The sequence below is a fragment of the Anastrepha obliqua genome, chromosome 5 (genome assembly GCF_027943255.1).
Source record: "Anastrepha obliqua isolate idAnaObli1 chromosome 5, idAnaObli1_1.0, whole genome shotgun sequence".
Lineage (NCBI taxonomy): Eukaryota > Metazoa > Arthropoda > Insecta > Diptera > Tephritidae > Anastrepha > Anastrepha obliqua.
In genome coordinates, this window is record NC_072896.1 from 2,085,278 (window position 1) to 2,229,456 (window position 144,179).

The 144,179-nt window shown below is 37.2% G+C and overlaps 2 protein-coding genes across 2 annotated transcripts; both read left to right on the plus strand.

Moving 5' to 3' along the window:
* The first annotated feature begins 24,013 nt into the window (after positions 1-24,013).
* LOC129248370 (uncharacterized) lies at positions 24,014-24,751 on the plus strand. Its single transcript, XM_054887894.1, has 2 exons — positions 24,014-24,528; positions 24,666-24,751. The coding sequence occupies exons 1-2, from the start codon at positions 24,033-24,035 to the stop codon at positions 24,677-24,679; spliced, it is 510 nt and encodes a 169-aa protein (XP_054743869.1). The 5' UTR covers positions 24,014-24,032; the 3' UTR covers positions 24,680-24,751.
* Positions 24,752-31,762: 7,011 nt separating this feature from the next.
* Positions 31,763-102,372, plus strand: LOC129247252 (uncharacterized). Its single transcript, XM_054886304.1, has 7 exons — positions 31,763-31,868; positions 33,628-33,836; positions 59,732-59,867; positions 81,523-81,656; positions 94,492-94,611; positions 96,521-96,695; positions 101,678-102,372. The coding sequence occupies exons 1-7, from the start codon at positions 31,763-31,765 to the stop codon at positions 102,370-102,372; spliced, it is 1,575 nt and encodes a 524-aa protein (XP_054742279.1).
* The last annotated feature ends 41,807 nt before the right edge of the window (positions 102,373-144,179 follow it).

Here is a 144,179-nt window from a genome sequence, read left to right on the forward strand (position 1 = left end):
CCAGCTCGCAAACACGGCTGGCGCTTGATGCTACTAATCCAAATCTCCTGAAATGATAGCGAAGACTACTTAATTGTGTACATAGTGAGAGTTCGTAAGACCTCAGTATTCAAAGGTCTACAGATACAAGTAGTATTTTCTAATCGTATTTAATTTTAATATTTTAACATCGCAGAACTGAATAAAATTTGGCTCGAACATTGTGCCTGATGTAAAATATCATACGGTTTTTCTTCTAAGGTTGTAAAATATTATTGATAAAGCAAAAAAAGCAGCTGAGAACAAAGTAGGCTGTCTAATACACAACGCGCCGCAAAACTCACAATCTTACAAGAAAATCAAGCAACACTTGATTTTATTTAATTCCACAGGCATGGTCCCCGAAATCTTCAAAGTATGATTCAATTATTAAAGATTTGCTCACTACTGACATTCGATTTTTGACACTCCCTTACAAAAGGTTGTATTTAAGAAGGTGAATCAAGTGAAACAAATTAAATCCTTTTTGGTAAAAATGGTAAAAATGTACAAGTTATTAGCGGAAATTGCCAAGTCTAATATTAAAACAAGAAATTATTTCACCTAGTCCAAGATTTTATTTTGTGAATTAATTGGTAAATTTAAAACCGATCGCGAAGTTGCGAAGCTTCGCCAATATGAAACTATTTTGTTAAAAGGAAATAAATAATTGGCACGTACAATTCTGCCAGGTGCTTAGCCGAGATCCTCCTCCTATTTGTAGCGCGCGTCTTGTTGTTCTTCCACAAATGGAAGGACCTACAGTTTCCGCCAGATAGTTTTTTATGTGGAGCTTTTTCATGTTGGTACTGTTGTTGTTCCACAAATGGAAGGACCTACAGTTTCAAGCCGATTCCGCCAGATGGTTTTTTATGTGGAGCTTTTTCATGTTGGTATTGTGCTTTGCTAAGCCTCCTCTAGGCACTTCATCCATCCATGGGAAGGTGGTTTCATTGGAAACAAGTTCCGTCAATCCCAACTTTTTTATAATGAGGTCTGAAATGTTATTGATCGCATCGGGACTATCCAATTATACTCCCTGCCGTAACTCTTTGAGAAATGCTAGCTCTTTGCAAAACATCAATTCCGTCTAAAACACCACATCATAAGAAATAAAGATTAAATTTAAAAAATTAGTAACATTTTTTTTTAAAACGAGAGCAATAATTGTAAAAATAATTGTATTTGTATGTCATTCACTGAATTGGCTAAAATTAAGCTGATAGAAGTCAGTATGGAAAATATATTAAATGACATTTTTTGTAACGTGAATATTTTATTTTCGTTTTTGCTCCCTTGGTGCTCAACTCAGTATAGTTTTGTCACAAATATTCTATTAAGCAATCATACAATAAATAGCTCTCACTTCGATTTCATATTAAAAAACTCCTTATTGGCACAATTGTGAAGAGAGATCCAAGCTGTGGTGTCGACGGAAATATTTACAGAATTTGCAAATGAAATATTTTTCCATCATCAAGCCATTAAGCAACCAGGAGCTATTGACGGTGGTAAAAACTTGTCCAACTAGACACACGAAAGTCGGGTATAAACTGCTTATCATCACATTTTGTATAGCGAACTTCTTTATAATTCCTTCTTATGTATTTATTAGACACCTTCGATTCGCCACATCTTTGCTTGCTATCCTTGGGGCTCTGCTTACTTGACGAACAATTTGCATGTGAAAACAACAAAGCAGCAAAGTTGTCGAGCCGGAATTGCCCCTAGCGAGGATGGTTATACCTTATAAAATTGGTATAAATCACTATTTTCAATGCTGCAAAATCTCTGTTCTGATATTAGGCGAGCTTTAATAGACCGCGTTTATATAGCGAGACTTTTGTGGCTTGAACTTTGCGAATTCTGTGTTGGTGTTCAACGTCGTGTGTTCACACGGCAATTCCGTTGCTGGCAATCGTTTCGGTTTTGGTCTACAGTAAACAGCAGCATTGAGAAGAATGAGAACACAAAGGGTGTTGAGAGAGCAGGACCTCACAAGTAAAGAGTTGAAGCAAAAAATGTTCACCTCTATAAACGCGGTCTTACTAAGACTCATTGAATGCTGCCAAATAAATGTAATTTTTGGCAGATCTTTTCCAGTGCTTAGTTATAACAGTGCCTCATCTATTCGCCACTCGCTACCACTGGGCGATACGTAGAGGCCTATTATTAACAAAAAATTTATCAAAAAAGTGCTGAAATTTCAAGAAAAGATTTATTTTGGGAGATACCTAAGAAAACTACTGGTAATTACGTGCTAAATTCATCAGGATGCTTTCCATTTCAATTCAACCGGGCTATTCGGGTCATGTTCTTCGATTTCGATGTAACTCAAATATGTTACCCTCTGATCAAAATAATGAGACACGTATTTTTTTGTTCGCCCGAAAAAAATTTTTTTTAAGAGTTATCGGCAATTTTGTTTTTCGGCTCAAAATCGATTTTTTTTAATTATATAAGAAACATTTTTTTTTAAATGCTCATAACTTAGTCAAAAATGAACCGATTTCAATAATTTTGGATTCAAAATGATTGCCATTACTTACACAAGCGATTTCATGTAGAAACAGTTGCAAAAAAGTGGTTGAAATTTTTTTATTTTACAAAAAACAAAAAGTGCGAAACAGGTTTTTTACTCAAAAATTAATTACTCAAAAACAACTCATTTTAGCTACTGGGCATTCAGCTTAATTGAAGTTTGAGGTGTCCTCTTGATTTGGAAAAAGTTATAAAAAAAACAAAAAATACACTTTTTGAAATATTGAATTTCGAAAAAATTTCAATTTTTTTCTTTTTTGCTAAATAAAAAATGTTCAACTACTTTTTTATGGGCATTTAAAAAAAAAAATTTCTTATATAATTAAAAAAAATCGAGTTTGAGCCGAAAAACAAAATTGCCGATAACTCCTGAAAAAAATTTTTTTCGGGTGACAAAAAAATACGTGTCTCATTATTTTGACCAGAGAGTAACATATTTAAGTTACATCGAAATCGAAGAAGATGACCCGAATAGCCCGGTTGACTTGAAATGGAAAGCATCTCCTATAATTTACTAAAAACAGCAAATTTATTTTTTAAGAAATGCTTCTCTTTTAAGCACTGGAGCCAGCCAAGCTTTGGTTTTGAAGAGCTCGATTTTCGTTACTTTTCGTACAAATTATTTAGCACCCTCTTTACAGAACGCTCCAACATTTTATTCGTCCTCTACTTATTTAGTTGAAAGAAAAGTTCCTTTACAAGAATGAGTTTAATTTTCTCAGTGCACGCACACTTCGCAACTGAACCAGCCATATTTTTTCTTTCATTTTAATTTACGCGCATTTTTTTTTTGTTTGTTTTTTTGGTTGCAACTGTTTTAACACCGAGCGCTTGGCGTCTGTTTCCGGCGGAAATTTTGAAAAATTAGTAGCAATTTTTATAAATGAACTTAATCGCCGGTGCAGGCCAACAGCAGCAGCAGCAGAGCACAAGCTTTTAACAACCGTAGAGCAAACCAACCTGATACTCGCACTCGTAACTAAAGGCGATTGGGTTGAGTTATTTCGGCCAAAGGGGAGAGGCATGTAGAGCGAATGCCCAACAATTTGTTTCTATTAATGTTAGTCATACAAAACAGCATACAAATACATGAACATTTACATATCACTTGCAGCTGAGTGGTGCTCACGCCTAAAAGCGGACACAAACTTACAAACACACCCTCGGGCATAGATAGTGCAAGCGAATTTTATGGGTGAAAATAAAGGAGATTTGTTGGTAGGGTAATAATGGTGTACACGTATGTGCCCATTAGCAGTGATATTTGCTGGTAATGGTAGATATTTGTTAGCATGCTGATTGATATGTGTATTAGTGTGCGTGCAATTTCACTAAATTCCGTGGCCGTTTAATTTCAATTAATGAATAACTAACGAGAGGCAAAAAATTGAAGCAAGCGCAAATGTATTCTGTTAAAGTGAATGTGTGCATGTGCATATACAAGAGTAGGTGTAGAAACGTGTAGGTGATAGATAATACACAGCCGGCAGCAAACAGACCACAGCCCACAGCCCGCAGAGTAAAACAGAGAAAAATTACATAAAACTGCAGAGCAAAGATAGAAAAATGTAGGAAAGTGGCCAAAGCCAAAGTGTCCGAGATAATCGTAGCTAGGCAAGAAAAATACCACAAAGCGCACAAGTTAATGGCGGTCGAGTAATGCAGGTAATCAACCGAGGGTTATGTAATAAATGAGCGAAGATAAATTAACAAGGAAAAAAAACGGACTAAACACTGAACGCCTGCTGATGGCTTGTGGTGCGAATTGGCTGACGTATCTAGCGTTAAAACAAATTGAAGTAGCGTGCGAAATAAAAACAAAAAAGAATAAAAAAAAAATTAGCAGCAAAGAAATTCCTTTAGAAAATAACTAGGAAAATAAGCGTTCAAGGAGAATCACCAAGCACACATACACGGTCACACATTTTCACTCACACAAGTGCACTTACTACATATAAGAGTAAGTAGATAGAGTTAAGCAGAGATGTGGCACGTCGTGGGACACCCATCGCTCAACATCAGCACACAATCAATGATGAAGCCAATGATAGGTCAACAAAAACCAGATGCAGAATAAAAATAAACGGCAACAGAATGAAATCAATGTGAGTTGTTGGAAGAATACATCAAGCCAATTCCACACTTTATACGAAGTGAAGTATACCGCGGGATGGTGGCGGTGGACTGTGGCAGGATATTCGACAAAAATGTAGCACAAAAAGAAAGAATTTCACAGAACTTCACGAGGCGCATTGGTACATAAAATGGCGTATATATATTTTTACAAGGCAAAGTATTCGACTTGGTTGACTTATGCATATATAGAATCCGATTCAATTACACTGTAGAACACAAAAAAGTACAAAAGCTCCGACAATGGATTTCGGTAAAGGCGATAAAAAGATACGGTGAAGTGAAAGTCTACGAAAGATTTTTATTTTTATTTTTTTAATCATTTAAATCCTCTATCTCCTCAAAAGATGGGTCCTTTTGTCTCTTTGTATAATGGGCTAATATGTACCACAAAAATATTTTTCATAAAATTTTACTATAAACATAACTTAAACTCCAGATATATTATTCAAGATGAAAAGTGAGCAAGGGTTAATTTCAATGTGTATTAGAAGTATCAGAAAGTGTGTGTTCAAAAATATAGCGAATTTTGTGTTTTTTTTTTTAAACTATTTATTTATTCATTAATATCTATTTGGTCCCCTTCAAAGTAATCCCCATGAGATGTTATGCACTTGTGCCAACGTTTTTCTCAATCTTCGAAGCACTTTAAAACATTTTTTTTATCTTGTTCAGCTGCTCCTTCGACGCCGTCTTTATCTCGTCAATCGTAGCGTAGCGTCGTCCTTTCATGGGCCTCGTCAGTCCGGGCGAGATCAGGGGAATACGTGGCTGTGGCATCATTAGTGTGTTGTTTTTGGACAAAAAGTCGCCCACAAGCAACGATGTGTGAGCAGGGGCGTTATCGTGATGCAAGAGCCAATTTTTGTTCTTCCACAAATCCGGGCGTTTTATGGCGGATTGCTTTGCGCAAATTGCGCATAACTTGCAGGTAATACTCCTTATTGACCGTTTTACCCTTTGGCAAGGACTCATCATGCACAACGCCCCTGCAATCGAAGAAAACGGTAAGCAAAACTTTTACAATCGACCGAACTGGACGCGCTTTTTTCGGTTTTGGTTCGTGCGGCAGCTTCCATTGAGATGATTGAGCTTAAACCCACGATTCGTTACCAGTTATGACCCTCTGAAGCAAATTTGGCTCGTCGCGAACAGAGTCCAACATCTCATTAGCCTTGTTCATGCGATGCTGCTTTTGGTCGAAATTAAGCAGTTTTGGTACGAATTTTGCGGCGACCCGTCTCATGCCCAAATCATTGAAAAAAATCGAATGGCACCAGCCAATTGATGTGTCTAGGTCCTCAGCAACTTCTCTAGCGGTGATTCGACGATTGGTCAATCCCATTTTATTCACTTCATCAATTTTTTCGTCTGTTGTTGAAGTGCTCGGGCGTCCGGCACGCTTTTCGTCGTTCACATCTTCTCGGCCTTCTGAGAACATTTTGCTTTGGTCCAAAGTAGCTTCTCCGTATGACACAGACAACATTCGGAATGCATCCGCTTACTTACTTTCGTTTTTCTCACAAAATTTGATGCAGGTTATTTGATCCATCTTTTTGAATAGGTAAAAATCGAAGACGAGCCGAAACACGTGCAAGCAAAGCAGCTGTCAACAATTAACTGAATATTCAAAATGGCCGAACTCATCGGCATAAGTGAGAGACATGAATACCAACATATCGCCACAAAAACATCGAAATTCGATATACGTAACCTGCGAAAATTCTAAATTCGCGATACTTTTTGAACACACCTCGTAAGTGTAAATAAAACCGAATTCATCTCGAACTGCTTAGAAAATCATGTCCCACATTTCACCGCGGACAGGAGGGAAATCTATCACAAGAAGGATTTTTGTTGTCGCGTGAGCAAAATAACACCAACAGGCAAAACTTTGAACCAAAGACATTGCAACTCGAATAACTAAAACGCGCGGTGCTTTAGGCAACAATGGTTTTCAAAGTCCTTATCAGTTTCTAAGCTAACCAGGATAAGCCAAACACTGTGAAAAGATGCCGGAGAAGACTGCAAGGCTGTACTTTCTTGGAATCCGCAAGACGCAAGAAGCTTTAGTAGACCAAAAACCTCCTAGCGACGAATGATAGATACCGACCTAAGGAACTCCAAGACTTCAATAACTATGTTTTGGCCCTATGCTCCACCCGGAGTTAAAGGACATTATGCTTATAAATGTATGTGTCCAATCTTCCATCCCCGATATGTCACTTCGTTACCGACACGCACTCTTCTCTCAATCACTACAACTTCAATGATCCGAGGTGTATTTTGGAGTATTAATTTATCAGACGCCTCTTACTTTTCATAGCCTACTTCCTACATGGCTTCCTATCTCTTTACCTTCCATAAATTCATCAGTGCTTTTCTAACAGCAAGTTTTCCTAGCGCAAAGCTTACCTCCATTCTTTCGTTCACACAATCGTTGACATGTCAACATTAGTTTCTGACAGACATACAGGTAAGTATAACCTGCATTAACTTCAGCTGGCTGCCAATAAATTTTTCGTTATGCATCTGCTTCCAATGACTTGCATTTATCTCAAAAATGTATAGATTTATTTTCATTTAAGATTTGTCGCCCTAAACTTGAGGCTTATTCAAAATTTACCGTCATTTATAAATGATCTTTATTAAAAATGATATACAAATGTTGACGGGTCGCCAGAATTTGTGTTAAACATTTTCGGCCATAGAAATCTTGGAGATGAAATCCAATTTTTGTGAGAGAAATGACTGGAAATCCAATATCATTCTCTGTCGATCAGATTTCAGTTCTTATAGATGTCAGATAGAATTTGATTTATTCTCTCAAGAACTTCTGTTAACATACAACTTAGTCATCCTGGTCATTAGCGTAGTATGGCGTTGACTTTGGCCGGTACTTAATGAAGAAAAAACTATATATATTTTCCGAAAGTTATATTTTACTTCCTGCAAGAAATCTGACGGAGCATTAGGCCATGAGTTCTATGACCACCAAGCTTGGATGCCACTAATGAGAGACAGAATTTATTTTGCTAATACACGACGGAGTGCAGTCTTGAAATACTTGCCGACCATTGCTACGATCTTATTGGAAAAGTTCGCCACATACGCCAAGAGGCCAAAATGATTAAGAAATAAAACGAAGCAGTATTAAATCCCTTTTCTTGGGGCGTCATGCTATTTGTGAAGTTTAAGTTAACCGAATCTCAATTTTCTTAGATCATACAATGAATATTTCGAGCTCACTTGATCTCTCTAACCTTTTTGTGTTACACACATAAAAGGTGCCCAATTTTTTCGTAAGAAAATAAATAGAAATAATTGAATGTTCTCTAAGTTTCCTGCACACTGTGCTCTAGCCAAACAATCAATCCACCTTCTCGTGGCCAAAGAAAGAACTGTAAACACCACGCCAACGCCATTGACTTGTGGCACATCAATTATGTGGCAACAAAACACATTCAACGACCTTTTATTAATGATGGTTTGGCTGTCAAACCGACAGTGGGTAGTCTCCACCAGCTAAGCTGACAATAACAATTACAGGAAAAGCATTCCAGAGAAAAAACAACAAGTACGACTTAGTTAAAACCGTAGTGAGATATCTTTTCATTGCATACTAGCAGGCGTCGACACGAATTTACGTGCGCCGGAACTGTTGTGGGCTTTTAGAGCATGCAAACCATGGCACATTTATATGAACATATAAATACATACATACATACATATTTGTGGTATTTCTTGCTTTTCCTTATTTTGTGTAAATTTAAAACTTGTTCTCGCCCGCAAACACTTAACGTCTATCCAACTGCTTGAACTTGCTGGCTGGCGGCCTCAGCATTTATCACTGTGTCTAGTCTCAGCAGTCAGTCAGTTAGTTAGCTAGCTGTTCGAGTGGTTAGCGCAGCTGTCACTTGTCATTAAGCCGATGCCACTCGGCTACGCTTCCACAGCTAGCGGAAATGGCAAGCACACAAACACACTCCCAGCATATTTATGCCAACACAGGTGTTGTGCGGCAGAAGAGATCGACGGAGACAACGAACGGGCGGGCGGCAGATAAGTGACAGTGTGTGACCGAGTGATAAGTTGATTTATATGCGCGGTTGATTGATGGTATGTGTGCGTTCTTGAAATGCGAGAAAAGGGCAGAAAATTTTGTATTGAAAAAGTAAATAAAATTTAAGTTGTCAATTGGAATGACACAAAATAACGAGAGAGCGATTGGAAGGGAACAGTGACGGAACTTGATTCGCCTCCAAATATATGTATATCATTATTTTTTATATTGGTAGTGGTACGAATTGATGTGGAACAGTAGAATGATTCAATTATTAAGGGCTCGCTCACTTGTGATATTAGAGTTGCGACACTCCCTTACAAAAGGTTGCATTTACGAAGGGTAGAGAAAGGGTAATATACATATATAGGTTTGAATATATTAATTAGTATAAATGCATATATGGTGCAAATTGAAGTTGTTTGCAGAAATTTCCAAAATTTTAAAACAAGAAATGGCTTAATTTAATCCGAGAATTATATTTTGACACCTAAATTTTAAACTTAAAACCGATCGCCTAGTTTCACCAACACCTAAGTTACCTAAGCAAAAACTGAATTCTTTCATAGAAAAAGCGGATTCATCATAAATTTAATAGACTGAACACAAATTTTATATTAAAACCTTATTTTACAAATCCTTGTCCACGTAAGTTTGGAGTTTTAAGACCCAAGTCATGATTATTCTTAAGTTACTAACTAACTATATTAAACAAATTATTTTTATATTCAGAAGCCATTTTTAATAATTTTTATATTTTGAACTAACTTTAACTCGCGGCCCCGCTCACGTAGGAGTAGTTTTGAGGGATTTAGGATATGTATATAAAAGAATTACAAACAATATTTTTTTATTAATAACCATAATATTACAATACCCGGCATCCGTTGCTGTGCCTCGTTGAATAAAATCAACGGGAAATAGGAAAAACTAAGACTTTTTAGATTAAATTTAAGCAAATATTCGATTATTAGTGACGAATGAGAGTGGTGGCGCGGCCTGGGGGCTGTGGGAAGAGAGTCCCATCATAAAAACATGCCTATAACCTTCATTGGGTGAAAGTATGAATGATTTAGAAATGTTTACGTCATTTGGTGTTGTCGTTTCGTAGTGATGCGCGCACAACGTACAGACATTCACCTTTACGAGTATAGTATAGAAGATTAATTGCTGCATTATTGTTTTCGAAAAAGCTTTTTGACACCGACGCTGGCATTCACATGCTCTGCACAACTCATGCCATTCATCCAAGTGAAGGTGCGCTTATTAGAGATATTTTCCGTCAATCCCAGCTTTCTTACAATGAAGCCTGCAATGGATTCCATCGCCACCTCGGGGAAACTATTGAATTTTTCTTCTTTTTTAACTCACGTTGAAACTTGAATTTCTTTAAAATCATCTCATCATCATAAAGAAAGGCCTTTAAATTCTCCCTCGGCTTAATTTTTTTTTTTTGAACCAATATTTGAAGGCAGCGGGTTGGGACTCCCAATATATCCAACTTTCGTGCATATTGCCTTCAAAAATGTTCCACGCTATCTTGATTTAAGCGGTCCGTGCGGAAGTATTCCATGTCGTGCTGGTCCTGGTTATATATAGCAAGTTCTTGTGAACGAAATGTTTGTCCAATTTTACTTTTCCTCCACTTTTAATCAAAACTGCTAGACCTGAGAGCTGATTGTCCAGAGGGAATAAAAAAACAAACTTTTCGGTAGATATGTCAGATATATTATGTCCAGTCCATCTGTCGGATTTTATTAAAATTATTAACGTTGGATTTTTGTTAGACTTCTCATTGTAACGAAGTCTGTTATTAGCGAATCTTTTTTGCTTTCTCGAGTTGTTTATATAAGGTGGCTTAAAATTAGTCACCCTATTTGATAATTTTTGCAAATGGTGTCGTATGTCTATCATATTTGGCACTTCTGAATGAGACAGCTGCAGCATACAAGCAGACTAGCAATGGAGCGCTTACCAGCCAAATAAAGATTTCCAACACTGTAAATTTTTTTTATTCAGTAAAAAAAAATTTTCAAAAACAAAATTGCATGATTAATTTTGCACCACCTTATACAATTTCTGTTATTCAGCTACACGTGACCCAACATAACCGTGAATAAAAAAAAAACCGTGTAAAAAGAGAATTTTATGTAAAGGATTTTCCAATAACAGGTGTTATTTCGGATAGCCCGAAATTTTGGTAGATGTCACTTTTGAAGCTGTCCTTTTTTGATATTTGACAAGTAAAAACCACGCCATTAATAAAAATGGAACGCTATTAATGCAAATGGAAAATGGTTAAAAAATTTGGCAGAGACGGTTCGTAAAACTCGAACATTTTTTTACCTTGTCGGACCGCAATACAGAAATTGGTGAACAAATTCGAGCTGTTGGGACAAGTTAGTAATGTGAAAAATAAAGCCCGTTCACGTTGCTCAAGAACAGTCGAAAATATTGCTGTTGTAGCCCAATGTGTTAAAGAAAACCCAGGTTTGTCCATTCCTCGTCGTTCTTTGGAATTAGGCATTCCACAAATGTCATTACACCGTATTTTGCATAAAGATTCAGGTCTTAAGGCTTATAAAGTCCAGTTAATACAAGAACCCAGGCCGGCCGATCATCAACAACGTCGTGTCTTTACTGATTGGGTCGTTGAAATGCATGAAACTGATCTGGAATTCCATCGAAAAATCATCTTGAGTGATGAGACCCATTTCCACCTCGGTGGCTTCGTCAACAAGCAAAATTGTCGGATCTGTGGCTCAGAAAATCCAAAAGTTATTGTTGAAAAGCCTCTCTATCCTCAACCTTACTTTTTCGAAAATGAAGCTAGAGCAACAGTTACGGTGAATGGATTGCGCTATCGTGAGATGATTAACAATTTTTTATGGCCGGAATTGGTTGGTATTGATCTGCACAAAGTTTATTTTCAACAAGATGACGCTACGTGCCACACAAGCAACGAAACCATTAATCTTTTATCAAATAGCACCTCTTATTGGAAGACTCTATATATCAACAAGTTCAGCCGCCCACTGCAAATTTATGCACGTCGGATTATTACTTTCCAAAATACAACAAGGAACGCAATGAGTCCCAGCACACCTCATACTCGTTTAATAGAAAAAATTAACTACCTTTCTCAATAAATACTCAACACTCAGTTACCCCACATTTTGCTCTATCTAACCCCCTAAACTTTTCAATTGTACTTCTTCCACTCATGGCACCCAATCACACATTTTACTCTCCTCCCACACATTACTCTTCAAAGCTGATTCTGCTCTTCCTTTAATAAAAGGTGCTTTTAACCGCTATTATTTTTGTTACTACAGGGTAGGCCATTTAAAGCGGGCCCATTTGTTTCTGAAAAAAAACATTGAAAAAAACATTTTTTTTTGTGTTGATATGAAAAATCATTTATTTTGATTCAAGGAGATTTGTTCCAGCTAGTTTTTGAAAATGATATCCTTCAAATGTTTGCCTCTGGCCTTGATGGCCAAATGTGTCCTTTTTTCGGCGTTTTCCATCGTTTTGGCCAATATTTCGGCCGGTATGGCGGCGATTTCGCGTCGGATATTGTTTTTAAGTTGAGTTAGAGTCCTTGGCTTGTTGATGTATACCTTGGATTTCAGATAACCCCACAAATAAAAGTCCGGTGGCGTCAAATCTGGTGATCTCGGTGGCCACGGAAAATCACCATCGAAAGCAACCTTCCAGGGAACAATGGCTTCAAATTTAATTTTTAATTTTTGTGCCATTTGAATTTTGTACGGAAACATTTTCAAATCAATGCGAATTATGCGCCTGAGTGTTGTCCTGGCGATGCCTAATTCCTGAGAACGACGATAACTCGATGTTCGCGGAGCCTCCTCAACACTGGCTCGTACAGCCTCGATATTTTCAGCAGAACGTCGTGTACGTTGTCTGGATGCGTGGCTGGTATTGCTGAGACTACCGTGGTTAATAAATTTTGCGTATAAACGCTGTAAAGTGCTTTTGGATGGCGCACTTTTAACTTTATTTTTTTTTTTAAACGCACGTTGAGTTTTCACAATTGAGAAGTTATTTTGGATGTAAAGCTGAATTATTTCAGCGCGTTCTTTTGGAGTGTACTGCTCCATGGTAAAAATTGTCTTGGACTGACGCTTCCAACGCGCTATGTCATTAGTCGATCTGACGTTCCTGTCAAAAGTTATAGGGTTGCCCGATGGGCCCGCTTTAAATGGCCTACCCTGTATTTTTTTCGGAATTATTTGGCGCTTAAATTTAATTATGCTGCACCTCGACAATGAAAACTTTGTTCACTATTTGATATTATTGTTTGCTCTTAACACTTCAGCGCTTTAGGACAACTTTACCAGCCAAGGTGGGCACAGCACCAAAATGGAAACAAAAAACATTTTGTTAAAGCAAAAGAGCGTAAAAATACAACAAAGCGATAAATACTTGTCATGTAATTAAAGATATTTGAGAGAGATGGAGAGAAAATTATCAGCAGGCTGGCGCAATCAGAACATTTTTACGCGTTCGTTATTTTTTATGGAGTCAATGTACTTTCAGCATCGTCCACATTATAATTTATTGTAACTCCATGAAAAAAACGGCAGAAGATTTGAGACCTCTTGCGGACTTTACTTCAATTGAATTCTCATGGAAAATACCTGTATGAGCTTATTGGGGTTAGAGACTATGTAAAACTGTTATATATTTGTGTTAGTAATTTTGTGTTTTCTGCTCGGGCACCTGGCTCATTTTTCTTCTTCAAACTTCCTTGAGAATACTGCGCATGTAAAACTGTCTGGAAATTATTTTTGAGAAATATTTGATGTCAATTAAATGATAATCAAAATTCCCGAAGAAGTCAATTGAGTACTAGTCGCTTCCTGTAATTTCTTTGGGGAAGAAATCAGTTAGTGATATTCCCTCACTATCCACTGCATCAACTCTCCCTTGTAGTCAAACTGTCAAATGCTGACGAATACAGGTTTCATGAATGGTCACAATGCAAATTGTTTCCAAATTTCTTTGAGTAACGCCAAGAAATGTTCACACCCTTCTAATCGTCACTGCTTGTCGAGCGGTGAGAGTAATTCTGATACCAAGATTATATTGCTACTATACCGGCTCGCTGTATAAACGTGCATCCATAGACCAAATGCCTGCTATATGTAAAGTAAAAGGTAACAGCCCTCCGTTGGACTCTAAACCTGGGCTAATTAATCCCCATCTTTCCGAAATAAAACGCTTACTGAAACCAGAAGCAAAGCAAAGCACAATGAATCGAATCCAACGTTGACGAACATCTTTAATATGAAACAGACTGCCCGAATTGAACACTGGAATGTACAAACTTTATACGAAACAAGCAAATTAGAGCAATTAACCATGGAGTTCCGGAGGTTCAGCCTTAACAGTGGGTGCAGATGGATGAGCTTTGGCGAACATAAAATAACGACAAACGGCGAACAACTTATTTACTCCGGGCACGAAAATTATCACATCGAGGGTGGAGGCTTGTTATTGAACAAACGGTCTGCAAAAACACTTATCGAATGGAGACCTATATTTTCTAAGTTTTTGCTGGCTCGCTTTCAACCTCGTGTTTGAAAAACCACGAAAGTAAGTCACGCCTATAAAAACCGCGGTTTTTACAGTCAACTTATGCCAGCTTTCGATTCCATCAAAAAACAGGGCGTTGAAATTCTTAAGGGCGATTTTAACGCTCAAACTGGTGGTATCAACACGAGTCTTCAGCATGTAATGGGGAAACATGGAACCAGCCGCATAAATGAAAATGAAGAACTCTTAGCTGACTTCGGCAACAACAGTGAGCTACTGATTGGTGGCTCAATTTTTCCGTAACGGGGATGGAAAAAGCTAATATTGACAAGCTTTAGAAAAAGATCTTAAAGCGATAAAAACGGCAAGGTAGCTCTTCACTAATCCGCGTAACAGCCATCTGCCACACCACAATTTAATCAAAATTAACTGCGCCGGTATTACAAGAGAATAAATTTGGGGCTTGCTTTTCGACCTCTGTCTTTTGTGCCCCGATTACCGTACGTTATTGTGTTGTCAACCGCCACCCGTATCTCTATAGTTTTAGTTTTCTGTTATCCACTTTTATTATTTCTTCATTCCTGTTGCATAAGTGCTTCTTCGGTCGTCCAATATTTACTTCTTTACTATTTTTTTCAAATTCCCAATTTGTGAGTTTCAATTGGTTGAACCATTTACAAATCGATTTGCCTGCCCGATTGATCTTTTCACGGACGCTCAACATTCATTTTCCTGTTTGCATACTCCTGCCATGCATTTCTTTCTATCCAGCCTTACAGTTCCACTCACCTATCCATGTTACACTTTTTTTCATCACAAATGGCACATACAAGCACACACAAACAGCTTTGGCTTCCAAGGCGAATCTTTTTTTCCAGTTTTTCATCTATGTACATCTTTTTCAAATTTTCTCATTTGTTTATTAGTATTTATCTTTCTGCCTTGACTCTCATATCGTATTTGTTACTACATTTCCATCCGTTTTTCTAAAATTTTTCACCTTCTTTGTTTCAAATAGTTTTTCAGTCCCCCTGGACGATTATTGAAATCACGGGTTCTGAGTTTTTTTCGCCCTTTCCTCACCCACTTCGCTTACAGTTTTTTTCTATAGCTCGAAATTTCTGAATATTGGTTTTATACACTGCTACAGCTGCACGGCTCCTAAAGGTATGCATCATTTTTTATTATTTCATCCCTGCAAGCTCTTCGTTTTCGCAAGCAACCAGAGGTAACAGTGTCGTCCTTACAAGCATAGATATATGCAGCCATTTTTTTCTATTTTTTACGGACTCGCATTGTTTCTGATTCATTTGCACTATTTCTCTCATAGCGCCATGCAGCCATATCAGTTGGGTGTCGTTAAAATGAATGGCCATCATTGCTTAGCTGATGATGGTCTTTTAACATAGCTTATTTCCCTTCTAAACTATGCAGTCACATTCAAAGGAGTGTTATTCTTGTTCTGGTTGTGTAACGGGTAGTTGTTTTTGCACACCCTCAAAAAAGAAGCCGTGCCTTTTGGCCCCTATATGCATGCTTTATATGAATGTTTAAGAGTAAGAAATGTGAGGCGATGTAAATAAAACTATTTGTGCAAGTGTGTGTGTACGTATATACAGAAATCCTTTATTGTTTAGTATTACAACCCTTTGTGACATGTGTTGTCAAATTCAAGCAACATTTTCAAACAAATGATCACATTAAGTTTATTTGAAGTGCATTGATTTGTGATGTCCGCCCAAAAAATACTCCTTCTGCGCGCTTCTTTGTAAATCTACATATATGTACATGCACACTGTCGTGCATGTGTGTGAAAAACTATACCGATTTCTCTAGCCCTTTGTGGCACTCACTCCCCGTCTCGGTTGCATTCACTCCGAGACAGTGTTTGTGCAAAAAAATGAATAAATGATTTGTTATTTGCAACAAATGACTTTCTTCAATTGAAATTTAATAGCTACATATATTGACTTAACAGATTTCTCAGTGCTTTCAACTCTTTCCCTTCGCTCAACTGCACCTTTGCGCACACAGCCGCTTGGCATGTGCGAGTAGGTGCAGATGTTCACTGATGTGTTGTATGCATTTGTGTGTGAATTTGTTTTTGTGCTTCACTTGGGCGTAACACAGTTTTGCCTGAATGCTCTGCAAATAATTTCATGCCTGCTGATTTTGTATTGCTGCAGGCCCTCGTAAAGGCTTTCACTTTTTCAACAAGCACATAAACATACACACATTTAAAGCAAACCTATGCCAGAAATATCCGTGCAAACACACACATGCGAGCATATCTATTATCTATAATACTTTCCTTTTGTGTTTATTTATTTAATTCATTTTCACAATGTCCTTGTCTTTGTTTCATTTCTATTCAGATCTTTAGATAAATGGTTGACAGTTATTCGCAGCAGGTGCCTCTATAAATGGATGTAAAGTGTAGAAGTGAAAAAAAAATGTATAAAGGGATGTGTGTTCTGCATTTGGGAGTGTCTGTTTCAAATGAGTTGTAAGCATGCGGCAAATGAAATAATTCCTTTTCTCCTGTCACTGCATAAAGCAGCAGTTGAAGGGAAAATTATTTTGCATACATATTTCTGCAATTTACTTAGCTACATACAAATATGCATTGTAAGCCTATGGCAAATAAACTCTTATATTTAAACTAAAATACTTATTGGTTTTTGCCCACAGCGCACGAAAAGTTAGGCAGAAGGATTTATTTAATCAGCTTCAAAGAATATGCGTCGGTATTTCCATCTCAATCATTTATTATCCGTAGCTGCTAGTCTCACTTATATTTGAGCCCATGTGAAGATAGTAAATTGTCAATCACAGTTCGGCAACATTGGTAATTTTTATCTGCTATTGTTTTAACGGCATCCATCATACATTTTTAAGAATTGCTGTGAAGTAAACTAGGCTGCTGTGGTAACGCAGTGCCCCCACTCGTATCATCACCAGGTCGATTAGAAGAAAATAAACTTGCATAGAGCTCGTTAGTTCTTTAAATTCTTTCAGATTTTAAATGAGATCGTCCCTTGTTAATCTACCTACGAAACCAGATATTATTAACGAGACTATCTAAAAATAGGATCAGGTTCAGTTTTTTAGCCGACACAGGTGAATTGCGAGTTAAAAAGAATTTTATGAGTTGTAATTCATACTCAGCATATAAACTAGTAATATCGTCATCTATTTTGCGCTAGTCGGGGTTAAACTTTTCGCATGATATCCAATAAAAGTCAGTCATGTTTGAATTGTATCTGTGGTCTGAAGGATGTTTGCTATTCCTTTAACAAATAATCCACCTGCTGGGAGTGGGAACAGGTATGGAGGTGAGCACTTCTTAAGCGTGTTTTTTGCTGTTCTTCACAGATGTAGATTAAGCTTAAAAAGGTGACAATCTCAGTTTTTCTAAACACAAAGTTATGTTATCTGTATGTCTTAAAAGCTCCTTCCTTGCTTTTAGCCTCACTAGACTAATGGAAATTTAGTGCTGAGGATTAGTGATGCGATAGTTGGTTCCGGGTGCACTTTGCGGCAGTTATGATAATGTGATGCTGGAATCATATGGCGCTTAAAGGACGATAGTAGCAAATTCACAAAGTGTATTGGTTAATAGGCAAATGTCAGATTCGATTCTTCTTTTTCCATTACTGCCTCTTCCTGTTTTGTTCAACTTCTACACTAGGTCCTTGAAGTTATTATGAATGAAGGTCTGAAATCATCTCAAACAAAGTTTCAAATAAAAAACATCTACCGTTCAAATTCGCCATAAAACTAAAAGTCCCTCCATCTACTAAATAACATCAAAGCACACAGCACAAAGTACGTGAAAAGTACGCGAAACGGACATATTTTGCCACACAATTTTTTGAGAGAAAGAAAATATTTATTAGCCGTTCATAAAACAGTCCCTTAAACTCAGCGGCAGTGGTAATAAGAAACCCTCTCTTTCTCTCTCTGTTGAAGCCTTAAAAACTGCTTTATTTATAGCTGACGGACCCTATGCTGTGTGGCTCTTCTTAAGAATAGAGTTTTGCTTTAGAATGGATATTTTCTCCACTATAGATGTGTTTATTGTAGAAACTCGATCTGCACTGAGAGCTATGCTGTTGAGAGAATGAATGACAATTGAGTTCTGGTGCATACTGATATACATACATTTATTATAAGAGAAATCTTCTCACTCGCAACTTAGCTGGTGCAAGAAGAGCATTCGCTCGTGAGCTTTAATTCATTTTTAGTTGGCCAACCTGAGAGCCATAGTCTTTATGTGATCCTTCTGAAACTTTTGTACAATTTTTCGATAGAATATACCTAGTAAGGCGGGTGAACGGCTGCTGCACAAATACGTACACACTTGCACAAAATATTTGAAGCGCAAGCATTTTTTTACTTGTCACTGCGATCAAAGTGTAAAATTGTGAACATGTACTGCCGCATAACTGTAAAAATGCACATTCAGCCATACATATGGTGAAAGGTATGTGTGAGTGTAATTGCACGCATGTGTAAGTACATACATATGTATTAGTGTGAAAGGACTATGAATTAAACGTAGTCGTATAACTGAATGTATTCAACAACCAACTGAACTTTTTCCAAACAAAACCCAGAGTGGTTATACATAAAATATTAAAAGCCACTCGCTCCGCGGCGGGGCGAAGCTGCCAACCACACACTGAATTATTGGGTTGCTAAGTTCGCTGTCAAGCAGAGCTACTGAGTGTAACATGCATCAGTAAGCGGTTGTTTGAAATACACGTCCCGCCTGGCTGGCGGCCAACGGGAGAAGTCAAAAAAAAATTAAAAAAGGAGACGAGTTAAGCGAAATGGGAAAACACAATCAAAGCAAATTTAACTCTACGTGGGCAAACATATGCATGTGTATGTGCATAAATGAATGCTTTTTATATTTGCGTGTCTTTTGCATGTGTGCACATGTGATGAGTAAAAAATTTATTGAGGATAAAAATAAGTGCACGAAAATCCCCACTATGCTTATGCTCACACTCTTGTTGCGTATTTGTATCCTGCAGGAAAACTCGCAACTAAGTATAAGAAGTCAAGGGGTCACAACTACTGATACTTCGAAGTATATAGTGAGCTTGCGGTTACTAGTTAAAATGAAACTAGTCCGGTTGTAGTAAGATTATTACGAGTTTGATAGTAATTACAATTTTATTTATTGAAAAGTGGCTAGTGTGATAGTTATTAGATTATGGTCAAGTTTTTTATTTGTTTTTTTATACTCTAGGAAAAGCTTGAACTAAGTGCAAAAGCCTCGGATGACAACTTCCAACACTGATGACGACCCCTGCAAACGAACTAAGGACTATGATTTGAGGGCATGCACCTGAAATGTCTGGTCCCTTAATGGGGAAGGTGCCTCTGCCCGGCTGGTTGATGTACTCGTGAGAGTAAAGGCTGACATCACTGCCACCCAAGAGATGCGATGGACGGGGCAAGCCAAGAAAACCATAGGACCTTGTGACCTCTACTACAGTTGCCATGTAAAGGAGCGCAAATTCAGCGTTGGATTTGTTGTGGGAGAGAGACTTCGTCACCAAGTACTGTCGTTCACTGCGGTAGACGAGCGCCTCGCAACAATCCGCATCAAAGGCCAGCTTTTTAACATCTCGCTAATTTGCGCCCACGCCCCGACGGAAGAGAAGGACGATGCGACCAAAGATTCCTTCTATGAGCGCTTGGAACGTTCCTATGAGCGCTGCCCCCGCTACGACATAAAAATCGTGCTTGGCGACTTCAACCCCAGGGTGGGCAAGGAGGGAATTTTTGGTCACACAGTCGGAAAATTCAGCCTGCATAACGAAACTTCCGGTAACGGACAGAGGCTGATCGACTTCGCCGGGACCCGAAACATGGTAGTCTGCAGCACCAGATTCCAGTATAAAAAGATACACCAAGCTACCTGGCTGTCTCCTGATCGAAAAACACGAAACCAAATCGATCATGTTGTGATAGATGGAAGACACGCTTCTAGTGTATTAGATGTACGTACGATCCGAGGACCCAACATCGACTCGGATCATTGCCTTGTTGCAGCCAAACTGCGCACACGCCTCTGTGCAACGAAAAGCGTCCATCTAACTACGCAACGAATGTTCGACATCGAAAAGCTGCAATCACAACAGACAGCCAGAAGATTCGCCACTCGACTCTCACTCCTGAGTACTGAGAGAGTACTGCCCAACAAACCGGCATGCATGAGCAATGGAGCAAGATTTCTCGTTCTCTACGTACTGCCGCCGAAGAAGAAATCGGACTCCGGCGAGCCCGAAAAAAACAGTTGGTACGACGAGGAATGTCATGCTGCGATTATAAAAAGTGGGCCATCTAACGTTTGAAATTTCAACTACTAATTATTCCTCATGTGTCAACAGTCGAAAATGTGCTGAGAAATTCTTCATAATGGCTATTGAAAGGCCAGACGTCGAAGTCAAGGAAATAGTGCCATAAAAAATCACGATGACAAAACGAAAGATGTTACTTACTACAGGGCAATATATTTTACCTTTTAGAGCTTAACATCACCTCACCAGCATGACTTTGTCGCCGGACGGACTGCGCTTACCAACCTAGCGGTCTTTAGCGAATACTGCATTGACAAATTTTTAGCGACAAAGTATCCCATGGCATTCCATTGTGCAAGCTAGCCATGTTTAGGTTCCAATCTATATTTATAAAATGGCAGAATTCATATTCAGTTAGTAGGAGCTATCTGGTCTCAATCGAGGAGATTTCTTCTTTTCCCTTTATTGCATCCTCTTGCGTGCCTCAGGGAAGTATCTTAGGACCTGTACTCTTTCTTCTTATTAATGATATAGGCAGCTGCTTTTCTGCGAACTGCTTTTTACGAACTTCATATAGTACCTCTGGTACTCCCCTTTAGTCTGTTGACGAGATCAAAGGCTTTGGTGTAATCTTCATTTTAATCCTCATTTTAATCCTCTTTTTTATTTTAATTTCACAGATCTCTACTCGCTGAAGTTACTCTTACCATCTTTTGTTCTCCCAAGGCTTGAATATGCAGCACTCATCTGGGGACCTCATCACAAATTAGCTATCGATAAAAATGAGCGCATTCAAAGGTCCTTAAATATTTCCTTTCTTCCCTAGATTTCTTCACTCCCATCGCTCCTTTTGATTAATCTTAAGTCCCTCGAAAGCGGAAGGACAGTTCTTTACTTGACTTTTGTGCATGGGTTGCTAGGTGGTGTATCAATTGTCCCGCACTACTGCTAGCTATCCAATTTCTTATTCCTGCGGGAAAATTAAAATTCCTTTTTACGTCAAGGCCCTTACAATGAATTTCGAAAGATATTCCCCATTAATGTATTCAACGGGATTTCGAATTCTATTATACTTGATTTTTCGTTGCCCAAGAGTGCGTTTTCTAAACTACAAAATTCAATTTTATTTCAGTGTTTTCTGTACTTAGCTCTAAATTATTATTTTAGTCAGTAACAACCTTTTCAGGTTCCAAATGTTGCACACCCTGTTTAAAGATCTCTGACAATTACTTCTTGCGAAGAAACTAAACTCGTAATTAGCCCAAATGTGTGTGCCTAATTCACCACACAAAATAAAACTGTTTTATGAATAGTGCTTTAAATTTGCTTACCAGTTTATTGCAGTGTTACAGACGATATGCCCTGAATGCAAAATTATTTATAAAAACTAAGAAAATTCCTAGTGCAAGAATAAGCTCATCGGATTATCTGGGTTAAAGTTGTATTTATTGAAAGAGACTTTTCGGAGAGTAATTTAATTTTTGGGAAATAAAGAGAGATGAAAATGGGCTTCTATTACGATGTCTGCGCTCAACTCGTTTGAACAAACATGGCTCTTAGCTTAGGAGAAGCGATTAACATCAGCTCATCAGTTGCCGGCAAGACAGGGCAAAGTAGAACGAGAGGTGGTGTTGGTTCCAATACTACAAAAACAGTAAATGCTCTTAGCCAGTGGCTTTCCCTGTTGGGTTTGTGCACCAAAGAATGTCTGGCTTGTCAAGTAAATTTTGATCTCTACGTTTGCTTATATTTCTCAGATTTAGCAAAGCGCTTATATCAGTGCGTACACACGTACTTAAGTGAGAGTATACAAGACATTTTAAGCCAAACATTTTATTCTTGCATCGTTGCTTGGTAGCCAAATTAAAAATGACAGCTAACAGATTTTTGTAAAAACAGTCGTAAATTTATGGCGCAACTCCATATGAAGATAATTTTCTACCACCATTTTATCTCCAAATAAATGTACATATGTATGTGTGACGAATACATTTTCTTACAAACTGATAATCCACTGGTGGTCTTCTTAATACTTTCTTAGAAGTCAAAGCTACGAAATTTACCAAAAATTTGTTATTAACTGAGCTGCTACCGAGAAGAAATGCCTCTGAGAAAATCTACTGAAAAGCTTCATTTAGGTTTATGTCGATATGGAAAAATGCATTAGGTAAGATTCTAGCTCTGTACGAGGCATAACTCGTGCATGAGAATTTAAAAATATTAGATGCCACTAACCAAACTCTCAACGCATTCCCTACGCGGTTGTTGCTTAGAACCTCAGGTTGACATCGTTAGCTCCTAAACTTAAGTAGAAATTATTGTTTCCGGAAAATGCGACTTTACTCTGAGTGAAGGCTGCCTCGACATTCGCTTGGACGAATATAAAAGAGAAGCTGAGAAGCAGATCCTTGAACATTGTTTGGGTTTCTCGTTCTTCGAACATCCGAGTAGTTTTGGGGGTGTTTTGATGTTTCTAACGTAGTCGACTAATATCCCCGCGTTACGGAATCAAATATTTCTGACTGTTAGACCAAATATGCCTTCTTTATCCACACTGGCGTTCAGCTCATCAAGCACAGGTTTAATATTATATTTCGACAATGACACCGACTGCATTCTTCCTCTAGGCGCTTGGGGAGCCATCCTTTCATCTTATCTTTCCTTCCTCCTTCTTCATTGGCATGCACACAATGCACTACCAAATAGGAGAATGCCTGTAAATTTAGCTTTGAGACATATCCTGGCAATTCGTCCACTAACTGATGCGAATTGCCGAAATTTGGTATACACACCTGACTATTCACCATATGAGCCTACATAACACATTACCGAGTATGTAGGTCCATGCCGCGAGTAACCCATGTTTCCGTAAAACAAATAATTATTCAATGCGAAATTTAATTTACCTACAAAGCGAATTCTGAAAACTGTTTTAATTGTAGGCTTGAGGAAATAAACTGAAAAAATTAAAAGAAAAATGTGTAATTCTGAGATACAGATAGAGTTTCTTAAAGTTAAAAATCTTCGGTTCATTTTAATATTAAAAAAGAGTATTTAAAAAAAATAACTTATTTTTTAGAATAATATATATATTTTTTTTATTTTTGCAAGGAAATTATTATTTTTTTATTTTTGTAAAATTTTTTTTGAGATTTTTGTGAAAAAAATTGTTGGGTCATTTTTGAAAAAATTCTGAATGTCCGATTTTTTTCATTACTAATTGAGACTATGCTTAGTAATCCCTATAAGTTTCACATTGGGAGTGCGCTAAAGCATATTTTGCACTCAAGCAACCCCCAAGTACTTGTATATACCCATACGCTCATGGCAACCTTGAAACGTAAACAGGCACAAATGAAAAGTTATTTAGTTATTCAGCTGTAAATATAATTTTCTTGATGTTTGCTTTCAAAATTTTTTGTGTGCTTTTCATCTCCGTCCGAAAGTTAGACACTCTCGCACAAGGCTTTGGACTGGGCTCTCGTTGTCAAATTTTGGGAATGCATGAGCTAAAGCGCATTTGCACTGGCAAATATCCAGGGGATGCACTGATTAAATATAAGGATGAATTGGTGGAGAAAGGCGGGAAATACGCGATCTTTCAAATTGACGATGGGCCTGGGAACCATTACCTTTTGGCATTTGGTGATAGTGAATTACAAGATTGCGCCCGAATAAAAGTACACACACATCACGCGTTCCAATGCAAGCGCAAGGGAGACGAATGGAAAGATATCTGGCTGTCAGATGCTTTCATGAGATGTGTTGGTGTACATCTATACCTAACAGATGACCTAATAGACAATTGCATGTCGGATAGAGAGGCACCATCGAAGTTTACTGCATTCCACTATACGCCATTGGCATTATATCGTTCAGAGGCAAAAGATACTGGTAACATCAGCAATTTTCTAGCGATACTAGTGTTTTTTATATTGATATTGAATTCGCTATAAAATGTATTCATCTAAACGCTTTTACATACAACTATACATAACTATAATTTTCGCTCTTTCCCACTTCTTTCGTAGATTCACACACATAGCATTCGGCAACTTGTGAATAAATTTTGGTGAATTGTATTTACTTCAAAAATATATATATTTTGAGCAAAATTCATTCGTTCGGCTTCGAAGTTTTCTAAGAAATTGTATTTATGGTGCGGCTTTGGTTTTGTTCAGAATATTTATAAATTCGAAGGACTTGGCAGAAAACGGACTGCAAAAAATGTCTTAACCTAGAGAAATCTCTATCGAAATTGTCCTAATTACGTATGCAAATTTTGATAGGAATTTAACTTAAAAAGCGCTATGAAACACCGTTTTCCGCCTCATCTGTTGCATTGCTAAAGTTGTGATTGCGACAGGACTTGGAAGAGCAAACTTCGTCATAATCTGCAAGGCCATTATTCCTGCATGACTCCCACCATCGGATTTTGGTACATCAAATACTAATTTCCTCATCCAACTGTCTTTCCAACTGCTAAGTGAGTTTTTCACTTTAATTTTTTGCCTAATGCAATGCCTCAGAAATAATTCAAACAATATATATACAATATATCTGGACCATTTCACAGGCACATGTGCCAAAATTTTTCTTCTACCTTCACACATTAATTAACCTGCTCATACTCTATGAAAGAGAAATGACGACGATTATTGTTTTGCTCAGTCCATACGCCTTTCAAGCAACCTCGTTGCTGTAAGAGTCTGATGGACAAAATCGTTGGCACTTACAAGATCTCTTAAGAATTACTGGATGTCAACAAAAAAAAAAATTTAGAAATATTATCTAATAGTATGGAAATTAATACTATAGTGGACAAAAAGTAAGGTGAATTTATTTGTCAAACTTCGCGGGATTAAAATTTCGCTCTAGTTATTTTTTCATGAGTTGGCAGTACTGTTAATAACATCTGGGCCAACTTTCATGTGAATGTCATTATCAGTAATATATTTACGCTTGTGTTTACCAAACGACCAAGAGTGCATTTTTCGATTTTTACAATGTCTGATTTGATTGAGCAGAGAAGTGCCATCAAATTTTGTTTGCGGAATGAAATTTCGACTGCGGAAACGTTTAGCATACAGAAGGCATTTGGTGATTCGACCATGTCGCAGAAAAATGTTTATAAGTGGTACAAAGACTTCAAAGAGGATCGAGAACGTGTTAATGACTTGGAGCGCTTCGGACGACCATCGACGTCAACAGATGACCAACACGTCAATAAAGTGAAGGAGTTAGTGCTCAAAAATCGTCGGTTGACTGTTAAAGACCTTACTGATATGATCGGAATATCAGAAGGATCTGTGAAAACCATTTTTAAAGACTATTTGGGCCTATGAAAAGTCAAATCTCGTTTGGTACCGAAAACCCTTAATTTCTTGGAAAAAAGTCGTCGCGTTGATGTGTGTGAAACAATGCTTTCAGACTATCAGGACAAACTCAAATGCATCATTACGGGAGATGAGACTTGGATTTATTCTTACGACCCTGAAACAACCGACCAATCAAGCGAATATCGTGCTAAAGGCGAGGCCAGACCGAAAAGAGCACGTCAAACTCGTTCAAAAATAAAGGTCATGATGACAGTTTTTTTCGATTTTCGTGGTGTGGTGCACTATGAATTCCTTCCACCTGCCAAAATGTTAATAAGGAATATTATTTGAGCGTTATGCGTGGTTTACGTGAAGCAATTCGTCTAAAAAGACCAGAATTATGGGCCAACAACTCTTGGTTTTTGCATCACGATAATGCACCGGCTCACACTGCACTCGCTCTTCGTGACCATTTCGCCAAAAATTCCACGCATATCGTTCCGCAACCACCGTATTCGCCGGATTTGGCTCCGTGTGACTTCTGGCTATTCCCAAAACTCAAGAGACCACTCCGGGGAACGCGTTTCGAGTCAATTGAGGAGATAAAAGCTGAATCGAAGAAGGTGCTGATGGCTATACCAGAAATGGACTATTTGGCATGTTTCGAGGATTGGAAAAATCATGCATAAGTGTATTTCATCGAGAGGGGATTATTTTGAAGGGGATGAAATTTATTTAATTTAATTAAGAATAAATAAAGATTTTTCATTTTACAACCAAATTCACCTTACTTTTTGCCCACAGTATGTACATTTCGTTTTTATTACAAATTACGCACTAATAAAATGTGTGCTTATATAAATAAAAAAATTTAATTGGTTACTTTCTTCTTCTTCCTCTTCTTACGCGATTTTGGTCGAGTTTAACAAAGCGCGCCAATCATTTCTTTCTAACCGGCTAACCGGCCCTAGTTGGACACACCAAGTGAAGCCAAGTCCTTCTCCACCTGATCTTTCCAACGCAAAAGAGACCTTCCTCTTCCTCAGCTACTACCAGCTGATACCCCATCGAATACTTTCAGAGGCGGAGCGTTTGTAGCCATTCGGACGAATGGTCCAAAAATCTTGCGCAGAATCTTTCTCCCAAACACTCCAAGCGTCGCTTCATCGGATGTTGTCATCGTCCACGCTTCTGCGCTATATGTTAGGACGGTCGTGATGAGAGTCTTGTAGAGTGTTAGTTTTGTTCGTCGAGAGAGGACTTTACTGCTCAGTTGTCTACTTAGTCCAAAGTAGCACTTGTTGGCAAGAGAGATTCTGCGTTAGATTTCAAGGCTTACATTGTTATCGGTGTTAACGCTGGTTCCTAAATAAGCGAAGTATTTTATAACCTCGAAATTATAACTATCAACAGTGACGTGGGTGCCGATACGCGAGTGCGCCGACTGTTTGTTTGATGACAGGAGGTACCTCGTTTTGTGCCCTCTTTCACCACCAGACCCATTAGCTTTGCCTCTTTATCCAGTTTGGAGAAGGCAGCGCAATTGTTAAGGTCGATTAAGTCAATATACTTTACCAATATTTATTTACTATAGTTTCAAGCTCTTATATTTGCAAACTTAAACATCCCTTATCATGTAAAGTCCACTAGACTATATAATTATAATTATAATAGCCTATTATAAAAGTAAATATATGTATAAAAGGTTTGTTTTTCTGTATAATCTCTACCTTTCGCCTTATTTTCGTGACAAAAAGTCCTTTTTTCTTATAATTTGCGACTCCAACTCGTTGGTGTCAAACGCTTGAGCGAGTTGGTCTCTTGACTCTTTTTTTAGCGAAATTGAAATATGTGATTTTGAGAGTTTTGGCCTGAGCTGCTCTAGAAGCAGGAATAGATTTATGAAACTTTACGGGAAATCTAGACCATCGAGTCATAGTGTACCTACAATGATCGTTGTTATGACATCGACAGTTACTCAGTTGGAGGTAAACAACCTCGTTAGGAGTATTGAGGTATACATACGAATATATATATGTAAGTATATAATTGCCGCTTACACCCTTTGGTTGGGTGTTTAGCCTAGTTACTCCTCTTATTTGTTGTGTGCGTTTTGATGTTTTTCCACTAATAGGAGAAAATCTCACGGCAAATGCTTTGTTTTTTCTGTTTTTTATTATGAGCAACTTCTTGATGGCAGAAATACGCTCGGAGGCTTGCCATTGTCTGTCGAGGGAAATTTTTTTCTATCAATTGGTGATTCGTGTCCGGGGCTTAGAACCTGTGCGCTTTCGAATGGTAGTCCGGCACCAACCCATTCGGCTACGGCGGCCGCTCTAAAAATTGGGTTACCTAAGAATAAATTATCTCTTCTTGAAGCTCGGGTTTAGCAGTAGAGTCCGAGATGCAGATGAAAATTTCATGCTCCTTCCAATTCAGATGTATTGACCATAGAATTGCTGATAAAATGTTACACTAATGAATTGTGATTGAAAACTTGAAGGCTTGAACGATTTCCTATGCTGAAGTGTTCCCGACAATGCCTGTTAGAATACAAGGGGGCGCAAAATTAATCAGCCCATCGGAAGATTTATAACTTTTGCAAATGGCGTCTTTCGTCAATCAGATTTGACACTTGTGAAGTAGAGAAACAATGGAGCGCGTAAAGGTCAAAATACAGATTTAGTAGAAAATTTATTCAAAAACAAAATTGGATGACTGATTTTGCGCCACTTTGTACTTGCATGCTTCGGATGTTTTTTAAGAGCTCGGTAACCTAGATAACAACACTTAGTAGAGCAACTACCCAGGCAAGGCTTAGTAAGGATGGTACAACAACAACATTTCAATAAACTTCAAATATTATTTCCTTTATTCAATACTTAAATCAATGCACACGAAATGAAAGTTCTCAAATTTTGCACTTGCCTGGAGACCTGTAGTTGTTCACAGCGTATCGATCCAACTTACATTTTTTTATTTCTATTTATTTGTTGCTCTTTTAGTTGGTAACTATGTTAAGATGTGCACTTTTTACAAAACTGGAGTATTTTTATTTCTAAGCTAGCACCAGTAACCCAATTTGTTGAAGTGACTTTGTCGCACTACTTTTCGAAGCACGCGTAATTGAGGAAATGTTTTGAAAGAAGCTCACACATAAGCCCACTCACATATGTAGAATGTTTTCTTTTGCATGTTTATATGTATGTGCATGTACATAAGTGCGTAGGCAGCACCACTTTAGATTTAGTTTTTTCGCACCCATTGTGTAACTAGCCGAAAAGCCGCAACTGCAACTATGTATGTCAGATATGCACTCGCACTCGCACTCGTGCTCGTACTCGTATTTCGGTACTATGTAACTTGCGCTCAAGTTTTCAACTTTTGTTGACACAAAGTCAAATGAAGTGGATGCGCTCGCTCTCAATGGAATGCTACTTGGTATAAAATATGTAAGCATTTAAAAAGTTTCTAACGACACCACGATGTGCGATGATGAAAGTTAGTTGACAGTGAGTGAGTGAGTGAGTGAATGCGTGCGAGGGGGAGTGTCGAAAAGTCGTTAGAGTTTAGGAGTGGAAAATTTTATGCATCCATCAAAATATTCGGGGCAACTACAGCAGACATTAAAATGGGCACATATGAACCAATAAGTTTTTGAATACCGGCATTCAAAATGGACTGCAACTTAGAATAGATCGTTGGACATATCAGCAGAAAAGTTAGCAGAGAAAAACCATTTAAATTCATATATTTATTGGGTAAAAGAAAGTTGTTTCATATACAAATCTCCGCTTATCATGAAACATACAGTCAACGTTAAAAGAAAGTGTACAGCGTATAATGACAAGTTTCGAATACTTAGTTGATAATTTTTCAATTTTAATTAATATCCTACAACATTGTATAAAAATTATAAAAACTTGGCAAATTCGCAATAAAATTTCAAACTTCTTAATCAGCACTTCTGAACCAAATTTCAAGTATGCAATTTTTAAGCTTATTAAGTTTTGATAAAGAAAAAATTCTAGTTTCAAGTTACACTAAATTTTGAGAATTTTTTCTACCGCGGCCTGCTGCATTTTCATCATTAAACGACAATTCCACATATTTTACATGGCAGAAAACACCCGACACCGTCATCAGATAAAATGTAAATAACCAACGCGATTTTTTAAGCTCTTGAAACTTGCACTGTATGCACGAAAGTTCAATAGTCTGTAAAACTGTACACCAGTGAGTAAGGTAATAGACTCTTGTAATAGGGGGGTACTGTATCAAAATCTTACTAAATCATAGAATTTTATTTTATAGAAAAGTGTTACACATATCTAAGTAACTGTACCTCTAAAAATATACCAATCCTGATCCAAGATATTACTTTTGCTGAAAGGGTGATTAGTTGTAACTAACCGCGCAAAACTGGATTTCATTTGCCTTATAAATACTCACTGTGCATTCATTTCCAGGCATTAAATTGAAAAACAAAGAAAAAAAAAATTTTGTAATTTGGAGCGCTCAGTTTGAAGGCCCGTGCTCGTTAGTTTTGACCAATCAATCCCAAATAAATTTTCCTATATATTCAATATATCAAAATTACATAAAACTTAGAAAAAATGTAGGGCCGCAACTTTTCATTTAGCTCTAATGGGAGAGTTTTTACAATTTTTTTTTGCCCAATGTGCGGCGCTTGAACCTCATTCGTTTTTAAAATAGGTTAGTTCTTGTGCTTTCAAGAAGTGTCCTTTTACTGAAGAATATTCGGATTGGCCAAATTATTGAAACCACAAAACCATGCGTTATATAAATCTTCTTTTTTATTTTCGTTTATTTATCTTATTTTTTTATTAATATTTTTCTAAAATTAATAATCTTTATTGAAAAGGATTACTGATTAAAACGATAACTCAGTTTGCTTTTACAAATTCAACTCATTTAAAACCTTTTTTTGGAGATGCTCCTACATCTCTTCAACATCTCTTCATCTTGGCAGTACCAAGCAGCAAACGAATAGAGTAGAGTATTGTGCGAAGAGCTTAATAAAAGCAAAGTAATGAACGTTGGAGTATTCGTGCCCTATTTGAGCAGCAAATGTTGTTTCCATTAGATCGCTTTTGGTAAAAACCCATTGAGAACAAACAATATCACAATAAGAAAAGCCTTTAAATCCACCTCATGAACTACCTCAAGCTAAAAAAATTAAAAAAAATTCTAAATATTCTTCCACCAGATGTGAATGTACTTGTAATTCATACGAATTTACAAGTCCTACCAGGAAGCTGAGGCGCAAACAGCTTGCAAAGGTTTCTGCTCAACACATTTTTACTGCTCAAAAAGTTAAATAGCTACAAGTCATAAATATTTATACCGACAGCCTGGAAGTTGGCGCTTACTGCTGAGAAAATTCAAAGGCTCTACTTTCTTTAATAAAAATAAGAGTTTGACGTATGGAATCAGATTTGGGCCGATATTTTCCTTCGACTTTTTGCATAAATCCTGATATCTCTCCACAACTCTATTTTTTTAAAGCTAGTTTTTATTCCAAGCGCTTCGGCGCTCCTATCTGCGCTCTAAAATAATTTTCCATCACTTTAAAGTTTCCCCTTCGAGCAAAGTGGCGCCGAACGCAGGACATTGCAGGAGAGAAGCACAATCAGCTTTTACTATTGCAATTATGCACTTACTTTTAAATTAAAACAACCCACAAATTCCTGTAGATTGCAAAAGAATTGTATTAGCCCATAAAATGAAGTACACGCGCACACATTTGCACAAAAAATACATGCACATACACACATGCACAGATATTTATGTGGTACACCTACGCTACGCCAGTGGAAACGCAAATCAACCATAAAGTAATGCCACCAGGCGTATCAAAAACATTGGAGCGTATCGAACATTGCATGTCTCGCCGTAATTACTGGCCTGCGAAAAGGCAAAAAATGTGAAAACATAAAAAGATTATAATAAACCAACCCGAAGAAATAAATAACGGAGGTTCGAAGCAGGTAATGATCGAAAATAAAGCAGATATAGCGAAAGGTTGAGAATAAACCGAAATAAATTCCAAACAGACATTTACTGTCATAAAACAGAAATCATTCGTTCCTTGAGTTGAGCTGAGTGAATGGCAATAACAAAAAAGACAAAAAACAACAACCAAAAGTAATGACACTAATGCGACAGGGATGTCGAGGCAAAGCGAAACGCAAAGCGTGCGCCTAAATGTAAACTATAAATATTGTATTTGCTGTGCCTGGCTGATTATACGCTGCTCACCTGAGTGTATTGGGTATTGAAAGGTAATCAGCGCAGCGAAGCTGATTCCAAGGAAAAACGCCCAGCCTACAAGGATTTGTACTTTACCCGGTCGCGTGACAATCTCACTCGTCAAAAGTTGAGCACGATCTTCCATAAAAATAAATAATGAAAATGTACATTAACCTTGAGGCGCTGCTGGAACCAAACCAAATCGAATGAAATGCCGAGGACGGAGAAAATGACGGCAAGCGGCAAGTGAAAGGAATAAAGTGAGTTTAGCTGCCTAAAATAAAGGTATGCGCCGCATAGTAGACAACGCTGTATTTATATGTACGTGTGTATGTGTAGGCTACAGGCTGTGTCGTTGTCTATAAAATGTCTAATCAATCAGACAAATAATTTATGCATATGTATTGGTTTCTTTGGTCTGATTTTTTTCTTTTTTTGATATTTTTTCGTCTCTTTTCGCTTTTTTTCATTATTTTTTTGCAAACATTTCTTGAATGTGTGTCTGTATGTGTAAGTGCGCGCACTTTGGCAGTAATTTTTTTCTTGGTTTGTTAAGAGCATTTTTGTGGTTGTACGCCTGTTACACGTAGTTGAAATTAATTAGCGAATTTGTTATTCGCCTAAAAGTATACCATGCAGCGTTGTCAAAGTAATTTCAAAGCAAGAGGAAGTCGAAACAAGAGGATACAAATTAATTGTGCACCTGAATAAAAAGTCTCGCAGGAGAATGGCAAAAGCGGTGCAATGATGAAAACTGAACCGAGTTGATTGCTTCTGGTGACAGGAAAATTCTGAATTTATTGATTGCTGCCTATTTGTAGCGAAATACGTTCAAATTTGCTGATTTGTATTCAGTTTTTATAAATTTGGAAGTAGATATTTTTGCAACAAATTTCGTAGTATACGAGGGTCGATTGAAACGTCCATCCAAAGTCATAAACATGGCACTGCTAGCACGTATCGAGGTTATGCTTAGTCGGTCTATTTCCTTGTGTTTGGCATTCGTTTGAATAGAGGGAGTCGAGTGTTTTTCCTTTTTCATTATGACAACGCACCAGCTCACGCCTGAGAAGTTGCGGCCGCCAAATTAATAGAAATAGGATTCCAACTCGTTTCACACCCCCTATTCTCCAAATTTGGCTCCCTCGGATCACTCGGACTACTATTTGTTCTCTACTTTAAAGAAATGGCTGGCGGGAAAAAGATTTTATTCAGGCGAGGACGTGATTGCAGAAATAAATGGCTCAGCAAACTACAACAGCATTGGACGTAGTGTATAAGCCTAAAAGGAGACTATTTTTTATTTTTACACGGACTTTTCAAACGACGCTCGTCCCGTTACACACTCCACATTCAGTCTTCCATATGCCATTTATTAATCATTCTCTCTTTCTCTTTACAGATTATGTCACCTCTCTTCGCGATGTACGCGTCAAAATTCCTCATGCTGCGCGCCGTGGCGAGAAAGTGACACTGAAGTGTCTGTATGATTTGGAGGGAGACAGTCTCTATTCGGTTAAATGGTATAAAGGAAGACGCGAATTCTACAGTTTTACACCCAAAGAAACGCCAGCCATTAAAGTCTACCAAATCACGGGCGTAAGAGTGGAGGTAAGTGGGCAGCACAATATAAGGGGAATGCTATAAAACATTTAAAACGGAAAGGCTTTACATTTGTTTAATAATATTTTCTTTCTACACTCATTCTGACATCCACGCGCAATTTTGCGCCTAAAATTGTGCTAAGCACAGAACTCGCTTACTAGTGAAACACAACATCGTGACCTTTCAACCACACCCCGTCTGCTGGTGTGGATAGCCAGCTGACGGCTTACGACTTGAACGATGCTGGTAATTGTCGCTTGTAGTGGCAATTAAAATCAAGTTCACAATTGTAGATATTACAGCTTTTTTGACAAGCCACATTAAATGTCAATGGAGGCAATTTTCCTTAGTAGCAAGGCAAAGAATTTGTCAACGCCAGCAACGAGACAAATAAACTCTGTAACCACAATACCCCGTATGTTGATTATTTACATTGTAAATTTTGCTACTCGGCAGCTGATGGTGGTGCAAACACTTGGGCGCACAACTTTCACAACTAAAATTCATAGCAGAAAATTAAATTACTTTCTGTGTGCGTAAAACTTTTATGTTTACATTCAATTCATTGCGCCCGAAAGTTACTTCAGCACAGAACAGAGAGTGGCTTGTATTACTGTCACTTTGTGGGCGCGATCATGAAATCATGCGCTGCATATTTCCAAAAGTGTTGAATACTTCAAGACTCTCAACGGCAGAGCGCATGAAGAGCAAATGGCTGGTTATTAAAGTAAAAACTTGGTCTTGAATTTTCATTACTTTTTATTACTGTTTCGATCTGGTGTTTGTTTTTTCTTTTTTGTTGTCAGCTGCTTATGAAAAGCAGCGTTGAGACCTGAAGAATGCCAAAATTAATTACTTTTGATTATTTGGCCTAAATTTTGGCTGTTATGTTAAAGAATTCTAGCCTATAGAATGTTGGTAAATATTGCTTTGGAAAATAGTTGACATATTTCGCTTGATTTAAATAAAAATTTAACTAAATAAGAACGAATTTAGTATCAAAATTAAATTATTTGAATTTTTGATTTGAAATTCAATAAAACTGCATGCCGTCATGTCGGTATATTGAGAAAATTTTGTAAAAAAAGAGTTTGTATGAAATGGACGCTGTTACAGATTATAACAAGACCATTTTTCAAAATGTTGTCGGATTAATTACCTGCTTTTCCAGAAAAAGTGCTTAGAGACCTTTGATTTAGAAATATTTCGAAAAGGACTGACAACCTATCTAAAAAGTAAAAACTCCCAATAAAAAAAGTGTTAATACAATAAGGTATTACCAAATGGGTACCGAATAGGTATGTTAAATCCGGGATTCTGAAATGCCTATACCCCGAAATCTCTTTCTCTTCTTTAAGGGGGGGGGTAAGGGATAAACGCCAAAAAAAAGCACTTTTTTCATGAATTTATTGTAGCAAAACGGTTCAAGTCAGTTTATTAAAAGTTGTTGCATATTATAAAGTAACATTTCAAGAATAATTGATAAAATTTTCATGCAAAAATATTGCAAAATGAGCGAATGAGAGCACATTTACGTAGACGTCTTTTCAAAAATACATTTTGCAGTAGTCAGCATATCTCAGCGTAGAATCATCTGAAATCAAAAAAATCGAATAATTTAGTTAAAGTATGAGTTAAACTTCCCCCCCAACGTTTACTTTGACGATTTATTTTCATTTTCAGCCATTTGGTAGTCGTTTGAAGTAAAAAGTGATTTTTGACGAAAAAATGCCGCCATTTTGTAGGTGTAAAACTACCTTAATATAAAAAAAAATGGCAAAAAAAAATGTGGGGGGGAGGTTTTTTATATGTAAAATATGTGTGCAAAATTTCAAAAGGATCGGTTGAGTAGTTTTCAAATGCCAATGACTACGCACTAAAAAAAAAAAGGTTCGAGAAAACCGCGTTTAAAGTTTTAAGTTATCGCGGCAGATGTTTGAGGCGGCTCGGCTTTATGCTCTATAACTTAAAAAGTTTTGCTCGGATTGACTTAAAATTTTAACACGGTATTTTTGAAATGTTTTACTACAATAACATGCAAAAAAAAAAAAAATCGATTTTTATCCCTTGCCCCCCCCTTAATCCCAGCAACCCGAAATCGAAATCTTCGTCTATTATAATCTTCGGCTTATATATACGAGTAGATTTTAGTTTTTATAAAACATTTTGAATTTTCGGTTTGGTGAGAGCTCCACTGCGCTGCCTTCATTATTATTAGATGCAGAGCGCACTTTAAGAGCAATAACGCTTCCGAGCTATTCAACAATAAACAAATTTCAATATACCAGCGCATGCTGTGAATGACTAATTATAACATAATGCACTTACCAATTTATTTCATGCTATTGGTTGCACGTTCGATGTCTATTTGCTTTAGTTCATTTTTACCACAAATAGTTTAGGTTAAGTTTGATTTAGTTAGATTAGTTTATGTTACAGTATATGAGACTAGGTTAGATCAGACGACCTCAGCGTTTACATAGGCTAATTAGAGTGTTCAAGAAATATATCCTATCTAACTCCAGTATAATTAACTTTTTCGAGAGGCTGTGTCTAAACTATGTAGCCTGTAAGTGGAAAAAGTTCCAGAATGCCTACCTCCTTCACAGCTCACCAACTCCTACAGAAATCGCGCCGACACTGAATTTGCCAATCCACATTTTCTGAAGCATCTGAATGGGCTGAGACTCAATGCAGCTTAGATTGGAGATTCGATGTCACACTCTCGAACGGATTGTACCGATACTCCACTGAGCACTGTAAAATTTCGCTGATAAGATACGGAACATCCTCAGCTTACTCAAAGATGAAATGTCTAACTACTTATAGTTTAAATTTTCGCGCAGCAGTATCGCTCGACTCGTACACATTTTCAGAAGTTTTTTTTTTGAACATTTTGAATCTTTTTCAAATGTATTTATTAAGAAAATGTACGTAAATCTACTGCTGTTTACATGTAAAACCGAAAAAAAACATTGTTCACCAAAGATTAAAAATTAGAAATGCAGTAGTTAAGGTCAAGCAAACTTCAAAAAAAAACCAAAAACCTTGAAGAGCCGTCGATTACTTTCATATTACTTAAAAAATAATAACGTATATAATTTAAGTCCGTTTTGATTTACTTCATTGCCCCGCTGAAAATAATTCCCAAACTAAGCTTACTTATTTCGCTGCTACTGTAGCCTTTAAGTTGCATTGCTTAATACTAGAAATTTCATTCGAACTTTAAGCAACTACATACATATAAATGCGCACTCCCTCCACAATTCAAGTTTGAAAAATAAGATCATGCATGGCGCGATATTTCTCACGTAGCCGTTAAAAAGTCGTGAAGCAGTGCAACAGTAGGTCGCTCATACGCCACGTACAACGAACAGCACAAACCAGCGCGGCGAAAAAAAAATGAGAAACACTCGCACATGTGCCATGCATTGCGTGTAGAATGGAAGCAAAAAAAGGGGATAAAAAGCTAAAAGTTAAAGCTGAGTTAAAAGAGCAAGACGCCACAAATTCATGTTCCATTGTTTACCAAAACAAAGTCAGACGCACTTTTCACTTCACAATAGTACTACGCTTGCTTTCGTTAACGGCGGGAACTCAACTTTTTTATATTCTTTATTATTTTATATTCGCTGTCATACAAATTATTACGTAAATTTATGTTTCTGCATCTGAGTATATTGTGTGTTTTTCTGAGTACCCACTTGCGTGCTTTGTCAATGAAAATGAAGGTATGCAGCACCAAGTGGCGAATATTTTAACTGAATGGCGTATAGTAATAAATGTGTGAAGTACTTTATGTTTATCACTAGACTACCATAAAAGCATAAAAATGTAAAGACAAACAAAGTAAAAGTTGCATATGAGAACAGTTTTGTTATTATTATTGAGTCATGGGATAAGTACAACGCGACCTGTAATGTGGTCTATTATGAATGGCCTTTCGACCCGTAAGTGACAGCTCCTAGTGTTACACGAAAATATTTTTTAGTCCAAAGTGGTTCCAGAGTTACGTGGACGTTAGCTATGCCTTCTATGTTCCCTTGCCTGATAAAAAAGATATCTTCTCATCTAGCCTAATAAATTTCATTCAAATTCCTTTGAAAGAGTGTTCTCAGTATGACCACACACCTGAACCCATCACTAGATGGATAATATTTGTGTTGAAAACTATGACGATCAGCACCGAATTAGGAGGAACAATCAAATCTAACAAATCCACAAGAGGTTGCCCTTAAGGAGGCGTACTCTCTCCTCGTATCTGGACTCTAGCCATAGATGAACTTCTCCACAAACTGAACAACCTAGGATTTCACACTCAGGGTTACGCTGATGACCTAGTAGTTTATGTATTAGGCTGGCATGAGGAAACCATTTCGGAGCGCATGCAGCAAGCCCTTACAATAATAAACAAATGGTGCACGGAAAAAGGGCTTTCCATTAACCCATCCAAAGAAGCACTTGTACCACTTACTAGGAGAAGGAACATAAATCTCGAATGTCCGACCCTTAATGGAACAACACTTCAACTCTCGACAGAAGCGAACTATCTTGGCGTCAGTCTTGACAAAACGCTTACGTGGAATTCCCATATTGAGAGAGTTACTTCAAAAGCCACAAGGGCATTCTTTGCCTGCGCATAGCTTTTTGGAAAGACATGGGGACTAAACCTTACAATGACCTTCTGGTCATTTACCACAGTTGTGAGACCCATAGCCACTTATGCATCTTTAGCATGGTGGCCCAAGGTCAAGCAAAGAAAAGCAATAAGCGAATTAAACAAACTGCATCGCTTGATATGTGTTGGTATTACTGGAGCTATGAAAACATGTCCTACTGTAGCATTGGGTGTGCTCCTGATTGAAAGGGAAGCTCGCTCGAGTGACTTCAGATTAACTTAAAAGTGGGGATATGAAAGGACATTTAAAGATCTTAGAAGACTTCCTACATAGTTCCATTCTTCATAGGGATGATATACTATCATCCAAACCAATACTCTTCAGGAACTTCCAAGTTATAATTAATGAACGCACAAACTGGATAACTAATTCAATCACTTTCAAAGCTGGCTCTCAGCTATGGTTTACTGATGGGTCCAAATTGGAAAATGGTAGAACAGGGACAGGAATCAATGGGCCTAAATTCAAAAAATCGATTTCGATGGGACTCTACCCAACAATATTCCAGGCAGAAATACATGCCATTGAAATATGTGTGAGAGAATGCCTTAGCAGGAAAATGAGAGGTACTCACATCTATATACTTTCAGATAGCCAAGCGGCCACCAGTGGGAATTTTGCAATCGTTGGCCGGAAATATCAAGAATAGATAAGAAATAAAGCTTGAAGAATTTTAATTTCTAACAAATCGCATTTTTCTTACCGCTGTTTTTACAAGCTTCACCTGATAATCGGTGGAATGATAAAATCGACAGCTCAAATGCCAGTGTTGTAAATCTTTTTATGTCTGCATATCTTCTGAAAGAAAGGGCAGAAATTTAATATATATTTCAGATCCTCGTATTTTGTTAGAAGCAGTTAGGTGCTGTCAATTGATCGCTTAGAGATGCCATTCCATCCTGTTGCAGGGTGCAGTATTTCGCTCCCTTCCAACATGACTGAGAACTTGTTAATAATTGTGATTATTTCTTTAAAATTACCAAACAAAAATGTATAAAAAATTGTTTTGCTATATTCCTAAACAAACTCTTGCTTTTAGACCACCCACAGATATGTAGGGGTATTTAGACTGCCAGTGGAAGAGTTCTGAGTTATAAAATGGTATAAATGGGTCATATTTGTCTCCGTGATGTTCCTTAGGTATCCGCACATGACTCACTGTACCCATGAATATCCAATTGATTTTCACCCCAAAATACCAGCTCAAAAAAAGTATTGTTGTTGTTTAACTATTTGCAAAAACTTGCAATTCTACTTAGTATTGCTTACAAATATTTTTGATCGCTTTCCTATTACTCAATTTCTTGCCAGGAGATTGTTTAAAAATTGTTATTTTTTGTCTTTTTTATATTATTATTTTTTTTTTTTTTTTTGTAAGCAAAGACACCAAACTAACTATTTAAAAGTGCAAGCTCACACAAGCCCGTATGCCATTGCTTTCCTCAAAGGTTTTGTTTTGGCTTTTTACTGGCAGCTGTCGGTTTAGTTTTGAAACCATATTTTAACGAAAACTTCAATTTCATATGCAGCTCCCATTTTCATGCAAAATTGCACACCTGTGCAACAACTCTGACGTAAATACTAACACTCACAAGCCAACAGCATGTTTTTAATTTTCTACCAGCATGAATCAGCAAGCGCATACCACTGCAATAGTTTCCAGAGTGTCAAAGGTTCTCCTGAAATACTTCTTTTTTCCTTCATTTTACTTTTCTTTTTTGTTTTTTCTCTCCTTTTTTTTTGATAATAACACCTTGCAAACTCTCCAAATGCACTTTTTCACTTTCAGTCTGAAATTCTCGCATTTTACCACTTTCTTTCTTGGCTTTATATTTGGGTATATACGGGTACGAGCATAATATATGCAGGTGTTTTCTACAAAATCCTAGTGCAGGTGTCAAATTGGTTTTTTTTTCAGTTTCCGTGCCAGTTTATTCCCTGTCGATGCCGTCTCTCTCACATTTTTTATTCACCCGTGCAAGGACTTTTGAACACTTTTTCAAATGCTATTTTGATTCTACTCGTACATTCTACTTGTCTATATACTCATATGTATGTGTGGTTTCACACTCATACTGTTCCCATTGCACCTGTGCATAATCTCTTACATACAAACCTACCGTAAGCCAGTGAGCCATATGCCAATTTGTACATGCATGGGATCCACATGTGGCTTGTGTTTGTTGCTTTGTGTTATCAAAACCCGCTGCTAGTTCACTCTCACTTTCGCCAATATAATACATAATTTTGCCGAGGAAATTTAAAATACTTGCTTTAAAATTTAAAGTGTTGCTGCGACGGGAAGAAAATGACATGCCGATTTTACTCTTTCCATAAGGAGAATTTGGTAGCTGTTACATAGCTCATCCACCCTGACTGCTTGGCGTCGACCTTTTAATTTATAGCTTTTCCCTAAATATGAAGAGACCTAAAGTTGTCTACCATAAGCAGTTTCTTATAAAACTCAAAGCAATTGCGATTGATTTCACAGCATTCAAATAAATTCAACTTATTAATGCGCTAAACTATATTTTTTTTTTACATTATCACCCATAAAAGCAATTCCACCTTTAAATTTTATCATGAAGCCACTGGTATATGTACTGCATAAGCAGTCCTGTGTTCGCAATAATAGCAGCGTGGCATACACTTGGATCAAAAAGTTCCCGGAAACCCCGCCAGGTGACGCTCTAAATCAACTGATTTAAGTTATAAGTTGTTTTTTATACATTGCCATATACCCGAATTTTATCGCCATTGTGGGACATTTATGAAAGTTACGCCGTCTTGAGAAAATCTACCTCTGCATGGGCTTTCGATTTTCACAGGTTCAAAATGTATTTCAATTTCAAATAACGAATATGTATTAAATTTTGCACTAAAAATTAGTTCATTGTTGCAAAAACCTTAGAAATTCTAGGAGACTGTTTCGGTAATGATACTTTAAAGAAAACAATCGTTTACGAGTGATATGAACGCTTCAAAAGAGATGTGGATCCAGGATGAGGAAGATAGTGAAGCAATTATCCAAAGAAAAAATGATTTGTGGGACAAAAAAACACTTAGATTTTGCACCAAGACAACGCACCGTCGCACCACCATTATCCGTGAATTTTTGCCCAAGGGCGAAACGAATGCCATTTAACAGCCTAAACTTTCAAACTTTGCTGATATGGCTCCCTGCGATTTTTTTCTGTTTGATCGAGTCAAAAACTACTACGGGTAACGCGTTTAACAACCGAAAGGAAATAATGGAAAAATCGAAGACGACTTTGATAAATATTCCGAAAATAGAGTTCCAGAAATGTTTCGAGAGCTAGACGAAACGTTGGTATAAGTGCGTTGTATTTGATGGGGAGTACATAATATAATATCACTTTTCAGGGATAAACTTGTATTTTGAATTTTCTGAATATATTCCGGGAGCTTTTTGGTCAAGGTACATTGTTTTGATTATTTTTTCTTATTTTTGAAGTGAAAACTTCTTTAGAATCGTTGGGAGTGATTTGAGAAAAAGTGAAACGAAAAAAGCGACACTCTTGGCTACGAAGCGTTATATTATATGTTGATATAAACGTAGCGACGAACTAAATAACTTTTAGGCCAGCGCCGACAGCATGGCGCGGTAGCCGAGCGACTAGCAATGTGAGCTTCCGATCCAAAATCCTTGGTTCGAATCACAAGAAAAAATTTTTTTTATACAGTTATTTTATCTTCTTTTATGATATGTTTATGAGAAGCTTTTTTTCATGGCAGAAATACACTCGGTGTTTTGCCATTGCCTGCTGAGGGGTGAGCGCTATTAGAAAAATAGTTTTCCTTAATTTTGGTGTTTTCACCGAGATTCGAACTGACGTTCTCTCTGTGAATTCTGAATAGTAGTCACGCACCAACCCATTCGCTACGGCGTTTGTTTAATTTTACTGATGCAAAAATTAGGGAAAATATTTGAATAAAGTTTGCTTACTGTTTACACATTTTCCAAAGGTGACGGAGAACCAAAAAAAAAAAGTCGATTTTCAAACAAATACGAGTGCATATGTGTAATTGTGTTAGAGTTTCGGTCACGCCCCAGCAAAACCTGCGTGCATATGTGTTTGTAACATTCAAAAAAATGTAATTGTGTTAGAGTTTCGGTCACGCAGATTTTGCTGAGGACGCTCATAATAGCAACCGCGTGTGTATTTTTATATTCGTAAATATTTTCATTTTTAAATATTTACCGCAATTATGCCGAAAAATAATGCAGAAAAGTGTCGTGAATATCGACAGAAAAAAAAATCAATAAATAGCATCACGGAATTCATTCACGAAAATTTAATAAAGTATACACCAGAAGTATCGCGGATACTTAGAAAAGATTACGATAAAGTTCCAATGATTTTAAGTGGCGATTTTAACGTAAATTTTGCATTGGACACAGCGGTTCCTTTAATTGACGTTCTCAATACAACATTCAATTTAAAAATGTGTAACAATCGCACTGAATCGACAACACGATCAAAAACAACAATTGACGCGGTATTTCAAAGATATGTTGACAACATCGAAACCAAAGCATTTGTATCATATTTTAGCTATCATAAGCCACTCGTATCATTTGTTGAAATTGAAAACATTGAGGATGAATAATAATAAAATGAAGAAAATAAAATATGAACTTTATAGCAATATTATAATGAACCTATAATTATCCCGCCCCTAATGCTGCTTTCGTCTCATTCTCTCTCAGTTTGTTTTACGGAAGGTTTCACTTCTATCGCGTCTAACCGTTAGACTGGTATTTTTTTTATAAAATATAATTCATAACACAATAAAAACCATGAATAACACAGAATTTCAAACTTCATAAAAAAATTCAAAAAAATGCTTAAATTTTCAAGAAAATTTTAAAAACTTTTGGATGAAGATTTTTAGCTCATCCAATTTTAATAAAATAATAATATGAGTTTCCGATGTTTCTTGATAAAATATTTTTTTTTTGTTTTTCCATATGAAAAAATCTCAATAATTCGATGCATGCGTGTTGCCTTTGCCGTGATATATTTGCATTATTATTACAATTATCATATCCATCAACGTTCCAAATATGAAGGGTCATTTATAGGTGGCAAATGGTCACCAAGCTAGGGCTCATATTGGTCAATGGCACTAAATTGATGTATGAACTTGGGCAACATTCCATATGCATGCGTGCTAGATAATTTGTATTTGCTACACCCATTTTATTTAATCAGTAATTATCAGCTACCAGACTGATTCTGAACAAGAAAGTACAACAAACAAAAATGGAACAAAATATGAAATTAAGTAGATATCATCAACAACTAAGTTCAAAGGGCAAGCTCGTGCGTATTCGTAGCATAAGACTGAAAGCTTATCGATCCGGAAGTAATCTGTAAAAGCGGTGTAATTTGTGACTATACAAATAATTCCAAAGCTGCCTTATTTGACCCTAAATTAGGTATACTCCCCAATCACCAAAGATTGGCATGGCAGGAAAATTTTATAAGTGCTGCCCTGATTTCCATACGATAAACATCGAATTCATGCGTGATGTTTACTAAATATTTCCAAGCGTACTCATTTCAACAAAAAGTGACAGTACTTCATTTATTTGTAAATAAAAAGGCTCTTATCGCCCTCCATTGCCAGAATTTTGACCACAAATATAAATCAATTGTGTGCCGTAAAGAGTCTGAGGCGTGGGCGAAAAATAGTTGACAAACAATTGTGGTTAAACAACTGTGGCTAATGTTAATATGTGGTCAGACATATACTTATATATGTATTTACATGTGTAGTTATGTTAAGTGGCAAATTGCAGTTCTTATTTTATTTTATTTCTTTTTGCTTTCCTTTTATTTAGGTATATAATTAACCCCAAAGTAGGGTGGAAAAATACTAAATTATTTCGTGGAAGTCAACTTCACATAAATTGCAATCGATGTGGTTGACATTGGCGTGCAATCAATTTTACAGCGAATTCATATTCACAGAACTATTTGGTACGCAATTTTCAAGTGCAACTGAAAATAAATAAACTCTTTTCTCTTTGTTATTTTAATGTAAGCAAGCAATGGATTAATGGATTAATCTCATAGTACTACAGAAATTTACTACTTAATTTGTGCTTGTGTTTATATCGAGCGTTTTTTAAGAGTTTGAGAATTTAAATTATCATTTCATAATTTGTATATATAATTGGCGCGTACCCCCGTTTTGGGTGTTTGGCCGAGCTCCTCCTCCTATTTGTGGCGTGCGTCTTAATGTTTTTCCGCAAATGGAGGAACCTACAGTTTCAAACCGACTCCGAACGGCAGATATTTTTTATGGCACAAATTCACTCGGCGGTTTGACATTACCAGCCGAGGAGCGACCGCTATTAGAAAAAACTTTTTCTTAATTTTGATCATTCACCGAGATTCGAACCGACGTTCTCTCTCTGAATTCCGAACGGAAGTCACGCACCAACCCATTCACCCACGACGGCCGAATACAAAAGAGAGATATTGATATGGATTGAATTTTTTTTTATTATGGTCTGGTAGATAATTTCATAGCATTTATTTCTCGAATACGATATCCGGCATATATCCACCGCGTTGTCGTAGATCAGCCCAATTTTTGACTATTTATTCCAATAAATCTGGTGGCATGGCATCGATGGTGGCTTGAATATTGCAAAAAATCGATTTATAGTTGTTGTAGTAAAAGTTGAGCCATCTTGTTGGAATCAAAATGTAAATGAACAGGAACATTTTGAAATAAATAAGGGACGATGATGCCGCCAGTGGTCTATGAACTTCGCGAACAGATTTATTTATTTTTATTTTTAAAGTGAATTTCCACAATATGGAAGCGTTGCGCGACTTAAGACAACTTCTCAGACCTTATTGAAAAGAAATGCCAGTACAGTTTACCATTCTCAGCCGTCTAACTATCCACATCGATGGTTCTCATGCAACTAAAAAGCCACTCTATATAAAAAATTTCCATCTCCTTGACCGATTGACACACTTTGTTGAGCTATTCTTGAAGCATTCAAATCTGGATCTGCTTGTTAGCACCAGGGTGGATGAAATATGTACTTGGAAAAATAAAAATTATCGTCCAACTATAATGAGAGAAAGTTATGAATGCAATGAAAATGTAATTAAATGAAAATGGAAAATATCCCAATAATTGCTAATATTAGGCTATAAAAAAAAACTAATCAATATTTTTTCAAACTTTTTTTTATTTTGAAGATTGAAACTTTCATTTATGAATGAAAAATAATATTGTTCAAATTACTGCCACGTCTGGATTTACAGTAGGCCATTCGATCAACCCAATTTTAAGCTTATTTCCGATTGTTTGGGCTCCAATTTCATGAATGACAACTTCGATTTCGTGTTTTAAAGCATCAGTCGTCTCTGGATGGTTCGCACAGCATTTGTCCTTAACGGCTCCCTACAAAAAATAGTCCAACGGGCTTAAATCACAGCTCCGAGGCGGCCAATTGATATCGGAATTTAAAAACGGTAGCCAAAAATTCGAGTATAACTTTGGCAGTGTGACAAGTTGCACCGTCCTGTTGAAACCAAATGTCGTCCATGGCATCCTCTTCAATTTTTGGAAACAAAAACTCGTTGAGCATGTCACGGTAACGCTCGCCATTTACTCTAACCGCGGAAGAAGAAGAAGACTCACCACTTTGGAAATAGGTTTTCAATATTTCCCAATTTTGTTCAAGCGTATAGCGTCCCATTTCGTAAATGTCAAACCTTTAAGTAAATTATGAACACATTTGACACGTCATTTGTGTTACCATTCTCAAAAAAATAGGTGGTTCAAAAAGCAAACGCTGTATGGCCCACCCTGTAATTATAGCAATAGTTTTGGAACAATTTTCTTTTGGTCCTTAAAAGAACAGGCTTTATAAATAATCCTTTTATGTATAAAAAATAACTATGGTGCCATTCTCAGCACAATGTGCGAAATCAATTCACTCGTTCATTATTGTTATGGCTTGAATTAAGAACAGCTTCAGCTGTGAGACAATTTTTGTTATTACGTTTTGTTGGAAAATAATCCTTCACCAAAATGCGGTAAAGGCCTCAATCTTCATATCACTACTTACCCCACATGCACATTTTCGACTGGCATCACCTCGTCCGCAATGCACTACATCAGATTCTATTTAACTTAGATGTTCCCTGCCTCAGGCTGGGTATTGGTGTATTTCAGTAAATTCTCCGCCTTGCGGACAAACTTCAAAATATCTCCAAAGAGAGCTTTCGGGATATCATTCAGATCCGTTTGATTTCAGTGGCAGATTTACACTCTTCTCTTTGCCAAGGCAATATATTTGCCCAAGATAAGCTTTGTGGTTGCATCATTCTCCAGACAGTGTCTCTATCTCGTTCCCACTGTTTTGGGAGATGGTAATTTAAGTAGTAGTGACTTATTAGAAAACCTACTACATATTTGCCTCCTGTCTACTTTACACGCGTTGTGCAATTCTCTATTGTAGGTAAAAGGTCTTATAAGCGTGACTTTCCAATATGTAATCCTTTAAGGGGGGAAGCTGGTCTAGAGCGCAAAAAATGGGCATATTTTATGAATTTATTTTGACTCAACAAAGGAATCAATCGAAAATCTGTGAAATAGGTTTAATAATATAGCTTTCATGGTACAAATACAAAATTTTTCGTCTGAATTAATTTCAAAATGGCCGCTGACAGCAGTTCTCCTAAGGCGCCTTTTTTTCTAGTGGGTCCATTGCCGAAGACGTAAACTCCTTAATTTTTGTCCTGGATCAAAAAATAAAATTTTTTTAGTTTCTATATAACAACAGAAAGAGACGTACGTAGGATTTTTTCGATATTTTGTTTTTTCGCGAAATGGTGCACGTTTGAACAAAAAGTTACAATTTTCACTATAAAGAACGACATAAAATTGTTGATTAAAAAAAAAACTATGTAATATAATAGGACTATGAATAAGTTCGTGCGGTTTTACAACAGATGGCGTAACTTGATTATTATTCCATCGATCCACATTTCCAAACATTCATTGGAGAGCTACTGTCGTAAGGCACAAACGTCAGTATAAGTTTTTTATTTGAAGCGTAAACAACAATATTTTTACCACACTTGAAAATGTCGAATTTCGTGCCAAATAATGTGTTTTTGCGGGGAATTCTTTAATATGAAGAAAAAAGCAGCCGAAAGTCATCGTATCTTGGTGGAAGTTTATGGTGAGCATGCTCTAGCTGAGCGAACGTGCCAGAAGTGGTTTGCACGCTTTAAAAGTGGTGATTTTGGCTTGGAAGACGAAGAACGCGAGGGTGCGCCGCCAAAGTTCATGGATACCGAATTGGAGGAATTGCTCGATCAAGATCCGGCTCAAACGCAAGAAGAGGTTGCAAAAACTTTGGGAGTTGATCAATCAACCATTTCCAAACGTTTAAAAGCCATGGGAATGATCCGAAAGGTAGGCCATTGGGTGCCGTATGAATTGAAGCCAAGAGACGTTGAACGCCGTTTTATGGCATGCGAACAACTGCTTCAACGGCACAAAAGAAAGGGTTTTTTGCATCGAATTCTGACTGGCGATGAAAAGTGGGTCCATTACGACAATCCAAAACGTCGGGCAACGTATGGATACCCTGGCCATGCTTCAACATCGACGTCGGCGCAGAATATTCATGGCCTGAAGGTTATGCTGTGTATCTGGTGGGACCAGCTGGGTGTTGTGTATTATGAGCTACTGAAACCGAATGAAACGATTACGGGGGATGTCTACCGACGACAATTGATGGTTTGAGCCGAGCACTGCGAGAAAAACGGCCGCAATACGCCGATAGACACGACAAAGTTATTTTGCAACATGACAATGCTCGGCCACATGTTGCACAAGGGGTCAAAACATACTTAGAAACGCTCAAATGGGATGTCCTACCCCACCCGTCGTATAGTCCAGACCTTGCGCCATCCGATTACTATCTCTTCCGATCGATGCAACATGGCCTGGCTGACCAGCACTTCCGTAATTACGATGAAGTCAAAAAATGGATCGATTCGTGGATTGCGGCAAAACCGACCGAATTTTTCACAAAGGGAATCCGTGAATTGCCAGAAAGATGGGAAAAAGTAGTAGTAAGCGATGGACAATACTTTGAATATTAAATTTGTAACCATTTTACGTCAATAAAGTTTCAAATTTCGAAAAAAAACCGCACGAACTTATTCATAGTCCTAAAAAAATAAAAAATCCTACGTACGTCTCCGGAGAAAGGTATTTCGAATGTATTGTCAAAATTTCGTAAGAATCGGTAAATATTTGTTCGAGTTATGTCTTCGGCCAGTTTAAAAAAAAGTGATTTCGAGAAAAACGCGTTTAAAGTTGTAAGTAACGTTCGGGGCATACCTGCGAGGCACTGCCGTCGAATGAAAAATTTGGGCATTTAGACATTTTTGCTGGCATCCCTCATTTGGTATATTATTTCTAAGACCCTAAAGCACCTTTTAAGACAAAAAAAAATTTTTCGATTTTTTCAAAATTCTAGACCAGCTTCCCCCCTTAAATATTTATTGTTGAAAAAAAAATAATGAAAAAAGCTGCACAATAAATTTTAAAGCACTCTTGGACGATAAAAGCACTATGGATAATCTTCCACACTCAAATGCACAAAGCTAAAAATTTTCTTTGCTTAGAATTGCAGAAAGGTGTAAATTCTAATATGAAATTCATAGAGTGTTGAATTAAGAGTGGTGCACTGTTAGTGTAAATGTATGCGACTCTTCACGGTCGTTTCATCATCTATAAAACATCCTTTCTAAGAGTGCTCTCTATCGGCTGCTAGTAGTTGAAAATATACATTAATATTTAGTCTTTGCGAGTTTCCTATAGAAAGTTGTAGCCCGCATTTGTACGGCTGTTTGTCTACTCATTTTCTAGCTAACTTTCGAGTTTCTCTAAATTTCTACTTGTTTCGAACGATTCCTTCCCTTAGCCCTCCCCCACGAAGTGTAGCATATGAAAGTGTTTGAAAATGTTAATTTGCTTAGCATTTAGCAGCACAAATTCAAAACTGAAATCATAAAAGCAGCAACAACTATATGTTGTTGTTGGCCTGTTTCAACACGACTTGCTTGGCCGCCCGCCTGCATCCTTTTCTCTTAGTTGGCCATAAACTTAGCCACAATAATGCTGGCATATAAGAAGTTTTGGTGCTTTTTGAGCACTTTTGGCTAGCTGAGGAGGATAACAGCAAAGATCTGATTGCCTACCGGAACGTGGTAACAAAAGACACTACTTTAGTAGTTTTGGGGCGATATGCTGTGAATGCAGCGAGCTTAGAGCGAAAGTTTTTGTAAATAGAAAACACAAAAAAACGAAATACTCTGAAGCCAACCGCAATCGTGCGGAAGTCCTAAGAGAAAAATATGCATTTGCTCTACAGCTTGGTGTCTATTAAATGCGAAAATCACCACTTAGTCCACTTCAACAATATAGCCCAAAACTATAAAAGTGTGTTGAAATTGTCTTAACCCAATTCGAAGCAAAAAAGTTAGCACAACTGCACACTTAAAAACCAACCAAGGCGGTGTAAGCAAATATTCATAATTATGTACGTATATATTAATATGTAGGTGCATCTTTTCTAAAACTTAACGGTACCAGTAAATTTTCAAGTTAGTCTGTTATAAAGTTTTCCATGTAAATATTAGCAAAAATTAAAATAAAAACTTGAAAATATGCTTAATAACCACAACAGAAATAATAAAAATAAAACATGGCAAGAACAACAACACCATTTACTAACGTCTTAATTTGTTGGTTTGTAGTGGTTTACTTTGATATCTCAAAAATGTATCTCACATCCGTAAATACTATTACAAAATATCAGCATGCAAAGTTAAAGTTCGCCAACCTTAGCACGTATGGCTAATTGCAAGGTGTTGAAGTTTCTGCTCTCCCACCTGTGCTTAACCTCAACTTGCATATTTAAAACTTTTTCAAGTATAAATTATTTAAATTATTTTCAGATGTGTATTCGCTTAACGAATTCACTTTGAAAAATATTGAAATATTTAAGAACTTTCCAAAACTGTGCAAGGTGGCGCAAAATTAGTTACCCTAGCAGAAGATTTATAATGCTTGTAAATGGCAGCAGTATACAAACAGACAAGCAATGGAGCGCGTAAAGGTTTCAAAACAAAGATTTCCATCACCTAAAATATTTTTTGTTTTTGTTTTTACAATATTTAATAAAAAAAGTTTTCAAAAACTAAATTGGATAAATAATTTTGGGCCACCTTTTATAAAGGGTGGTTAAATTTTAAGGCCCGATGTTGAATGTGAACCACACCTAAACGCTAAGAGTGATTGCCGAAAAACCAACGCACCCACAAAGAGTGACTGTTTGGTGCGGTTTATGGGCCGGCGGCATCATTGGGCCGTATCTTTTCCAAAATGAGGCCGTTCAGGCAGTTGCTGTGAATAGTGTTCGCTATCGAGAGATGATAACGAACTTTTTATGGCCCGAATTGGAAGATATGGATGTGGATGTGGTTTCAACAGGACGATAAGCCAGCAACAATATTTTGTTCCGTGCGTAATTCAGCCATACCAATATTATCACAATAAAGAAAATGGCAATAATTTCCTAAAAAAAATTGTATTTTATTCAAAATCAGCACCGGCCTTTGAAAGTTAACCACCCTTTATATGTTGGCATAAATATGTACCAGAAAATACACTCGGCTCTGCCGTCATGAGAAGCGAGAAGCACAATAACAACACTTTTCACCAATTTTCACACAGCGAATAAACATTCAAACAGCATCTTTGGAAAAAATGTCAGTTTATTTTTTTAGTTTTGATAGCAATAGGAAATTATTAACAAATTTACTATTAAATTTAACTAACGAAGATTGAATGATAACATTTCAAAGTTCTTTAGCAAACAAACAAACCCCCAATCCACTCAATCAACTTTGATTGATGTCAGTAAATAAATAGAAAATAATTCACTGACGATACCCTTTTCAAATCATCTTTGACATTTTTCTAGTAGATAAATGCACAATTTTATACTAAAGGGTTTTTTAATAGGAGGCATTATTTTGATATTCAAATGCTATCGTTAATATGAATGATCTCATGTTTATTTCGTTATAAAGAGGAAGTTATGCCGTTAAGAGTGGAAAATAACATCAGGCAAATGATCACCTCGACCACGCTTACAGGACAATATCCTTTTCATGAAATTTTCCATAACCGAATTGCAAAGTGGCTGCCCTATGTCCTCGATACCCTCACGAATTCCATCTTTGAGGTCTTGAATCGACTCTGGGCTGTTGGTGTAGGCCTTCTCTTTCACGTGGCCCCAAAGAAAAAAGCCGCAAGGTGTTAAATATCAAGATCTCGGTGGCCAATGGTGATCACCTCTTTGAGAGATAACTCGGTCCGAAAATTTTTCCCTTAAAAGATCAATGGATTCGTTGCTTGTGTTTCACGTAGCGCCGTCTTCTTGAAAAAAAAACGTTGTCCAGATCAATACCATCCAATTCCGGCCATAAGAAATCGTTAATCATCTCTCGATAGCGCAATCCATTCATCTGTAACGCCTGTAAAACCCTTTATATGCAGAACAAGGCGTTAAAATTTTTGAAACTTAATATGAAAATAATGGAAATAATCGTCCGAATAAGTTGACAATTCCAAGGGTGGTTTATTTATTTATTTATTTAGATTTTCTATTTTGAGCTTGATTTTTAAGCAATTAATTCTTTACATATACGAGCACACCCAAAATTATGTAAAACTTAAAAAGGCATAGACCCTTTAATAATTTGTTCTTCAATATTAAAATGAAATCGGCCGAAATTTAAAGGAGTAAGTCTCGTTTAATTCCAAGTATTTCAGCAGGATTCCAAACGGGTTTTGTTAAATTCAGTGTAATGAGTGGATCCGCAAATACTCTATAAGCTTAAATGAATACCATGTAAAGTATTACCAGCGGCCACAGTAGCCGAATGGGTGCGTGCGTGGCTAGCTTTCGGCAGTACGTAAGTTCGAATCTTTCTGCATGAAACATCGAATTAAGAGAAAAAGTTCCTGCAGTCGACCCTCGGCAGGCAATAGCAAACCTCCAAGGGTAAGAGCCAATTATATATAAATATAAGCGCCAATTAATATAAAGTAATACCCATGGTCTTCTTTGAAAAAATAAAAAGTTAGTTGATATCTATATAAATATTAAAACGGAGAGCAAAATTTTGTCTTACTATTTTTTTAATATTTATATTCAGATAAAAAGTTGAAACATATACCAATGGATAGCATATGTGGAGACGGTTTGCACAATGTATTAAAATAGATGCATAACTGAGTAGGTGCAGGTAAAATTAATCACACTATTCTACCTGTATTATCATATGTGTATCATGTTATAATATGTATCATGATATAAAATTTAATGAAACAACTGGAAACTTATATATTGTGAATTAATACTATTATAAATTTGATTCAGAAATTATGATGGTGTTGGATTAATTAATGATTGTTTTTTGTTATGGTTTTTCAAAAAAAATAATTTTTTTTTCCTTAATACATGAAATTAAATGTTTCCAATTCATGAATAAAAAAAGATTATGATATTTGAAATACACAAATATTGAATCGCTTAATACAGGTAAAATGGGATATTTTCCACATTTAATTTTACTACATCTATTCATATATATTATGTAAAAAGTTTCAACATAACCTATCCATTTGTATATGTTTCAACTTGTTTCTATGACTATAAATACTAAAAAAAAAATATGCCTGAATTTTCCTTTCTGTATATAACGTCGAAATTTGACGTACGGGTGATCCTAGTTTAAATAGAAAGCTAAATATGCGGGCTACCCTAATAATCGGTAGGCATACAGCAAAACCTCTAAGAACACCTTTTCGCCCAAACTTTTTCTCTTCTTCTTTTTATATCCTCTTCTTCATCTTCCTTTTCTTGCTACTATATTATTCTTTTTTGTATTCATCTTATTCGTAAATTTCATGGCATTTTCTTCTATTTTCAACTTTTTTCTTCTTCTATTGTCCTTCCTCTTCTTCTTCTTCCTCTGCTTCTTCTTCCTCTTTCTCTTTCACTTCTATTTTTTCTTAGTCTTCATTTCTTCCTTCTTGTTTTTTTTATCTTCATCTTCCTCTATTTCCGCTATTTATTTTTCTTATTTTCTTTTCTCCTCTAATACATTCCTTTCATTACAACCTTTCTTGTTTTTCCTCCTTTTTTCGTTTCATGATGGAGATCTCTATCTTTTTCCTTTTATTCGACGTCGTTTTACTTACTCTTACTATGCTCTTATTCTTCATATATCATTGAATGCTTCTTCTTCTACTTTTTCTCTATATCTTCGTACTACTCTTTTCTTCTTCCTCTAGTCTTCCTCATTTTCTGAATTTTTTTTCTTCTCTTTCTCTAATTATTCTTTATTACTTTTATCTTATTCTGCCTTTTTAATCTCTCATTCTTCTTCTTCTTAGCCTTTTACCGAAGGAAAACTCTTTCCTCTCGCCTTCGTCCTTCACTCTTTTCCCAGTTTTTTCTCTTTTTCACCTTCCCTCCCCTCTTTATTCTCTATATTTTTCCTATTCCTCGAATTCTTATTTTTATTCATTTATTTATTTACTACTTCTTCTCATAAGGTGAGTTCTCAATACCTTTAGCGAAGTTATGCCAACGTCTCTCCTAACCTCAACTGTCTACTGCGTTGATTTGTTGGTTTTAGTTGAGCTTTAGCTGGACTGCCTTGAGTGGTTGCCAAATATATTTCTATTTCAGCTCGGCATGCCACAAAGACCTGTTAGGGTAGCTCCGCAGTAGCATTCCAATAAAAACTGCTTGTAAAGCATGAAGTTATGCTCCCAACCTTAAAGTATACTTACCGCACTGGGATCATCGGAAGTCATTCCATTGCAGTCCGTACATCTTCATCTCAATTGTCCTACTAGCGTCCGGCAGACAATATCACCAGCAATATTTCATTATTTTCATCTTTTTCTGTACTCTCGCCACGATCGCGGTTATACGTGATGTAAACTATCGAAATATATCCAAAAATAACTTAGGATTACTTAAGGGGTTATATACCTTGTGGTCCGGTGAAATTAGCGAAAGTTGGGTTTTTTTTAAAGATATGTAGCAATAATTTTATTGTATAAAAGTTTTTATTATTGGATATTACAATGTTTAAAGAAAAAAAAGGCTTTGTTTGTGTAAAAATATTTAAAAATGGCGGAGCTATGGCGTTTTCCCCCAAGACCCTTTTTTTGGAAGAGGCTTGCGGTGGACGCGATTCAAGTCCACCAAGTCAACTGAAATCAAAAAATCGAAAAGATTTCATTAGTATAGGGTTATATCTTCTTAGTGAACGATCAATATATTAAATATTTTGATTTTTGTGAAAATAGGAACATGTTTTTAAAAAACTCCACTTCTACAGTCCTAAAATTGGCATTAAAAAATTCATATCTGCAAAATAAAAATTTATACGTAAAAAGTTGATCGTTCACTAAGAGGCGACATCAATTACGAACAATTTAAAAAAAAAATTATAAAAATCGGTTGAATACTTTTTTTGCAATCGCATCCACCGCAAAAGCATTTTTGGAAAAACACGTTTTTGAGATAATCGCGTTTAAAGTTTCAAGCGCCGCATGAGGCCGTACGCTCAGGACGTGACGACGCACAATTTAAAACGCTGTAACTTTCGATCTATTGCTCAGATCTCTATGAAATTTTTGGAAAATGTTCTCAAGGGATTGTACTTTACGATAAAGAAATAAAATTTATTTTGATTTTTTTGAAAAACACAAGGTATATAACCCCTTAAACTAAGAACCGGTGTATCATTTATATAATATTTAGCTAAAGTGTATCCTCCTGAACAAGCTGCCTGATTTTCTTACTTCTTCAGAAAAATGCGCTTTAGCTATGGTTTTCATTCACAAGTAAACTGGCACAGTTAGAAATACGAGGTTCAGCCAAGTCATCCTATATTTTGTTTTAATTTACCCAATTATGTTCACATCGCCGTCAATCTTAGTTTATAGTTTATTATTCCGCACTCGAAGTGACCCTTTACAAATCCATTCGCCTTTCAGCAAACCCTCTCCCGTAGACTTACTGCATAATGCGAGTACTCGTGCAACAAAGCATGTACATATGACAAGTGGCTTAAAGGTCCTCAAAACGCTAAAAAAAACATGCATTACTGCAGTACTAAGCTTTTAGTTCTTCATTTTTCATTACTCTAACCCTGACCTTTTTGTCTAGCATAGAAAAAGGTAGCCCGGCATTCTTTTAATGAGCTAACGTTATTGTTTTTTTTTTTACATTCGTAGGTTCATCCACGCCATTAAACGACATCGACATATAAGCTCGCATATTTTTGTTGTAAATCCCTTGTGGCTCAAAGCTAAATTTAGTGCCTTTTATAACCATTTTATCACACCCACGACTCAACACTTCAACACTCACGCGGATACGTGGGCGTAGACATAAAACCACAAAGTCATCTCTAATCGCTGTTATTAACTGATTGCATTCCACAAACACAAATACCCATGCAAGTACAAGTAAAAAAATAAAAAAAATAAAAAACTCAAGAGAAAAGGAAATGGAGCGTCAAAGAGGCACAGTAATTGCTTAAAGCCATTTGCAAACGAGGAGTAAATTTACATGCTTACGCTGGAAAAAAATGCCTGCCAGTGGCATTTATAGTGCAGTCGTACGTTATCTCCTAAATTTCACTGTCGCATACACTTGCGAGTGTGCTGAAGCCATTACGCTTTCAAACAACTGTGTACGGAGGTATGTTGCGCGCACAAAACCGCAAGCAAACAAATTTCTTCGCCAGCAAATAGTGAGTATGTATGGACATACGGGCATACATACTTACACATATTAATATCCGTGTTAGCATGCATTTAACTCTACACACACAGCACACACCCGAACATAAGGGCCAGCGCAACGCGTGTGCATAACTCATTTTTGCAATCTCCGCAAATTTGCCAAAGACCAGTGCTTATATGAATACTTACAAATACACGTACATATACACATACATACATGCAAATATCTATATGTAACGTGCCATGCAGAGGGAAATTTGTGTATGCTCTGGCACAAATAATGCAGGAGTCAGCACATATATTACAGCAACACTGTTGCACGTAACGTTTAGCGCAGCCACACCCACCAAAGTCGACCTTGTACTTCAGCCGCTAGGAACCTTCGCTTTGGCCGATCACAGTTTATGTCAGAACATTTTTTTTCTTTTCTCGTTACTGTCTTCATTCACAATTCCTTTATGGATTACAATTTCACCCGCTTAACTGCACTCAAAAGTGGTATGTTTTTAGGCTCAAAAGCATATGCAATTGACAAGAGTGGAAATTGGTTGCATTACGGCTTTCAAAAGAGTTTTAGGAATCTAACGTGTTACGCTGCGTTGTTAGCGTAATTCAATTTCCCAAACTCCTTGCTACATTCTTTGAGCTCTATTCGTATTTGCTTTCAGTGAATTTCTTTTTTCTTAATTCTCAATCACTTCAACAAAGTTCATACTATTCATTTTTCCATCCTGTCATTAACACCATGTGATCGTCAATTTTAGATCACAAACCCGATGGTAACATCAAATTTTAATTTTATTAAGGTTTTCGTTTTCATATAAGCAATTTCCAATTTCTGCAGTTTGTGAAAAAATTTGAAAAATTACACAAATATTTCATAGCAATTCCAATGCATTTACTTATGATTTTTACCATATAAATATATGGAAAAAATTCGTCACCGTCAGGAAAAAAAATTACGAAAAATCAAAGAGATTTTTTATGAACTTCACACTTATTTTTTATTATACTAAAATATAATAAGCTGTGCAACTGCACACCAGAAACCTTTCGGGAATAGTTCTAATTATCTAATACTGGCAATTATGTTTATATGACTCAATCCATTGTTTGACTCCCGTTTTTTAAAAATCTGGGCCATACGGTTAATGGTATACATATATTTTTTGAAAACAAAAATACAATCAGCATAGTTTGATAGGACTAGCCATTCACCATCACGGCAACTCCTTCCTTGTTTTGAAACCGATATGGATCGATAATGCCTCCAGTGCTGTATGAACTTCGCGTTCTTTTCTTTTTTAAAGTAAATCTCCACAATTTGGAAGCGTTTTTTTGGCGTTAAACAATTCATAATGGCTTGCCAATGAACCAAACGTCTTTACAAGAATAATGAACATTCGAAAAGAAACTAAAAATAGCCAAAATTGGTAAAAATGTTTATATGCTGCCATTTTGTCGCGGGGTCTATATTATTAGTATAGGGTTTTTCAGTAAGAGCGTTTCAACTTTTGAACTTTTTTGAATAAAACACAAACGGTTTGACTTTTTTAACTAATTTTTTTTATTATCGAGTTTGAACATATACATTTAAGTATGAAATTCGATTTCTTTTGCATGACCACCGCGTGCACGTTTTACGAAGTCCAATCGTTGAACCCAATTTTCGACCACTCTTTCGCATAAATCGGCCGAAATTCCAGCAATTTCGCGTTCAATATTGGCTCTGAACTCACAAATCGTCGCCGGCTTGTTACTGTAGACCAATGACTTCACATAACCCCAAAACGGGACGGCTTGTTAAATGGACCGTAAAATGGCCGTAATGCTCTTAAAGTAGCAGCAACAGAACGATTATTTTCATAAAAAATTTGCACGATTTGCAATCGTTGCTCAAGTGTGTAGCGTTCCATGATGAAATGTATACTAATGAAGTTTACAAATGACAAGCGAAAAATAAAACATATTGCGTCGTTCGCCCTCCCTATCGGGAAAAAGTTGAAGCGCACCTATTGAATAACATACGAGGACATATGTATGTATGTAATGTATTATATTTTGGCATTTCGTGGCGTGTACCTACCAAGTGCATACTCCTGAGCCCAAAATGTAGAGGTAGATATGGGACACACTTTTCATGGTTCGAGTTTTATTACATTTTGTCATATTTGTCTCCTACACTTGCAGCCTTAACATTTCATTTTCGAAGTGGCACCAAGCAAAGCAGTTCATTAAGCTCTTATGCAAAATTTATTAAGATAAGGTGCCAAGCCTCGGAATGACAGATCATGTCAAGACAGTCGTGCTAAGTTTTCTGTAAGGCAGTGCTCTCTTGACGATGATATTTGTGATATCTGTCCAACACTTTTGTTCAACCCAGCTTTCTTTTGCTATACGGTGGCCGCTGTAGCCGGGTGGCTTTGTTCGTGACTTCCATGCCATAGGTACGAGTTCGAATACGACATGAAATGAAAAAAGACATTTTAGAACAAAATGATTTCGAATAGCAGACATTCCTCGGCAAGTAATGGCAAATCTCCAAGCGCTCTGAAAAGCTTATAGAAATCCTTTGCTATTCAAATTCTGCATAGAACTGTAGTTATGGGCGTTTTCGTGGACGCAATATTATAGTTACACTGCACGATTAACTCTTACAGCAGCATATTTGCTGCACTTGCTGAGTACCTCCATTGACTTTATCAAAATAGTCTTGACCTCAAACGATACTTCCACGTGAATTATTTGTTCTGTAAGACGTACTCGATTTTTCACTGGTTATTTCACAATCAAGATTGAGTAAATTTTAATTAATTTTCATTGGCTTCCGTAAGCCGAAGAGAATGAGGTGAAAAATGGTGAATATATTAACGCGTATGCTCATGTAAGCAACAACAAATGTTACAATTACCTGAGCAAAATCCCCGAACAACGTGAATGCAGTTCAATCACACTTTATTCCTCGCGAACATTTCACTACAAACACAATGCCTTTGTTTGTTCTCCTTCACTTCCATCATTTTGCTTTTATTTTCCATTATTAGCGGCAGCCCATTAAGTTTTTTGTGTTTTTTACGTTTTCTTTACTTCAATTTTTCATGCACACATTGAATGTCTTAATTGACATGACTGTTTGCAGTTGTTGCTGATTTCATCTTTTTATCTTGAGATTAATTCATTTTCCTCGTAGTTCGTGTTCTTAAATATTATGACTTCATCATAGCGTTCTTGTTTCAATACGCATTCCATTTATTAATTTTCGTTATTCTTCTTCTTCTTTGCCATATTCTTTCATTGCAGCGTTCTGCCTCCAATGAAAGCCAATTGGTCCTGGATTCGGTCACTGTGTCCACCACTGGCAAATACAGTTGTGAAGTTTCCGCGGACGCGCCATCCTTTCACACAGAAATCTCCGCCGGCGAGCTGGAAGTGGTTGGTAAGTGTCACAAAACATACAGTTATATCGCAGAAAAGATATGAAAATTAAGAAATAATTATTCGTGCTATTTCGAGTAGGGAAAGGAGGAAATGAATGAGTACAACTTTAAGTTATTTCGGCTATATAAAAAGCATTACGAATACATTTGCCTTTAAATTTCCTTTACTTAATCCGTAGTTTCATTTCATGTCATTAAATATTGCCCTGGCCAATTTTTTAGTTGCTACTTTGGGCCAACACTTAATGAGAACTACAATAAACGTGCGAATTATTATGCAACCACATTTTTATTATAACGAAAAATCATTTAAACCATGCAGAAATTGTTTTCAAGACTTGTTAAGAAACGAAATCATAAAAATCAGCAGTTTCCTTAGAAGAAACTAAGAACTTTTTTTTGCGCAGGTAAGCGTTTTGTTTTTAGCAATTAACTGTGAACTGGTACCACACAAGTCATCATGAATCGTTTAATGCGAACTGCACTTCGAAATTCTGGAAATTTGCTTTGAAAAATTCATTTGTTCGCGAAGTTTATTTAGCAAAGTGTTGAAGAAGACACTGAAACGTCGACTTGTCATCGTTCTCATCTTATTGGCTTTTGTCCTTCGACTACGTGAAAATTTTACGTTCCTCTAAATTAAAAAATCGTTTGCGTCGCATTTTTGCTGATTGGGATCATTTAGATTTATTTCTCAAATTTACTGGAAAATGTAGTCAAAAATTAGACTGATCGAATGGACCATGTAACTCGTAGCTGTATGAAATTTTCTTCTCCTTCTTCTTAATTGGCGCGATAACCGCTTACGCGATTTTGGCCGAGTTTAACAAAGCGCGCCAGTCGTTTCTTTCTCGTGCTTACCGGCGCCAATTGAACATACCAAGTGAAGCCAAGTCCACAAGTCCACTTGATCTTCCAACGCAGAGGATGTCTTCCTCTTCCTCTACTACCACCAGCTGGTACCGCATCGGATACTTTCAGAGCCCGAGCGTTTGTATCCATTCGGACGACATGACCCGGCCAACGTAGCCACTGGATCCTCATCCGCTGCACTATGTATATGTCGTCGTAAAGCTCATACAGCTCATCATTCCATCACCTGCGATATTCGCCGTTGCTAACGTGCAAAGGTTCAAAAATCTTCCGCAGAATCTTTCCTTCAAACACTCCAAGCGTCGCTTCATCGGGTGTTGTCATCGTCCAAGCTTCTGCGCCATACATTAGGACGGGCATGATGAAAGCTTTGTAGAGTGTTAGTTTTGTTCGTTGAGAGAGGACTTTACTACTCAATCGCCTGCTTAGTCCAAAGTAGCACTTGTTGGCAAGAGAGATTCTATGTTGGATTTCAAGGCTGACATTTTGATCGGTGTTAACGCTGGTTCCTAAATAAACGAAGTCTTTTACAACCTTGAAATCATAACTGTCAACAGTGACGTGGGTGCCGATACGCGAGTGCGCCGACTGTTTGTTTGAAGAGAGGAGGTACTTCGTTTTGTCCTCGTTCACCACCAGACCCATTCGCTTTGCCTCTTTATCCAGTTTGGAGAAGGCAGAACTAACAGCGCGGTTGTTAAGGCCGATGATGTCAACATCTTCGGCATACGTCAACAATTGTATGCTCTTATAAAATATTGTGCCTGAGCGATTAAGTTCTGCGGCTCGTACGATGCTCTCCAACATCAGGTTAAAGAAGTCACACGACAGCGAGTCACCCTGTCTGAAACCTCGTTTGGTATCAAACGGCTCGGAGAGGTCCTTCCCAATTCTGACAGCGCTGCTGGTGTTGAGCAACGTCATCTTACATAGCCGTATTAGTTTTGTGGGGATACCAAATTCAGACATCGCGGCATACAAGTGACTCCTTTTCGTACTGCCGAATGCAGCTTTGAAGTCGACGAAAAGGTGGTGTGTGTCGATTCTCTTTTCATGGGTCTTTTCCAAGATTTGGCGTGTTGTGAATATTTGGTCGATGATAGACTTTCCAGGTCTAAAGCCACACTGATAAGGTCCAATCAGTTGGTTGACGGTGGACTTCAGCCTTTCACACATTATGCAGGATCAGCTAAGAACGATTAGAAAAGAAATTTGAATAAAACATCAACACTGTAAAATATTAAATTCGTGCTGGCCTTATTTGAAGCTGTGTACATATACGAGTATTCATACCGTCATGCGATTTATGGAATAGCTCATCACAAAAATGGCTCTGGTAGCACTTGAAGATACCGCTTCGCATTTTAGATAATTCGTTCCGGTATGTAGAGCTCTATTCTAGCAATAAAGTTGCGAAGTTTGGTTTCAAACTCGTTAGTATAGCTAAGGACTTGAGGTAGCTCCAAAAAAATAGTCAAGTCGCATAAGCGTTGCGGCTAATTTATGAGATGACCCAGTAGTCAAATTTCTGCTTCACAACTAGGAATGGTGTGTCTCTTGTATGACATCTAGCACCGTCTTTTTGGGGCCATATATCGATTTTGTTAGGATGTCAGCTAGCATCGCCTTACACGAGTGTTAGGAATGCCCACGAAAAACTTTCTCCCGAACCGAAGTTGTGAAAAAGTAAAAAATCAAAAAAAAATTGAAAATATTTTGTGCAAATTTCCGAGAATATTTCCTCAACAGTCCAAACAACAAAAATATATTACTTAATTAAGCTTGTAACAACAACAAGCATATTAAAAAAGCTTCATCAGCGAATGCAAATTGAAGACTTGTGTTTCCTCGAAATGTGAGTGATTTCCAGGAAGTCATTGCAGAGGCGGCGGGAGTGAACTGAAATCCGTTTGAAATTTGCTGGTCAACTGCTGTTCGAAGAATTTGAAATGAGCAAGCGAAAATTGAAAAAAAATTAAAAATGAACTGTAATTTCATTACCAGCACTTGCATGAGCTGAGTTTTTGTTTTTTGTTTGCTGTTTTTGTTGTAAAGAGTTGACCACCTCATTTGTTCTAAGGCATGGGCATTTCTGCTCTATACCGAAAACCATTAACGGAAATGGTGCATTCTTCCTCATTTCGAAAGAAATAAGGTCAGATGATGTGGCTGTGCCATAAGTCAATCCTTGTGGATGCGTTTATGTTTGGTCGAACACTTGTGGGCTATGTTTGTTCCAATAAGGGCAATTTTGCTTGTTGTCATAGACCAAAAAACTTCACGATGATGTTTACTTCAGGTATTTACAACTGGGATGGAATTTTTAATAATTTCCACACGTTCGGCACGCGTGAAACGATGCATGTCTTACATCTGCTGAAACATAGCAGTTTGGAAAACTATTGTATAATTGCTTTCTGATCTCCCGTTATTATTGGTGTGAATAGTAGTTTCAATTTTGCATTAAATCACGGAAAACAAATGCAGGTAAAAATACGCTAGGCCATCTCAAATGTACTCATTTTTGTTGCAGGAAAAAAACTAAAATAATGTAAGCAATTCTCAGCAAATCATTTCATTTAGTCGAATTTTCAAACTTCCCGTAGAATAAGGAAAAATATTGGAGAAATATAAGCAATGCTCCGCTTTTACAAAGGTATTCAATATTTCCTTTAGCAAGAAGTACTCTAGCCGAATGGGTTGGTGCGTGACTACCATTCAGAATTCGCAGAGAGAACGTTGGTTCGAATCTCGGTGAAAGCAAAATTAATAAAAACATTTTTCTAATAGCGGTCGCCCCTCGGCAGGCAATGGCAAACCTCCGAGTGTATTCCTGCCATGAAAAAAGCTCCTCATAAAAATATCTGCCGTTTGGAGTCGGCTTGAAACTATAGGTCCCTCCATTGGTGGAACAACATCAAGAACACACCCCAAATAGGAGGAGGAGCTCGGCCAAACACCCAAAGAGGGTGTACGCGCCCGTTATATATATATATAAGAAGTACTCTAGGCTGCCTTATTTCAAATGAATTAATTAAAAGTCTATATGTATAACAAATATATAGGCAGGTACTCCTGATGCAATTTATCCTAACATGCACATGTACCGTTCGACTAGATATTGTACGAAAAGGTACGGGAAAGTCAAAAAGTATAAACTAAAAATACTAACATCAACGCCATCCAATGAACTATGCGCATATTTTGCTAATGTGTTTTCGGCAACGTGCTATGCATCGAGACGCTTATATGTTGCATACTGCAAGGGGCAAAAGTAAGCACGCTCAGGAAAAGTTATAAATAAGCAACGCCAACGCAAACGCCTGCACACACGCACACACAACGCAAGTGAATACTGAATTCAAGAACGATCGACGCCAACTGTCGCTCCATCATTTTGTCATGGCAACATCCGTTTCAAATTGACCATTTGAGACGGTAAAAGCCAAAAAAGTTGAATAAAAAATGTGAAATGTGAAAAATGTACTAAGAAAAAATCCTAGAAAGACCCATAGAAACAGAGAGAAGTATGAGCAGCTGAAAATAGAGAAATTGCATGAAAATAAACTTGAGACACTTGACAGCATATCTTGGCACTTGAGGAGACCTGTGCAGACGGGTGGGCAGCGGTCGATGGCGCCAGACAAGCATTGATGCATGTTTGGCGCCGAAGTCTGTAACTTTGTCTGTCCAACAAGTGACGTGTGCGCATAACGAGCACCGGTAAATAAAGAAACATAAAAACCAAAACAACTGACGAAAAAACTACGAATGGTTCGATGAACAGACAAAAAGTTCTGCCATAAAGGTAAATGGACATCAAGCGAAAATTGGGAAATTTTTTGAAGAAGCACCAACAAGGCGATGTGGTGGCAGGATGCGCAAAAAACGAGGTACATAAAAATAGCAGTTGTAGTTCTATGGTAGGTGTTGGTGGAGTTTAAGTAAACTTCGTTTTGCAATGCCAGAGTGAAATGTAGATGGGCAACCGCATTTTATGGAAGCGTTGGCAAAAAGTGCATTAACTTTAACAGTTAGTTTGTGAGCATTCCATGCAGTATGACTTAGGGTGCTGGAGTGTGGTCCAAAAAGATTTATAAATTTTATATTCATTTTGATTATACCATAAATTTTCCAAATGAAAAAAGGAAGTGCATATACACACACACATATTTATAAACATGTTGCATTCTTCCTCTTATTCTTGACTACACGATAACCGCTTACGCAATTTTGGCCAGTCTTTCTTTCTCGTGTTAACCGGACGCCCCATGTGAAGCCAAGTCCTTCTCCCCCTGCTCTGTGTAATGCAGAGAAGATCTTCCTCTCCCTCTTCTGCCAGCAGCCGGTACCGCATCAATGGCCTTCAGAGCCAGAGCGTTTGTATCCATTCGGACAACTTGACCTAGCCAGCGGAGCCACTGGATCTTTCTCACTATTTCCATGTCGGCGTATAACTCATACAGCTCATTGTGCCATTGCCTACGATACTCGCCGTCGCCAACGTGCAAAGGCCCAAAATATGTTACATTAACTGAACTATATTTGTGGCTTTTTTTTTTCAAAAAGTATTCGAAGCCGGTAATACAATGGGAACGTTTTCATTGCTAATCAATACTAGGGGTGCCATTCATATTTCTGGCCTAGACATGGAAAAGTGATCATTGAGGGTTGAAGAGGCTTTTATTGGGTTTCAAAATATTCTTCCCGCTGATCAATACACTTTTGCATTCGTTCGAACCAATTTTAATAGCGCAAAATCTTATTGTTGCTTATCATACTGATGCCCAAGGGTGCCTCATCCACGCCTTATGTGACATGACGATCTTGCTCAACCACTTCGCACACCGAATCGATATTATCTGGCAGTGCAACTGACTTTCGACACCTTCCCGGAATTCGCCGGTGGTTTAATGCTAAGGGATGGTGATTGCTCACCGTATAATGGCTTCAGTTCACCGATGCATTCTTTTTTTGTTAATCCACGTCGAGAATTGTGCAAAATAGTCCGACGAAAATGTGTAATTTCATTTTTTTGCCGATTTTTTGGGAGTCGTCACTTTTAAGAAGTTTCGTATCATTCCGTTAATTCTTGGTTTTTCTCACTAGCATTTCGACCCCACATTTCTTTGGCGACAAAGCGCATTACTAGTGTTGTGGACACTACTCTCACTCAAAATACAGCAGTTGTGGTTAGTGGCATGCCTGCTGTCGCCAAACTAAGGCTTACTCACCTAGGTGGTGTGACTCTAGATCCATTGGTAATACGCAACAAAAAACCCAAGAAAGTGCTCAAATTCGTTAGAAACCTTGAATTTTAGGCTTGCGGTCAAGCACAAGAGCCGCAGTGCAATATGTCAAAAGTAAGACGGAAACCAACTCAGTTCACCTTCCAGTTGATTTTCGGCCCATTCGGAATGTGAATACATTCCTTCCACAAAAGCGATAGTCCAATGGCAGTTGGGCAGCGACGGTGACTACTTCTGTATTCACAGTACGAGCTCTTATGGGATAAACACTATCATTCAGACTTTGCTCGTAACTTTGCAAAATTCGGATACATTTTAAACATATATTTGAATACCCAGCAGGTTTTCGCAGGCTGGCGTCATGTGCCACACATTTTTAATATATATATATTTTTTTTAATTCTTATTTTCTTTGGTACACAAACCATCAAATTTTTAATAAACAAAATGCTAATTGTGATGCAGACTAATTAAAAATTGTCACCTTCTTATATTTTCAAACATAAAAGTAAAACTTCATTGCATATTTTAAATTTATATTATTTCTATTGAATTGTCTAAAAATTGATAGAGACAAGAAAACGAGCTGTATGCTTTAAAGCCCAGCGACTCCCTGCATGTTTCAAAATATATGACAGCGATGGCCATCAACACTCAATGTTGCCATATCAGTTAGCAAGATGAAATGTTTTATTAGTTTGAATATTTCCGCGACTAAAATTCGGTAGAAAATGTTGAGTGAAGCAAGCAGTCTAGCAGCAAGGGAAGTTGCAAGTCTTAATTTTCAAAATATGAGTAAAAATTATGTTTAGAAAGTAATTGAAATAGTTTTTAATTTCGGGTTTATACAAAATTTTGTCTGTATATGACCGGAGCCAAAACTTTGCTGGATCATTGCCTGTGAGCGTGAGGTGATGAGTGTTAAGACTCCTACGGAGTACGACTTTGGCAATGGTTTATGGATGTAAAGAATGGTTAAGTTTTAAGGGCCGGTGTTGATTTTGAATAAAATACAATTTTTTTAGGAAATTATTATCATTTCTCTCTATTATGAAAAAAGTGGTATGGTTCAATTACGCACAAAATAAAATATCGGCCAAATGGTCACCGTGGCCTCGGCGGCACACCTCCATCCGATGATCCAAATTTTCGATGGCCCTGAGGCATAATTGAGGTTCTATGCCGTTAATGTACCGAATCATCTCATCCTTTAGCTCTTCAATTGTTGCTGGCTTATCGACATACACCTTTTCTTTCAAATAACCCCAAAGAAAGAAGTTCAACGGTGTCGTTTACGTTTAGGTTAGGAAATTTAACCACCCTTTATAAAAACCGATAATATAGCAGACGCAACATAAATAAATCGAATGGAAATAGTGCAAAAAATATTGTTACGTTTTGCTTTGCACTCTTCAAATTTTTCTGGGCCGATTCCATCTTGGCTTTATTGTCTTATTATCAGATGATCTTTTTTGCCGTTTTCATTTCTTCTCGACATCCTTTCGAGTAAAACTGACTGCTCCTCCCTTCTTTGGTTATTGATTTTAATGTGCTATGTAGAAATCTTGGCAGTTTCGATACTTTCTGTATAGGCTCATTTAAAACATTGTACACTGCTAGTGCTCCAGTTTCTCACATTTTTTAGGGCTAGACTTATCGGATTCGAAATCAATACTCTATAACAGATTGCAGTATTATTTCTTGGGCAATAATTTAGCGTAATGCTATTGGAATTTATCCTTGAGCGCATTACATAAAAAAAAAGAAAAAATCTGGGTGTTTTGTAATTTTTGCATTTAACTCCAGACGTAAATAAATAAATTAACATAGCACAGTCTAAATTAAAGAGTTTTCGGCGCAACTTTGATTTGTTTAAACTTCACTGCTGCTCGAATTTAATAAGGCATTTTTATTGTTTCGGCAAAGAGTCCACTATGATGAGTTCTGTGCTTGAGTTGAATATTCTATTTAGTTATTCTTTAATTTGTTATTATTTTATTTATTTATTTATTATTTATAATTTATTTGTATGGGGATACTTTCTATTGTAATATTTATGTGCACTATAAAGCCTCGAATTTTCTGTCACTAATGATTTTGAATAATGATTTTTAATAAATGTCCACATTAAATAAAGGGGAAATATCCAGTAGCCAGCCTATTTGCTATACCATTACTACACGCTGCAAATCTACCGTTACTTATACACGTAAAGCCTAGCAATTTCAAGGAATACCTTCACACATAAAAGCATTCCTTTTTACAATTAGACCGCACTGAGGATTTTCTTCACATTTCAGTGGATATTAGAAAAAGCAAGAAATTTTTAATGTCCTCACAGGCGCCAGTGTACACTTTTGTGGAGCAGCTGCCAAAAATTGGTCACAAAATGTAGAATTATATTCGTTGTTAACAGGATAACTGCGTATATAACAGTATTTATTGCAGTTTGGCGCCCGTAGCTTTTATTGCTATTGCCAGTGGCATTTGCCACTAATGTCATTTTTAAAGCGCACTAAATGCTGCCATTGAAAGAAGTGAAGCGCTTAAAAGTAAAAACAAAAATATGCTCAAACTGATTACTACTGCAACTTTTCATTCATTTTCTATGCTGGATTTCGTTCTTTAATTTAGTCAACACTAAATATATGAATAAGAAGAAGATACCTAGCGGCGTTACCAGCGCCGAATTACAGTTTGCAATAGAAAATTTAATACAGGGTCACAGAAATGCAACACAAATTTGTCGATATATGGTATAGTAAGCTAAATTATAGTAAAAAATCCATAAAAGTATAAATTTTGTTGTATGCCTTACTTAAATACAGAGTATCGTCCGATGAAATCTGTTTCTTGGCTGTACCATGAATTTAGTGAATTTCGTTAGATTTCAAGGAAATAAAGAAATATTTTCAGTTTAAGGCACCAGTGTTACTTTACATGTTTTTATAATAATGAAATAATCTATCATTTTCTAATAAAGGCCCGTTTTCCCTTGACCACGTCTTTTACCCTGTTTGGCATTGAACGGATTAAAGATTAGAGATAATCCAAATTAATATTTGAATACTTTTAACAGTTTTTCGATTCCTTTCTTCACGCTTCTTTCAAGACGTGCTTCAGGTTTTCTGAACCCAATAGGTCTGGACAGTTTTCGGGCCAATCCAAGCACGCATTTCCAAAGAGCTTCTTGTGAAACGCAAAGAAATGAAGAAGTTACTCAAAATAAAAGAATTTGAAGCAATAGGGACTTTCCAAACGCACACGAGGGCAAGAAGCCGAATCATCCTGAAAATTCACAGCTTTGAAGTTAGCTGCTGTATCGTAGGGACACCTATGAGTGGTATGTAGGCTGAAGCTTCTAAATTCCCGAAGTTGGAGCTTTGTTGTTACTGTTGTATTTGATGAGCTGCCAGTACACTTCAGCCAATGTTCCTCATGGGCTATCTCAACTAACATTAGGACCTGAAAGCATGCGGTTTTTTCAATAGGTTGCGTCCAGAGAGGGAGACCAGTGTTATGAGTTTAAGAAGACATCTGAATAGGTGGTTAGTATCTTCACATTTCGGGCAACTATTGAGTATGTCATGGTTGATTCTGGATAGGTAGGCGTTGAACCTGCTACAATATGCAGAACTAAATCGAGTCAAAGTTACGCAGATCTCACGAGGCAGCTAAAGCTCTTCATCTACAATAGTTGGTGGTTGGACCCCGATGACGGCATTCGCAGAATGGAAGTGTTGAAAGGTTGTGTCCCGATGAATGTCGTTCAAGAATTTCTTATTTAACCATTCCCTTTTTCTGCGCCGTACTCTCAGTCCTCTGTCAGGTCCCATCCGATTAAATTGAGGCGCATCAAAGAAATGGGCTTTTTCTCAATTAGTCTGAGTTAGGAGAGGATTTTCGCTGGCCGACATGATGAGGACGCCGAGTCCTTGAGACGTTATGGAATTGTGCTGATGCTGCACGTAATCTCCATACAGTCGGCTCGTTGCTCCTTCAGTTTCGAAGCAAAAGCAATCCGGTTGCTACAAGCAGTCGTTTCAGATGAGCTTCTTCTCGGAACTTTTGTTAATCTAGTCGTCCAGAATTCGAGTGTAGTGCTTTTACAACGTTTATATATAGATAAAATTTTCACTTACATCATTTTTGAGTATTTGTCCGAGCTCCTCCTCCTATTTGTGCTGTGCATATTGATATTGTTCCACAAACGGAGGGACCTACAGTTTTAAGCCGACCCCAAACGGCAGAAATTTCTTATATGAAGCACTCTTTCGTGGCAAAATACACTCGGAGGCTTGCGACTGCCTGTCGAAGGGCGACTACTGTCAGCATGACTGGGCAAAAATGATCTCACAGTAGGCTCATTAAGCGATTGGCTTTGTATACAACTGAAATAATGCAAGAAGCTACATGTTTTTGAGGAAGAAATTAACCCACTTTCGTAAAAAAAGTAGCACATTTAAATGCTGTTGAGTTCAGTTCAGTTCGCTTATTTCTTCGAACGAGCATCCTCTCAACCTAATCACTTCTACAGTTACGTTTTACAGCTACATTAAAGCAAAAATACTGAATTTTATTGGCACTTACAAAGCTATTTTTTTTATCTTAAATTTGATGGAAGAAAAGATTAAAAAATCTCTAAAATATTTCAAAAATGAAACAAAAGTCCATTCATGACTCAGTCGATAAAGTTGCTTGGATTTTTCATAATGCTGTATATGAATTATAATAACCCCACAACAAAAGTTACCAATAATTCCCTCACAATTAACCTAGTTTTCCATAATATATAGTGAAAAAAAGTTGTAAGAACTTTTCGCTTCTGCGCACAACTGCGATGCATATTTCACGGCGCAACACACGAATATTCATTACATGCCACATAATTTGGTTTTGTCTTTCCATAAACATTTGGCATTTACGAACTTTTCTGCCGTCATCGGCGTATTGCGGCGCATGACTACCGGCTAAGTTTTTAAACAAATTTTCTTCCTTTGTTTATTCATGCGATGTTATTCACTACAAGCGTCGACAACCAAATCCAAAGGAAACAAAACTCATTAATTCCGAATTCACAAAATTGTTCGCATCGCAATGCACTACCGGAATTGGGCTCAAAGCAATAAAATATTTATGTTTTCACAGTGGCAATAAAAAAACAGCAGAACGAAATAAGAAACCAATAAAAGCATAAAAAGCGGCACATAAAAACATGAAATAAAATCGGGGTAAGAAATTGAAATTTGTCCAAGCTTCAACTGAAAGATCGATGGCAAATTGTGCTTTATAACACTAAAACTTGAAGTCGTTGTGGATGCATGACTTTCAGGCACATAATTTGGAACAACTCAAGTCACTCAACTCAAAACCTTTTTGGCATTTCAGTTATATAAAGATTTAAGAATGCAATTCTCTATTTGAGTGGCAAATAATCAATTTATGAAAATGTTATTTCACTTAAAACCAAATTTGGTAAAGGAAATTGTTGGCTTACAAGCACCAAAAATCGAAATTTTTATTCAAAACACCCTTAACTCAAAGCTCTTTACCAAAAGCATAGAAAAATAATATTAATTCCATTTAATGGAGTAGTTAAAAAAATAAACAAAACAGCTAAAATAAAATCACTCATCCTCTTAACACCCTGCGAAAATAGATAATTCTGTCTAAAAAAGCTAAGTATTAAATTCGCATTTCAACTATTCAACTTTGCAATTGAGCTGCGCTGCAGCAACTTACGACTCGCCACCCTGCAAAAAAATTATGAGTGCCACTTTTGTGCTCCACATTTAATTGTTTTTTAATGAAAGTTTTGAACTTTCGGGGCAGCGATGCAAATAAAAAATCTCTTAGATTACCAGTTGCTAGCATAATGGCTCACTGTTACCCCCACCGCACTTCGCAATTCAGCTGCACGTAATTAAAAGACTTTCATTTGTGCGCTTACAGAGAATGGGCGAGAGCGAGTGGGAAAGTGATAAAACAAAATTGTGTATGTAGAAAGTGCCGAAAAGTTTATTAAAAACCTATAAGAATGATAGTGCTCGCCGGAAAGGCTGCTGAGAATGGGCGACACTGGGCATTCGAGGAACTATGTATAGGTGTACAACAAATATGTATGCCGTGTGAGAGAGACACCTGCGCTGCTGCAACCGGTCGCTCATTTTATGTCCGCTTTAGGTGCTTGCACTTCGGTTTTATTTGCCTTTTGTAAATTGCTGTCTGGTCACCTTTTAGGTGTAAATTTTATTAATGATTTCGTTGCGCATTTCGCTTTGAAACATTTTCGTATGCAAAAGTTTTGCTCATTTACTGCACTTTCTTCTCTTCACATCTGCCCATCGGCGGCTATCCTCGCTGTTTTACACACTTTCCTCTTTGTAGTGCATTTCCGCTCCAACACTCATTAAACGCTAATGATTTCTCGCTCCTTTTATTATTGCTGACCAAAAGTTTGCAACTATATCGCATACATACATATTTTTAGGCGTTAAAAAGTTTCACCTTTGACCTGCATTTTTGTTGTACATTTCGCTTTCAACGAAGTTAATGATTTCGTCGCCACTATCGAGGCCTAATTAACCGATGACGCAGAGTTCATTTGTGCTTATAGCAACTTACACTAATACATATGCACTTGAAGCATTCTCTACCTGAGAAAATAGGCTGCATAGGTAGATACGAATTCAGGCATATTGAAATTGAACATTTGAAGAACTTAAATTTTCGTCTTTCTTTTCTCATTCAATGTAGTTCAATGAAGAAAGCAAAGATTGAAAATAACTTTTTAATGTAAACATGAAATTTTGTTAGAAATAAAAGGACAAAAAAGAGAGCATAACAAAGCTTCTTAGATGAAGAATTTTCGGTCCAGCTCCTTGCTAATTTTCTACATTTACACATCTTGCTATGTTAAGACTTTTGAGTCAAGCAACGCGCTACAGTTTTTCCGAAAGGTTTTGTCGTACTGAGTCTGAATCTCAAAATACCGCGAACATTTCAGGGTTTGGAAAGATTCTGCTGCGGATATTAGCAACATCCCTGCCTAGTGAGTCATATTTGGCCCACAAAATAAAATAACCGGCACAATTTAAATCTTTATAAAATAATTAAGGAAAATTATGTATTGTCACATAAATAGCGTATCAGAAAAAAACACAAGTGGGCGTGGCGCATTCACAACATGCATTATTTGTATGTGCGCAGGGAAATTGTTAAGTTGAAATCTTCCTCTCAAACTGATACTGATGGACTTTTAGCAGTTTTCTTAAAAAATTATCCAGCCTTGGACTATCCCCTGAAAGTAATATTCAGTAAATCTTTATTGTCGAGCAGTTTCGTTGACGCATGGAAGCTCTCTTCCATAACACCTGTCTTTAAGTGTGGCAATAAAAATTGCGTTAGAAATTAAAGACTTATTCTATCGACTATTTTCCAAACTTTTTAGCTCGCGATCAATGCAAAACTGAGCTTTGCAGTGACGTCTTTAATTTGCCCAAATAGCATGGATTTGTTGCCGACAGATCTACAGTATCTAATCTGACTGTTTTTAGTGAACACGTCATTGATTCTTTCTAGGCTGGTTTGCAGATTGACTGCATTTACACTGACTTTTCGAAAGCCTTCGACAAAGTTTCTCATAGAGTCTTAATTAAAATATGAGCTGGCTTTGGCTTTTATTCTTCTTTCTGCAATGGATAACCTCTTATTTGTCTAATAGACGTTGTTCGTTTTTCATCCACCCCCTTTGCTGTCACCTCAAGTGGTCCACAAAGAAGTATCCGGGACCCACGGACTAATTTCATATTTAGTATTGTTATCAAAAGTTGTTTCTCATTTGCCAAATCCTGATGGCCTTAAGATATTTTCAGTGATCTGGACTCGAGAAGATGCCATGCCATTAACGTCTTTTGCTGAACTTGTCCAAGTGATTTCAAATGTTTTACTCGAAAACATCTAACATTGTGCGTACTAAGTACAGTATCTCGATTTGTATTCCTCTGTGTTAGAGAGTTTAAGGACCTTGGCATTTTCTTGACAACAAATTGTCTTTTAATAACCATACAAATTATATTACTACAAAATCTTTTTCCTGGTTGGGTTTCGTCAGACAGAATGCAACTAAGTTCTTGTTAGATCTTATTTAGAATACGGTGTTATTATTTAATAATGATATATCAGAGCTCATATACGAAGGAATCCTCTAATAGAAACATATATAACAAAAAAACCTACTGGGATACATTTAGAGAAATAGTCATCCGTAATCTTAACAATAAAATAAGCTTAAAGACCTTTGACGAAATCGACAGTGCGATAGCCTATTTTAATCACACAATAATGAACGCCACTATGAAATCAACTCCACAAGAAACTATCTGTTCCTCGAGCTACAATATACCTGCACACATCCAAGAAAAAATCAAAATCAAAAACCGCTGGCAAATAACAAGGCTCCCACTTGACAAAAGCAAGCTAAACGCTGCTACAAAGGAAATCAAGCAAATGCTATTCGACCATAAAAATATGAAACTTAAGAGACGCATCGAAAAACTTGGACACGGTATAACGACAAACTATTCACTATGGAAAGTTACAAACAAAATCGAAAATAAAATTTTATACAAACCACTTATCAGAAAACTTGATGGCAGCTGGACTAGAACAAACCTTGACAAGGCTGAAGTTCTCGCAAAACACTTCAAAAGTACTTTTACGAACAATACGCCTAATGTAAACCTTTTCCCGACCCACGCAAAAAAAGATCCATGCAAACCAAAAAATGTTACATTAGAAGAAATAAAACAATGCATATGTAAGAGAACTGATCCTAAGAAGTCGCCAGGATACGACCTAATAACTGGAAAAATTTTAAGAGAACTTGTTCAATCAAATCTTGAACTTGAAATATTTCCCAAAAGTATGGAAAATTGCTCAAATTATCGCAATACCAAAGCCATGCAAAGATCCTACGCAAGTAACTTCGTACAGACATATAAGCCTACTACCAGTATTATCAAAAATTTTTGAAAAGTTACTTTTTGACAGAATCGATCCCATTACACAAAAGGACAAAATAATACCTTGCCACCAATTCGGATTCAGGCAAAAACATTCCACCATCCAACAAGTTCACAGAGTTACAAACAAAATTTTTGAAGACATCGATAAAAAACGAACGTGTGAAGCAGTATATCTCGACGTAGCCAAAGCTTTTGACACAGTATGGCACGCAGGACTTCTACAAAAGCTCTTGACTTATTTACCAACAGACTACTACGAACTAATGAAAAGTTATATAACTGGAAGACAAGTTTATGTAAAATTCGAAGATAAGTATTCTGATATACTAACAATGGAAGCAGGTGTACCGCAAGGTAGTGTCCTTGGGCCGCTTCTTTACCTTCTTTACACAGCTGATATCCCTACACCGGCAACTAAGAATTCTCTAATAGCAACATTTGCAGACGACACTGTCTTGTTAGCATCAGACAAAGATCCAAGAACGGCTGCTTATAAACTTCAGGAATTACTTGACAACACCACTCAATGGTTCGAGAAATGGGGAGTCAAAATAAACGAAGATAAAACCGGCCACGTCACATACACTAACAAGAGAAAAAACAATACAACCCAATTCATATTCACAAATCCACCACGACACAAGGGCAAAATACTTGGGTATGATTATAGACATTAAACTTAACTGGAAGTTACACATTGGACAAAAACGACGTGAAATCAAGACTAGGTTTAAACAACTTCATTGGCTTTTGGGAAAAAATTCAACGCTCTCACTAGAAAATAAGATACTAATATACAAAGTAATTATAACACCAATATGGAAATATGGTTCAGAGCTTTGGGGAACTGCGAGCAGAACAAATATAAAAATTATACAACAAACGCAAAATAAGATACTCCGTATAATATCAAAAGCAGAGTGCTATATACTAAATGATAATATCCATCGAGAACTTAAAGTAAAAACAGTCCATGAAGAAATACGCAACAACAGCTTAAGACACACAAACCGACTACTAGAACATTCTAACAGGGAAATTCGGCAACTTCCATTAAAAGAGGAAACCGAGACGAGGAGACTTAAGCGCCAACGACCAACTGACCTGCAGATGTAAATGGTGTCACAATTTTATGAATATATTTATTCATTAAATAATTAAATTAATTAAATAACGAGTTAATTTTTTGTTTTTTCTTAGATAAATGTATATAGTGGTATTGGCTTCTAAATACTGTTGAAACCCAAAAGAAAGAAAAACAATAATAATAAAGGGTAAAAAAAAAAACAAATTATTTGGAGGCTATGTAGCAGAAGCCTATCAGTAGAATCGTACGTACGCACCATATATACATCGCATCGTTCATATACCACCATATTTTTTTTTATTTTATTTGATTTAAAAGAGTAACAGTTATTAATAATTATTCCACTTACGAAATAAGCACTGGCTGCCAGGGCCTTCGGCTTATGGTATCTTAACTAGAGTAATAATATAGGTAAGTAACTATACAAGAGGATGAGAGAGAGCAGGTGGGGCAGTATTAGAAGATTAGTGGGTAGTGTGAGTTTGACCGGAGTATAATTTTATATTATATATCTAGTTTTCGCAAAGAGTTAAACTTTTAATGTAGTTAGTTTAATAATTAAGTTAAGTTTACAAATTAAGTTAATGCTATTGTCATCTGTGTTGTTGAGTAGATTCAAAAGTTCAATGTTAGGATGAATTGCATTTCTAGTGCATTTCAATCCTGGGCAGGTATCGAGGAGGTGTGTAAACGTCTGAGTTGCAAAGAGGGCAGTCTGGTTTGACTGTGCCGTTTAGGATGTGAACATGGGTGGCTATAGCGTGACCGATTCTTGAAGACATGTGTGTAGGATATATGGGCTTGATGCCAGTAGGGTTGTACTTTTTGTAGTGGTGTTGATAATTAATCCATCGACTATTGTACGCATCCTGAAGAGATTTTAGTATAATTTTCCGAATATGCGTTCTTGGGCAGCTTCTTTGGCTCTAGTATCAGCGCACTCGTTGCCTTGTATTCCGGCATGACCCAGAACCCATAAGATTCTTATGGAATTTTTATTTGATACAATAATATTTCGGATTTCGGTGATTATTGGAGTTTCGTTAGAATGGTTCAATATAGCGTCCATTACGCATTCACTAAGGCTGCAATTAATGAATTTTCCGCCTTTGTTGGAGGCATAAACTACCGCTTCAAGCAATGCAGCTGCTTCCGCTGTGAAAACTGAGCAGTAGGAAGGTAAAGCACCGACTGAAATTGTGGCACCAAGCTGGTTTGTGACTGCAAACGATGTACTGGTGTCTGTTTTAGAACCATCGGTATAAAAGAACTCCCATTCGTTTCTTAAAGGAGGAAATCCCTAACTAACTATAACAAAGAACTAAGGAAATCCAAATGAAACTCTTGGAACAACTTCTGCCAGGATCTAAAAGATACTCCAGCAACAGCTAGAATCCAAAAATCACTCTCCAAAGGTGACTCAAGTCCCATAGGCACACTAAAAGGTCCAAACGGAACTATTACCAACACATTCGTAGAAACACTAGAGCTTCTTCTAAAGACTCACTTCCCAGATTGTTAAAGTCATGACCCATCAATCGACAATAGTCTAGACATGGTGAGCATCAACGGAGATCGACGGTCTCATTTGTCAATAAAATCATAAATTTCGAAAGGGTAGAGTGGGCAATCAACTCCTTTAAGCCCTTTAAATCACCAGGGCCGGATGGAATATTCCCAACTGGAACTGATCCGAGTCATGGTGAAAATCTTCAGAGCTAGTCTAATATTGGAATACATTCCAAAGATATGGAGGAAAGTGAAGGTAATATTTATTCCTAAGGGAGGTAACAAACCCCCTGGTTCTCCAAAATCTGAAAAACTAATTGAATACCATCTAAGAGAAGAAGTAATCTTCAAAAAACCCCTTCATAAGCTGCAATTTGCTTACCAAAAAGGGAAATCCACAGTCACAGCACTGCACACACTCGTTGTCAATATAGAAAAGGCTCTAAATCAAAAAGAAATAGCCCTATGTTCCTTTAAGGGCATAGAGGGAGCCTTCGACAACACAAATTACAAATCCATGGAAACAGCACTCGAGAAAAGAGGTGCAAACCCAATATTAACACATTGGATAAGCCAAATGCTTAATCAGCGGATTATTAAAGCCTCGTTAGGCCAAGCTGAACTTAATGTCACAACAGTAAAGGGATGTCCGCAAGGAGGAGTTCTTTCTCCACTGCTATGGTCCCTACTAGTTGATGACTTGGTGCATCACCTAAACAATAAGGGATTTATAACCATTGGTTATGCAGATGACATATCTGTTATAATAAAAGGCAACCATGAAAGGACACTAACAGACTTAATGCAAAATGCCTTGAACGCTACATAGGAATGGTGTAAAAAGGAGGGACAGTCGATCAACCCTAACAAAACCACAATAATCCCCTTCACAAGAAAAAGAAAGTTAGAGTTTCCTACATTGAAAATAAATGAAACAGTGATAGAACTAAAAAAAGAAGTCAAGTATCTAGGTTTAACCTTAGATAAAAAACTCACTTGGGAACAGTGGCGGATCCAGGATTTCATAAAGGGGGGGGAGGTCCGGGGTATTTTAGAAGAGTGTTTTTATTAAAAATCAATTTCGTGAATAAAATATGGCATTATTCCAATAACAAGTTTCAAGCGAATTACATTAAATTTTCGAAAGATCGTCCGCCATATTGGATCAGCCATTTTTAATTTTAAAAAACTAACATCAGATTCGTAATCAGCGACACCAATGTCGAACATACATAGTTTTTGAAGCATCTGTTGCGCCATTAAAGAGGGCGTTAAGAAAATGAATTTGCATGTCTAAAAGTCTTAAATTCAAAATAGTATAATTTTTTTTCATTCATCCTAGAAGTCTTTTAAAAAATGGATTTTAAAGCTACAGAGTATTACTTTGCGATTCCGTTGTGGAAAATAAAAAAAAAATTTACCTTACTCAAAAAAAATTCATAAAGATGTCCAAAATCGGCGTTTCTTTACTATTTAACCACAGATTGCCAAAAGTGCTGACGTGCTGGAGCATTTTCAAGATCAAATTCGTTTTCAGCACAAAAAAAACTTCAAGAGACACTCGTAGCCGTTTTAGAAATTGGACAAAAATGAAATTACGCAGGCCTGTGTAATTATTCAAAATTTTGAATTGCGTCCGTCGTATTATAATTGTTTTTATTATAAAATAAATTAAAACTGGAAGAAAAATCTAATAAACTGCTAATGCATATAAAAAAATATTGTTTTTTTTAACTTGACTCATACAGAATTGAAACATAAAATTTTAGAGCATGATTCCAATGGGGGGGGTCCAGACCCGAAACCCCCCCCCCCGTGGATCCGCCACTGCTTGGGAATCACATATAAATAATATAACAAAAAAAGCCACGAAATCCTTGTGGACAACCAAACAATTACTAGAGAGCTCCTGGGGCCTCAGCCCTAGTATGGCCCTCTGGATATACACCCAAATGGTTAGACCAATAATACTGTATGGGGCACTAGTATGGTGCAGCAAATCTATCCAACAAACAGCGATAACCAAACTGGGAAAAGTACAAAGGCTTGCTTGCCTATGCATCACAGGGGCTATGAGAACTACCCCAACAGCTGGCATGGAAGCACTCCTTAATCTCCCACCACTTCATATAGCAATCCAAGAGGAAGCAGCTACGCAAGCACTCTTGCTACACATGAAAGAAAATTTCAAATCAGGCAACCTCATCGGCCACCTAAGTATCCTAAATAAAATCAAAAACACCATAAGCATGGCTCAAGTCTCAGACCATATTGACCCAATCCTCTGTTTCACAAAAGGATACACAGTTACCTTTCCTGAGAGGATCGAGTGGAAAACAAACCCAAAATGGCTGAATGATGATTCACAAAAATGGTACACTGATGGATCAAAAACACCTTGTGGTGTAGGAGCAGGAGTAGTGGGCCCCAGAATCCACAAATCATTCACTCTCACCAGGGACACCACCATCTTTCAAGCGGAACTATACGCAATAATGGAAGCAGCAAACATCATGCAACATAGAAACCACAAGAGAGTAAAGATCAAAATACTCTCGGACAGCCAATCAGTTCTAAAAGCTTTAGATAGCTATACCTACAACTCAAAAAGAATGCCACAAGGCACTCAATAACCTGGCATCCAAAAACAATGTTTCATTAATTTGAGTACCGGGTCATGAGGGATATGACGGCAACGAAAAGGCAGACTTTCAAGCCAAAAAGGGGGCAGATGAAAACTTCATCGGACCTAGTCCCATGTTCGGATTCAACAAAAACAGCCTGAAACAAAAAGTAAAATACTGGGTCAAAACTCTATTAAATCAGCATTGGAACAACGTAGAGGCTCTTAGACACTCCAAAAAGTTCCTAAGTTTCAACGCTAAAAGAGCTAACATGGCCCACACGTTAAACAAAAAGAGCATTCGCACTCTCACAGGCGCTCTCACGGGTCACTTCATCGCAACAAACACTTATATAAATTAGGCATAACTAACAGCAGCACCTGCAGATTTTGCTGCGAAGATGAGGAGTCTATAGAACATCTCATCATCGAATGTCCGGGGTTGACGCATAGAAGGTTTAAACAAGTTCATGCTTACAGATGAAGACCTTCAATCACTCCCTCAGAAGGAGCTGGTACAATTCATAAGCATACTTAACAGTCAATAGACAGCATAGGGTGCACAATAGATCAATATGGTCGCAGTGCTAAAGGGACATACCTTAACCCTCTACAACCATTAACCATTAACCATTCTTAAAGGAGCACCGATTTCATTGAAATGTTGGACGTATTCATTATAGTATTCTTTGGGGAATTTTAGCAAATCCTCGATAAAAATAATGTTTGGATTCAAGCCTAGGAAAACTGGAATCGGTGGCAAAATCGCATCTGATGTGACATTCAGTTTGTGCATTAGTTCAACACAACGTTGTATGGTGGACGGTTTGTTATTTTTATATTGTTGCTTCGCTGAGTTTACCAGTCTAAGTAATATTTTATTTCTGCAGTGAAGAAGCTTGGGTAGGAGCATTATTGTCTTGCGGTTGACTTTGTGGGATATATCCGGTAATCCGGCTTCTGCAAGAACAGATACACATATATACATCAAATTTACATAACACATAACGTAAATATGTCCTAAATTTTAACCAGGTCGGTTCTCACATAAAATGTTCCCAAATCCCGCGACCTCAGCGCCATATCATCCTGGTGAGGGAATTGTTTTACATTCCAATTACCGCCTGACCATTCTGCTGACTAAATTGTATGCCAAATAATATCTATGGGGCTTTATTTCATTTATTTATTTATTCTTTCATACTTGAAATTTAAGGTTAGCTACGGCTTAAATTTTTTTTTGTAAGGAGCTAAGCCACATAACTAACACAAATCCTTTTGTTTCAGAAGTACCGGGAAAAGATCCGATTATCTCAGGCATTAGACCGCGCTATCGTGTAGGTGATATAGTACGCGGCAACTGTACGTCGCGCCATTCAAAGCCAGCAGCGAATTTGACATGGACGATAAATGGACGAGAGGTAAATAAATATTAAGGAATTAAAAAAAAAATAGTAATCAGGGATATAAGTGTAAAATATAATAACAAAAAAAATAATAATTAGTATTATTTTATTTATATAATATATATATCGGTGAGGGTTTGTTTGGTTATTTGAGTCAACATTTTGGTGAGTAAATTTGGAATCGTTAACAAGTTCGTTTGGAACCCTTCAGACCGTCGTCTGCTCGTGTGCTCGATATATTTGTGTAAATCTTGTTCAGTATCCGATTAAGTTCATACTCAGTGTTTGGTGCTTGGTGTTTTCTTCCACATAAAAACCGTAGAGCACCCTTTATATGAAGTAAATCCAAACAACAGTTGTAGGCGGCATTGTTCCAAAACAGAGGCTAAAAACAAAACTCATAACAATGTTCGGCACCATCCCCAAGATGAAAATCTTTAAATAAAAACAAATGTGTGCGCTTTATAAACCCAATAAGTTATAGAACGCCAAAGCAGGGCGGGTACTTTAAGAACCAAATGGACTTCGAAATGAGGCTCGCTCTGGCAGGCCAATCGTAGGAAATGCCGAAAAAATCAAGGAAATCGAGCTATTTGAGAGATTTTTTTTATTTTATTGTCCAAGAACCAGTGATTTACTCAAGGCTAAAAAGTCTTACAGATTGCAGCCTCATTTTAATAATAAAAATTAATAAAAAATAAAAAAAATCAGCATACCACTTGGAGTCACTGACATAAAAAAATTGGAAGAAGTTTTTCCATATATACCATCTGTTAGGCACCATACAGGTTGACTCATAGAGCAAACAGTACCGACTTGGCGCATGCGGTTCTTCGCTAAACTGAACAAAGGGAATCTTGGAGTGCCAGCCCTTATAATTTTCAAGCACAGATTAATGGGCAGGAAAGTTTTACTGCATGTTTTGTAGGATTGGAGAAGAATAATCGATTACGCGACTCTTCAAATACTTAATGCGGTTCTCAATGGTCAACCACTGACCATATTAAGGGGTTACATGGGTTTCGTCGGGTGAGAAAAGGCCTACTTTCAATATATTTTTTTTTTTTTCCAATGTAAAAAATTATTTTTTTAATTCAAACTTTTTTCTGTCTATAGATACATATTTAAAAAATAATTTCTGAAATTTTCAAAAAAAAATTAAAACTCCTCAATTGTGACGTAATTTCCGGTGACCGCTCGAAAAAAAGGTACGTCCGCGTTGTCAGCATAACTCCTGACAGGATCATCAAAAATGAAAAAAAAAAATAAGTGTTTTAGGTAAGACCATAAACTCGTGCTTGAACGAAAGAAAGAAAAAAAGTAAATATTGGAATTTCGGCAGACATTTTTCCAAAAAAATGAAAATTTCGGTCAAATTTGCTTCACGGTTTTTTTTTTTAATAGTTATAATTGAAAAACAAAACAAAATCCTTCGTTCAAGCACGAGTAAATTGTATCTCGAACACTTGTGTAAAATTTCATCAAAATTGGTTGAATAGTTTTCGAGGCATAGTTTTGACAACCGACTTTGAAAACACGGTTCCAAGAAAAACACGTTTAAAGTTTAACAATGAAAGTGGCTTGGAGCGCACACATTCCAAAGGTTGTATCTCCGAAACTATTATTCGGATCGACTTGAAAATTTAGGATAACATTTTTGAAATGTTGTAGAAATTAATAAGCTAAAAAAATCGATTTTTTTAACCCATGAAACCCATGTAACCCCTTAAAGCAGGCGATTGAGCAGAAGAGGCCAAATTTGGAAGGGTGTCATGTTCCATGCAGACAACGCAAGGCCTCACACATCTTGAGCGTTGAGCCGGAGGAACTTGAAGAGATCGTACATGGAAAGTTCTTGACACAATCGCTGTTTATCCCGGATCGTGTACCAAGCGATTATCATTTTATGAGGAGCTCGCAAAAATTACTTGTTGTTATAAAACTGGCCTCAAGAAAGGCTTGTGGACTTCTTCATCTTCCACCAAACGGCACGTGTTTTATCTAAATCGAATAATCTTAAGGATTTTAATTTTATTTTTGGAATAGACCAAATAATTGCTCAGAGCTTACTGCAACTAACTTGAAGTAAAATACCATTTATGTTTTTTTTTTATCCTGTAATATATTTCTACTTAGGCAATAAATTCGTTCGCTCAATTAACTTCTACGTGAGTACTAGTATCTGTTTTTGAAAGCAAATTATTCAGGGCGTAAACGCCCAAAAATATGCAAAATTGGCTAAAAATAAAATAAAAATGCGCATAATTAATGCCGTGTGTGATTTTTCACAATTGCGAAGTACTAAAGTCTAGAAATAGCTTTTAGAATCAAACTTTACTTTTTGTTAAATAGTAATAAATATATAAATACAAAAATCTATTTACATGAGTTACATATCTGCTACATAAGGACCTGCACTATGCGTCCTTAAAAGGCAATAGAATGCGGAGCTTTCAGAAAATTTAAATAAAATACTTCCACATACAAGGGAATGTGTATGTGTGTATGAGCTGTGCTTGTAAACGGCGAGAAATGGTGATTTGTGGTATAAACAGAGCAAAAGTTTTGGAGAATTTTAAGCACTCGTTTTATTTGTCCAGTAAATTATGTATGTATGTATGTGTGTATTTATTTATGTAAATTTGTGCCTGCAAAAGTTTTGCGCTGAAGCGAGTATCAGCTGCATTTAGTGACTTCTTTTGGCTAATTTGCAAAATCTGGCTCGACTACCGAAATTTAAATGCACACAAAATCTAGCTAAAACAGCTGCATTACTCACACATGCTTGCACGCAACTCACACACATTCACATACACACAAATGCGCACAGTTGAACTTGCTGCACCAACACACGCGCATATGCTTGATGGCCACACCGCTGACACGCCTTAATGTTCCGGCTGGACATTATGCATAATTACAGGCATTGCATGTAATAGCAACGAAAGCAACAACAACGACAACAACAAGACCAATGCATTAACAGCCAAAACTGAAGTTGCCTATGCCGAGCAATTTAAGCGCCACTGTTGCATACAACACGTAGTTTGTAGTGAGACCACAGCAAACATGTCGCAACAATTTCAACATGTGCCAGACACACACACTCACATGCAAAGCCCATCACCGCAAGCCCGAATAGTGGAAGGCAACAGTTACCGTTTGCCTGACAAAACTTTAGCTGCATCCAACTGCAGCGCTTATGGCACACAGCCATGCATGCATGCGCGTAGAAAAATGTTGCAGCTGACATGTATTAGCAGCATTATTTTCAGTGCGCAGCTGCACGTTACGTACGTATGTGTGCTTTAGCTATCCTTACTGCTCACGGATCTGTTGGCCCATAAAGCACACCTTCGCTCCGTCAGAAGACCGCAAATTTTCATTGGAGCACACGTTGCCGCATATTTTTAGGCGTTAGCACTTTGAGTGTGCCGCTAGTGCGCCTTTGGTTTTTAACTAACACAGCTACTCGCAACTGAGTGCTTGGCGTAATTGGTGGCTGTAGGGAATTAAAAGTATTTTCAGCGCAGAGCGAGAGACATAAAAGGGATACTTGCAGCAGATTTGCTTTGTTTATTCCAACACAGGGAAACAAATGAGTTTGAGTTTGGGAATTTTCAAGTATTTTCTAATTATCCGATTGTTTAGCAACTTTGATTAGGGAATATGAATGCAACAAAGTTTATTTTAATTGTCAATTATGATTGTAAGGAAATTTAATGTTCTGTGTGAGTTTTGATTCAAGCTTTAGATTAGGCTTCATTCAGCCAAAATTTCAGAGGGGTTTCTTGGAGATCTTTGTCTTAGATAGCATAACCGGAACATATCAAAGTGCCGCAAGCTCCTGACTGGGATAGTAAGAGGTGTTCTGCTGAATATTTGAAGACAAAGTTGAAAGACAAAAATTTCTTTTTGTGCGCCTCCCTAATACCAGCAGTGATTAAGAAAATATAATCAAAGTCTGGATAAATATTTCGAGTATGCAGTTGAACGGGCATTCGGGTATTGAATTTTAGAACACTCGACATTTTTTTATATGAACACCCAACACCATAAGTAAACAAGCTAATAAAAACTCAACGCATTTATCGAGGTACTTCAAACCTGATCTCTGCTGCGCCAAAATTAAGTAGACTATAAAAATGTCTACTCGAAACTCTTAAAGTTTAAAATTTTGGTGGACACTTTTCTAATTAAAAAAACTTGAAACTTATAAATTCAAGTTTTCAAGTCTTTGCAGGAGAGTGAAGAGTATTTTCATAAAACCACTATTAAAATTAATAGAGAAACAAGTAAATTGTCAAAACTTGGCATAAGTTCCTATGATAAGCCCATCAGAGAGCGCATGACGTCACATTGGTGCAGTTGCATGAAAGATATTTGAAAATGCGAACAAGAATGCGAGAAAAAGAAGAAATTACACAAAAAACACCCGAATAAATTGCACAAATGCAACGTCATAGACACCTCGGACGAAGTTGCAATGACGCCAATTGGCGAAAGAACGAATAAGAGTGTCCGTGCTAAAAAAACAGGCTCGCACTATCAGAAATCATAAAAGAGAGAAGGCTTTAAATACATCCTTACTAAAATGGAAGGAGCATTCAGAAAACTCAACGAAGGGAAGGTTTATCTTTACGCTAGTTCCAACATCAAAAAATTGCTAAATCGAAGCTATGGTGAGCTTAACTTCCAGCTAACACAATTCCTGACAGGTCATGGTTGCTTCCAGAAGTACCTACATGACCTTAGGATACGTGACTCTCCTGTTTGTCCAGTATGCAATGAAGAGGTGATGCTTGGCATGTGTTTTGCATGCTCACGATTTGCGATTAACAGAGTAGATTTAGCTAAACTATAAGAAGATCCAATAGCACCACAAAACATAGGTGACATCATGATGTCTTCAAAGAATAACAGGTCTCCCCGGCAATCAGTGCCATGCAACATGCATTAAAGCACGCAGACGTGTACAAGTTCAGCGGCTGACAAACAGACGATACTTGTCAAAGAGACGGACTCTTATGTCGCAGTGTCACAAATATGGTAGAAGCGGGTGGACAGGCTCAACTGGGATGGTTCCCTTCGAAAATAAACAAAACTGGGGGAGGATTAAAGTACATGCAACCTTTAACGGGCTGCAAGTGATGAGTAAATGACGTAGAGACTAGTGTTCAACCGTCTCCCGACGGGTAAACACTCTCGATAGTTTTTCCTCCTCGTACAAAAAACAATAAACACAGCGATTCCGTCAAATTCGCTGAGAGCGGTAACGGTACAACGACCGGCGCCACCTTTTTATTCTCTCCGTCGTGCACTTTTTGAATATGTGTGGAGAGTTGAGGTGAGGTACGGTAAGCACAGGTGAGTTGAGGTGGCTTGAGCTGAGATACGTGAGGTGTTTTTGCATCTGTAAAAAAAAAAAACAAAACTAAAACAAAGTAATGTTTTTCTGAGAGAAAAATTATACACAAGAAATAAATTTTATTATCGATCAAAAAAAAAAAAAACAAGATTATTTTTGATGAAAAGTTTGAAACTCAATAAATAATAATAATTCCTGATCAGCAATAAATAATAATAAAACAAAACAATTATAAAAATAAAAAATAAAACAATTATTATTTTAAAGCCAAAAATAACACTTGAAAAATAAGTTTCAGTTTTGGTCAAAAAATATAACTCAATAAAGATTATATATTTTTAACAATCTAATAAACCTCAAAAATTTATTTTTATTATTGATTGCAAAAATTCAAAATAATGATGATATAAAATTTTTCTTTTTAATAAAAAGTGTAGTGATTACGGTCCCTGGTTTAGGATGCAGCTTTTTTTCTCTAGCTAAATACCTGAAAATAAATTAGTATTTAGAACTGGTCACATTTTATTTTGCTACAAAATGTTAGATATAAAAAGAAGGCAAGTCAATTAGTTATCCCATTCCGCATAGTTTTTCAGTAGATTTTCGGCTAATGAGAATGAGCCTCTATTTAAAATGTCAATGCGAACTTTAAATTTTCTTTTTTACTCTATCTGTATATACCGACGAAGTGCACAAATTACAGGTTTAAATATATTTTCAAATGAAACTTCTTGAATAGTAAACTGACTGCTTAAGTGCTTGAGCAGATGTCGTTAAATTTTTTCCATTCTACCAGATACAAATTAGGAATGCCAAGTGCAGCATCTGCATTAGGGCTGTCCGATTTAGAAATCGCTCATTGCTCTGTGAAAATCATATTCTAGGGATCAAAATAAGAAACTTTGCCGAAGGAACAATACCTCTAAAACGAATTCTGATGTCCCCCAATTTGGGTCGAACTTTTTAGTTTATTTTCTCATGTTAAAGCCAAAAATCGACCCTGCCTAATCTGCATGCATCTACCAACTTTCTGCAGGTACCTTCAATTCGTACCCAATGCTTAATAAGTTAACCAGCCTCTATGCCGTAGCTTATTTTTTTTTTGCTTTTGTAAAGCTCTTATGAAGCTCACCGCTTGCAGAATTACATTCAAATTCAATATCTTTAACAGAACCTCACCCATTGTTGTCATCTCAGAGGGCTATTAGAACTGTTGCATTCCGAATCTTTCAAGTTCCATCCTTCCAATTTCATACCCAATTCCAGCCATTCGAGCTCTAATAAATTCCCAACGCTCAACATTTTCAGCAGAACTGCGTATTTTGACATTTAGGTGAAATGAAGTGGGTGGCAGGAAAGAAAAAATTTATGGTCACGCAAGTCTATTATTGCGACATACTCAGTTAACCTCGGAGAGGACTGACTGCATTGTCCCAACGGTAACATACGATAGGAATTTTGCCACTCTATTTACATCTTAGGAGGAATGGAATAAGGGATTCTCACTAAATAACTTCGACACTACAGTCTATACAGACGGCAGAGCAATAGATTGTGGTGCTGGAGCTGGTTTATATTCTTATAGACTTGGAATTGAAAATTCTGTGCATCTCCCTAATGGCTGTAGTGACTTCCAGGCGGAAGTACTTGCAATTGGAGAAACTTGCAGGCTACTAATCGCAGATTTCTCTTTTAAGGGCAATATCGGTATTCTTTCGGATAGCCAAGCTACAATTCAGGCACTGGATTCGGCTACAACAACCTCTAAACTGGTTACCAACTAACTTACCACCTTGAGTGAAAACCATAGTTACCTTTATCTGGCTCCCGGGACATCGGAACATTGAAGGTAACGAAAAAGCAGAGGAACTGGCAAGAGGGGGATCTGCCATGAATAACGTTCTTGCAGTACTGGTATTCACACCATTAGGTGCAGTCAAGTGTGCAATTTCAGTAAAATACGTTCGAATCGCGGTTTGTATATGGAGAGACCAGACAAACTGCAAAATTAGCAGAACGTTATGGCCCACCTACAACCTCAAGCAATCGTCAATATTGATAAACATGAAACGTCGGGACGGCTGTAGACTAACGGCAGTCATAACTGGCGTTTGGTCTATCAGAGAACAAGCCGCCAAAATAGGCATCCATCACAACACATACTGTCACAGTTGTAAACAACCGGAGAAAAAGGAAACAAACTTCCATTCCCTCCGTGAATGCCCTGCCCTATGGAAGGACAGAATGTTAACCCTGGGCAAACCGCTGTTCGAGAGTCTCGAACAACTGTCTGGCTTAGACGTCCACATCCTAATAAGGTTCTTTAACTGCACAGACTGGATATAGTCTTGCTGTAAATAACTGTTAAATAAGTTTGTAACGAGGATGTGGCAACAAAATGGTGCGGAAGCGCTAGTTGCATTCTGGATGAATCACCACTCTAACCAGCCAACCAACGTATTTTGGCAATAATTCCCTATCATTCTACAGCTATAGTACTTGGTCGAGTACGGATATGAGAGTGGTTACGAAAACAAATACCCACAAATATATATTCAAACTCATAATGAAAATATAAATAAAATTAGTAGAATTCAACTATTTGCACTTTTGTGTATGAATGTGTGCATGCATGAGTAACTGCATAAAACTGAGGAACGTTTTTGGTTTTCATTGCACCCTCCGTCCTACCAACATTTTAAAAACCATGCATACCTTTTCACTTAGGAAAATAAATTCTCTCAACTACTTAGTAGTCATATTTTATATTTGTTTGCCACTAAAAACTTCCGCTAAATCCCACTGGACGCCCCATAGTTGCAAAGCTACGCATTCTGCTCATAAAAGGCCAAACTTTGCAACGATAGGTTCACTTATAAACAGTGTTTACCTACGTTTGGAAACTTCTATCCAGGATGCACACACACACAGCCACGCATGCAGCTGCCAAACTTGCACCTCGAAAGTGCATTGAATTTGTTGGCCATATTTTTCTGCAAACCACCAGTGGGAGCATACACAGCGCATTCAAAGGACTGCATATCCTAGGCGAGGCCAACACCTACACACTCACCTGCTAATATTTCAGTTTTACTGTCGCCTCGATGTGGTTTATTTATTTAAAGTTTTTCGGTGATTGTTATTCTTAGTGAGAAATGGAAAAAAACAAATGGAAACGTAATAAGCCATCTCTGAAAATTTTGGTCGTTGATATGTTTACTTTTTTAAAACATTCGAAAATAGTGCAGGGTAAACTTTTGTGCCCTTGCATTTTGCGTCTTCGATGCTTGTGCCAAAATGACACTGTTTTCATGTGCCTGTGCCAACGCATATACTTGCATGCTTCCGTATGTATGTACGAGGAAATTTGTGTATGTATGGGAGAAAAATCGTGTGCGCCTTTGCTGTTGCCGTTTTAATACAAATTGTCATAAATCTGCAGTTGTGTGCAAAAATACTCATTTCATTTTGCCGCAGCAAAATTGTAAAAGTTCTACAAATTATGGAAACGATTTTCGGCAATAACAATAATAATTTTTGCTGTTAAAATGACAAACCAACAAACAAACTGACAATTTAATACCAGTTGAAAAGTCATTTACGGAAATAATTTAATTTTGTTTGAGTTGTGCCAACAACACAGAATTGGGTCAAATAAAAAAGAAAGCAAAAATCTTGGATTACTATACTCGTATTTTATTTGAGCAGAAGGTTATGCTATTGAGAAAGTACAAGAGAGAAAAGGTGTCAATTTTTAGGGTACATTTCAGACCCATCTTAGTCCTAAGTCTAGGTCGTGTTGTAATTTTAAGTTTAGATAAAGTATATATCTAAGACTATGTCCACACCTATGCCTTTGTGGAGGTGTGGAGAAGGGGAAGCGTCAAAAGCCTATGGCCAAAGCCGTGGTATGGGGCTTAACCGCAACTAAGCCCCCCTTATGTCCAGCGGAGTGCTCCCGGAGCCTCATCGTTAAGTATTACATCGGGAGGCTGTTGTGTGTATGTTAGTACTCAATCGTTTCTCATTGTCTTTCTGGCTGTGCGCGATTCTTTGCAATGCATTGCATTAACGAGCTCTGTCTGCGGATCTACGGGCATATCCCGCGTATTGCACGATCTTCATGGTATTCGGGGACACTTCACATGCCATTTTCCAGTTTTCTTCATTTTCGCAAATATGTGGGATAAAATTTGACTCAGTTTTGTTTTCTTCAAACGTTTTCTCAAGCATATTTCGCTCGCTAACGAATCGCGGGCATTGCAAAAGGTTATGCCTACCGGTTCCGTGTTTCTAAGGGGCACTGCGGGCAGTAAGGAAGAAATCGATTTCTCCGTGTCTTCTTACATCGATTTTTTTATTTATGTCTATACCGATGTATGTGCATATATATGAAGGTTGGAATAGAAAATATTGAAAACATCATCAAAGGTGGCGTCACACCAGTGGTATGTCGGGCTTGCTCTCACTAACACTATAACATTTCTTCTCTTCGGCTGATTCCACCCTGGGACTGCTATAAGCATTTCTTCTGAGGGGAGCCGTATTTGTGCCTTTTTTACACACCACGTACCTGGGTCCAGGTGACACTTTTTATTTGGTATGAGTGTTATACGCTATCAAAATCCTCTATCACTTTGTGACTAATGGGGCATCGGAAAGTTCCAACATCGTTGGTCGATATCGACTTTTCGTCTGTGTGGGTTCATCTTGAGGCTCAGCTCAGGCATTCGTGCTTATCATCTGTTTGTAAATACTATTATCCCCACGGGGGATCTGCTTTAAAACGTCTTCTTTAGATGACGCGTCTGTTGGATGTTCTAGCTCAGTCGCATTCGCTTTGCTCTCGCTATGCGCTCCCATTTTATGTTACGGAGTTTTATTACAATTCTTTCTACAAACTTTTTACTACTCCCCATTTCTCTTTCGAGTTCAGTATTTGCGTTGCCAGGCTATCTAGTGTAGGGCCGGCGCCGAGGACACTCGAGCGCTCTTCGTAAAATCTGGCCCAGTGAAAAGTCATATGTTCTGCACTCTTATCTTCGCGGTGGCATTCCGGGCAGGTTGAATAACCTACCAGATTAAAACGGTGGATGTACGAAAGAAAGCCAACATATCCGCTGAGAATCTGGGTTAGATAGAAATCTGTGCCAGGCCTAATTTATTTCTGTGTAGATGACTACGTCCACGTCTATATATATATATATGCCCATATGTCTATGCCTGCGCCTCTGTAAGTTACTTAGAAGTTTATATTTGGTACAATAATATATGTCTCAACTTCAATTAGGTCTAAATCCAATCCGATTAGTTTTGAGATAAGTTCATTTTCAGGCATCACTTGGCCTATGTTCACTTATAACATCAATTGGCAAATAATACAAAGACATGAAGCTAATACTTTTTAATTGTTTTTATAATTTGTGGCTTATTTCTGCCAATCTCTTACAATATCAGCACTGACCAAAAATATGTATAAGAAACCAAAATTTAATTCAAAAACCAAACAAAGAAAATTAATAAACTTTCTTTCAAAATACACGCTTAAATGTCCAGTTTTTGGTCTGCCACTCATTTTTTTTTAATTTTTTCGCGAAACCTTGAATTGTCGACTCATTCGAACGATTATTTCCACAAAACCAAAAAAGAAATAAGAAGAGATTTTGCTATATTTTGTGCTCAAAGATCGATCATTTTTATAATAAATTGCTGTACCCGGTGCCAACAACTAAAATAAATTTAAGAAAAATAGCTTTAAAGAAAAATCAGTACACAAATATTCAATTCATTCTAAGCCATTTTATTGATTTTGTTTATTTCGAAAAAATTGTCACATTACAAAGTTTAGTTTCAATTCGATGTTTATTGAAGTGCTGTGGTATACAAAATATTTCTTGTTTTCCCATCTGGTGCGTAGACGAATAAATGAGAAGGTTTTCCGACACGTGAGCAAACCACATAGAGCTGTCCATGTGAGAAGCATGGATTCTCCAAATTTAGTCCCCTCACTTGTAACGATTGTCCTTGTGCTTTGTTAATAGTCATTGCGAAAGTGAGTCGCACCGGGAATTGTAGACGTTTGAATTCGAATGGCATATCTGTCGGGATAATTGGGATACGTGGCAACAGTACGTCTTCCACCTTTGAATTTTCTAGCCAAAATTGCTCATCATTTTCTTGACTGAGAGCCTGGTTCCGTTGCAAAGTCGTGGTGGATTTATGTTTCGAAGAAGAATGATGGGTACGCCAATTTTCAATGTAAGAACGTGCGGCGGCATGCCTGGCAAATCAAGCGAATTCAAGAATTCAGTTGGATAGTATTGACATGAAGTTGGTGGTATTGACATCGATGTTTTTGGCTGCTAATATAGCACGCGTACTGAGCCACTGATGGTTTTTGTAGTTTTGTGCAATGTTTGGGAAAACTTTTTGCACCAATTCGTCGATCCTTTCCGTGATCCTACGGAAGTTTGCTGGCAGGTATCACCCTGTCGTGTAGATTCATCAATTTCCGTTCGCCCTTATCCAATAGCCAATAATTGTTTTGCAAAATTTCCAGCCGAGGCATCCCGTTGTAGTTGTACACGCATGCTAGTTTTCAAAGTCAATTTCTGTAAATGACGCCATAGAACTGATGATTTAAGACATGCATTAAGTTCATTAGCGGGTGTTGAACGTGGTATAATGGGCAGTATATGTCGAAAATCACCAGCCATTAAAATGAGAATATCTCAGAAGAACTGGTCTGATTAGTACGTATTCGATCAGTTTCTAACCTTACTTCTCGTGAACATGTCATATTCGTTTCCTCTGTGTAAAAATACATGGTCACACTGAATTTCATGACAATCGGTTGAACGCGCGGAAGTTGCTACTCTGCAGCGCCCCCTGGTAGCGAGTGGCAGCAATGAGCATATTTTACTAAGCTTCTCCGTGGAAATATACGTATTTTTATAATAATTGGTCCAGTAGTTTTTGAGTTCATGGAGGACATACAGACAAACATTCATTTTTATATACAAAGATTTCAATTATTTTAACGCGTTGTTCTTACGCGTAAAATTATACATCTGTCTATTTGTTAAATGTCAAAAATGTTAAAAAAAGGCACCGTCTAAGATTTATTCCCTACTGACGTCTCGACGTCACATTTGAAACGTCCATTATAACTCATTGAAATTAAAGCCGATTTACCGATTTTATGATATACCTTTATTTTAATATTTATATGCTTATATTAAAACGCTATCAATAAATTTCCATTAAATTTACTACAATTTCCGTCAAGTGTTCTTTAGATTTAAAAATAATAATAAATTCATTTAGCTTCTCATCCACATTGACAACAATAAATTTATTTTCTATAAAAATAACTGTTGCATAAGGGCAATGATCACTGATCAGCCAATACAACTTTTTAATCAATTTTGAGTGAAAATTCTGTTTTCCAACTTTTTATCACACAATTTTGATTACTTACAGACCAACCCTTCTCACATACGGCACCACAAACCACAGCGAGAGGCACGCGAACTGGAAACAGCTATTTCGAGCATACACTTCGTGGTCACACCGCAGCACTTCAGTGGCGGGAAGTTAAAGGTAAGCAAAGAAAATGGTGAAGCGACTCAAAGTTGGATAGTCTAACAGAGAGACACATTGCGTGCCCACAAATGCACGTTAGTACATGCATGCTTTATGGCCATAACCCAGCAAACGGCTCACAAGTCATTCAAGTCACAACAGCCAGGAGCGTGTTGAATGCCCGCCAACTGCGACCAAGCGCGGCTAATTAAGCCATTATGCTATAAACAAAAACTTCAAACAGCAGTTGAGCAACATCAGCAGCACGTATACATACATAAGTACATACTCGTATATGTGGTAATTGAAATGCCCACAAGCAGATAGTGGGAAATGGACACACACTTTGCAAATGCACTCACACTGGTAGAGATACGAAGGCGGTCATATTCGTAAAAAAGAAAGGAGCTGCAAGGAAAACGGCGTTGCGCGTAGTCACGGCTACTTTTTATGAGGTCACGTTGCTGTTTAACCGCCCAACAACAATAATGATATACTTTAAGAAGCAACAAAGTATCAAAAACTTCATTGCAGAGGCGTTAGCGTGAACGTGAGCACGAAATAAGTACAAACAAACAAACAAAAATATATAAACAATTTCACATCCTTCACGCTTAATTGGCCGCAATGAATGTATGTTGGTTTTTTCTCAAGCGCAAGCATTTATTTCGAATGCTGCATGGTTTCCGGCGGGCAGCGCGCCATTGCCATTTAAGCCACTTGATACGATATAATTGTTTCGCTTGAGTGTTTTGTGACCACAAAAACAAACAAAAAAAACAAAAGCGAAGTACTGAAAGAGTTTTTATGTATGTATCTACTTGCGCGCTTGTTCCTTCTTCGATTGTCTGTTGCGCAGAGCAAATTGCCCGCTGCTCATAAAGTACAAATGGTTTATTGTTTGCGTGGGCCATTCATATTCGCTAAACAGCCAAGGAGTCAACAAACAAGACTATTTGGGATTTAAAAAAATGCACAGAGAACCGTTGGCTGGGCAACAACTACTTTGGAGCACCAATTTTTATGGCCGTCTGATGGCTTATAGTCATAAATAAAAATCCTTGAAAAATAAAAAACGTTTAAATGACCTTTAAGGCACTAATTGCGCTAAATACTAAAGACAATATAGGAAGTGTTTTATAGCTAACCCGGGTTAGTCTGAATAGATAAACGAAGTTATTTTTGGCTTCTCGTTTTCCTGCAGGACTGCCAACAGTCAATTCTCAAAAGTTAATAGCCAATATTGATTAGTCAATTGGTAATGGGCATGAGTTGGTAGTAAGTAGTCAATAGTCAATAGTCAAAAGTCGAAAATAGTCAGTGGTCCGTAGCTAATAGGCAACAGTCAATAGTCGGTAGTTAGTAGTAAAAAGTGCTCAGTAGTCAGTTCTGATATTTGAATATCTGATATTCATAAGTCAATTAGTATTTAGTTAGCAGTCAATAGTCCAAAATAGTCAGTGGTTAATACTTAATATGTTAGACAACAGGAAATAGTCGGTAGTCATTAGTAATTATTCTATAGTGAATAGTCTAAAATAATCAATAGTTAATAGTCTAGAAAAATAGTGTCAGAAGTTAATAGTCAGCAGTCAATACAGTCTAAAATAGTCAATTTTTATATTGGTGAACACTCAGTAGTTAATAGCAGATATTCATTAGTCATTAGTTATAAGTCAATAGTCCTAAGTAGTCAGTAGCCAATAGAAATCAATAGTAAATAGTTACTAGTCAATGGTTTTGAATAATCAATAGAGAAATATTCATTAGTGAATAAGCGAAAGTCAGCAGTCAATAGTAAGAAGTCAACAATAGGTAGTAAAAATCAGTGATCTATAATACTCAAGAGCGAATAACCAATAGTCAATAGTTAATAGTCAATACTCAATGCTTACAAGTCAATATCCAAAAACAACTTTTTTTTTAGATACGCTGCACTGCACACATCCACGATGTCTATTGGAAATCCACTGAAAAATCGATTGAGGAAGAACGCCACAAGCACAACATAAACTCAGTGAACTCCTTCTCAGAAGATTATTTTGATTTAGAGGAAGAACAGCTGGTTGACCGTTCCGACACTTACATGACGCATATAAAGGGTAAGTGCAAGTAAACTCGAATTATAATTAAAAATTATATTTGGTTGCAAAAAAAAATATTTTACTCTTTTGCCATTCTGTGTGGGAAGAAGCAGATGATTCAATTACAAATATTGAAAGATTCAGCAATTAGAGTAATTTTTAAGTAGTAAAAGCCTACTTCGGTATGCCATACCGGTAATTTCCCAACAAATATTAAATCCACTGCCACACTTCAATGCACTTATGCCAAGATTTGGGATCCAGATATTATCAACGACGACAAAAAACTGTCGAATTATGCCAGTAATCTCACAAAAGCCTTCGAAATTTAATTTATGCTACTATACCTGCCATCACACGCGCATGCACATATTTACGTGTGGATGTTCGTGTGAGCTCATAAATAATTCCAAATGCACGCAGACTAAAATAGCATTCTTAAATAAAGCGCACGTCCTGTAGAAGGAACACACATAGATACACGCACACACGCAAAAAATAGAAGACACAAAATATCAGCAGGGTGGTGGAACATTTTAATTTCACTACTTTGTATTTTCAAATGCCTTAAAAGCGCAATGTCGACGTTGCATTTCATAGAGGAGTTATGAGCAAAAAATGGTAAATAGTACTCATATGCACACATGCACGTGCATACTTGTGTACGAATGTACGTATGTATGCCTGCTTATTTATAATGAGTAGATGTTTTGTCGGGGAAAAGCATTCAAATATATTAAGAATTCATGTCCCGTTTTCAAAAAGCTGGCAGTGATGTGTACAACAGCATAAATAGACCTGGAGCCTGGTTAGGAAAGACAGCCAAATAGTGAGACGAAAATATGGAATAAGTGCGCTTGTAAATGTTGCAAGCGAATATAGGTGTAGACATAGGAATGTATTCATACGGCGCATGCATCATAACGACTCAAAGCATATAAGATGAAAATCTGCTTCCTTTACTACATACAGAATATTCCTATCAAATTATTATACAGTTGCTCATATTCATAGCTGAACTATTTAAGCCTTTTACCGTTTTACGTATATGAATGAGTATTTAAAAATATATGTGTTTCAGCTCTTTCACAAAATTAGTTTTACAAACAGCCACCTGCATTCTTGATTTTAAAAGCTCTGCCGTTGGAGAAAGGAAATGTATGTGTTTTACGAAAAAATTGTGCAATGAAGTTATATAGGAAGAAAGATGAAACCGCCTAACATGTGCGGGCATCCTTCCGAGCACTGGTATATAAGAGTCACAAACATCTAAACAAAAATTTATTGAGGAAGTTGGGCTCAAAGAAGTACTCTGAATCTATGAAGGGACTGAATATAGCTTTCAGGTCGCAGTGCGGGTACGTAGAAGTGGCGGTCGGTTTCTAAGCCAACTCACTTAGACCATTGCACATCCATTGTGATGCAACAGTAACAATTTACCTGCAACTCTTCGTTAAACCATTTTATATTAACTGCATCCGGCGGACATTTATATCCATAAGGTCATTAGTATCATAGCAAATGATCAGCTAAAGTATTTAAACCTTGTGGCACGCCGCGCAGGACATGGCAAAGAAGCTGATATTCTTGCAGCTTATGCAATAGTCGAAATGAGGTAGTTTAATCCTAAACATGCCGACTTAGAAGACAATGACCTGCGATCAATGCAACTATCATCGAAACGTTTTTCCTTGACCGATTAAGTAGCGCCTTTGGGCGGCTGACGTCGCATTTTGGCCAAATTCTTTTTGTTGCGCCACATGTCAAACTATCAACCCATGAAGTGACACCACGCAGTGTTTAGGTTGGGAGAGATATATCTATAATCGCTATGCCAAGAGGGAGGCGAATGGTGGTATCCTGCTAACAATTCCCTGGTATGGCACTAGGCCCTGGCACCCATATCAAGTGGATGGAGAAATATTCCGCCATCTCGTTATGAGATGATCGGCAAATGTGAGCAATGATAGCATTAGTGACAGCCCCACCAAGTAATTTAATCGGCGCTGGGTATCAGCATAAATATAAATTTCACTAAAGGTAATTACATTTTTGCCTAGCCAGTCAGTGAAATACGCTACAGTGATTAGAAATATGAACCGAAGCTCTTAATTTTGTCTTGTTACAGTAGACGCCAGGCAATTTTATCATCAAGCTTTGAGCCATCAGTGTAGAACCGAAAGCAGTTTTTCCGACTAGGTACATTCTCCACCAACTCACCTCTAGCTGGAATTCTAGTTTCATACTGAGTAACCAATTAAAACATGGTTCATTCAAACAATAATCAAATCGCGCCATTGATTAGTTGCGGAAAACCGGGCAGCACCTTTACTTACATTCTGTTTACCAACCAAGCCCAGGGAGGGTATGAGGAAAAGAGTGCTCAGAGCATCAGAGGGTGTGGTTCTAAGAGCGCCGCTAATGTATAAGTTAAATAAAACTATATTTTATTTAAATATTTTTGTGTCGTTAACTTATATAAGCGCCTTACGTTGAACTCTCTGAAGCCCTTTTCTAATCGTAGTCTTGCCGAGAGCCGTCCACCAGACTATAATTCCGTAAAGGAGGCTAGGTCTGATAACGGTTCTATACAGCCAGTGAATATCTTAGAAGGAAGACCCCACCTGCGCCCTTTGGCTTTTTTGCATGAATATCGAGCTACAGTAATAGGTCTATGGATAAGTTCGTGCGGTTTTACAACAGATGGCGTAACTTGATTATTATTCCATCGATCCACATTTCCAAACATTCATTGGAGAGCTACTGTCGTAAGGCACAAACGTCAGTATAAGTTTTTTATTTGAAGCGTAAACAACAATATTTTTACCACACTTGAAAATGTCGAATTTAGTGCCAAATAATGTGTTTTTTCGGGGAATTCTTCTTCATTATTTTAATATGAAGAAAAAAGCAGCCGAAAGTCATCGTATCTTGGTGGAAGTTTATGGTGAGCATGCTCTAGCTGAGCGAACGTGCCAGAAGTGGTTTGCACGCTTTAAAAGTGGTGATTTTGGCCGCGCCGCCAAAGTTCATGGATACCGAATTGGAGGAATTGCTCTATCAAGATCCGGCTCAAACGCAAGAAGAGGTTGCAAAAACTTTGGGAGTTGATCAATCAACCATTTCCAAACGTTAAAAAGTCATGGGAATGATCCGAAATTCAAATTTCGAAAAAAACCGCACGAACTTATTCATAGACCTATTAGCTTTCTTATCCTGTCCTCTACATTCATGTTTTAATCTAGTTTCTTGTCGAGAATTATAAGAAATATTTGGCGCTATCTCCTCGAGAATTATTAGTAAATATTTGGCTTACACCATTTAATGTTGGCTTCACAAATTGTGGAGTTTTGTATTTCCTCGAAAACAGAACTAATTCTGTTGTGTGAGGGTTCACATCCAGACCGCTATTTATAGCACTTCTAGACAACTTATTAAGAGCGGTCTGCATTAGATCACTTAGAGCTTAAAGATATATTATAATATTTGCCACATGTGGCAAGAGCTATATCATCTGCTTAGGCAACTACTCTACAGCCCCGATTAATTATAATATTTAATATTACAAAATATTTTCTGATTCACAAGACTTCTTAACTTCGATAGTCAGCTTTTATATTCAACCTATATAGAAGTTTGGATTGGAAGAAGGATTAAAAAAATATCAAAAGAAGCAAACAGTGCCATATATCCAAAACCGTTAGTTTACGGCTCCATAATTTTTTGCTTATTTTAAGTATTTTTCTCTCTTTTTTTAACACCCTGTATAAGTAAACTATATTATCTCTAAATAATAAGAGCGTGTGTTTTGAAAATTCTTATTTCTGCATTAATTTGACTGTGACTGTGAATCAAAAAACGAATTCAGCAAGTTAAGAACCCTTTCTAAGATATTCGGTATGCATAAAAGAGCCAGGGCAAAACTTTGAAAATATTTGCTATATCTTTCGTTTGTGCTGTCGACTTTCATTATGTTGGCAAACAAAAGGATTTCACACAACTTTTTGAGCTCCCTTTGGTGGTTTGGATTATTCCAGAGTTTGTGTTTTCTTTTTTTCACTTTCGGTAATATCTGTGATCTGAAAAATCAGCGCAGTCCTTGCGAGGACCCCATTTTATACCAATATATAAAGATCATATTTGATTGTTTTTGATCTCGTCCGATTGAAAAGTCCTTAAAATGCTAGATAATATAAAAGATTACTTGAGTTAATAAACAGCACCATAGCTCGCGAGTTAATATGAGTAAAACACGAAAAAAATGGTTTTATGTATGCAAAAAGGCTTAGAAGACTCATAAGTTATAGCACTAGTTGCGGACTAACCCATGCTTTTTCCTAATGTATAAGTAGTTAAGTCTTTGTCTTGTAGTACTGGCCCATCACTAGCTCCGACGGCCATAAGAAGAGTATACCACCGTTCAACACCAAGATATTCCTCATAAAACTATGCGCTATTTATCCCAAATACAGGGTTGCCCATATTCGACGGACCCGACGGATTTCGATGACTCTTTGGGCCCATTCCAATCGACGAGGCTTGTCCGCAGGCAACAATCTTTGCGTCAATTGAATCATAAGGGAATAAATGCAAATCAATGTCCCAAATTCACTTTAAATGCTGCTACTAAAGATTGTGAGAAATAATTTTCATATTAGATTAGCAGACTAAAGCGGCACGATGATGTTCTTTTGAAATTCAATCGAAAGTGGCCCCAAAACCCTTACCATTAATGTAGATAATCCCAGTTGTCTTTTCTATAACTGTCCGCTTCTAGTTTTGATGTTTTTTCCTTTTTGATTATTTTCACAAGCTCACTTCTTTCTTGGATTCAATTGCAAGGACCTAAGTGTCACCCGGTTATAGATCTCTTTTGTTACACCCTTCACTGGAATGCCAATTAAATTGCACTCAGCTTTGTTTACTGCATGCAATCACTTTACGCTTTCCCATATACATATAAATTCGCTCATCTTCCACTTCTTATGCACTCATTGCAGGTGCTGTCTCATCCTTGAATGCCAATGGAGCTGCACAACAACACTGTCACTGTATGTCATTGCTCATGCGTTGCACAGCACTAGCGCTGGCGGCCTGGTATGCTCAGCGATATTTTCAACAATTATGCCAACAATTGTTTGTTTGGCGAAAAAGAATGGCGCCAAAGGCAACAACAATACAAACAGGCCAAACAATAAAAGCAACAAAAGCAGCGGAAGAAAGGGTCATAGTGACAGCCAAAGGGCAACTATTAAGTGGAGCAAGTGCCGATGAGGAAGCTTCAAAAGCGGTAATAATGAAAACAACAAATAAAACAAGAACTGCAACAACAACAACAGTAGCAGATTTCTCCGCCTGCCACGACTGGGCAGTTACAGCCGAGCAAACAAAACATCGGACGCGAAATGAAACGACGAATTCGCAATTAATAGAGAAAATAAATGTTCAGCAACAACAACAACAGCAGCAGCAGCAGCAGCAACATCAGCACCAAATTAAAATTGAGTGCGAAAAAAGGCTAGCAACACAAAAGCAAACACTCCAACTACAAAAGCACTTGGCGCGAGGGGCGGCAACACTAAAAACAATGCGAGTAGCAATTAAAGCGAAAAGAATACCAACAACAACGACAAAGACAAAAGCTGAAACACCAGCAAAAATGACGTTTGTGAATGCATCGACGGTAACGACATGATTTAATTGCCGTTAGTTTGCAGTAAATTAACAAAAACAAAAAACCTATTAAAACAAAAACATGAAAAAGGCCAAGGCATAGTGAAGCGAGGCTAGGGAGGGAATAGCAAAACTTTGTGTCATATTTTTAGCATTACTGCAAAATTGATTTAGCATTTTTCTAGATAAACTTCAATTAAAACTAAACTCCCGCTAGCTCTGCTATGTTTTTCATTCTCTTTAAAAAGTCACGGAGACTATAGACTTGTTTTAATAATACATTTTTTAAAAAACGCCCAGAAGGTATGAGATAGTAAGACAGTTGCTTTTTGTATCTATTTCTTTTTTGCTTTTTTTTTTGTATAGTTTTTTTTGTATTTCCTTTATTTTTTTTGCAAAGTGACAAAGGCGTGTTTTTTCATAAATGACCCTATTGTTTCAACAGTCGCTGGGCCATGTGTGAACACAGTGTCGCATTCGCCTCGCAGCACTATGCATGCAGTAAATATATTTGTAGCTAACTATTAAAAAGCACTAGTAAAAAATATGCATAGCGTTATATGTAGGTACTATACAAATATATATATATATATATGTGTGTGTGGTAATTTACAAAAACACTAATAAATATTTGCACAAACACCTATCCACTAATAATCGGTTAATTATTTATTCATATACATACATACTGCGTATATAACCATGCCCAATTCCACACTAGTAAATGCATAAAAAGTTCTATAAAAAACTGAAGCTGTTCGTGTGCATTTTTTGTTTTTGTTAATTTATTAAACAATTTAATTTCGTTTTCCAAATCCAATCAAAATTCCAATTAAAACGCTTAATTTACCTACTTAAGTACTTATACACTTAAATAACTTTAGTAATGCCGGCATATGTATGTATATGTGCATTATACTTGTACTTCCACAACCCCCAGCCATCCCTCACCACTACATACTATAGTTACACAATCAGCCACGTGCGGTATTTAACAGTTGATTAATTCTTAATTACTACGCAAATAAATATTTATGGTAATATATAAAGGTAAGTATGTATGTATGTGTGTATGTATGCTTGTATTTGTATTGTACAGTGAAAAATAAAAATGTGAATGTAAACCGATAATAACCAAATCAACTTTACGCCCCATGTTATTATACTTATATATATCTCACTGTGTTCCAGATATACTTACATATATAAGTACATATAAACATAAATATAAATGCGCCAAAATATTTGAACACGAAACAAAAGGTAAAGAGGGACACAAATTATTAATATTAACAGTTTATTTACAAAACAAAACAAATAATGCAAGGAATTCCATAGACATGCACTTATATATGTATGCTTATACGTATAAGTGGTCGAACTAAGAATAAAGATCTACAGTCTAGTATATCTTGGACTCAGAGCCAGTAAAGAGCCAACAAGACTTGATTTTTTTTAGCCGAAAAAAGAAAGAAATAATTGGACCGCACGCTTCTGTTAGGTGTTTGGTCCAGTTCCTCCAATTTGTGGTGTGCGTCTTGATGATGTTCGACAAATGGAGGGACCTACAGTTTTAAGACGACTCCGAACGGCAAATGGTTTTTATGAGGAGCCTTTTCATGCCAAAAATACACTCGAAGCTTAGCCAGAGGCGGCCTTAGCTTAGGGGCGGCCGCTATAAGAAAAGGCCTGTTTCTATAATTTTGGTGTTTTATATCATACACGGAGATTCGAAGCTACGCACTCCCGAATGGTAGTCACGCACCAAGTCATTCAGCTACAATGAATGTTTGTCAAAAAGATATTCTTTTATTCCTCGTTTGGGAATATCTACTGAGATAACAAATCCAAGTTCAGGCAAAACAAACAGCAAAGAACCATTAATTTTAAACAATAAAAAATTAAAATTATTTTTTTATTATATTATATTTGTTTCTGTTTTTTTTTTTTACTAAATGAATCAAATATTTGCGATTTTTACTGTTGCTATAACCAAATTTTCGATTTATTTCCATTAGAGGTCCAGAATGAAAACTTACTCTATTCACAGAGTTCTGGAGAGATCAAAACAACTTATCTGAAGGTTCAAAGTTAGGAATAGATGGAACAGAACCATCCAGCTAAGATCCTTCCGCTTCTGTCGGGTCATTAAAGATGCTTTATTTTGTTGAGAAAATAATAGCCAATAACAGCAGGAAGACTAGTCTGAACACCATGAAGGTACCGCCTTCACTATCTCCAACACTCCATGAACTAAGAGTAATATGCTCCTGCTCATGGGTAGATCAACAGAGTCCAGATCTTCGAAGAAGTGATTCAAATTCTATGGCATTTTAGAGATAAGAAAGAGTACAGAATTTTTCGCGAATACCATACAGGTCAAAAAAAGTGCTTCAAGTTTCGGAGGTACCACTTCTTAGGCTCTAGAAAATTCATGAACAATCTCGCTGGGGTGCTTATTGGATTTATTCAAAGATTTAGAGTCAATGGGCTTCTGAAAGGACTGATTGAAGTCTTTTTCCACCATATCTCGAGAAAAGTGGTATATGATACCGGTTTTGAATTTTCACTTATGGAATCATAGCATATTGTAAATATCTGAAGGATTTTATAGTTTCTGTAAAATAAAGCAAACAATTTGAACAAAAATTAACTAAAAATTAATAAGAAATTGGGCAAAAATCGTTTAGTTTTCAGCCGCCTTCTCGATTCGCAGCACAGTTCTTGTGGAAAATAGCATTTTCAGTAGTGGTGTAGAATATTTTGTTCGCACCCTGAGGGTTAAAAGCAACCCATCAATCCTTATATTGCCTAAACATTCGCTCATATTCCCGCTAAACACGCAGCATTCGGCAAATCGAGCAAGAAAGTTCACCACAAAAGAAACCATTTGGAATCAATTACAATGAGCCTAGAACACATATATATTTGTATGAGCATCCATCATTTTTGTTGTTGTTATTTAAAGCGTATAAAACATCCATATATTTTTGAGAATACTGCCGAAGTGACAGCCTTTGGTCGGATAAAAGTCAGGTTCGTTCCAGTAAAGTAGAATCGACTATCAGAGAGAAAGTCGTTTCTGAAGTAATTTTGTTTAGCTTTAAAACTGACCTAGATTTTGGAATATATTTAGTGCCACATTATCGTTAGAATATTTTTGCAGGCAAAAAAAAAGTTTTCTTGAAAAAGTTCGCAAGTCAATTAATATGGTATATTGTTCGATCGTGCAATAGGATAGGATTTCTCTTATTGATGCTTAGTATGACTAGAGCAACCAAAAAATTCTTCTAAAAAATCGTTTTTTAGCGCTTTAAATGACGGTCGAAGCTATCAAACTGGCAAATAAAAACTAAAAAATTGCACTAAAAATTATAAAACTATCAAGTAAAAACGGCTTTCATAACTTTTATTAAAATTTCCAAATTTGCTCTAATTTTTCAGTAGATAAAGCCAGAGTTCGCTAAAATTAATACTAATTTCAGTTCAACCTCAGCCTCTGTTACTCATAATAACTGTCTTAGCCGTGATTCTAATAAATTGGCAAGTGAGCCAATATTTTTTTAAGTATTTGGCATGAGAACCAACCGCTGTAAACCACTTCATCCAACACGTGACTTAGGGATCTGATGGAAGCAAGTTCACACTCTAGGAAATTAGCAAATTAGCAATAGGGGCTGGAGCCATAAGAAGCACTTTTTAAATATTTGCGATCAAATGATCCACCTGCGGATCGAGGAATGTTAATATTATCTACCTTTTTTCACGAAAGGGTTCAAAGAGAAAACTCTTTCATTACTTCTAAGCAAAAATGATAGAATAGGCGAATTGCAGCCTTGATGGTTAAGTACCTCTAAATCCTCATTCACTGCGTAGTGTCCAAAAGCATCGGTTGCCTCATTATTTAGTATTTTTGTATTCTTAAAGTTATGTTTCCTTTAAGAAGACTGCTTTTGGCGGTTACTATTGATTTATAAAAAAATTTCTTTTATGTGAAATATTGGCAAGTTTGGCTCAAATATAGCGCCAATTATTTCAAATTTCATAAAACGAACTCTATGGAAAACAGTTAAGTGATATCTGTCATATTTTGGTTGCTCTAACTATGACACTCAATCATCACCATCAAACTAGTTCCTCTAAGAGCGTAAGCGTATTTAACAGCATTCCGAGGTCATTTCAGCAAAGTAACACTGCAATTGAAGATTTTTTGGATAGTACCTGTAGACAACCAACTTCATTTGAATAAAAACGTTTGCGCAATATTTAACTCCTTCGAAGTATTGGTTACCTTTTGCTAAGTCTTCTAAGGTTTGCAATTTGAATAATTCAGCATGATTTGCAAAGTTTACGAGTTTTCGATTCTATTTGCGCTAATATTCACCACCATCTGGAAGCTGTCATTTTGCTTCTTTCAACCAACAGTTCCCGGGCGTACAAAAATATATTCCGATTTAAATTCTCATTCTCCTTTCCCTTGGATGAAAAGGCCATTAACTGTACGGCAACCTGGCAAAGTAAGACATTGTAATAATAAAACTAAACGTTCCAAATATTGATTCACGTTACATAAACACTTTTTGTTTTCTGTTTATATAAGAAGTCTGGAAGTAATCAAGCTACTGGGGCAATGCCAGTGGATCTCAAGTCACAACAGTACATTGAACGTACCGAGCTATAATTTGTCCATTAAACTTTTCCCTGGTACACTCTCAGAATCGTTCCCCCAGTTGACGGCATTAGCTTTTTATGTATGTCATAAATATAATACGACTGGAATCAAGGATGATAGTTTTGGCCATTAACTATGGTATCATTAACTTCGGCTGTTACGTCACAGGACCCTCGGCAGCCAATTTCTGCCCACCCAATTCACACACCTGCGTAGTCAGTAGTTGTGCAGACGGTACCGAAGTACAATAATATAAACGAAGTTTGTTACATCACCCCATCAACTGAGTCTGTCAAATTCGCTGATAGCAATACACCTGTAAAAATCTTTTCACCGCGAACCGACACGATGAGTGACTATACGGTTCCCACAACAGTCGGTTCTACCTACATAACCGGAACGACCCGGATTTATATCCGGCCAAGGACTGTCACTTCAACAGCATTCCTCGTATATGCATGGAGAATGTTTATGTTGCTACAACAACAACAACAACTATATGGTATACCATAGTGAAAAAAATTCAGAAAGTGTGGCAATATCAGGCCGCTAACCGGGGAAATTTTGCGAATTAGTGAATTTGTCGTGACAGTAGTTTGTCTACGAAAAAATTGGCATGAGCGGGCAGAGTATCCGGCGACGTCCAAGTCTAAGTTATATATATATATATTATATATAACTAGCATTTCCCAGTGGGCTTCGCACCACCATACATAAAATGTTTTTTTTATATCGCAAGAAATTTTTCATATTAAATAAGTTTTCTTTATAGAACTCGTAAAATGTTTAAACAGTTGAATTAGTTGATTTTTTTCATTCAACATACTTTCTAAAGATGTCACAATAGCCTTTTCTGTACTTTTTTAAAATTTGATTGTGGTGGTCACCTATATACAGGTAAGGTGAAAGAGCCGATAAAAACTTGTAATTAAACTTTGATTCTTTAATGTCCATTTCAATTTTTTACGCTAAATAAATTATGCTAAAATAAATAAAGTTAAAAATGTTTTTCCAGTTCCTTGAATGCTCCAGTTTTTATTATATTTTCGTCCAAAATTAATATTAACATAATACACTTACAACCACAACAGTACAACAGAAACGCTCATAAGCGGCTGTGTATTTGTTGTTGTTTTTCCCATACAGGCATTTCGTATGAGAGGAAACCATTATTCACATAAAATGTCATAACTCAGGAACGGCTGCATCGATTTCGGTTTGGCGGTTCTTGAGTTACAAGATTACCAAGGAAATGTAACTTCTTTTTATATATATAGATTGGCACGTACACCCTTTTTGGGTGTTTGGCCGAGCTCCTCCTTCTATTTGTGGTGTGCGTCTTGATGTTATTCCACAAATGGAGGGACCTACAGTTTCAAGCCGACTCCGAACGGCAAATATTTTTATGAGGAGCTCTAAGTTACTCAATTTAATTTTTCACCATACCAAACCTGGCAATCTATCATACTTGGTATGGTAGTTTTCACCGTGCCAAACCTGCTAATCTATCATCCTTGGTATGGTAGTAGTCAGTAGAGAGAATGTTGTACTCAAATAGACAGATTCATTCTTCGTTGGAATAACATAAAAAAAAAATAAATAATTGGCGCGTACACTTCTGTTAGGTGTTTGGCCGAGCTCCTCCTCCTATTTGTGGTGTGCGTCTTGATGTTGTTCCACAAATGGAGGGACCTACAGTTTCAAGCCGATTCCGAACGGCAGATATTTTTATGAGGAGCTTTTTCATGGCAGAAATACACTCGGAGGTTTGCCATTGCCTGCCGAGGGGCGACCGCTATTAGAAAAACGTTTTTATTAATTTTGCTTTCACCGAGATTCGAACTAACGACCTCTCTGTGAATTCCGAATGGTAATCACGCACCAACCCATTCGGCTACGGCGGCCGCCGTGGAATAACATAATCATGTTTTTTATGCTTCAAAGAAACGCAAGGTTACTTTGCTATTAAAACGCACGTTCCACTATAGTGACAGACTTTACATACAACATAGCAATTCAAAGGACTTTCTCTTCGTTAAAAATATACTTAGATTAAGGTAAATCAGTTTTGGCTTCTCACTCCACTTAAATTTTTTGAATATAACCCAGCTCAAGAAAAATTAAATAGTATTAAATAAAAGAACAAATGTACTTTAATACGCAACCCTAAGCAGGTTTCCCTTATAAAAAAACGAATAGAGTGTTAGATATCCAAAGGACATTGATTTATTATCAAATAAGGAAAGAGGAAATCAAAATTGGAAACTTAAACTTTAATATTAAGATGTAATTAAAAACAGTATCAGTTAAATAGGACTTAGGTGTATATATGATGTATGTATGTATGTGTATATCATATGGCATTTATGACACATACAAGTATATACACATATGTATGTAAATAAAGAGGCTTCAATTCCCTGTAAAAATGTAAAATGTGTTAAATTAAGTGGGAAATGTGAAAGCTAAAAAATATTTATGTAAAAATAAATGACGGTGTTTGTGGGAGCGCAAGCGTTGTGAAAAATAATTTATTTACTATGGAATATAAGCAACTATGGAAAATAATGCTTACAAATTTATGTACGAATATAAGTAATGGAGCAAACGTATTAGGGTAGTTCACAACCAAATGCAAACAAGCTGGCATCACGGCATTTGGCATGGCTTCCATGGCAATACAACAACTAAATGTATGTAAATATTTGTCATCGTTATTTGGAAATTCCTTAGTGTCAGGCCACTTACATTTACTTTTGAACGGCCCTAATACAAATATATTGACAAAAATAAAACAAATGAAGTTATATTAAAACTAGTAAAAAAAGTAAAATATAATAATTAAAATAATGAAACAAAGAATTAATATATGTAAAGTATATTTAAAAGCAAAATAGGGGCTAAAATTGTAGAAAAATAAGAAGGAATGGATAAATCTGACCAAAAAATTAAAAAAAAAAATAAAAACGCTAAATTATTTTACTGATATGCTTCTATGGTTTTTAAGAAAATTATTGCTTATTCAATGGCAGTTAGAAGTACGGCTGCCAAACATTTCCTAGCCCTCATTAGGATGTTTGAAGCAGCCGCGGGTATTGCGGAGGTTAGGACATCTTAAGCGGGATATCGGTATACAAAAGGTCAAGCATAAGTATAAGTCGCAGTATTTCTCTGTTCTTGTAATGTCCAATGTCTTATCTTGTGTTGACTCAAGGCGCCTGCTCGATTGTTGGCGTCGATAGATGACCGTTTGCAATTTTTTGCATGAGACGAGGCATTTTAAATAACACAAGTAACTTTTTTTCTAATAGCTGTCTAGCATTTTTTCTTTAAAGAGCATTTATCGTGAAAGCCGCTGAAAATATCGTAAGCAATAATACGACTATAGGCGCTTAAAAAAGGGGTTTTTTTTAATATTTTTGGGTATTCTTTGGATAGAGAAATAATGCTTGGCGTAATTAATGAGCACACATTTAAGTATTCTATAATATATTACAGAAAAAGTTTATAGAAAAATATTATGCAATGGCGTCACTGCAATAATTTTCCTCAGACAAGTTTACAATTTGGTTTTCGTCCTCTTCTTATTTTTACTTTCTGGTTTTTTGATTTTCTTTTTTTTTGTTTTCTTTTCTTTAAAGAGGTCGTAAGTTTAGAGTTTTGGCATAGCTCATCAGTGTTCTATACCGCACATTTTATCTGAAATTCTGTCGATGTTACATTTTTCAAGGTAGCTGAACTCACAAATAAAAAACAGTTAACGAATTGCTTGAAATTTTAACTGTGTCAGTGTGTTAGCCCGGGTCGGTCGCCATATGGAAAACGATGAAACTTTAAAAGCTTCTTGGTTTATGAATTTAGAAAAATAATTTGTAGGAAAACTTCCAATTAATTTTAAAATATTTTAGTATGGCAAAACAATCAAAACGGCGCTTTAGTGGTACTTGAGCAGTCCCAGACCGGCACAATCATTTCACCATGACAAAACAAAAAGGATAAAGGGATACAGGGAGAGTGCGGAGAGAAGTGGTGGTGGGATGGTTAGAAGGGTGGTTTAGAGTGTGTGGATTACGAACGATGACTATGTTTTCGTCAACCGCTTTGTGCTGCTGATGAAATTTATCAGATTTTTAATGTCATCGCCACCTAATTCAGCAGGCGCAGCCAAGAAGTAAGAGCCAAGATGCCTGGATCTTAGCCCCACCTGATCAGGGCAGCTAAGAAGGTGCAGAGATGATTTCACCTCATCATCCATACATCTAGCGCAAAAAGGACTCGAGGTGATTCCAAGTCTCACAGCATGCATTCCTCGCGCATAGTGACCTGTGAGAAAACCCACGAGATTCGAGAGCTGATATTTTGACCAGGAACCCAGGCTTATATCAAAGAATTCGGACGCAGTCGAAAGTGAGGTCAAGCATTCCTTGACCAGTTTCGAATGCACCGTGACTGACCCGAGAGCTCTTATTGCCGCTTGGCTGTCGGAGTAAATATTTACTTTCTTGACAGTTAGTACGCATGTGACCAACCAATCAGCTGCCTTCTTGATTGCGGCTACCTCTGCCTGGAACACACTGCAGTGGTCCGGTAGCCTGAATTTGAGTCTGATGAGCTCCTCGCAAAAGACTCCTCCGCCAACCTTTCCTTCCAACTTCGATCCATCCGTGAACAAGTTCACCAGGACTTGGCCCCAAATGTAGCCCCCCGTCCGCTCTTCCCTTAACGAAATATGAGTGGAGAAGCTTCCCGTTGGACTAAACGAGGGTATACAATGATCCGTTGACAGAGGGAATTCGAAGTTGGATGCTTGAGTGCCCTAAGGATGCTTGAGTGCCCATAAGTGAGGTTGAGCTTATAGCCCGACCCCCTCAGTCTGATTGCGGTACGCGTAGCGGCAATTCTGCCTGCGATGTCTACGGGTACCACATTTAACATTGCGTTGAGCGCCAGAGTAGAAGTCGTTCGAAACGCCCCACTGATTCTAATGAGTGCCGACCTCTGAACTCTTTCCAGCTTCTTCACCAATGTCGTCTTCTATAGTGAGTTCCACCAGACTATTACTCCATATAACAAAATGGGCTTTACAATAGTATTGTATAGCCAAAAAACAACTCTAGGCGAAAGGCCCCATCTTTTGCCAATTGCGCCCTTGCACCCATACAAGGCGATTGTTGCCTTCCTCAATCTTTCCCCAATATTGGGCTTCCATGTAAGCTTACTGTCAAGGATAATACCTAGGTACTTCACCATGTCGCCCCCTAGAGAGGGCAGTTGAGCTCTGGGTATTTTATATTTCTTCGAGCTCTGTCTTAAGAGGATTCACCGACAGGCCGCAATCCGTTGCCCATCTAACTACTACGTCCAGATATCCCTGCATCAAGTTGTACAGAGTATCCACAAATTTTCCTCTAAAGATTAGTACCACGTCAACCGCGTAGGCAATTACCCTGCAGCCCCCTTTCCCCAACTGCTCCAGCCGGTCATTTACGACAACAACCCAGAGGAAAGGCGAGAGAACACCACCTTGCGGAGTGCCCCTACTCACCTGCCGGTGGATGGAGATGACGCCCCATCCTGCCGCGACAATTCTGTCGCTCAGCATTTTATAGATAAATCTAATAAGGTCGTTCGGAGCTCTAAAGAAGACTACAATTAAATATGGAACTCTTCGAGACTGGAATAATGCAAACTTTCTTTCGAAATTCGGGTGTCAAATAACCAACTTATAGTAAAAACTATTTCAACGATTTTTAGAAGCATAAAAAAATGTTTTTTATGTTACCAAAATCCTGTGAACATAAGCTTTAATTGCAGGGTGGATTTTCGCAAACTCGAAATTGGCTTGGAAATCCTTGGACTAATATTTTTTATAAAAATGTATACATAATTTTTTTTTAACATTTTTAGTTTTTTTTATCGCATTGTTTCTACAAAAATCGAAATACCAAAAAAATTATATGTACATCTATAACTTTTAACAGATGTACATAATTGAATTTTTTTTTTTTGTTTGCTGGTGATAGTACATGTTATCACGCCATTATTACTAGTATTCACGAAGAGTTGATGAGACGGCTTTATATAACATTGCAAGAGATGCCATCTGCAGCCGCATCCCAATTCAGTCAATATGCAATGGACCCTGCTCAAATATTTTTAAATAAACATTTGGTATTAAAGGCCATCCGCGCTCCATAAAATCCTTATTCATCCTGAAAGTTTTATAAGACATTTCGCAACTTTACCTATGGGCCAAGTGACTCCTGATGCTCAAACAGCGCCAAACAAAGAGTATATAAGACACGGAACTTCTCATTCAGCAACTTACGACGATGTTTTAAATTTATTATTATTCACATCAGATTCATATATTTTAGGCCTAAGAGATAGAAATGAGCATGAAAGTTGATTCGAGTTCAGCGACCACGTAACACTTAACAAAACTGTAGCCAAATAATTTTTTTACCGGCAAAGGTGGAAAAAAATTTGGAATCTACAGGGTTTGATTGAAAAGTAATGAGCCTTATTTTTTTACACCGCTGGTAGCGGTCCTTCCACTGCAGGGAAAACTTTTTATACTCATCCGCTGGAATCGCGTTCAATTCGGCTGTCACAGTATTTTGGATCGCCTCCATGGAGTCGAAACGCCTCCCCTTCAGCTTTCATTTCAGGCGCAGAAAAAAGAAGAAGTCCGGAGGGGACAGGTCTGGGCTGTGGGGAGGGTGGGAAAGCACCGGAACCCCCATCTTGGCCAATGCAGAGGTGCAGAGGAAGGCGGTCCAATTGTTGACGAGGTCGTGCCGAACCCGGGCGACGCGGTTTTTCAACCGAAGGAGCACTTCTTTGCAAAATGCTACGTTTACAGTGCTTCCTGGAGGTACAAACTCCATGTGGACGATTCCTCGAGAGTCGAAAAAGATGATCAGCATGGTTTTGACCTTGGATTTCGACATCCTCCCGGCCTTCCTTGAACGACTTGTGCCACCGTTTTACCTGAGCACTGGACAGAGATTGGTCCCCGTAAGCCTCCTTGAGTAGCCCAATGGTTTCGGTACTCATTTTGTTTAGCTTTACGCAAAATTTGATCGAGTAACGTTGCTCCAACGATCGCTGCATTTTCGCCACTGCAAAATCCTAACACACTTTTAAAATAGCTTTCATGTGCGGAGCGATGGTGACTGCACCGCTGTTGCCAGCGAACTGTTACCGGTTTCTAGTGGAAGGGGAAGGTCCAACAATCATTTTCCCCCACTAGCCAATTCGGTGATTTGCTTGGCAGACGCTCCGCGCGGGAAGGCTCATTACTTTTCAATCAAACCCTGTATAAGTCCCAAAGTCCCAAAAGTCGATATTTTGTTGTTTTCTATACACAGCAGGCTTTCAATGGAAAATGTTCTTTAAACAAAAGCCTATCGGAAAGTCATCGGCTATTTTTGCGCGCATTGATTTATGTTTTCCACATTCATCGACTTTCGTGAATTTCGCGCCTTATTTGCTTGCGCTTTCGCAGCATTGTGACAGTTTGTGCCACTTTAATTTATCAGAGTAAGAAGTTGTCCCACTCGTTAATGCCGAACAGCGCGCATTCGAATTGGACGATAAGGTCATTGCTTTTCCTGCAGAAGACCCTGACGTTCTAGAACAAGGAACTACAATTGAAAACGAAGGATGTATTTGCTGAGAACAAGGGCCGTTCAGATTGGGATTTCTCAGGCGTGCTTTAAGATTTTTTTGTTGGAATGAGAAAGGTTGCTCGCAATTTTTTTTTAAATTTTGGATATATAGCGCCACCTAATACAGCAACTTTGGTATAAGGAGATAGGTGAAAAAAGTTAAGTTTTTTTGGATTTGTAACAGCCTGGTAGGCAAAGGAATGAATTCGCTTTTAAAAGAAAGATACTTTCCGAAAGCCAGATTATTTATCTACAGAATGAGGTCTTTCTGGTTTCATAGTTTCGCCAGCGAAAATGTATACGTAAGAAGAATGACCGGTGTTCCTTTGCTTATCAAAAGACTAAAGCTTTTCATGCTAAGAATAATGCAGCCTAATAAACGCTTTTAAAGAGTGTATCAAGAAAGTCAAAGGTGAATTTTTTGGCATGGAAAGCTAAAAGTTTTTTTAAATGAGAAAATTAAAGCTGATGGCCTTGAAGCCCCGCTCTTGTGTATTCTATTAAACTTTTGATTTATTATAGGTTTAATTATTTATAATAATAATAGTTAAAAAATATGTTATTGTAGCAAATATGAATTGAAATTTTGAATTAAAGAAGCTACATAAAAACTTTCAAATTAAGCTGTCCTTCCTTACCAAGCCAATTGTTTGGAGATACTGAAGTGTATTGCTACACATACATATGTAACATAATACAAGTAATTTCATAGAAATTAATCTAAATCTAATCACTGTATATTATGAAAAATGAACTCGCATATTTTTAGTACGTAAGGCGCGCACTACTTTTCAGTTATTAAACATTTCGAGTAGATAGTAGCCAAGGTTATGTTTTCCTTTGTAAAGAGCACATTTCTGATTAGACTATTTACTTAATGCTGCTAAGCAACGGAGAGTGTAGAAGTAGAAGAATATAAAAAATCCAATAATAAAGTTCAAGAAAAATTAAAAAACGTTTCACACACAAAAACCTCTTACTTTTGTAAAAAGCTAACAAAAAATAGAAAATGGAAAGGTTAAATGTGAACTTATACAGCAAACCAAATGAAATTGTAAAACAAACTGTAATTTAATTGCATAAACACAATATTAACATTAAAATATTACAATGAAATGAGCTACAGATATGAATTTATTCGTAAAATATTTGTGTATATGAAAGCAAATGTTAATCCATTAGCCTCCCGCAAATACATTTAATATAAATTAAAATATGAAAAGCATTAAACCAAAGAGTAAACTATGTTTTTCCATTAAAAACATTTTTTACACACACATACAGGTAAACAAACCAAAACACACAAACACAAATGCATAATCGACAAAACAAAACACAAAAAAAAATACACATTTCAACTTTTTGCTACACCCGGCCATTATTGCCACGCCACAAACACATGCATACATAACGGCATATATTGTATTTAACATACCAACACATATACATACAAATATATATCTATTGTAAAAATTCTACACAACAAAATTAAAAATTAAAAAAAAATCTATAATTAAAAGCTGCGTATTTGTGCATTACCATACATACAAATATTTGTTTATTGAATGCAAATACTTCAGTTGTAATTGAATTAATTTATTAAACAAAAAGCATAAATATTTACAAAACGGGTCTACCGAAATGAAAACTAAACCACGTAATTATGATTTAACCATAAATAATTCCATTGTTTCGAAATCATACAAACCACACAGAACCATTTCGAAATGTATTTATGTATGTACTTATGAATACCTTTGTGCGGGGGAAGAGAAGAAACATTTTTAGTGGAAAGGTGAACTTTTGGTAAGCGACATTTTTGCGCTAAAGCATTCATGTATTTTAAGCTAAGCCAATCGCTAAGTTGTATAAAAAACAAATGTCTATGAAATTCAGCCAAAACAAAAACAAGAAAAATGCATGAATAAAAAAAATTAAAATATAAATATTTAAAACAATGCACGTTTACTTTTCTCTGAGATTTCTGAAAGTTTGTTTCAAATTGGAAATAAATGCAGCAGCAGAGGAAGTTAAAAGTTCTCACCGTTTACCGCTAGGCGTCTTTAGTGAGTCATATTTTACAATTTTAATTCCCAGCGAGTCACACATCCTGTACGGCGATAGTACGTGGCATTACGCTTCAAAAAAAGTACCGCGGCAGTTTTGTGCTTGGTGAAGTCAGTTGTGAGCTGCAGTGTTCGTAAAGGTAGGTAAAAAATTGGGATACATTTCACCAAGACGAAAAGTCGGAGTATTCAGGTAAAGAAAAAATTTGTGTTTTTGTGGCAGTAATTCCTGCGAAATTTCCTAGGAAATTCATATAAATCGGATAATTTTTACTACATTAATTCCATCGACGAAATAACTCAAAGTTTTCAACTTTCCCGCATATTTAAATAGTAACGGAAAGAGTACTCAAGAGTACTCAACAAGGTAAGAAGCAAGACGTTTTCAATGGGTTTGGAAGGATACAACTTTTAGAAGTTACATCTTACACCGCGTTACACACATTCTGTCCTATGAACCAAATATACTTTTTCGGAAAGGGGATAAAAAATAAAAATACACGTGTATCGGTGATTTTCATGTACACGTCAGAATTTTATTTTTTTGTATTTTATAACTTTAAACGAACAATTCTTGTATGCATATCTGTATAGCCACACGATCTCAGGACTAGCTTAACGGATTTGAATGAAATTAGGCACACAGATAGTGTATCACATTTCTAGACTTTTCACCTAGGTGTTGCCACTGACAATGTTTCACAGGGTTGCCACCGGTTCGAAATTCAAAAAAATGCATGACATATGCCGATGTGGGTATCAAAAGAAAGGTATTTCACTCCGCATTACAATGGAGATATAAAACCCCGAATTTTTTTATTAATTTTATTATATTAAAATTAAAAATTGTTACATTAAAAATTTTAATGCTTTTAAAGAAACTTAGAAACGTGGTGGCCAAATTGTTGGTACAGAGTACTTTATTGTTGAGCTTCCATCAGTAAACTTGCATAAATTTCTATAGCAATAGTCGCACACGACTTCCGGAGTATACCACAAGTAAGGAACATAAGCAGTCTTGAATATTATCTGAAACGAATTAACCACTGTTTTCGTAATATTTTTAAAATTTTTACTTGGTGCGAATAAGCCACAAACGTAAAAAAAGTTATTATGAGTCGGGCACTGGATTTTTCGTAAGATGAAATATACAGAAAGACGTCTTCGCGCACAGAACTTAAAACAATTGTCAAAGTATACGTCTCGTAGTAGCGCAACTGTCAGATGATCGGAACTTCCGGAACTGGAACAAACACACAAACGGCACAGAGTGTGTTGTATGAAACAATAAATTAAAGGTTAATAAGTTGTTTAAAAATTTAGAGTCCCTTCAAGTTATGCCGAAAATTTAGAAAAAAAATTTTTTTTTTTAGAAAAAAAAATTCAAGAAAATCTGAGAATTGATACAATTTTTTTTTTTTAATTTTACATAATAAAAACATTTCCACGAGTCTGCCTTCAGAAATTCAGCGCGATTGGATCACGGAAAAAGGGTTAAAAATTGATCCAAAGTTTTTCACACAGGCGGACTACGAGCTCTATATTTTTTGTGTCATATTTTGAGTGTCACCTTGATCAAGTTGTTGCAATTTGTAGGTCATATTGAGTGGAAGGAATACCAATCCAATGAAATCCAGTTTATTTTCTGCGACGAGCATTGACACATTCGATTTTCATATTGAAAATGCTTATCCAGTTTCAAAAAAGTTGCCCGGTCGTCCATGCTTTGAAATTTGCCTTACTGTATAACCAACGGGTAACCACTTAATCCAGCGAAACCATCGAGGTTTGCTACTTCTTCGAGTTAAAAGAATTTTATGTTTTTCTGAACCATCCATATTTGCAGCCACCGCTGTTTGCTATTTTTGCCATCTGAAACCTTATGTTTTGTCTAGTAAATATTTAAAGAACGAACCTACTTCATCTGCGTTGAAACTACCACATGTATTGTACTTTTCCAGACGATTTAGCTCGATTTATAAAGAATTCTCGTTATAGAAGTTCGAGCTATGGAAAATCGACTGCATATACGAGGTGTGTTCAAAAAGTATCGCGTTTTTTTTTTTTAATTATTTATTTATTTATTAATATCTATTTTGTCCCCTTGAAAGTAGTCCCCATGCACCTGTGCCAACGTTTTTTTCAATCTTAGAAGCACTTCAAACATTCATTTTTTTATCTTGTTCAGCTGCTCCTTCGATGCCGTTTCGTAAACAAGAAAAGTCACATGGGGCCAGATCTGGGGAATACGGTGGCCGTGGCATCGTTAGTGTGTTGTTTTTGGCCAAAAAGTCGCGCACATACAACGTTGTGTGAGCAGGGGCGTTATCGTGATGCAAGAGCCAGTATTTGTTCTTCCAAAAATCCGAGCGTTTCTGGCCGATTGCTTTGCGCAAATTGCACATAACTTGCAGGTAATATTCCTTATTGACCGTTTTACCTTGCGGTAACAACTGATGATGCACAACGCCCCTGCAATCGAAGAAAATGGTAAGCAAAACTTTTACATTCGACCGAACTTGCCGCGCTTTTTTCGGCCTTGGTTCGTGCGACAGCTTCCAGTGAGATGATTGCGCTTTAGTTTCCACGTCATAACCATAAACCCACGATTCGTCACCAGCTATGACCCTCTGGAGCAAATTTGGGTCGTTGCGCACAGAGTCCAACATCTCATTAGCAATGTTCATGCGAGCTGCTTTTGGTCGAAATTGAACAATTTTGGTACGAATTTTGCGGCGACCCGTCTCATGCCCAAATTATTGAAAAAAATCGAATGGCATGAGCCAATCGATATGTCTAGGTCCTCAGACACTTCTCTAACGGTGATTCGACGATTGGCCAATACCATTTTCTTCACTCCATCAATTTTTTCGTCTGTTGTTGAAGTGCTCGGACGTCCGGCACGTTTTTCGTCATTCACTTCTTCGCGGCCTTCTGAGAACATTTTATACCACCGATAAACGTTGCTTTGGTCCAAAGTAACTTCTCCGTATGACACAATCAACATTCGGAATGCATCCGCTTACTTAATTTCGTTTTTCACACAAAATTTGATACAGGTTCTTTGATCCATCTTTTTGAATAGGTAAAAATCGAAAACGAGCCGAAATACGTGCAAGCAAAGCAGCTGTCAGCAATTAACTAATGTTTATTCGAAATAGCCGAACTGGCCGGCATGAGTGAGAGATATGAGTACCAATACATCACCACAAAAAAAACCGAAATTCGAATATACGTAAAAATTAAAGATTCGCGATTCTTCTTGAACACACCTGGTATACTTGTAAATTTTCCCGTTGTTTTTCTCAACCATTTCATTTCTTGGAAATTAACCCATTCACGCAAGATTTTTTTGCTTAATTGCGTTGCTTTGTTTCCGTTGACACTTTTTTTAGGCGTTTTCATCTTAGACTTTTTTATCACACAGGTTGAATCAAACGAGTTAACTTCTTGCGTCTTTGTGGCCATAGACTAGGCACCCTGTTATTTTTATTTTTGTGGTATTGGAGGAGCCATGGCTATTACAATGATTTATAAATGAATTTTAAATTGGATGAGTTACATGAAAAAGCTACTGTGCAGCAGTACTTCAACTTAAGAGTCAAAGTAAAATTTGTTAACTTCCCGATGTTAATTTTAATTTTAAGCAAAAACTGACTAAAGCAACCCAAAAGGGAAGAGCATTTCATTTAAAGGTTTTTTGGCAAAAAAATTAACACTAAATACTATAATTTACAAATTTCTCAGAAATTTGTACAAAGTTCAAAATCACTTAAGGTTTGCACCAACTAACGTAGTACTCCTTCTGTTTTGTGACTCAACACATCCGTCTCCAAACATAATTGCTAGTAATTATGCAAAATACGATTCCATTAAAGATGCCTGTAGTGGCAAACTCATAAAAGCATAAATCAACTGAAGCGTGAGTGCCGGCAATTTTTTGTGCGCAAACATTTATGTAGTACAGCTGTGTTCACAATAATAGTAACGCCACATATTGCAGAGCTTTGACCATTTATTTTTTTTTTATTTAATTTTATCGATTTCTTTTTTAAATGCGTATTTAATTTGCAGTTAATGCTACAACAAAAACTATATAAGTCAAAGTTTCAAATTTGTACAAAATTAAAAAAAAAATCAACAAATTTTCATCAAAATTTGAAACTTTTTCGTTGAAATTTTTAGAAAATTTCTGAGTACGCCGTTTTGTAGCCCATTCAATTTAGTACATAATTATGGCAGCTTTCGTGGCTTAAGCCTCGCACTGATTTTTGATATATTTTTTTTCATTTTCTTCCATGTAACGAATACTCGAAATTTTGTTTTTCTAAACACAGGTGTACTCGCACTATATATCGTTGAACGCAATGCGGTTCCAGTTAAACGAGCTCAAGTGTCATTATTTGCACACACACACATACATATCCACATTTTGGTAACATGTCGCACAGTGCCTGCAAATATGCACTTGATTTTTGTTTTTTAGCGAAATCTGCAGGAAAATTGAAAATTATGCAGCAGCAGTGGCAATAACAAAAACAAACGCAACAAATCAGCACTACCACACATACAATTCACGTATAATAGCCACAAAAATAATAACTCCCATACGGGCGCGTGAGCATGTAGTTGAGTGTATGTGCGCGTAATCGCAACTAAAGTGTTGGCAACAGGCGCCGCAGTGCAACAAACGACGACATTTTCAACAGCATTTGCAACATCGGCAGCAGTGACACTCATACATGGTTTCAGCCATTATGCAAATGCAATCAGTTAGCGGAATTAAAATTGGCTTGAATGTGGCTTTAGGCGTCACGGTTCAGCTTAGATGAGCTTTCTAAAGTTGTTGTTATCGTTGAGCGTTGCTCGCTGTTGCTGAGTTGATATGGCAGGAGGGTAGTAAGTCGTTTTCGTAAGAATGGGGGCGCATAATTGGTGTTGGGGTGCATTACGCGGCAAAAGTTGTTCCGTGCGGACGTGTTTTTGTTTTGAACGCGAATTTTTATTTTGATCGCCGTGTCCAAACGGTTTATTTTCCTTACTTTTGTATATGCAGTTGGGAGATAGTGTTTAAGATTTGCTAATTAAAATCTTCACCATGCCGTGGGCAAAAGGTGGAGCTTTCTCACCAAAAAATTCAATGTATGAAATGCAATGTTTTTTTTTAAATGCCTGCGTTAATATTTTACCAGCTGACGCCGAATTTTTGCGCAGCTCCGAGCAGCTATTCTGTTGCAAAGTTTGTGCTGCTGAAGGCCGTGGTTCCATTCAATCGCCGAAGACATTTTACAAATATTTGGTTACATTTAAAAGTGACTTTGCTTAAGACATATTTTCTGTGAAATATACTTTCTAGAATAAAAATTCAATATTTCATAGGTAGCTCTTAGACGAACTGGATCGATGTTTTTCTTTTCAACCTTAAAAAGTCACATGAGGGTAAAGGCCAGTTCATTTGGGTGCGATTGTAGTCGATTTCGGTATTTTCTGCTTAAACTTTGTATTTTCTCTTTTATTGAAGGGATGTTTAAGTCGCGATGAATTTGGGCGTTTGTCACGTCCCACAGAGCGTTGACTAGGGTGCGTAGGATCTTGGATTGGAAGCGCTGCAGGATTTCTGAGTTTGAATTTGAAGCTGTGCCCCGCAGTTGGATTCTATAAGTCCATACTGCTTTTATCACAGTTTTGTAAAGGTTGAGCTTGTTGTAATTGAGAGGGTGTATTTACGGATTAAATTACATATTTCGAGTTATTAGTCCTAGAGCTTGCGTTTTCCACGTAAGCCCTTTATCCAAATGAATGCCTAAATATTTAGGGGTTTCACAATGAAATACGGGTTAAGTTTATGTGTGGGCATGTGATTCACTTTGTGGTAAACGTTAAGTGTTGAGACTTACTTCCATTCACTTTCAGCCGCCAGCTCCGGAGCCATTTGGGGATTTATTTATGCTTATTTGGAGCATTAATTTGGAGCATAGAAGAGGCTGCAGCGGAATCCGCTGCTGTCGTCATAATTGCAGTGTCATCGGCAAGAGTACCGGTTAGAGTACACCATTTGCGGAACCCCAACTTTAATTTGTTGCAAATTGGAGATTTCATTTTCGTCATTTACGTAGTCCATTCGTTGGTTTAGATAGGATTCAAGAAGTAAATAGACGTTTAGCGGTAATTTCTTTTTTATTTTAAAGTGTAAATCTTGGTGCTTCACTCGGTCGAAAGCTTGTGATATGTCCAGGAAAACTGCGGAACAGATTAGTTTTTGGTTGAGCGTTGTTTGTAGATTTTCGACAAGTCTATGGACCTGCTCAATTGTCGACAGTTTTAAGAAAGGCCTTTTCAAAAGCTTTTGACATTATTGGTAGAAGGCTGATAGGGCGATACGATTTCACTTCATCGCTTGGTTTTCACGTCTTGAACATCATTTTTATTTCCGCCACTTTCCATTGGAATGGGAAGATGAACATCGTTTAAAATATTAAAATAAGAACATCGCTTAAAAATTAGGGTCATGTCTCTGCGATTGTGGTTTAAGAAGTCCACAGGAAAGTAAGTGTAAATATTATTAACAATAAATGTTCACTACAATATTTTATGAAACATACAATTCAAACAATCGAAAGTGCATTAATCTATAAGAGGCTTTATATAAATTGTATTATTTGTAGTGAAACTTTGTGTAACAGCCTTTACTGATTTTGGCTTTCCTGTAAGGCTGCACCTCATCAGGGAGTTTGTGTCAGACGGTAGTCGACTTACGAGTATTTTTTCGGTGTTTGCGCGAAGATTTGGACCTCGCTCCTCAAACTCCTATGCCATCATTCATATTGACATAATTATACTATCGCATTTTTGGAGTCATCTGAATCAAAGAAAGGCATTTGCTAAATAATATGCTTCGATTTTCCAATGTCTCATAGCACTTGAAACCAAGAAGCCAAAAAAAAATCGCTAATTTATCATCATATGGTTAATGATTACTAACCAAAAATGTTCCAAGCGAATCGTCTAGTATATTTTGAGACACTTTAAACTTTTGCACACTAAAAAATTCTAAATACAACTCAGAAATTATTTTATACTTACACAGAGTCACTGATACCAGGTCCATAGAACAGAAAGTATGAAAGGCATAGTATCCTTTAATCTACACAACGCCACCTTAAAAAACGATTCTATCAAGTAATTTAATGAGTACAGGCCGATAGCCCCAGATGCTAGTTGCCCTACAACTGTAATGTAATTATTTTCATATAAAAAAATATGTGAATACATTAGCGCGTCGATCAGGAATAAAAACCGGCCTGGACCAACGGACACTCAAATACTCTTAGCAAAGACATTAGATAGATAGAAGTTCATTTTTGTTAATTACAAAAAATATATTCCATTTAAAATAAACATATAGCATTGACATATTAAGTCGTTTGCTGGAAAAAGCTTTGGACTAGATCAAATTTTCGTATTAATTAAACTTTAAGATATTATTTTGAAACGTTATGTTTGTAATATCCCTATCATCAATCCTAGGCAACCAAAAGTTTATTTATTGTCATCCGATATTGGTCGCCCCTGGCAGCAACTGATCTCCTGAAATAGTTTTAAGGAAATAAGGGCGATGACACCACCGGGCTAAAATCCACACTTTACAGTGACTTTTTCGGTGTGTAGAACGTAACAAGTTTTATATGGAATTTCGATTCCCGGTCATTTTCCCGAATCGAATTTCCCGAATGCCGCTGGCCCGAATGTCTAAAATTCCGAATAACCAAAATCCCGAATGCCATTTTCCCGAATGCCAGTTTCACGAATGGCTATGTCCCCGAAAAATAAAATTTTTTTTTTATTAGTAATAAAGGATTTACTGCAATAAATTTTTGTAAAAGTGAACATATACATATTTGTAAACCAATTAGAGCACAATATTATAAGAAATTGCTTTTAAATAGTCCAATTCTCTTTTTTTGTCCTCTATAATTATCGTAGGAAGCTGTGATCGCTTGGATTCTGCTTTGAAGCTGATACCATTTCTTCTTTGGTGCAGCTCTTACCGATCTCCCTAAACTTAACTCCGCAATAGCACACTCTGTATCGGCTTGCTCTTTTTGTATTTCTGTCAGAAGGGAGTACAAATCTGGGTGGTGTTTTCCCACTACTATCGCGAATCGGTTATGCCACCCCTCGCTGACGTTGTTCGTTCTGCAAGCTCCTTGGAGAGCAGCTTCATGTTGATTCCACAATTAAATTGGATATTAAGGCAAAATCTGTCTTCTACGGCCTCTTGCTGGTCGTCCTAGAACGTAATTTTCAGCAAAATAATCGAGGACAGGACGAAGTTCAATTATTTAAAAATATTCGGTAAATTAGTTATTCGGGAAATTGGTTTTCGGGAAAATGGATTCGGGAAACTGGCATTCGGGAAAATGGCATTCGGGATTTTGGTTATTCGGAATTTTAGACATTCGGGCCAGCGGCATTCGGGAAATTCGATTCGGGAAAATGACCGGATACCTGGAATTTCATGCCTTGAAATCCGGCAATTTTGATTGTTCAGGAAGGAAAATGAATTTCTTCCCGAAGTCAGCGCGTGGATCGTTTGACGAACAATGCATTTACAACTCTCTATTGAAGAAACCTCTACAATAAAGCCAGCATCAACCAGCACTAGCCACACCCATGTTGCAAAATGATATATTCTAAAGCCAGAAGTGTTTTTGGTATTATGTTGACTGCATTACGGTAAATAACTGCAGCGAAGATACTTGTTGACAGCTTTTGAGTATTTGTTTCTTTTTTTACTTTTTATATTTGTTTATGAAAATAAAACTTATTGTTCCAATTCATTTCCATTGTTCCATAGGAATCCAAAAATTCGACACATTTTTATCAAAATTCAACACTTCTTTAATATAAAGAATAGATCCGCATTCTTCTCTGAAATAAGTGACAGATAAAATATTTAGCTATATTACTTTTCATATGAAATACCAAGCATTGATTTCCAAGTGCACTTGTAATTTCCAAGTATTTCCAATATATATCGACTGTCCAGATTGGCAGGCTTTGAATACCTCTCACTGCTTAGAAATTCAAAAACAGACTCAAATTGCATTGAAAACTTCCCAATTTACTCACTGAGCCAAGCCCGAAAATCTAGCGAATGAACTAACTCAAAGCTGAATAAGCTTAACAAGCATTAATAATTGCTCTTATCCCAATAATGCCAAATTTAAACCGAAAATTTTCAAGCCGACAGGGCACAATATCGCATTTACGCACATACGGAAATGCCCTACAAATATCAAAGGCAGAAAAATTGCCCATAGATTAGCACAAAACGAGGTTATAAAGTGCACACTGCACCGACGCTCGAACACTTGAGCAAAACAGGCTTCAACCATTTGCTACCTTAGTCCATTTAATGTACAGCCATTAAGCTTCAAACACTTTGCGATACTCCTGGCTAGTCAGCTAGCCGGTAGTTTGACCAGCAACAAGCACTGCTGCCCAAATATTGCCTGTGTGTGTGTGTTGTACGCGTGTGTGCGTAAATGCATGCAAACGCTAGTGAAGGTTACTAATCACTTTCGGCTCAACTCTTTTAGCTGCCGCCTTTAGTGCCAGCCAGCTTCTCTGGATAGTTCGAAAATTGTGATTATGGATTGAACGCACAAAATGTTTGAGGATTTCGAATATTGTTGCTGTAGAGTTCATGGGGTATCTACCAGTTACTTTTATTGCTGTTTTCCCTGTTTTCGATGTTGTGTTTTTCACTACTGTCACTGCTAATCCTAGTCATCGTTCAAGCTAACTGCTATGCGGCAGCCAGTTATAGAGCTCAGTAAAACCAGGCGGACAGTTCAACAGGCGGGTAGTTAAATAAAGTGGAACGCACGTGTGTACACATACACACACACCGTCATACTTATGTATAATAGTATTGATAAATGTACCAGAGCTTTTTTCAACCGGAGCTGGTTGGAACGCAACAAATGAACTCAAACTTGAAATGCGCTTTCCCCTATTGCAGCTTCACTTTCGTTGTTTTGTAGTTTTTTTAGTTTTTGCCTTTTGTTTTTGCAATTGTTTACATGGCAATGGCAGTTATTTCTGTCGTTTTTGTGTCAGAAAATATGCGCCCATTTAAAATCACTCACAAGCCGGCAAGCAGACACTTAAGCCTATCACTGGCATTTCCAAAAGACTTCTTCCACTGCACCGCAACCATCCGGCAGACAGCCATCCAGGCAACCAACCAACAAAGCTCATATGAGTGCAGCAAACTTGTGCTGATTCTACATAATTGTATGGCTGTGTGTGCGTCTGACGAGTGCATTTCATCCACAACGCAATCACATCAAACTGAGCACACATACATGCACATGCACGCCCACCAATGTTATTCATACGCAGAGCGGCGCTAATCGTCCACATCCATTCGAAGAGTACTGGCACAAAATCCATTAATACACTTCAGTCTGCCAAAGAAGACTGACTCAGCCACGCTCGCTTGTTTGTATGGATGTGTGTATGTGTGGGCAGCTACAGCGATAAACAAATATAGCAACAATAGCAACGGCTGAAGCTTAGCATTCACTGCTTCAGCAGCATCTCGCTCACCCAACTCCCAGCCAGGGCGATAAAAAAGGGTATTGTTCAAAGGAAGTAGAGCTGAAGAAGTGTGGCATCATGCAGCAGTTGGGCCGTTTGATTGCTGCGGCTTAAAATAAAGAGGAGGTATGCATAAAAATAGACGATTGGGAGCAATGCATTTGGGTGATATTGCAACAATACTCGTAATGAAAATAACAACGCAAATGCAAAATGGAATTAATGAAGTGCAGACAAAAATTGGAAATTGATATATTCACCTACATACGGAAGTAGATAGGAGAGTAGTCGAAAGAAAGTAAGGACCTAACGCGGCGAAAAAATCGATTACTAGCATCTACTGATTGCATACTGATAATGAGCGAAGACGATGAAATGCGTGTATCCGGTTTTAGCACCAATTTGCATTTGATTTACCACGAGAATATTGGTGGAATTAAAAAACATAAAGGCTATTGAAACTTGCTTCAAAGTTGTGGATCTCACGCTATAGCCGTGTGCTAGAGGATTGAAAATATGCTTTACAAAGTTAGTCACCTTTTCACCATTTCGCTATTTTTCTCCAATACATGCTTTTGTGTCATACAGGCCTGTTCTGCATGTTGCTTTACATTTTGTAGGCGACAAATATTATTACTGAAAATTGTTACCCTATCCCTTAACAGCACAGCGTGTGCTGAAAATTCTTGTTCGAGCCGAAATGTTGACGTGTGAGAGGGGGTGCGTTTGTCATTCTTGACTTGCAAATTTATGCGGAAGGTTCTGTGAGCTTACTATTGCAGGAGAGACGAGGGAATTTCGTGTTTCGATTCCAGTAAATTAAAACTATTCATAATTATTTCAACTCTTTCAGGGGTTGAGACTGCAAGCGAAGGAGGAGTTTTGGGGTTCAAATCTAGGCTTACGTTTTCTGAAACACCAAACATTGAAACTCTGTATCATATATCACTGTATCACAGCTGTGTTCACAATAGTAGTACCGCGAAGTAAAAAAAAAATTTAATTCAAGGAATTTTATCGAAATTTCAAATATTTCAGAATTTTTACAAAAATGTAAAAAAGTATTCAGTTTTGTAGATCATTCAAATGGCTCAAAGTGCGCGTTGGTTTCTGATATATATAGTTTCTTTTGTTGAAGGGGTCACGCGCTTAGAAGTAAAAGGTCTTTCAAATAACGCACCTAGAGGTTGTTCTAAAATAAAATTTTAAATTTAGATTCTTTCGTTTCACTATTCGTATTCTAAGTACGGCTCTTAACAATTATTTTTGAAAACTTAAATCGTTTACATGTCCACCAAGAGGATTACCGGTAAAATCAAGTCGATTCATTAATGCCTACTTGTGGAGAACGTCAAGATATCGATGTTGACGGTTGTTCAGCAACACTTTGCGCTACAGTAGCAATATTCTCAACAGAAAGTCCAGTTTTTGATCTGCCAGTCCTCTGGAAGTTTTTTATCTTCAACAGAAGCAGTTTTTGAAATTTTTTCAACGACCTTTAAATTGTCAACTAATTTGGACAATTACTTCCACCAAGAAATCATGAATTTTTCGATGTGCTGCTCTTAAAGAGCGACAAATTTCATAACAAATTTCAGTAATTTTAAGGCGTTGTTCTATAGTGTAAAATTGCACATCTGTCTACATGGCAAATGTCTAAAATGGCTTAAACAAGTACCATCCAGAAATTATTAACTACTTACATCTAGGCATCACTTTTGACAGACTCTTTATCATGCTTCGATTTGTATACTTGCAATCTAAAAGGTACATGGATTTTTAAAATTTTATATTATATAAAGATAAGTTTGCATTTGGCTTTCAAATGCTTTTTGCGATTAACTCGAGCTCTGACGATATTTCTATACTAAATAAAAAAAATATAATACTGTTTTATTCTGACTAAGCGTAAGTTCATTCTCTTAAATGTATGTTCTGCATTTTTTAGGCATTACTGAATAAATAAATCAAAATTATTGGCAAATCCTAGAAAGGCCGAAACAAATTCAAAGGCATTACAAACCCTTACGCAAGGATACGATGGCAAATGTACTCGTACATACATAGCTTATTAAATATTCTGCGGCCGAAAATATAGTCCCAAAAATGATAGAAAAAGAAGAAAATTGGAAGATTATAGCCTTCTATATAGAAAACGTGCGACGCAGGAATAAGTGTGACCTGGAGGCAGTTTAACGAGTATTTTAGAAGTATTACGCCGAAAGCGCGGTTTAATGGGGCAGCACAACTTTATCTATCTTATCTATAGGGACTTAATTCCCACGATGGGAAGAATTTTAGAAAGAATCAAAACAAATGACGAATCGAAATCATATTACAGTTATTTTATATTCAATTTCCAATTGACAATAGTCAATAGTCATTGTGATATAGACCTACCGGTAACTAGTAAGTGAAGTGTAAGTGTCTCTATCCTTAGCGGTCTTATGCAATTTTCGCCTTATTGTAAGAGAATTTCATAAATTTAATTCTCAATGAGCAGTTGACGAAATTTCCAATGTAAAGCACTTTCAATTTCGAAAAAGTGTTTCCTACTAAAACGCGCACCAGCACCTGCATAGTACCCAGCGCTCGCAAAAGGCTGACAGCAGGTGGCAAATAGCAGCCAACAATGCCTTCCCCTCCAAACAATAAACAAAGAGCGCGCGAAATGAATACTCATTTAAATGTCCTCATGTACTCACCTGAGTGTGTGTGTGCTCCAACGCGAAATGTAATATCTAATACAAAAGTGGGTAATTTCCTTAGGGAAGCAACAAAAGCAAAAAACAAAAAACGTTACATAATAGACAAAACTGTCAAACGACCGCAGTTTTGTTAACCAGAAGCATTTTCGTAGCATTTGTCACAGAGAATCACAAGAAAAACACAAAAACACTGCAGCCCTAAACAAAGCCAGTGGGGAGGTGTGTCATGTAGGTACACATATACGTGTATGGAAGTGTGCGGGCGATGATTATGTGGGCTATATCTAAATAGAAGTGAAAAAATTTCGGAAACAATGCAAATAGTGATACAATATGGCATTGACGCTGCTGGTTTAAACTCAAAAGCAAATATGAGTGCAGACAATAAATAACGAAAGCTTTTTGTGCATGTGAACAAGCGAAGTGATAGTGAGAAGCGAAGGTGTTAATGTAAATTATGCACTTCAGTTCACTAGTGAAAGGAATATTAGTGCCGAGTTTAAAATTGGTACAGTGCACGAGAATGACAAAATTTTATTAAAAATTTGGAAATTATTTCTAAAAAATTTAATATTGCTTTCTTTATAACTATTCTTGTTCAGCTAATAGTCTAATCATATTTTTAAATATACAAAAAATTAATATTGTGTGTGTGTATAGTGGAATTAGTATTACGTCCGTATACGTCTAAATACGTATATATCGGTTTCGTTACACTCGTTCGCTGGGTGTATTTTCAGATATTTCGAAAAAGTAATGAAATACCAATATGAAACTTCTACGGATTCCTGAATGATTGTTCATTTTTTCAGAAAATATTAATGTATCAGAAAAGCATCAACAGATATGTTTTTCGGAAATGACAGAAAAATTATCCAAAAACTTTTTTAACAAAAATATTATATTTATCTCCACAAAACAATATTCTTTAAGCAAGTAAGTGGGTGATTTTTTAAGAGCTATAGGAAAGTTTTTCAAAAACACACAACTAAAATTCAGAAAAATTCATGAAATTTTTATTTAAATCGATAGTACAGTCCATATAATTTAATGTTTAAAGATTATTTCATGCAAATGTGGACCGCGACTGCCAATTTTGGCATACTCTTTCCAATGTTTCGGTCCGTAACTGACATATAAATGCTTTAATGTTGTCTTCCAATGCATTAATTGAAGCAGGCTTGTCTGAATAGACATGAGCTTTAACATAGCCCCACAAAAAATTATCTAAAGGCGTTATATCTCACGATCTAGGTGGCCAATTGACGGGTCCCGAACGTCAAATAAAATGTTCACCGAACTCACCTCTCAACAAGTCCATTGGTACGCGTGCTTTGTGGCATGTGGCACCGTCTTGCTGAAACCACATGTCATCCAAGTCAAGGTCTTGCATTTTGGGCAAAAAAAGTTGTATATCATTTCATGGTAACACTCACCATTCACAGTTACTTTACGATTCGCAGCATCTTTGAATAAGTACGGTCCAATGATACCTCCAGCCCATAAACCGCACCAAACTGTGACCTTTTCTGGATACATTGGTGAGCTACCAATTGCAATTCTTCTGGCTGATCTTCACTCCAAAATCGACAATTCTGCTTATTTACCTACCCATTGATCCAAAAATGAGCTTCATCGCTAAACAGAATTTTCCGATAAAAAAGTGGATCTTAAACTTTCTTAACAGAACCCGCATTTTTATAATAAAATTCAATGATTTGCAAGCGTTGTTCGTTTGTAAGTCATGGTTAAATTATGGACCAAACTGAAGATGTTTGACAGTGAAACAAAACACGAAACGTGCGTCAGCTGTTTAAACCAACTATTTAAAAAGATAATAGCTAAAAAATCACCAGTTACTTCACCAGTTCTAATACGATTTTCTTTACTTTATTGTATTCAATTTTTGTACTACTTTTTGAAAAATATTTTGATATACCTCCTTGCGTAATTCGCCACTGTTCGCCATCCTCGGCCGCCCTCTAATTGCATAGCACAATGATACATCCTTCCTGTCTGCCATTACCTCAATTGCAAACCACAAATGCCTCAGATTGCCTTTTTGCTAGTAAAACTCATATGAATTTGCCGCGCACACAAACGCACCCACTCTTACGCAACCTTTGTCCTCCCTCTCGTCCCATCCAATAAACACAACTTCTTCACATCAATGCACCTGCATGTCCTTCACTAATAAAATAAGGAAAATAAAAAGGCGACGAAACAAAATCGCATTGATGTTCATTTGTGTACAAAATACGCTGCCATTGGATTGCAGCGAAAGCAAATGAAAAAGGTGCCAACATGGAAACAAAGAAAGAGGCACTCATTGAAAATATATGGATAGCAATAGAACAACAACAAAAAACAAACAAGCAACCAAAACAATGACTGCATGTGAATTGATAAAGTACGTAGGTCGCCGTGGAGCGACAAGAGGGAATGGCAAGAAGAAGAACCGATGCAACAGGGTGTGAACTGCATGTCGTTGTCTACCCAGACTCTCCCTTGCCCACTTTATTTGGCACTCAACTATGCTTTGCTCTTCAATGGCATATTCATTCCTTCATCCATCAACTTTTTTTATAAGTTCGGTTTGAGTTTCTATGTGCTTTGGCGCGCAACGGTCGCACGTAATGTCAAGTGCAGCATTTTAGGCGCGCGCGTGTGTCCTCTCATGCCAGAGAACAAATACTCTCGACGAGGCATACAAGCAAAGTAGGCTGGCAAGCAACAACCAAGTAGTCAACCAACCATCCAACCATACATTCTTTCACCTATTCATTCACTCACTCGTTCATTCAAACAGTCAGCTACCTACTTATTATGTGAGAAAGTTGTTAATATGTAATGTAATGGAAGCACCAGTGTGCGAATGTATGTGTCCGTTCTTTCACATTTGGTTGCTGGTGCAGCAAGAGCTCAAGCAATGAATATTTCGTGCATTCGTAGTGATTGCTCAGCCGTGCGTGTGCACAAAACAATCAAGAAATGATGTGACTTTGCCGCTTCCGCCCCGCTAAAGCAGCGAAGCAAATATACACCCATCCACACATGCGTAAGTACATGCATGCATATGTATGTGCATATTATTATGAGGTTACCGATGTGTGGGTGCTTACATAAATGTATGACTTTTGTGACTTTTATAGCTTCTGTTCAAAAAGTATCAGGAATTCATTAAATATCAGAAAACGATTCATGATATTTATTTATTCCTTTCAAATTTTAATTTTTTTTGTGGGAAGGGAAGAAATATTTTGATTGATGCCGTCGTACTGATGATATGGGTGGCATGCTCCCACTAAAACATACTTCCGAGACCGGATTTACGCCCCATCGAGGGTGGAGCCGTGATTGTGTCTATCAACCCAAAAGAAATCTGCGTCCAGGGTTTCTATCTATGACGTATGGAGGTTATACATCGCTGATAGTCTTCATTTCTTTCGTTATGAAGCAGATGGAAGCTCAAAAGGGTGCGATAATGTCATATGCATTACCGTCATGGCTGCGTATGATATGGCCGTTAACTCAAGCGTCTGTAATTTTCGTCAGCACGTCTGAGTCGACCCCCTCTGGAACACTGTTTCATATTCAAATTAGTACCTGTCGGGAAGTTCGGTGTTATCAGACACGGCCTAGGGTGCGGATAATATAGGGTTTTTCAGTAAGAGCGCTTCAACTTTTGAACTTTTTTGAATAAAACACAAACGGTTTGACTTTTTTAACTAATTTTTTTTTATTATCGAGTTTGAACATATACATTTAAGAATGACATTCGATTTGTTTTGCATGGCCACCGCGTGCACGTTTCACGAAGTCCAATCGTTGAACCTAATTTTCGACCACTCTTTTGCATAAATCGGCCGAAATTCCAGCAATTCAATATTGGCTCTGAGCTCACAAATCGTCGCCGGGTTGTTACTGTAGACCAGTGACTTCACATAACCCCAAAACGGGATGGCTTGTTAAATGGACCGTAAAATGGCCGTAATGCTCTTAAAGTAGCAGCAACAGAACGATTATTTTCATAAAAATTTGCACAATTTGCAATCGTTGCTCAAGTGTGTAGGGTTCCATGATAAAATGTATACTAATGAAGTTTACAAATGACAAACGAAAAATAAAAAATATTGCGTCGTTCGCCCTCCCTATCGGAAAAAAGTTGAAGCGCACCTATTGAACAACCCTATATTTAGCTCTGGCTGCCGCTGCTGAAACAGTTCTATTGTTCACCTTGCCTGCTTAGCAAATTTGCATGTTGCATCTCAGCAATGTTTTGAATGTTCTTCAAAAGATTGGCTTTCTTCCAAAGATCGCGGCTAACTCCTAACGTTCTCTCAAAAACCTTGAACAGTAGAAGATTACATGTCGTGTGTGTTCAAACTTCTCTTGCTTCCGGTGGAATAGCGTTAACATTAATTTTGAATCAAAGTTTTTCTCACACAGTTCACTTCGAGGCTCACGCAGAGTTACCGTAGTGAAAAACAAACTTGTTTTTCTACAATCCCGTTTTCTTGCGAGGAACTTTCGTCCTCAAATCCGCTTGACCTAGCGAAAGGTTTTAGAATGGACCACACAAACTGAGAGCGGTCACGAAACCCTTGATTTTTGATTGACTTTCGATCTCACTTTTTGGACTCTACAATGAACTGGAATTATAGATCCAAGAGAAATTTAATAAATTTCAATGAAAATTGGTACAAATATTGCCCTTTGTCCAAGGTAGATTGATATTAAAAATGGGTAAAATCTGTCAATAATCATGCCCACCTCCCATATAAAGGTAATTTTCGAAACAAAATAAAAATTGTGTTCTAAATTAACTAAAATTACTCAAATTTAGTACAAATTTAGTACAAATGATGAACCCCAAACAAACAAAACATACGAGCAACTAAAAATTTGAAAAATAAGCGGTGATGCGTGGAACTCGAATTGCTTCCCGCCTCAATTATATTCGTCTTAAATATTATTGTTAAGACTATATTTCCGTCCGTCCATCTAATGTTTTTTTGTCGGGACAGACTAGCAAGTACAGCACACACCCACAATTAAGTCCATTGTACTGCACTCGGGTTCCCTTTTTCATTTTCTTTAAATCTACCCGACCTCCGAAAAAATCTGAGTAGATCTTGTGGGGCAAAAGAGCCAAGGTGGTTACTCCCTCATACATCAGTGCCAGAGACTTAAAGCCTGATTCGAGCGAAGGCCATGCAGACACACAGAAAGAGGTCTCATCCTCCTGTCCACATGCTGCGCAGAGTGCACTGTCTAAGATTCATATCTTTTCTATGTGATTCGCCCATAGAAAGTGGCCCGTCAGTAATCCAACCAGCTGCTTACAGTCCCTTCTGCTTAATGACAGGAGGATCTGCGACACTCGGTCGGACATGGCAGGTAACATCAGTTTTGTCCGTATGCAGCCTCTGAGCCTGGCATGTTGAGGCTCGCTTGAGGGTTAACGTAACCGGCTTGCTAAGCGTGGCTTTGATGGCTGCAGAAGGAAGTGTCCGAACGGGCTCCGGGCCAAAGAAGTTGGCCTCACAGCGCATCTTAGCTAAAGAGTTAGAGCACAGACCTTGGCCGGATATAAGCCCTGGTCGTTCCAGTTACTTAAAACTGACTGTGGTGGGAGCGTCAGTCTTCTTTACTGGAACTTTTGGAACAGGAGATATGTGCTTACACAAAGTTGAGCATATGAATAGGTAATAGCGCTGCTGCAAATTTAGCTCTTCACGTCAACGCGCCGCGCACAAGCGAGTCCCAGAATAAAAGAGATATTTACCATTTAGAAGATTTTATAATGTTTTTTTTTTGTCACTTGTTTCAAAATGGCTTCCCTGGCAGTCCATTTACAAAATTTTTATAGCAACATATGCCAAATGTTATAAAATATTTGAAAAAGACTAAATGAGTCACAGCTAACCTTCCCAACATTATCCACATGCACTTATTTAAAAGTTTTAGCAAACATACAATTCGGTATCAAAGTAGAAACATATCTGCATATCTTTCTGGCTCTACCCACGCACACTTGTGTGTGTGCACCTACCTTAAGTTGCCTTTCATACGGTACTCATACGCCATGGCGTACCCACTTTGATTGACTGCAATTTGAAATCACTTTAAATAAATATTACAAAATAGTTGAGCAAATATTTGATTAAAAGTTGGAACTCCCATTACCACCCCTTGACGCTTATTGCATTCCCAGTAAATACCTCTGGGTTTTCAATTAAGGTAATTGCTGCTTGATGACAAGATATTCGAAATATTTATCATTGCTCGCAAATAGTTCCAAAGGCGACACTCAGACGCTGAAAGTGCAGTTTATTTGCGAAGTTTCAAAAACTTCAACAGAAGCAAGGAAATATTAGCAAAGTATATTCGAAGAGCAATTAAAATAAAAATTCATAATAAAATTGATTTCATTAAAATAAGGGATAACAAAATTGTATTGAGCACAATGATAATTTCAAGTGGGTAAAAAATATTACTTTTAGGTGTAAATGGTAATTTGAAATGTACCATCACATTTTAACAGATTTTGCTATCAATAATTTTGATACACGAATGTTTGTTAGCCCAAGGAAACGCCAGCCAGTAGCAGCAACACACCATTACCCAACTAACTTTAACTTCCGACTAATTGCATCAATTTTTCACGCTGTCAATTTGATTTCAAGCTCAAACCTCAAAACTATCCGCAGACAATTTGCTGTGTTTATACGTCTCTGCCTTTCACGCCTGTCGAACTAAGTGCCTAAATTTCTAATGCAATGCAACAGTGCTAAGTGTCGCTGACGAAAGTATTGAAAGCAGATTCTTGTCTGACTGCCACCTATTTCTGCCACTTCCGTTTCCCTACTTTTGGAACTTTGTTTCGCTAAATTTCCTCATGTTTCATTCATGTCTTTTAATTGCTTTAGTTTGACACAGCTAACCAGCGAGATTCATTGACACCAGACCTGCCCATGAGACACTGAGACGGGCTACTTAACAATTCAGTACGCAGACAAATTCCAAACGAATTGCGCCAAACTTTCATAGAAAGGAGCGTGGAAGAAAAGTGTTACTGTTACAATTTCACTGCTCTATTCGATATTATTTTTACCTAAATATTGGGCGTTTGCAAATAGGCTTTGGGATATTTAGAAAAGATGAGCAGGCGTAAGTATCATTAAATTTCATTATAACTTTTTAGCGTAACTATTTTAAATTGTATTTAAAATGCAACTATTTTGAAAGCATACCTATGTCTATGCGTCATCATTCCTGTCTTTGAGGGAAACGCCCGTTTTTGTTTTAATTTGAAAAAAAAAGCTAAACTAACGAGCCGATTGCAGTGTCTGGTTATTGCGCAGGTTTTGTCTATAAGAGATTCCCCGTCAAGTGGCCCAAGTAATTTGGATGTTTCCGTAAATCTTTCTGAAAATTAATTAATTTGTAAGTTAGAGTAAAACATAAAGCAAGCTGAAAGTATTTGAAAAAAATTATTATTATTATATATTTCTTGTTTTTTTTTATTTACTCAATCCGGAAAATTTTGGTATGAAGTGTTTTAAAGTTAAATATCTTCAGTTACTTTTAAAATTTATATTTTATTTTTAGGACAAAATATAAATATAAGTATAAATATCGGTGCGCAACTAAGTTCCCGCTGTTTTTCAACAAACGCCGCCAGCAGTGTGTGCTAGTCGATTCTAACATAACGTAAACGTCATAAACCAAACTTAGATATATGGTAAACAAACTGCTTTGACACATGAGTGATTTCGTTTTGTTATCATATACTTTTGGTTTTGTGAAAATGTCTGATTTTGTGCCGAATAATCGTCATCGGGAAGTGTTGATTTTGTTCTTGCACTCGAAAAAAAAGGCGGCTGAAGCGCATCGAGAGCTACAAAAAGTTTATGAAGAGGCTGCTTTAAGTAAAACAACATACCGAGATTGGTTCCGTCGCTTCAAAGCTGTGATGTTGATGTTGACGACTGTCCGCGTGAAGCAAGAAAAAAACCTTCGTAGACGCTGAATTGGAGGCAGTGCTCAATGAGGATCCATGTGCAAAAAATATTTCTCAAATATGCCCTTCGGTCCCTGAATTTTATTGATCCCATGCCATCATATTCTGCTCGTCTCATGCTTATAAGTCTCAAGTCCTTAGAGATTCGTAGGACTATACTGTGTCTGTCTTTTACTCATAATATTATTACTGGAGTCATTGATTGTCCCTACTTGTTGGAAAGGATTCGATTTAATGTTCCCCAGCGATCTCTTAGGAACTTCTACCCTTACTATGGGGGAAACTTTAAAACTACGTATGCCAGCAATGCTCCCATTACTCGTGCTTTACGGGAATTAAATGCCGTTCATAATGATGTTCTTCTTGATTTCTCGCTTTCAAGAACAGCACTTTTAAATCTTTTGAATTCTATATTATAGTTAGTTAGTAGCTAGTATAGTTTTTAAATGCATATAATATATTTGTAGCGTAATCTAAGCAACTTTTGTATCATAGTCTGTAAGGATTGTAATTCATAGACTTAAATAAATAAATAAAATAAAAAAATAAAATGCAACAAAAGCTTGTTTTAGTATTAGGAGTTACCCGCCAATCCATTTCTAAGCGATTGCATGCCTATGAGTAAAAACCAAGGGATGTTGAACGTCGTTTTTTCGCCAGTGAACAACGGCTCCAGCGGCGAAAACGGAAGGGTTTTCTTCATCGCATCGTAAAGGGTGATAAAAAATGGATTCATTACAGCAATCCAAAGGAAAGAAAGTCATGGGGACTGCCCGGTCATGCTTCTCCGTCGTCGCCTCGGCCGAATATTCACTCTGCGAAGGTTATGCTATGTATTTGGTGAGACCAAGTTGGTGTTATTTATTATGAATTGTTCAAACCAAGCGAAACCATCACTGGGGATCGGTATCGACTTCAATTGATGCGATTGAGCCGAGCATTGCGCAAGAAGCGGCCGCAATACGCGGAGAGGCATGAAAAAGTGATTCTACAGCATGACACTCGCCTTATTCTCCAGATATTGCGCCGTCCGCAATATAATGAATAAATGTAAATATATATCTACAGCGCTTCACCAGAGCAGTATGTTTTTGATTTTTCACTCGTTCGCTGTACGAATTTGATTATAACGAATAAAGTATGTGTCCCAATAGGAATTTTTCATTAATGAAGAAAAAGAAATTTTTCCAAAAATGCTTTATTTAATTTTTTTCCGAGACAAAAAGACACAAATTTTGTAAAAGGTTTTTTAGGTATTTTAGTCTATAAAATTAAAAACATTTTGAAATGTTAAAAAGAACTGAAGATATTTGAAATTAAGAAACTCCATACCAAAATCTCCAACGTTGAGTAAATCTCAAAATATAAATTTAAGAAAAATATTCAAACTACTTGATGTGGAAGAAGACATTTTTTTTTAATATTAGGTTGGGAAAAAAGTAATGTCGTATTTTGTCAATTGAGCGCGACATTTAAACATATCTTGCGTTGCACTTATTGCATCAGGTCACACTAAACGGCGATTTGAAGACGACAATCTGTACTACAAGTGTATCTTTGACAGTGTTGTGCTCGAACGTTTCAGTCTTAAGTTATAGCGCGTCAAAGATGGATTATCCAAAGAGACCGGCATGTGAGCATTCGCTCGATTAGTCAGGAACTAGGTGTAGACCACAAAACCGTTTGGAACCATTTGCAGAAGATTGGATTCCAAAAAAAGCTGGATGTTTGGGTGCCATACATGTTGACGAACCGAATCAACGCTTGCGGTTCTCTGCTAAAATGGAACGAACTTGACCCACTTTTGAAGCGGATGGTGACTGGCGATAAAAAGCGGATCACGTACGACAAGGCCAAGCGAAAAAGATCGTGATCGAGCAGCGGCGAGCCGGCCCAAACCATCGCCAAGCCCGGATTGACCGCCAGGAAGGTTTCGCTGTGTGTTTGGGGGGATTGGAAGGGAATTATCCACTATGAGCGGCTCAACTATAGCCAGACCCTTAATTCGGTCCTCCACTGTGAGCAACTTGATCGTTTGAATCAGGCGCTTGACCAGAAGCGGCCAGAATTGGTCAATAGGAATGGTGTTGTAGTACACCAAGACAACGCTCGTCCTCACACATCTTTGATGACCCGCCAGAAGCTACGGGAGCTCGGATGGGATGCCCTATCGCACCCACCATATAGCCCGGACCTGGCACCAAGTCACTATCATCACTTCCGGTCCATGCAAAACGCCCTTGGTGATACCAAGTTGGCCTCAAAAGAGGCTTGCGAAAACTGGTTGTCTGAGTTTTTTGCAAATAAGGGGGGTTTTATAAAGGGGGGATAATGAAGTTGCCTTTTAAATGGCAACAAGTTTGCGAACAAAACGGAAAACGAAATGGAGCCATAATAAGGTTAGACAAACAACAGGCAGTGTGTTGGCACACGCAAGCTCGAGAGGTAATTACTTAAATCATTTAACAATAAATTCACTAAAAAACTTCCTGCTAAATATCGACAGGGGTTTTCCTCAATTACTAACAGATCACTGCTTGCTGGCATACATTCACTGACAAAAATTGCAAAAATGAGTATTACAAGAGTAGACCATAAAACATCTCTGTGTGTGTGTGACGTTGATGAGACTTCTCTTGGCGTTTTGGATGGGAGTGAATTCTCAAAGGACCAAAATTACTACATCAGTTCGCATTGGTTAAAAATATTTTAGGACCTAAGCGCCTTGAGGTAACGAAGTTTAGGTTTCTGAGGCCTTTGTCTTGACTTGCAAACTTGACCTCCACGAACTGGCAGTAAACTTGTAATCGAAGTCAATATTCCGCATGCCGATTCTAAACCGGCACGCAATTTATTTAACCTAAAATTTAACCTTAGTGTAGAACTAAGCTCTGAATCAAGTTAAGTGATGTTATATGAAAATTTTGGTATTTCGTAAATTTGCCCTAACATCGCAACCACAATTCAAAAGCTTGCCAGTTTTAATTAAACAAACATTTTTTTGGCTTTGATAGCAAATATGTACGCTGCACACTTTTATCCACATCAATCTTCTATGCCAGCCATTCTTCGTATGCACCTATGACTAGATCAGGTGGAATGGTTGGACGAATTCTTTGTTAATGTTTACAAAAGCACAGTAGCAATTTACAAAGGTAAATTGTTCACTTTTTGACGGTCTGCTGAGCCGCCGCCAAGCTGCCCACCCAGTCCAGTCGCCCTGCTCGTTCGCAGGCAACGTCTGATTGAGTCAACTTTGCCGGCGTCATTTTATTTTCCATCAATGCCATGACAATTGTTGATTTCGGTATTCTTAAAAGCCCATCGTCTAATAAAAATACGTTGTTGCTTGTGTTCGCCAGTCCTTTGTTAGACAACCAATTTCTGGCAATACTCGTGCGATTCACACTGACCTTTACCATGACTGTCTGGAAAGGAATTGCGATGAAACGTGTGCAATTTTCATCCACGTGCTTGGCATTTAAAAACATTCACGATTCATGCTGGCGGAGAGAGGAAGCTTAAAGATTTTCAAATTGCTTAAATTTTTACTACTGTCCGCTTGTTCTCTTTTTATACTTTAATTTACTTGATGTGCAATTCTTAGCTAACCGGTTCGTATTGCACTCTTTCGGTTATGAAATGCACGCATATGAAAATGAAAGACCGATGTCAGGCAATTATGATTTTATGAGTTCTCTAAAAGCGGTAGAAGGCGATTGCTTTCTCTGGCGCTTTGACTGTTCGATATAACATTAAAAATCTACGAGAAAAAAATATTTTCCTTTTTCAATGAAAAATTAAAATACTTTACTTACATATTTTCAATACATGGAAATCGAACTCATATTTCAAGTGCAACATTCCACCGTTGCAACGAATTACCGCAACCAATGGAGCAGATTCTTCTGTCCTTTTATAATTTAAAACGCAATAATATTTCTCTTATGCTTTCACCTTATCACCTTGGCTTTATTTTTACGATTTTCTTCAACACTCCATTACAACGAAATTTATTTTACCGTTTGCTCTTATCGCGAAAATTGCCTTTCCTTGTTTGCCTTTACTTTATTTTTTGTACTCTTTCAATTTCCAATTTTCTTCATTTAAGCTTTTCATTTGTGTCGCGCAAATTAATTGTTTTTCGAACGCAGTTGCATTGCCATTCGATTCATAATTAAAATTGCAAAAGCCCCTACCTGAGTGCAGCAAGTGCAAGTGCCCTTTCGCTCTGCCTTCCTTGCCTCAATTCGGCCCAGATGCGCGCTTATCTTTCTTGCTGCCAGCTACTATGGAAATAGTTTTCGTTTTCCTTTACGCCTGCTTGTTTGGTTGAAAAATAATTTTCCGCTTTTCCTATTGCAAATTTTTGCCCCGATGCAAAATTCGGAAATTACGAAAATTTTCTCATAACTTTCTATTCAATATTCAATATTCTGCCCGAATTCCCGCTTACCTTCTCTAACATTCACTTTTCGTTTTTTTTTAGCTTCCCTGCTTTCTTTCTTCTCTTTCGCTGTTCTCATTCATTTATTGCTTTTAGTCCTTTCTTCCACGTACTCATACATACACACATATACTCGTATGTACGTATCTCGATACCTTTTTAATCAATATATCCACCAGTTGGACTGATTAAATTCATAAATTATTTCTCGGCTTTTAATGCATTTCAATTATTTTGCAAGTCAGTTTCCACCACTCGATAGTGATCAATACGTCAATTGCCAATTGTCAGTCACTCATTCGTTCAATCAATTTGCATGCAAACGAAAGTTCAACAGACGCACAACAAATTCCAAAGATTCAGCATTTCGACTCTTCAACTATTTTTTTATCAGCGGTGAATGCATTGTGACATGTTGAGTGATTCAAGCCACGAACGAAATTAAGGGATAATTCCTATTAGCATAAAATTCATATATGTACGAGTATGCGCATGTTTGGGTTTGAAAATTGAAGGAAAAATCTCAATAAATTTGAAGAGGTTTTAACTAAAGAATCGCTAGGCAAAGTGAAAAGTTCTCAAAGTTTTTACGCTCTATTTCGAAGATTAAATTATCATAGCTATAATAAGTCTCATGCAAATTGTTCCAAACAGCTCTCTGGCTGATCTTCGATTCCTGAGCAATGGAATAAATACTCATATGCCTTTTCATCTAGACGACTTCCATGATTTGATCCACATTTCCGTCGATTGGATTACCAAAGCGCTTCTCATATTTGTTGTATATTTTAACATAATGAAATCATTGGAATCACTGGGAGCCAAACATCCAAAATATCCAAATTAAACTGAACTTTTTCAAGGGCCCAAAAAATACAAAAGCAGTGACATTTTAAAAATCAAGTAATTTTATTATTAGAAAAAAAAGCAACAAAAAAAATCCATTAGTTTCAACCACATTATACATACTTTGTTTGAAAAAAAAAAAACAAAAACAATGCTAATTTTTGCATGTGTAAAGCATTAATGTAAAAGCCATAGCTCATAGGCATTTCCACTTTGCAAGCGGCATCCACCGTAATATCGATATATTACAATATATCACGGAAGAATTCCGGAGAGTAGATGCACATTTCAAAGCAGCTTTTCAACAGAAAATGTAGTATTTCATGGCTGGTTGGTTGGTTTTTTTGCCACATACTCGTTACCAACTTGTCTACCAGTTATTTACGGCGTAACTATATCCAGCCTGTGCGGTTTAGGAACCTTTTTAGGCTGTTGACGTCTAAGCCAGACAGTTTTTTCGAGATTCTCGAACAGCGGTTGGCCCATGGTTAAAATGCTGTCCTTTCATAGGGCAGGCCACTCACAGAGGAAATGGAATATTGTTTTCTTTTTCTCCGGTTGTTTACAACTGTGACAGTATGTGTTGTGAGGGATACCCATTTTGGCTGCTTGTTTTCCGATAGACCAGAAGCCAGTTATGACTGCCGTTAGTCTACAGGCGACCCGTCGTTTCATGTTTAACAATGTTGACGATTGTTTGAGATTCTAGGGGGGCCATAACGTCCAGCTAATTTTGCATTTCGTCTGGTCTCTTCATCTACATTCCGCGATCCGGAGGTATTT

Bases quoted from the DNA above. Each gene is read 5' to 3' on its own strand.
- LOC129248370 (XM_054887894.1), top strand. From the start codon at position 24,033: ATGTTTGCTTTCAAAATTTTTTGTGTGCTTTTCATCTCCGTCCGAAAG.
- LOC129247252 (XM_054886304.1), top strand. From the start codon at position 31,763: ATGTGGTACACCTACGCTACGCCAGTGGAAACGCAAATCAACCATAAA. The intron at 81,657-94,491 runs GTAAATAAATAT...GATTACTTACAG, and splicing joins GGACGATAAATGGACGAGAG to ACCAACCCTTCTCACATACG. The intron at 96,696-101,677 runs GTAAGTGCAAGT...CACTCATTGCAG, and splicing joins TTACATGACGCATATAAAGG to GTGCTGTCTCATCCTTGAAT.